The 144,179-nt window shown below is 34.7% G+C and overlaps 1 long non-coding RNA gene across 1 annotated transcript; it reads left to right on the top strand.

Annotated features, from left to right (window-relative positions):
- The first annotated feature begins 26,829 nt into the window (after positions 1-26,829).
- LOC142870881 (uncharacterized) lies at positions 26,830-120,885 on the top strand. The gene is made up of 5 exons (XR_012919206.1): positions 26,830-26,914; positions 39,150-39,245; positions 44,344-44,384; positions 114,951-115,147; positions 120,717-120,885. It is a non-coding gene; the product is annotated as an uncharacterized LOC142870881 (long non-coding RNA).
- Positions 120,886-144,179: the final 23,294 nt, after the last annotated feature.

The raw sequence follows: 144,179 nt of genomic DNA, 5'->3' as shown, positions 1-144,179 counted from the left end.
ACCTAAGATTGGGTAATTTATAAAGAACAAAGGTTTATTTCTTACAGTTTGGAAGCTAGAAAGTTATAGTTGAGGGCTATCTGATGTGAACTTTCTTGCTATGTCATCCCATAAGCAGAAGGCAGAAGGGCAAAAGAGTAGGATGGAACTCTCATCCTCAAGCCCTTTTATAATTGGTATTAATCATTCATAAAGGTGGAGCCCTCATGACCTAAACACCTCCCTTTAGGCCCCACCTTCCCATACAAGTTTCCAACACAAGCATTTTGTGGGACACATTCAAACCATAGCAGAATATTTACTATAAAATTTGCTTAAATATTTGTCAATGAAATTTTTTAAAAATCAAGGTCATAGTAATCACAGAGATATTATATAATTTAAAGGGTTTGGATCAGAAAGGCTTCCTGATGTAATTCTTTATTTTTAGGTACCAAGTTCGGATTTGTTGGAAAAGGATAATGGAGGGTTAAAAATTGACAAAAACACGTAGGAAATGGTACGAGACCAAGAAGGAGGAATAAATCACAAGAGTAACTCAAGATTAGAGTGAAGGTATACATGATGAGATCAAAGATAATCAGGAAGACGTCAAATAGTGGTAGACTTGAAACACTAGGGATTTGGAATTCGTGCAATAGCTAGAAGATAGTGAGGTTCTTTGCAGTTGTAAGTAAAGGAAACAGTTTCTTGAAGATTATTCTAATAACTATGAGTGGTTTAAGAGATAATAGGAACAGTGAAACTAATTTGGAAGCTGTTGTAATGGGTCAGGTATGAAGTAATTACACGAAAGTTCTGAAATAAAGAGGAGGTAGTAGATCTGGGAGAACTTGTGAAGGAAAAATTACATAAAGTGATTTGTTTAGTGTCTGAGTCATGACTTTTGATTTTAATCAGTTACAAATAACATTAATAAATTATGACTTTCATTTAAACTGTGATCTAGAGGACTTATATTAATTTGTAATGTTGAGGTATAAGTTATGAAAATATAAAATATAGCAGCTTAGACAAAGTGGGGAAGTGCACATTTTAGGACTACTGCAATGGCTTAACTATTTTGTCAGAGTTCTGGACTCTTTGTGTCTTTCTTCTCAGTCTTTGGGGTGAAGGCCTTCCTTCATCTTTGTGCATATTCCCATAGTTTCAAGATAGCTGCTGCATGTCCAGATGTCATCTTTCTGTTCTATACAGCGAGTGCAGGGGGAAACAGAAAAGGGAAGTGCCTGTATGAGGAGACAAAAAGCTTTTCATCTTGTTGACTTGAACTTATGATTATGACTACCACTAGCTACACTGGAGTCTGGAGAAAGAGAGTTGTTTTGACTAAGCAGTTTGTAACTCTGAGCACAATCGAGATTGTATTGTTAAGGGACGGAGAAGCAGATATTGGGTAGACATCTCTGACAAAAAGCTGTTTTGTAGAACCCATTGACTCTACAAACTATACATTATACCATAAAATTATAAGCCTTATGTCTTGGGTTAGAGAACTTTCAGTTGTGTGGATACTGAATCAGTACTTTTTTTTACTATTATTTTGATCCTATTGCTTTCTCAGACTGTGTAGCCAGAGTAAACCTAGATTACATCAGCAAGAAAGTATAGAAAATACATGTACTCTGAGGACCTATTCATACATGTGAAAAATATTACATAAATATGTGATTTTGAACATGGCTAAATTAAAAAATATATATACTATGTTTATAGTTTTAACTTCTAACATTTTAAATTATATTTTCAAAATTGTGTATCATTTTATTCTCTTGCTTTCTAATACCACTTGTGATGATATCAGATGAAGATAAACCTTCAAATTAAATGAATGACCAGAATACTTATAACAATTCTATAATAGGAAATAAATGTAGCCAGACAGATTATCAGGTATATCTCATACACTTTGTTCCCTAAATGATAATTGATGTAGGTGCAAAATTATACAGCTAAAGATATTTAGCCAATGAGACCATTAAATTGGTGAAATATTCCTTAAGGTTGTAAGAACAAGGCCCTGAAGGTATGTGGTTATTTGAAATATTTTTGGAACAAGGCTCTAGTCATGCAGAAGAAGTTAATATGTCTAGCCAAAAGATTGAATCACTGAAGAAGTACAGAAAGAACTAGCAATAAACTTGCTAAGTATCCTTTCTGGAAATGTAATCATTTCATTGCTACTCACATAATTCTTCTAAAGTGTTTTGGGATATTACCAGTAATATAGATTCTATGCTCTTGAGTAATAGAATGTTACTCATAGTCATTTGGAATTTTAAATGTTACTTTGTTTCTAGATGGAGATGAGTCATTTTTCTACTTGGCTTTTTAAGGGAGGCCTCAAAGCAATTCTATTTTCTTCTCATATCATTATAGTTTAATACGTATGTAGCAATGCTTTATACATGAAAAATAATACAGGTACAAGACATAAATTATATCAATATAATGTTTCAGATTCTAAAATCTTGTTAATGATTAGTCCTCAAAGCTTTTTTATATATAAGGAAATGATTTATAATGATAAAACTTGCTTTATTCTAAAGCTTCTAAGAGCAAACAAAAAAAAATTAGATAGGACTCTATAAAGTATTCTGTCAGTAAGATAGTAAATATTATTTCACAACCTACTATTTTTAGGTCACTATGCTTGAGAATAAGGGGGCATATAAAACAGTAAAATACATTCTTTACCATAAAGAAATTTATAGTTTGAACACATAACACAGAAAATAACTTGAGGGCACAGGAGTTTACTAATATTTAAAGCCATGCTAGCTATAAAAATCTATGTTTTAACATGACTGCCTATTTTGGTTATTTATTGCTATATAACAAACCATGCTAAAATTCAGTGTGGCTTAAGACAACAGCAATTTTATTATTTTTCATGATCCTGTGCATTGGCTGAGGCTCAGCTGGGCAGTTCTTCTGCTGGTTTACTTGAAGTCTCTCTTGTCATTGCAATCAGGTAATAGCTAGGCTGGGATGGCCAATATAACTTCTTCATTCACATGAGACCTCAGGACTCCTCCATGTCATTTCACTCTCCCAGTGACATCTCATCCTCCAGAACCTCTTTATGTGGCCTCTTTTGTCACTGGGGTGGCCTGGACTTCTTACATCCTGGCTTAAATCCTCCAAGAGTCAGGAAGTTGAGGTTTTTGGCATCGTTAAGTCCTGGGATTAGAAATCCCAGAATATTCATTTTTACCACATTCTGTTGGTTAAGGCACTCACAAGACCAGCCCAGAATCAAGAGGGGATGGTGGTGTGTGGAAATAGGCTCTGCCTCTTAATGTGAAGAAGACAGAAGGGGAGGCATTTTGGGTGCCTTCTTTGGAGCTATCACACAATTAAGGTCTAGGCCTTAATTGCTGTGAGAGTTCTAAGAAATAGAGGATTCTCTGAATTTGGGTGATTGAAGTAGTCTCCAAAGATTACCTTATTTTCTGAGTCATACAAGTTGGGTATAGAGGAGAACTATGAGATCCTCTTTAGGAAGAATGGTATAGGCAAAACTGTACATGTGGGAAAACAATGTCATTGGATTAGTAAAAATTATATAAAAATAAATTTAACCAAAGTAATCATCATAAAAGCTAGCATTGCTAGTTTCAATTAATGTAGAAAGGACTAATGAAATTGCATAGGAAGTAAATGTTTTTAAAGGCTGATGTAATTCTAAATAGGGAACATATTCTTTAACAATAGCAAAGCCAGTGGCTCTTTAAAATTGAACCATTATGGGTTTAGAAATTATGTGGTGAAATTTGACTTAGAAGAATTTTCTAATTGTCATTGGTTCTCATCAGATTCCATATTTTTCTCTGATAGCTTGTTAATAATGCAGCATGTTATTTGAATGCAGGACAAATAAGAAAAAATGGGTACAAGCATGGCTTGGGCGTTTTGATTTCTGGATGTAAACTTGGTAGAGTACAGGTTCATGGGTCCTGAGATCATATTCATTGGCATTGAGGTGAAAACTGACAGCTCAGAGAGTTATAATACATGTCTCCTGTGAAAAAATAAGTCTTGGTCTTATGATAGTTACATCTGGTATGAAATAAAAGTCTAGAGTGAATTCTTAATAAAGCAAGTCATTTCAACTGTCTCCACTTTGGAATTAATAACAAAATCAACTCCAGGTATATAATAAATAATTCCATTTATTCATTTATTTAACACTGTTGTTGATTACTATATGAGTAGCACCATACTGAAGAAATCCAATGAAGTAAAAACTATTCTAATGTTGAGAGTTCTTTATTATATTAGGCAGGAACCTATGCTCCTGTTACTGCCATACATTGGCATTATCTCTGTGTTCTAAAAGAACACCAATTAGTCTTTTTGTTTTGTTTTGTTTTGAGACAGAGTCTCGCTTTGTTGCCCAGGCTAGAGTGAGTGCTGTGGCATCAGCCTAGCTCACAGCAACCTCAAACTCCTGGGCTCAAGCAATCCTGCTGCCTCAGCCTCCCGAGTAGCTGGGACTACAGGCATGCACCACCATGCCCGGCTAATTTTTTCTCTATATATTAGTTGGCCAATTAATTTCTTTCTATTTATAGTAGAGACGGGTCTCACTCTTGCTCTGGCTGGTTTCGAACTCCTGACCTTGAGCAATCCACCCGCCTTGGCCTCCCAGAGTGTTAGGATTACAGGTGTGAGCCACAGCGCCCAGCCAGTCTTTTTTTTTTTTTTTATAAGATACTCCTAAATCATCTATAGGAACAAGCATTCCCATTCCTAAGTTGTCTTTGCTCCTCAGATGAATTTTATGCTAAAGTTTTCATAATCCTCATTCATTCATTCTGCAAACATTTATTGGGTTTCATCTATGACCTAGACACTGTCAAAGTGACTTTTGAACTAAGACCTTCAATATGAGAAGTCAGCCTTGAGAAGATCTTGTAGGAAAGAGTTACAACTGTGAGCACAAATGCCCTGAAGAGAAAATAAACCTAATATGTTCAAGGTACAGAAAGAGAGGCTTGCTGTAGCATGCCGACGAAGAGGCAAATTAGGCCAGATAACTGTAATAAGGACTTTGGATTTTATTCTGAGTTGGAAGGAAGAACATATTGAAATGTTCTGAGCAGGTAATTGACAGGACTACCTTTTGTAATAATCACTGTAGATTCTGAGTAGAGAAAAAAACTATAGTTTTGTTCTTTTATTTCATAGGAGCAGGGAGGGTCAGAAATATTACAAGAAGCTATTACAATAGTCCACAATGATGATAGCAAATTGGATTATGTGGAAGCAGTGGAGTTGGTGAGATGTTTGATGTTCTCTGCCTCTTACCGCTTTGTCTGTTACATTTTTGTTTGCCACAAATTGCCTTTTTTTCTCTCAATTTGGTACGATAGCTGGTGAGTGCCTATCTTGGACCTCACATCTCTTTACCTCTTCTGCCTCTAGCCCCCTTTCTTTCCTATTTTACTTTCTCCTCTATGGTGTCTTGCATTTCTGTCCTGCTTCTTTTTCTTTTCTACCTCATTCCTTTCTGATTTTTTTCTCTTTTTTTCCCCCTCACTTCTCATTACTTTAGCTATATTCAGGATTTATAAAGGCTATCTTATTTCCATTTACTGTCAGAGCTGAATTTCAAACATTTTATTCCTTTGAGGAGGTATATGAAGAAGTTATTCTTCTAATTTAGCCAGCCTAGGAAATTTAAAGTATTCTGATGTGGTGTCTTTCCTATGCAAGGGTGTGTAGAACTTGTTCTCATTATAGCCTTGGCTGGCAATGAGAAGGTCTCAAAATGTAGTGGCCGATCAAGATATGCATGTCTAAAGATGGAACTGGCTGACCTAATTTTATTTGGCTGTGCTTAAGAATCTTACTTGGGGCTAAGAATGAGTGAAAGAATAAATTAATGAATGAATGGATATAAAAACTTGGTACAGGAGAGAAAGGATTTTCTAGGCCATACAAGGTGACAGCGATCTATCCTTATATGCATAGCTAAAAAAATTTATGCCTTCCTAGTAGTCTTCACATTCCTGGTTAATGGTTGATACCAATGTAAAAAAATGTGTCAGGCATCCCAGCTTCCTCCTGAGATATAATAGAGTGTGCATCTTTCAAGGGTAACATGTTCCTAATTTGGAATTGCAGCTGTCTTTAGTTTTGTACTGCTTTAAGGAGATACCCCTGATGAAGAGTCATATTGCTACACTAGTAATAGTAGGCTTCTCTTGTCATTCCAGCCATTAATGTTTAGAGGTAGCAACTGAGGAACCAGTTAGATCCCCTAGTAGCAGTGGTAGGGCTGACAGGGCAGGGGCTGAAGACAGCCAGGAGAGTAGAACCAGGATAGGTGCTGCAGCTGAGGTCCCAGAACTGGGCATTTCTCAGGAATGCAATTTGTCAGAATTTCTGTGGCTAAGTCTGTCACACAAATCATATTTTTAGCTGTATTATTAAATACTTAAATATTTCCTAAGGGAAAACTGAAGGACACAAAATAATTTCCCTTAGTCATAGGGTTTGGCAGCAGAAAAATATTCCACATGGTGAATGACATGCCATTGATTGATAGAAGAAGAGAAGAGCACAGAGGTGCCTTGGCTGATGGGGGCAGCCTGGTGCTCCTTCATGTCAGGAATGGGGCTGGAGTTGGTGCATTGCTTCTCATTTTGGCAAAATTACCACAAAATGGATTCATCCTGTGTACAATTCAGCCTATGTGCAAACATCTTTAAGTAAGAATGATGTTCTATTTTTGTAGATGAAGGAACTCAGTATATCAATTAAATCATTTCTTTAATTAAATTTTATGTTTAGATTTGGGGTTTAGGGAGAGAGCTAGGATAAAAGAATGCAGCATCTTTCCCTAGTAGTGTGGAGTGTGCAGAAAGCAGAGAGTGGGGGAATCAGGGAGAGCTGGAGAGTGCTTTCACCCAAGCCTTAATTCACAAAGTGTATCAAATTTATACTGCTGCTTTTCAACCAGAATTATATAGATGATACAATTTAAGAGAGACAATTTAAGGAAAACTATGTATCCTTTCATAAAAATATACATCCTCTAATTAACTTTACTATTTTACATATTCAGCAGTTTATTTCCTTGCTAGCATCCTTTTTTTTTTTTTCAGAATTGAGTTAGATTTGTGTTGCTACTATTCAAAAATTTTATTTTATTTTATTTTAGTTTTTTTTTTTTTTTTTTTGAGACAGAGTCTCACTCTGTTGCCCGGCTAGAGAGACGTGGCATTAGCCTAGCTCACAGCAACCTCAAATACCTGGGCTCGAGCAATCCTTTTGCCTCAGCCTCCCGAGTAGCTAGGACTACAGGCATGCACCACTATGCCCAGCTAATATTTTCTATATGTTTTTAGTTGACCAATTAATTTCTTTCTATTTTTTAGTAGAGATGGGGGTCTCACTCTTGCTCAGGCTGGTTTCGAACTCCTGACCTTGAGCAATCCATCCACCTCAGCCTCCCAGAGTGCTAGGATTACAGGCGTGAGCCACCGCGCCTGGCCTAAAAACTTTATTTTAGACGTTGGTAAAGTGTAGTAGCATGTAAGTAGTATCACTGTTCACTTAATTTTCAGAATGTTGTTCTTAAATAAACTGTTCTTTTGTAATTTGTGCTTGGAGAAGGGAGAAACAGTTTCTGTAGCATTGCTAAACTCAGATTGTAAAAGGTCATAGGTAAGCACCTTCCTAGACGTTTTAGCCATTGTGAGTCTGTTGCACTACAAAATTGGAAGTGTTAGGAACTTTTCTCAAAAACACTCAGACTTTTAAGAAATGTACTTTAAATATATCTTTTGACTTGTTTTGCATAAGTAAACCACATGCGCATACACCACTCACTTTGAGAGCATTATCCAAATATCACAAAGTTTGTTTCAAAGTCCAGACAATTTCCAGTTCCTCTGTCAGAGAGCAAATAACAACAAAAGACTTATTCCAAACACAAGTCAACCAGAACCTTGGAGAACCTTCACAGTAACTTGCTTTGCACAACAACTAGAGGAAATTTTGTGAAAAACCCACAGCAGGGAGCACATAACTCCATAATACTCAGAACATATTGCCCAAGTTAAATGTGATGACAAGGTAAACATTTGCTTAAGAACTCCTTCAAAGGGGCAAGTGGTATGAAATAACCAGGGGAAGCTCTCCCTTCTCTTAAACCCCAAATTATCTACAGCTTGGCTCTACGCAGCACCCTCAGGGTCTAAGTGCTACAAATTATCTCTTCCTTTGGCTTAAAGAAAACAGAAATGTCACTTTTCCACCAAAATACTTCTAATTGTTGACGTGTTAAAATGAAAGTAGGAGTGGGTATGCGTGGATGGTAGGTGTTGCTATTGCTGGTTCTTTTGTACTTTTTGAAACTCAAGCATGTGTCTGCTGGCTCCTAATAACTCCCTATATAGATACGATTATATATATATAATTATATACATATATATATTCATTTAGTACTTTTCTTCTAAAGAGCACAAGATGATTGATCATTTATGGAATTTCCCAGCATGGATGCAATTTCCAGATAATTGTCATAGTGCCATAAAATCATGCTACACCAGCTTCATTTTAAATAGTTTTTATACTTGGCTATAACCCCACATGTAATGGCCATTAAAATTAAAATGTCCCTCAAGGTTTTTTTAGTATTAACTTTATTTCAACCACTGTGGACAGAAACAAAACAAAAAACAATGTACTGGCCTAAAGCACTCTATCCCTGAATAAGGTAAAGCTATGATGGTGAGATAGTTTACCATACTGCTTTAGAACTTATTCTTGCTGAGATATATTATCCAGTGCACCTTGGGTACATAAAATAGAAAATTGGAATTAATATTATGTGGAAGATATGAGCCTAAAGTCCAGAAGAGAAGGATGAGAGGTGTGTGCACACACTTAGATCCATAGAATGCAGAATGTCAGACATGTTTATGTGACAATTGGAAAAAATTATTCCTGATTCCCATGGCTGCATTTTTCAGAGAAAAAGGAAATATAACTCGGTATTCTTTATGGAAAATGATTGTGTACAAATAAGTCTGAATAAAAGAGAAGCAGGAAAGATTAGCAACTAGCATTGTAAATGGAAATATATAGTATATGGAAAAATATATTGTAAAATATACATTGTATTGTTATGTCTCAGTCAACATATTGTTTTGGTAGATAAGTAATTGGGACTTAAGTATCTGGCCTTCTTATGCTGGCTATGAAATGTGTTAATTTTTATTTATTGAGATTGAAAAGTTTTTAAAAATTTAATGCTGAAAATGAATAAGTTATATTAACTAATAAATTCACTCAATAAATGTAGGTGGAACACCAGCCTTGTACCAAGTTCTCTCTGTGTGAATATGGACTATACAGATTAGAAATGTTGTTTCTGTGTCTAGGGAACCCCAAGTATATGAAACTCCTAGTGGAAGTCTCTATAATACCAGGAATTACACTTTTGTCAAAAAATTTTAAGATTAAAATTCTAAATTATAAGGTGGAGACTACCTTTTTCTTTTTGAAAGATGTTCCTTCATGGAAAATGTTAATTTTATTGAAAGAACACTAGAGAAAATCTTACTAATACTTGAACGTGAAGCCTACATTATGCATGCTTTGGGAATAAAGGAAAGATATTAGCTCTCAGTGCTGTCAAGCTGGCCCTTTAGGTGAATTTAATGCTCTTGATTTTTATTATGCTACTAACTTTCTGCATCCCCTGAAACGTACACTGCTCTATTCCAACCAATGTGGTCTGAATCCCATCCAACATTTTACTAATATTTATTGGTTCTAAACTTAGTATTGCTTGATAAGTCGAATTTGTTGCAAATCACTTCCAGTTGTACCAATACGTTATTTACGCATAACTGGTAAAAAAAAAAAAAAAAACCTCTATGCTCATTAAATGAGTTGACATCCTCATGTAATTGCCTGGGCTGAGAGTCTGGGTAAGTGTGATTATTCTGGAGAAAGAAAAATCAGAAGAATTAAAGTATAATTTCATGAAAACTGTAATCTTTGACAGTTATAAAAGTAGGCATTTTCCAAAAATGTGTTTCACTTTATTGCAATAATTTTTTCTCTGTTTCTTTTGATAAAGTCCCTATTAATTGTCTGAAGTTTGGATGAATTTAAATATTTTAATCAAGGTTTGGCAGCTGATGAACCTAACCTAGTTTCATTACCAATTCCAAACGACCCACCCTCCAGATTGGGTTCATGGGTTGTACCACCAACTCTTAGAGTTTATCGGTGAAGTGACTTGTTGCCAGGGGAAATTCTTATGGCACAACTCCAATTTGGAACAGATGCTGTAAGTTGATTTAAGCTTGAGAGCAGAGGTAGAGAGGGAGCCAAAGTCCAAGCAGAAGCTAAAATAGGCTGTCATAATACTGAAACATATCCTCTCAGATTAACTGGTCTGCCTTCAAATTGTGCATTGAATTGAAAGAAATAAGGCCTCAGATCTGGTATTGACTTATCCATGAAATCCACCTATGACCTTAGTGATGAGCAATGGCTTTGCTCTTGTGTCTAATGTTGTTCATGACAGAAGGGGCTCCAGCGGCTTTAGGTTGAGTTGTTCCAGAAATTGTGAAAAGGTTGCAAAATTCTACTCTGGCATGTGAATCTAGTCTCTGGTGTTCCTCTGAGGCCATGGGTGAGGAGCACCCACTGTCTAGCTCATCATATAATGCAAAGTAGGTAAAATAAAAATATTTCATTAATTAATTTATTTCATAAATACTTAAGATCCTATTGTGTACCCAGTATTCAGGGTATATAGTGGTGGCCTCCACAGACAGGATATCTGAATTGTGAAACTTGCAGTTTAGGGTTTATTGAATTTATTAATTTTTAAAATTTTATTTAATTTTGTTTATTTTGTCCCTGAAGGGGCCAAGGCCCTTGGCGCCCTGAAGTTTCACTAAAAATCACTGACACAAGACATATTGATTAATAGAAGAAAAGGCATATACATTTATTTAACATGCATACATGGGAGTCTTTAGAATAAAGATCCAACCGCCAAATATAGTAGAGAAGTTATTTACTATCTTGATGTTACAGAAAGAATGCAGGCTCAGAGCATGCTTCAAACCAGGGTATAGTGGTAAATCAGGTTTTAAAGACAAGAAAGGTTATGGGAAGAAGAAAGGAGGCTTGGCTAGCAAAGGTGGTCTTGTTATGTAGATGAAACTTTACAGGTAGCAACTCTCAGAGAGAATATAGATGGTAAATGTTTCTTTCAGACCTTTAAGGTGTCAGACCCAGTTAATTTTTCCTAGATCTGGACAAGAGAAGTCCTGGCTGCATTAATGCAGACTCTATAGATATAAATTCCCCCCACAAAATACAACTTTGCAGGGCCACTTCTGTTTATTAGCCCTCTGGTAGCCACCTCAAAATATGTTAAATATATTTTGGGGTAAAATATTTTGATTTCCTTCATTCTGAAATAATAACAATGACGTAGGAACATTTGAAGGTTACTGTTAATAGTGACAAATATTCTCTGCTTGGCCAAACTTTAACCAGGCTCCTGAACCTTCTCCTAGGCCTGTCTTTGTACTTCCTTGTAAAACCCAGCTTTAGCAAAGAACACTAATAAGCCAGTTTTTGCAAGAACCCCCCATCCTCATCTTGATTTCTGATCACCTTCAATATCTGATTAGGTTCCTTATCCTCCCATTCCCAGATGATGTCTAATCACCTTAGCCTGTCTTTGTTACTGAACCAAACTGAAGTCTACTCACCCAGTACAGCAAATTCATACACAGAAGCTGTGAACAGGAGAAAGAGTCAATTTTATTGCATGACACCATGCAAGGAGAACAGGAAGCTAATGCTTAAGACATGAACTGCCTGATGGATTACAAGCAAGGACTTTTTAAAGGCCAAGGTACTTTTCAGGGAAGTAAAATTTCAGGTAAACTTATAAATTAATGCATAGAAGTTACACATTGGCCTGGCATAAAAAAGCAAGATATCCTGAAATGGTGCCTACAGTCATAGGTGGATTCAGGGATTCCTGGATTTGCAGCAAGGAAATGTTAAAATGGCTGTGACTCTTTCCAGGCCCTTCAGGGATAAATTTAGAACAAAGAACAGTGAACAGAGTATGGGAGTTTCTGAAAAATAACTCAAGAACATATGTTAGGGCACCATCTTTTAGTTTCCACAGGGAACCAAAATACCTCATGACTCTGGCTTGCCTGGAGGGCCATTGTTATTACTATCTTCCTGATCATCTTCCCATTCAATTTTCAAGGCTAGCTAGGTGCATGGAACTTTCCCTGAATGAACTCAAGATTTCCTTTTATCTTCATGCTTGGGGGACCTGGTAGCCCCCTATGAGGGGGTCACTGCTCCATCTCATCTTCAGCAAGAATCCCCTTAGGTCAGTCTAATCAGAATGCTCCTTACCCCAATCTCCCCCAACTGCAAAATCCCATTGCTGTGGTCCCTATATCTATTGTGATGATCCTGAATAAATTCTTCCTTACCATGCTTTAGCAGGTATCAGCATTTTTTTCTTTCACAGTAGTGATATTTACTTTTAGGACCTTTACTGACATCTGAGTCACATCTGTTGCTGACAGTACCACACTTATTACTAGGCAAGCAGGGCCTTAACCTTGGGTCCCACACTTCTTTAGAGATCTAGTTGATGATTAGATATCCCCCACACATACACTTTATTGAAGCACATATGGGTACCTCTGTTATTCGTGATCCAATGTCCACCTCTGATAGTGCAACCAGTAACCTTAAACATCCTAAGTATCCACTCTCAAGATTAATGTGGGGACCAAGGCTCTTGGTCTCTTGAAGATTCACTGAAAATCACTGACATCAGGCAGATTGATTAATAGGAGAAAAAGGCATACACATTTTATTTAACATGTATACACAGGAGACTTCAGAATGAAGCCCCAACCTTCCAATGAGGTATAGAAACTTATATACCATCTTGAGGTTGCAGAAAGAATGCAGGCTCAGAGCATGGCCCCAAACAGGTTAAGGTGGTAAGTCAGATTTTAATGGCAAGACAGATTATGGGAGGGAAAAAGGAAGTGGTTTGGCTAGCAAAAATGGTCTTGTTATGTAGATGACACCTCACAGTAGCTTTTCAAGAGCATAGTTGGTAAATCTCTCTTTAGAAGTATCAGACTCTCAGTTAAGTTTTCCTAGATCTGGACAAGGGAATCCCTGGCTGCATTAATATAGATTCTCCACAGATTCTTCTACACAAAAGACACAGCTTTGAAGGACCACTTCAAAAGATATCAAAAAAATATATTTTGGGGTAAAATATTCTGATTTCCTTCACTACCATTGTTCAGGCCCTGGGGAAAGGGAAATGCTTTTCCATTGTTTTTTGTTGGTTTTTTTTTTTTTTGCCCTGTGTTCTTGAAATAAAAGGTAACACTATCTGAATGTGGTGAGTTGTGTTTCTGAGTTGTGCTATTGGTTTTTGGAGATAAATACTGCTTCAGCATGTGGGAAAGATTTTAGTGAAAGCAGCATTTAGGTAATTAAATCGTGAAATTTGTCTTTGATAGCATGAATCCAATAAATTTTCGTTAATAAAGTTTCATTTACCAGCATTGACTAACATCCTTTTAAAACATTTTTTTCTTTTTTTGTGTTCCAATTTCTGATTTTTGAATGTACTCATAAATTAGCATAGTATTTGAAATATTTGCATGAGACAGCTGAAGAAATTTTACAATATAACAAGTCATCTTTACCTTAAATTTTTATATATGTGGGTATACATGTAATATGCCTAAAGCATAGTATCAGTTGTTAGAGCTGCTAAATTTCATTTTATTAAAATATCTAATAAATTTAATTAAATTTTCAAAAATAAAATAAATTTTTAGTATCATTAAATAACATATTCAAAATGGCACAGACTATGTGAAAATCTTGATTATAGCAATGTAATAAGGGATTTTACTGAAACGATGGTAAGAAAAATAATTTTGTAAAAACAATTTATGAATTATATAGATCTTCATTGCTTAGTCCATCAACAGACCATTTACTTAGGTGTAATACTTATTAAATTCAGTTGTCTCAGATATTTTGCTGACTTTCAGTCATAAAAGCATAGCTGTACACTTTATCTTTCTGTTATAAAATTATTTGTCAAAGGAGGAGAGAATATGCTTAATTTAAAAGTTGCTTTGATTATAACTTATAAATATATGAAATCTGGTGTCATGGCCTTCATTTGTGTTCTTCTTCTAGAATACAAATGTCTATTACCTATTAACCAGCCATGACTGGGTAATAGTAGATTTCACAATGTTTCTGACATTTAATTTTTCACAAATTATAGCAAAATTGAAATAATTTAAGCAAAAATATTTCAAGGACTAACTTTAGTTTTTCTTATGATTTTCTAGTGCCCCATGCTAAGAGCCACCATTTAGGGCACCATCTCGGTAGGCTGCTTGTGTGGTGTGAGCTCTGTAAGAATTGCCAGAGAATTATTGTTGTAGAAACTGCATTCATTTCTGCCCTCCCCACACCCCTTCTAATCTTTTCACTAGACTGGACTTCTAGGCTCTATTCTGTTGATTTTGCTCCAGAATCTTTTCCTCTGATTTGCTTTTGGTATTGTTTATGTCTTTGGGCAGTTGGTGAAGTTTTAAATTTGACATCTCCTCAAAATGCTACATTTGATACCACCTAGTACATGCCCCTCCACTCATACACCTTCATATCTCATCCTTTCTCCACCTCGCAACCATTTTATCCACTATCTGGTTTCTTCCTTCTCTCTTGACCCACCCTCAAGATACTCATGCAAGAGCCCTTCAAAACAGATTAATGTTTCTGGAACTCTATCCTGCCTCAGAATCTTGCTTGTCTAAAAGGAGAATCAAATTATCTGAGATTATTTGCTACAGGATTGATTTAGGTAAGATTTTTTAAAGTTATTATTAGTAGTATTAGTATTACTATCATCATCATCATTATTATCCTATTTATTCTAGATTTGCCACAACTCACATAATTTCTTTTCACTGAATAAATTTCTCACAGGTTTTAAAGTTGTTGTTTTTGACTATAAATATAGTGCATATTTATTACAGAACATCTAGAAAATCACAATAGCATTTAATATGTCTAAACACCTTCTAGATGCTTTATGTAAATTCATTGTTTAAACTGATTTTCAAAACAGTCTTATGAGATAAATGTTATTTTTACCTCCATTTCACAGATAAGGAAACTGAGATATAGAGATGTTAAGTAACAGGTAGAGCTGGGATTTGAACTCAGAAGGTAGACTCCAAAGAATATGATTTAAAATGCACTGCTTTTCACAAATTAAAAAAAAACACCCAAAATATAAATTATAGGTAATTTATAATCACATTATAATTTTAGCGTGTTGATTTTCAAGCATTTTTATTTTTTATACAAATTTTCAAACAAAATGTATCATTCTATATACATATTTCATTTAGGCCAATATTTATGGACATTTATTTTTTCAATTATATTTTATAAATAACATTGTAATTGGAAATGTAAGAGGGAAAGTTAAATAATATAATGAGTGGAGAATTTGGAAATATATAGGGTATAGTAGAGACAAATAGTATAAGAAAAAATAAAGGCATTAGAAGTGCCAGGAAAAGCAGCAATGATGCACAAGAGAGGAAATATAAAACACACTACTTACTCTGGGCTTTGTAGTGAATAATATTCACATAGTCATGACGATGTAAAACTATTGAATTTCGACTTTTAGAATCATTTTGTAGACAAAGCATGGGAGAATTAACTGTTTAAAGATGAAAAAGTAAATGTTTTTAACATAATATAAAAGTGTAGATGAAAAATGTTTTGAGGTGTTAGAGGAGAGTTGAAGAGTTATTTAGGGAAGGTAATATCTTATAGTGTTGGGATTTGAGAGATATCATTTCTTTGGTTGATGCAACAAGAAATAAATGAGGAAATATGTTACTTAAAATTTACTCAAGAAGAACTAAAATATTGATTATTCATACTGGGAAGAAGGAGGAGAAGAGATTAGAGTTCTCTAAGGAAGTTCAACTTTTATGTAACCAGAATTCAATAGATAATGTCTGAGATTTATAAATCAAGAGATAGGCAGTATAAATACATTCTTTTTAAAGATGGAATTTTATTAAAGGTAAATGTGCCTGTCCTTGGGAGTGAGATTCAGGATTAGAAGGAGTTATCTATCATTTTAAACCATTCTGTACCATTTGATTTTTAAAATATACACATAATGTACATTAAGTCCAATTAATTTTTGTTTGGCCTTCTACTATTGAAGAATATGAGTTCAAAACCAACCCACATGGTCAGGTGGGAAACAAAGGCCATCTTCTTTCCTACTTGCAACATTTGTCTCAGTTGGACTGTTTTACTTCTTCCAGTTAAACAAATTTCCCGTGTATATCAATGAAGGTAGAAAATCTCTGTGAGGTGAATGTTGTCAATCTTTAACTTAGAGCTATAAGTTAGACAGTAAAGTGGCCTAGTAAACATGTCCAGTAGTAGTTGCCTTTATTAGGCTCCTTACTCAGAACATAATGGTCATCGGTTTCATTAGTCAGCTTCCACTGCTCTTTGGATTCATTACTATCATATTCCTGTACACTGTGTCTTCTGCCATTTTAATGGGTTTATGTATCACAGATTGGCACAGGTTAGGGGTTTATATCTGTAAAGCGAAGAAATTGTTGTACAGTGTACACTAGAGAAAAACTTTCCAAATTGACCAGCATTCCTTTGGTTTTTAAATACTAATAATATATTCTTTTATTCATATCTCCCCTCCCCCAGTTAACTTCTTGCAGGGAGGGGCACAAAGAAGAATAAGACATGGCTTTGATACTGGAAGAACTCAAAGTCTAGTTATAGTAATTACGGTTCATCTTGGTAAGTACTATGATTGGTCAAAAAGTAGCATGAAAGTGACATGGTGGGAAGCAACATAATTAAAAATGACATTCATTTCTTGAATGAAATAGAGTTTTTGGAATTTTGTCTGTGGAGTAATACCATTAAGCATGATCACTAATTTAAAAATAATTACTGATAATTTGCTACAGATAAATTACTTTTTAAATGACTAAGTGATTTATTTAAAGATAAATTAACTAGAGTTAACTAAGTGTCTAGTAAAAGAATAAATCTAGAATATAAATCCTTAATTTTGATTACAAATTAACTAAAGTAATGAAATTATTTTCTGGTTTTTCTCCTTATATACACATTCCAAGTCTTTCTACTTTCCACTGAAAACTTGTCTTAACTAATCCTAGCCTTTTGTTGTTGTTGTTGTTGTTAGCTCTTAATTAACTCTACCATAGTCTCTTTTGGATATGAAATCTACGTGTCTGAAGACCCAACCATATACTAGCTACTCTCTAAAACAAATCATAGTGAAAAATGTAAACTCTGAAGTATGAAAAAGTCATTGGAAGAATTAAATAAATGTAAAATTTGATGTTTTATATACAGTGTACCTTGATTTCAGAAGTTGTATGTAAATTCTATAGAGGAGAGTTGCTGTTTTTTAATCTGGGTTTTCTAATTAAAATAAAAGGACTACCATAATATTTTTATAATCTTCACTATATAAACTATGAGTAATATGTCTTTCAAATGCAAGTGGTATTCTTATCATTTACCTCTGAAAAGAGAAAGCAAACATGATCTGTACCTTAGAATTTTAAGCCTAACAGCATGATTGTATGGACGGATGTAAAGAAGGCGTGAATTAGTTAATATAATTAGTTACAGGTTAAGTGTCTTCCCAAATCAATAAATAAGAAGCTTCTAACTATTTCTGGGTTTATATAAACTGCTTTGGGGTTGCCAATTATTAACAGGTACACTTGTCAAAATGTCTGGCTTTGTTTCCAAATCAGAGGGTGGCCTTGATCTAGAATGATAGTTCATATAAAATTCAGAAGGGCCAGCAAAACTGCCCATGTCCACTTTCCCAAGTGCCAACTGTGTGTGTTTCTCCCTTACTACTCCAGTTAAGCCTGAATTCTAGACATTATGAAACATATTAGCCAGATCCCAACTGACTTTTAGTAAACAGAATTGAGTGTAAATAATATTTATGACCTTGTGGACAACTTGGGTGAATTTACCTTAAAAGATAGTTTCATTATGCTTATACAGCAATGTTTCACCAACTACAGTAGCACACTGACATATACAAAAGGACACTCAGACCAAACCAAAAGGAAAGACAAAAGTGTAATTCACAAAGGAAAGAAATGTATAAAGGAAGGTGACTAAACTGAGACTTCATACAACTGTTTATTTGTCATAAAACCATCCATGAACTAAGACATAAGCACAAGCATTAAGTGAATGACAGTTGTTTTATTGTGTTTTCAACATTTTTAGTTGTATCTTAAAAAATACCAGATGCTGTCCACATGATGCCAAACATATGGCTTTTGGCTGTGCTCTTGTGATGTGTAGTAGATTGCTATAATGTACAGGGCAAGGGAAAAAAGCGATTTACAGATAGCCCTGGCCTGAGTGCCTCACAGCTGGGTCTAATTTTACTGAACTGATGGTCTCTTCCCTCCAGCACCTTCTATTTTATCAAATGCCATATATATTTTTTTGAAGTGGTTCTTGTTGTCATAGTGAGTACCACAGATGGATAACATACAGGACATTTGGTTGACTGTTTTCTGACTAAGGTCAGGCCCTGCTGTTGTTCATATTTGGGTAGAGGACATATTTCATAGGACTTCCCAAGAAAACTAATGAGTTTTAGCTGTCTGAGAGATAATGTATAAGAATGTATTGTTTACTTGGTTGACTTACTTCATGGCCATTATAATCATTTGGGCTTTTAGGCACTAATATGGTACTTCCCATATTGGTATGTCTTTTCAGTTACTAAACTTACATATCACCTGGAAAGAAGATGAAAAGGGTAAGAAGGAGAATGAATAAATGCTATTAATTACATAATTGTATTGTGATTGCCTATTACTTTCCTGCCTCTCTTACTAGATTTTAAGCTTCTTGAGGGTAGAAAATATATCTCATTCAACTGTGAATAAGCTGCACTTAGCCCATGGCTGGTACATAATGGGGACTTAAATGTTTGTTGAATGACTAGATGAAAAATCAAGCATTCAGAGTTTCCATGGATTTGTTGCTTATGTAGGAAGTAGATGAGTAGTCTGTGAAAAATTTGTAGATACCATTGTTTCCTAATTTTTCCCTAACCACTAAATTTTCAAGATCCATCATTGCACTTTGAAACAATGTTTCTTCTGTGACATATTACTTTGTGTATTCACTACCTTTTTTACTTATCACTTCCTAATTTATGGATGCCAAGACTGCCTGTAACTCCCTTCCAAAACAGGGTAATTTCTAGCCATCTCCATTGTTGTCATGACATTGAGATGTAGGACCATACAGGAGACAGTTGCTATCCACAGTTGCAGATGGGGTTGGTCAAGTTTTTAAATTTTACTGATGTTATACTTTTTTTTAGTAAGAGACTTCGTGAGGTTTTTTCCTCCTTAGGCTTCATACAGGAAACCAGGCACTCGTTTCCCCAAACGTTTCTAGGGTTTCTAGGGATTCTGTTGTCCACAACTGTCCTCTCTAGTTATACCCTTAGAGAGAAGGGTACCTTGCTTTTCCCTGTCTGCAACTCAGTCCCATCCAGCTAGGAAACTAGTTTATATAAGGCAATCAAGATATATATATATATATATATATATAGATAGATAGATAGATAGATAGATAGATAGATAGATAGATATGTAAATTTATGTGAGTTGTCTGCATGGCTTGACTTTTTGGAGTTCCATAAGACCCAGCCCTAGCAAATCAAAACCCTTGGCATCCAAGGCCTTTATCTATAATAGGTTTTAAGAACCAACTTTGGAACTCAAAGCTATACATTATATTTTCTGTTTCCTTTGCTTTATTTATTTATTTATTTATTTTTGGTACCTTCCTTTAAATAGGAGAGAAAACTCATGGGGTAGGGAGCCAAGAATTATGTAAAATCCAGTTAAGATCTCTAAATTAATTCCCACCATATATGCATTATCTAATTTAATCTACATAAGTGCATACCTTATAGATTTGGAAGGTGAAACTCAGAGAGCTTAAATAATATACCCATGGTCTCATAGTTAATGGAAGAGGAGTTTCAAACAAAGGTTTGTTTGACACCAAATGACCCAATTCATTTCACTCTGCCACAATACTGGCTTGAAAATAAAATGCTGCTGCCACAAATACAATTTATGATATATATGTATGCATTATCACTAGACACATACTGTCTTTTATAGCCACATTTTCTTACATAAATGATTCCTTTTTTAGAATTCATGGGGAAGAACAACATGTAATTTTATCATAAGCCAAGAAGCTGGGTTCTGATCTTATTTATTACTCTTATTATTCTTCTTCACAATCTATATTCAATCATCAAACTCTAATTATATCTCAAATCTGTCATCTTTTCTCCATCTCTATTGTAACTTGCCTAAAATCATACTAATATCATCTCTTTCCTGGATTCCTGCAATAGCTTCTTAAGTGGTCTCCCCATATCTATTCTCGCCTTCTTATGATCCATTATCCACAATGCAGCTAGAAAGTTCTTATACAAATGAATACATGCTCATGCTATTCTAATGTTTAAGGCCTTCAAGGTTTCCATTATTTGTGATCTGTTCCCTCCACATTATTAAACTTACCTCCCTATTTTCATTCTCACTCTACACTTCAGCTACATTGACTTTGTGTAAGTTCCTCAAACTTGCCATACTCCTTCTTGCCTCAGAAACTTTTCACATCCTGTTCCTTTTACCTAACTACTATTACTCTCAGTAATTCTTAAGCATTCTGTGGAGCTGATCTCAGATGTTACTTCCTCAAGATCTTTTTTTGGGGACTTATTGATATTAAAATAGGTCTGGTCCATTATATGCTGCTTGGCCTCCTACACCTTGTGTGCCTGTACATTCCAGTTTTTCCTGAGACTCTTGGTTTACACCCATTGTGCAGGCATAACTGTTAACAGCACCTCTAATTGCTCTCAAAAAATTTTAAATTTGGATGGCAAATTATATGGTCCCCCTACTTGTATTAACCTTTGTTGTACATATATAATTGGAATTAAATAATTAATTATGTAATTAAATTTTAATTGTCTATCTTCACTCAAATTTAAGATTCATAAGATAAGAACTGGGTGTATATTGTTTACTTGATCCCTACGATAGTGCCTAGTACTTAGTAGGTACCAAATAAATATTTGTTGAATGATTATTGTTGAATGAACAAAGTATGCCCTGAATTAAATATAGTCCTCCCTCAGTATCCATGGGGGATTAGTTCCAGGACCGTACACCCCCCAAACAAATACCACCATGGATGCTCAAGTTCCTTATTAAAATGGTGTATTATTTACATACAATCTATGGACATCTTCCAGTATACTTTATTTTTTAATTTTATTTATATTTATTTATTTATTTTATTTCAGCATATTATGGGGGTACAAATGTTAAGGTTACATATATTGCCCATTCCCCCCTACCCCTCTCGAGTCAGAGCTTCAAGCATGACCATTCCCCAAATTTTGCACATCTCACTCATTGTGTTTATATATAACCATCCCCTCCTCCCTCCACCCACCTACCAGATACCGGATAAATGTTATTCCTATATGTCCACTTAGGAGTTGATCCGTTAATACAAATTTGCTTGTGAGTACATGTGGTGCTTGTTTTTCCATTCTTGAGATACTTCACTTAGTAGAATGGGTTCCAGCTCTATCCAGGAAAATATAAGAGGTGCTATATCACCATTGTTTCTTAAAGCTGAATAGTACTCCATGGTATACATATACCACATTTTATTAATCCACTCATTAATTGATGGACACTTGGGTTGTTTCCACAACTTTGAAATTGTGAATTGTGCTGCTATAAACATTTGAGTGCAGGTGTCTTTTTCATTGACTTTTGATCTTTTGGGTAGATGCCCAGTAGTGGAATTGCTGCATCAAATGGTAGATCTACTTGTATCGTTTTAAGGTATCTCAACATTGCTTTCCACAGAGGTTGAACTAATTTGCAGTCCCATCAGCAGTGTAGGAGTGTTCCTATCTCTCCACATCCACGCCTACATTTATTTTTTTGAGACTTGTTAATAAAGGCCATTCTCACTGGAGTTAAGTGATATCTCATTGTGGTTTTCATTTGCATTTCCCTGATGAGTAGAGATGTTGAGCATTTTTTTGTATGTTTGTTGACCATTATTCTGTCTTCTTTTGAAAACTATCTGTGTTCATGTCCTTTGCCCATTTTTTGATAGGTTTGTTTCATTTTTCCTTGCTGATTTTCCTGAGTTCTAAATAGATTCTAGTTATCAGCCCTTTATCGGATGTGTAGCTGTGAAAAATTTCTCCCATTCTGTGTGTTGTCTGTGTGCTCTCTTGACAGTTTCTTTGGCTGTACAGAAGCTTTTTAATTTGATCAGGTCCCCTTTATTTATTTTTGCTGCTGTTGTGATTGCCTTTTGGGTCTTCTTCATAAATTCTTTGCCTAGGCCAATGTCTAGAAGAGTATTTCCAACATTTTCCTCTAGAATTCTAATAGTTTCACACCTAAGGCTCAAGTCTGTTACTCAGCATGAGTTGATTTTTGTGAGAGGTGAAAGGTGTGGGTCTTGTTTCAGTCTTCTACATGAGGCTATCCAGTTTTTCCAGCACCATTTATTGAATGAAGATTCTTTTCCCCAGTGTATGTTTTTGTATGCTTTGTCGAAGATTAGTTGGCTATATGAGGATAGTTTTATATCTAGGTTCTTGGTTCTGTTCCACTGGTCAATGTCCCTGTTCTTGTGCCAGTCTAAAGGTATTTTAACAACTATAGCCTTGTAGTAGTAAGTAGATTGGTACCTCCTATTTTGTTTTTATAGCCTAGGATTGATTTTGCTATACGGGGTCTTCTCTGGTTCCATATGAAGCGTAAAATTATTTTTTCTATATCTGTGAAAAATGATGATGGTATTTTGATAGGGATTTCATTGACTCTGTAGGTCACTTTGGGTAGTATAGACATTTTAACAATGTTGATTCTGCCAATCCATGAGCATGGTATATTCTTCCACCTGTTTACATCCTCTGCTATTTCATTTTTCAGTGTTTCATAGTTCTCTCTGTGGAGGTCTTTTACCTCCTTAGTTAAATATATTCCTAGGTACTTTATTTTCTTTGTGGCTATTTTGAAAGGAATTGAATCTTTGATTTGGCTCTCTCTTGTACTGTTGTTGGCGTATATGAATGCCGCTGATTTCTGTGTATTGATTTTGTATCCTGAGACTTTACCAAATTCATTTATCAATTCAAGGAGTCTCTTGGTTGAATCCTTGGGGTTTTCTAGGTATAATATGATGTCATCAACAAAGAGTGAGAGTAGGATCTCTTGTGCTCCCATTTGGATGCCCTTACTTCCACTCTTTTGTCTGTTTGCTGTAGCAAGGACTTCCAGCACTATGTTGAATATAGGTGGAGATAGTGGGCAACCATGTCTTATTCCAGTTGTAAGTGGGAATGTTTTCAATTTTTCTCCATTGGGTATGATATTGGCTGTGGGTTTGTCATATATGGCTTGTATCATTTTTAGGTAAGCCTTGTCTATGCCTATTTTGTTGAGTGTTCCTATCGTAAAAGGGTGTTGAATTTTGTCAAATGCTTTTTCAGCGTCTATTGAGAAGATCATATGGTCTTTATTTTTGCTTCTGTTTATATGGTGAGTTACATTTATGGTTTTGGGTATGTTGAACCATCCCTGCATCTCTAGGAAGAAGCCCACTTGGTTGTGATGGATTATTTTCTTGATAAGCACCTGGATTCGATTGGCTAGGATTTTGTTGAGAATTTTCACATCTATATTCATAAGGGATATTGGTCTGTAGTTTTCTTTTTTGGTTGCATCCGTTCCTGGTTTTGGTATCAGGGTTCTGTTCGCTTCATAAAATGTTTTGGGGTGTTCCATCCTTCTCAATGTTGTGGAATAATTTCTGCAGGATAGGCACCAATTCTTCTTTATAGGTGTGGTAGAATTCAGGTGTGAAACCATCTGGTCCAGGACTTTCCTTTTTAGGAAGGATTTTTATTGCTGTTTCAGTTTCAGTACTTGATATTTGTCTGTTCAGGAATTCGATTTCTTCCTGGTTGAGCCTAGGGAAGCTGTGTTTCTAAGAAATTGTCCATTTCCTCTACATTTTCCAGTTTATGTGCATAGAGGTTTTTGTAGTATTCATTAATTATATCTTGTATTTCTGTGGCATCCTTTGTAATTTCTCCTTTATTGTTCCTGATGGAGCTAATTAGAGATTTTTCTTTTCTGCTTTTCGTTAGTCTAGCCAAAGGTGTGTCAATTTTGTTTAGTTTTTCAAAGAACCAACTTTTTGTTTTATTAATCTTCCATATGGTTTCCCTGTTGTCAATTTCGTTTAGTTCTGATTTGATCTTAATGATTTCACCTCTTCTTCTGGGTTTGGGGTCATTCTATTCTTCTTTTTCTAGCTCTTTGAGACGATTCATTAGGTTGTTTATTTGTGATCTTTTCGACTATTGTATATAGGCATTTACTCAAATAAACTTTCCTCTCAGGACTGTTTTAGCTGTGTCCCACAGGTTTTGATAACTTGTGTCTCCTTTGTCATTTAGTTCAAAGAATCTTTTGATTTCCATCTTGATTTCCTTGTTTATGAAGTGAGCATTCAATAGAAGATTGTTTAGTTTCTATGACTTTGTGTAGAAATGAGAGTTCCTATTAGGGTTGATTTGATTTCTACTTTTATTCCATGATGGTCTGAAAATATACATGATATAATTTCTATTTTTTAAAATTGTTTGAGACATGCTTTTGTCCTAGGATATGATCAATCTTAGAGAATGTCCCTTAAGCTGATGAGAAGAACGTATATTCAGTGGTTTGGGGGTAAAATGTCCTGTAAGTTTCATTCAGGCCCATTTGTTCTAGTGTCCATTATTTCTTTGTTGATTTTCTGTTTGGAGGATCTGTCCTGTGCTGTCAGTGGGGTGTTAAAGTCACTGACTATTATGGTATTGTTGTTTATCCATTTGTTTAGATCAAGTACTTACTTTATGAATCTGAGTACACCAAAGTTGGGTGCATATAATATTTGGAATTGTCATGTCTTCTTGTTGAACTGTACCCTTCACCATTATATAGTGACCTTTTTTGTCGTTTATTACTTTTGTTGATTTAAAAACTAAGTTATCTATAATCAGCATCACCATGTCAGCTTTCTTTTGGCTCCCGTTTGCTAGAAATATTTTTCTCGACCCGTTTACCTTTAATCTAACTGCATCCTTGCATGTTAGATGTGTTTTCTGAAGGCAGCAGATACTTGGCTTGTATTTTTTTATCCATTGGGCCTGCCGATGTCTCTTAAGTGGGGAGTTCAAGCCATTCACATTTATTGAGAATACTGATATGTAGAGCAGATTTCTGTTCATGATGTTGGGTTGAACTTTGTTGCTTTTTTTTCTCTCTTGAGCCATTTTGGTATCTGGGCTTTGATCTTTAGCTTTTGAGTAGATTTACATTCATGAGTGTTTATTGTACTGATCTGTGGGTAACATTGTTTTGAGTACTTCTTGAAGGGCTGGTCTTGTTTTGGTGAATTCCCTCAGTCTTTGCTTATATGAGAATGTCTTAGTTTCTCCTTCATATACAAAACTTAGTTTTGCAGGGAATAAGATTCTAGGCTGGGCATTATTATGTTTGAGAAGAGTGAGAATGGACCCCCAGGCTCTCCTTGCTTGTAAAGTTACAGTAGAGAAGTCTGGCATTATTCAGATTGGCCTTCCTTTGTATGTTTCTTGCTTCTTTCATCTTACAGCTCGTGGAAGGGGCTCTTTGATTGATATATTGGTCAGTCTGATGACTGAATGTCATGACATCTTCCTGTTTGCATTGAATCTCCAAGGGGTCCTTTGATCTCCTTGAACTTGTATATTGAGTTTTTTTCCAAGGCCTGGGAAATTTTCCTCTATTATATCTTCAAATAACTTATCCAACCCTTGATTGTTTTCTTCTTCCCCTTCAGGTAACCCTGTAACTCTCACATTAGGTTTATTCACATAATTCCACATCATTTGTAGGCTTTGTTCTTTTCTCTTGTTTTTCTGCTCTCTGTGACTGATTTATTTAATTGGAAGGTGTTATCTTCAATCTCTGAGATTCTTTCTTCTGTTTGATCTACCCTGTTCTAGGGGCTTTCCACTGTGTTTTGTAGTTCCCTGAATTGATTCTTCATTTCCAGGAGTTTGGTTTGATTTTTCTGCATTATTTCAATTTCTTTGGTGAATTTTTGTTCCACGTCCTGGAGTCTTTTTGCATTTTCTTTGTGTTGGTTATCCAGTTTTTCTTGCAAGTCGTTGAATTTTCTTAGGATCCATGCTTGAAATTCTTCTTCTGATGTTTTAGTGGTCTGATTTTTGTTGATTTTCATTTTTAAGGGGCTGGTGTTCCTCTTTGGGGGTGTGCTTCCTTTTTGAGTTTTCTTATTTTCAGATTTCCTTAGCTCTTTTCTTCCCATCTGGATCAGTTGTTGCTTCTTACCTGTAGGTTTTCATTTGGATAATGACACGCCCTGTTCAGTCTCTGAGCCAATAGGTGGTGTTTGTGGATGAGATTCGACCACACCCTGTATGATGAGTCAGTAGATGCCATAAAAGGGTGTGCAGAATGTCCTCCCTGTTGGTAGGTGGCCCTTGCTGGGAGGAGCAGGCAACACTGTTGTTTTTGTTTCCTGTAACCACCTCTTGTTCCTCTGGAGAGGCACTCTAGTACTTCAGGTGGTGAGTGGGGTCCTGGGACTTCCAGGTGTTTCCTTATTCTCCACCTCAGTCAGGGCTGGTGTGGGAGTGAGTCTGGGTGGAGCTTGGTTGGTTAAGCCTGTCCTCAAGCACCATAAATGGTATTAGCAGGAGTCAAAGTTCTGTTCTCTACTTCTGGGAAAAGCTGTCAGGGAGGGGCTGGAATGGCCCCACTCAGTCAGAAAGTCTGCCTGTGGGGGTGGGTCTGTCTGGGACCTTCAGTCTGGAGCAGGCCTCACTCCTTTCCACCCTCCCTAACTCCAGGGTATCTCCTAGGCCTCTGCCAGCAGGCCTGATCTCATGCAACTGGGTCTCCCCTGGGTGTGATGTGGGCCAGGAGGTTGCCTGCTCAGGGTCACCGCCTTAGCTGGGCACACACTCCTCCTTTGGGAAGAGGGTTTCCCTCAAGCACGCTGATCTGCCCCTGAAAGCACATACACCTTAATAGGCTCGTTCATGAATATCCCTTTTGTCACCTGGGCAATGTGAGACCTGGGTGTACAGAATCTGGTATGTAGAGCTGACCTCTGGGCCCCGGAATTCAATCCCTGATCCCACCAGGGATAGGAGTACCAGCCACGGGGAGCCTAAGCTGGGTCAATGTCTTTCAGCCTCAGGGGCTGCCCCATTGTCCTGGAATTACCAGGCCAGCAGCACCTGTGAGTGCTGGTGGGTAGGGAGCTCACAGTCTGAGTGCCCCTCAATCAGCTGAAGGGCCCCCGTTTCCTGGAGATGCCTTCGGCTATATTGTTGAGAGACTATATTGTATTGTTGAGAGACTATATTGTCTCTCTTGGCAGCCGCTGATAGGGAAGGGGGAGGGGAGAATGTAGCAATATGGTGCCTGCCGGTGGGCTCGGGACTGTGCACATGGAAGTGCCCCGAGGGAGTTAGGAGTCTGGTGCTACGTCCGCTGTAGGCTTACCGCTCACTGGTGGTTGCCGTCTCTGGGCTGGTGTCCACAGGTCTCTCCAGTCACTGGGGGGCCCACCAGCAGTCTAAGATACAAATGGAGGGGAAAGTTAACTGCTCCACCTACCCTTGCTGCTGGTCTCCAAGCTTCTTAGGAGGTCTCTTCTTCTAGTTCTTCTCCGCAGCCTCCTCCCATAGTCTCTGGTACTCCTCCCTCTGACCCTCGTCCAATGTATGCTCATCTGCTTGCTTCTTTCTTCTAATTTCTTCTAAAAACTGTCTTTTTTGCAGAGACACTTTCTCTGGTCATGTTTCTCATCTGCCATATTGCTCCACCCCACCTCTTCCAGTATACTGTAAATCATCTCTGGGTGATGCCATGACAAGAATGGTCAACCTGGTCAAAGACAGAGGCATATTCAGCAGGACTGTCCACAAAAGGCCACCCTGGTTTTTTTTTTTTTTTACAGGCTTTTAGTACAGTCATGTACTACATAATGATGCTTTGGTCAATGATGGACCACATAAGATTACTGTATTTTTACTGTCTTTTCTATGTTTAGATACATGAATACTTACCATTGTGTTACAGTTGCCTGCAATATTCCATATGGTAATATCCTGTACAGGTTTATAGTAAAAAGCAATAGGCTATAGCATACAGCCTAGCTGTGTAGTAGGCTGTACTACACAAGGTTGTATAAGTACAGTCTATGATATCAAACAATGACAAAATCACCTAATGATATTTTCAGAATGTATCCCCATCATAAACTGATACATGACTGTACTTTATTTGTTAAACTAAATGGATTTGATAAATTGTATTATACTGTAATCCAGTAAATTTTTTTAAAATACTTTCTACATGACAAGATATTCTTGTGTCTCCACTTTAAACCATGTTCAGCCAGTAAATTTAAATGGCTCAGTCACTGAAGGAACTTAGCTGAGGCCAAGTCTCCAGTTTCCTCCATGTAAGTACTTTGTTGCCATGAGCACATTTGAGTTCTGTTAACTTACTAGCATGTCTCTGCATTATAGTGACATTTAATTCTTTCAGAATAGATAATGCTACTTTTAAGCACAACTTCATTTAGCCAATGATGCTGTTATTCTTTGCATTTCTTTCAAGGGTAGCACATGAAGGCAACAGGGTCACAAATTGGCCAGTTTGTATATAGTATTTTTGGTATTTATGTTCTTGTCAAAAGGAGAAACTAGTATACTGCCAGCACTAGGTAATGTGTGTGTGGGGGTGGGGGGTGGGGGGAAGATCTGCATTAAAACTTTTCAAAAATTAATAAATTTTCATCTCTAGGATAACTAATAGACTTTAATTTCTTTCATAGTTGGAGTAGGCTTAAATTCACTAATTAAAGGCAAAAGACTATAATCACTGTAATTTAGTAAAATAATTTAGGGTGATTCTTTATACTATGTCTATAAACAAAATAGCTGATTGGTGCTGGGTAAGGGTGGAGCCTTGGGCTTTTCAGGTTGTCCTGGGGCCTGGCGTCATGAGGACTAGCCTGGCACTAGACTTTTCTTGGGTAGGGCCTCATATCTTATTCTTTAGTGATGTCAGTCGCCTATTTTACTCTCCTAATCTTACATGGAAGATACATCTTTTCTGTACCGTATTGTGTTAGTTTGGGGAAAAGGGTGACATGGGTAATGTTAAACTCTCCTTCCTATGCTCTTAACTGCATCTTATTTTTGTTATACACTCAGGTTCTGTTATCTCTCACCTGGATTTCTTAGCTGTGTTGAAGATATTGTCATATATAGATGATTGTTCAAATTAATGTTTCTGTGAGAGGATGAACACTGAAAACTTTGATTTTACCATCTTACTGATGTCCCTCTCTCTTCTTCTCTATTGTTTTTCTATTTTCTTTCATAACTTTTTGCTCTAATCCTTAGTATTTCTTTCCTTTTGCTTGTATTGAGTTTAATTTGCTCTTCTATTTTTTAGTGTCTTAAGGCTGAAAGTTAGGTTATTGTTTTGGATATATTTTTCTTCATGTAAGCATTTAGAGCTATAAATTTTCCTCTAAGTCTTGTTTTAGGCAAATTTGATGTTGTGTATTAATTTTCACTGATCTCAAAGTATTTTCTAATTTCTTTTGTGGTACATTATTGACCTATTAGTTAGGCTTGTGTTGTTTAATTTCCTGATATTTATGATTTTCAATTTTTTTCCTTCTATTGATTTATAATTTCATTCCACTGTTGTCAGAGCACATACTTTGTATGATTTCAATACTTTGGAATCTTTTGAGGCTTGTTTTATTGATTAGCATGTTCTGAAAAATGTTTCATGTACACTTGAGAAGTACATGTAGTCTGCTGTTGTTGGGGAAAATTGTCTGTTAGTTCTAGTTGGAGAAAGTTGCTATTTAGGTCTATTGGCTTTTAGTACAGTTCAAACACTATTTCCTTGTTGATCTTCTTCTGCCTTGTTGTTCTATCCATTATAGGAAGTGAACTATTGAAATCTCTAATTATTATTGTTGAATTTTTCATTTCTCTCTTAAATTCTATTTTTTTCCATGTATATTGGGGCTCTGTTGTCAGGTGTATATATTTTTATAACTGATCTATCTTCCTGATAAATTGACTCTTTATCATTATGAAATTTTCTGCTTTATCTCTATAAATTCTTTAAAATCTATTTTTTGTATTATTTTAGTTATTTCAGATATTTTATAGGTAATGTTTGCACGATGCACATTTTCTAATCTTTTACTTTCAATCTATTTTAGTTAAATGTGTGTCTCTTGTAGGCAACATATAGTTGGATCTTATTTTTTATTCAAGATGACAATCTCTGCCTTTTAATTGAATTATTTAATATATCTAATTCAATGTTATTATTAATATGTTTGAATCTATATCTGCTGGTGTATTTTTCATTTCTATTTTTTCATGTGATTTTTTGTTCCTTTATTCCAACTTTACTACTTTTTTCAATAAGTGAATAATTTCTAGTGTAATATTTTAATAATTTGAGTTTTAACTACACTTTTTGAGTTATATTCTAGTAGTTGCTACATGGCTTACTATATACAATTTAATTTATCAGAAGCAGAATTAGATTTATATTAACTTAATTACAGTGATATACAGAAATTCTACTTCTATATGGCTTTATTTTCTCTTCTTCTCTTTTGTGCTATTTTTATTATATATTACCTCTATGTGTGTTACATTCCAATATTGCAATGTTATAAGTTTTTACTTCATATACTTTATGTCTTCTAAAGAAGCTGAGGAAAGAAAGGAAAGTTTTTTTATATTAACCTTCTTAGCTATCATTTCTGGATCTCTGCATTGCCTCTGTACTTTTAAATGACCACCTGGTATCATTGCCTTACCTCAGTACAGCTTTGTTCACCCTTGTCTTCTTTGTGATACTATTGTCAAATATATCACATTTCCATATATCATAGGCCCAGGGATACAACTGTAAGCATATTGTTTCATACAATTTCTTTTTAAATATGTCAAGAGAAGAAGGAAGAGATATACTTTTATGTACTCTTATAATCAGGTAATTACCTTTACTAGTGTTTTGTTTTTTACTTGGATTTGAATCATTTTCTTTTGTCAATTGCTTTCAGCTTGAAGAATTTCCTTTAGTATTTCTTGTAAGGCAGGGCTGCTAATGACTAATTTTCTTAAGTTTTTGTTTATCTTGGAATATTGTTATTTTGCCTTCATTTTTGAAAGATAATTTTGGTGACTATAAGATTCTTATTTGGATGTATGCTGCTTCAGGGAGGTAGACATTGCAGGCCCTGCCTTAACTGCAATGAAATATATAGATGTAGCAAAATTGCACTTGTCACCCCATAAATATATAAAAATAAAAAATAAATAGTGAAAAACTCTTTTTTTGACAGTTTACTTTTTTCTCCTCGCAGCTTAAATATGTCACCCCACTGCTTCTGGCCTCCTTGTATCTAATTAAAAGTTAGCTGTTAATCCTATTGGGATTTCTTTGTATGTGATAAGTTGTTTTTATATTGTTGCTTTCAAGAGTTTCTCTTTGTCTTTCATTTCACTATGATGTGCTTGAGTATGTATATCTTGTATTTATCCTATTTGGGGTTGTTGAGCTTATTCATGGTTTTTTTTATTATCAAATTTAATCCATTAATTCTTTGAATATTTTTTCCTACTCCTTTCTTCTTCTTCTAGTAATCTAATGCATAAATTTATGCAATAAATGATGTTCCATAAATTTTCTGAGGCTGTATTCATTTTTATTTATTCTTTTCTTCTGTATTCTTTGGATTGTATAATCTCTATTGATGTCTCTTCAAGTTCTCTGTTTCTTTCTTCTGCCTCTTCAGATCTACTGTTGAGCCCCTCTAGTGATTTTTTGTTTTTGTTACTGTACTTTTCAACACTAAGATGGGGTTTGGGAGGAACCAGTTAGTCATGACTCAAGTACCACAAATTCTCACTGTTCTTACTAAGATTTAGTAGATTTTCTTGAATAAATTATTTTCCATTTGTTGTTTGCCCTTAGGACAATTTCTAGAGACTTTCAATAATTTTCTAATAATCATTTTTACCAGTTATGGTTGTTCTCTGGAGAGAGATCTGCAGAGATCCTTATGCCTTCATTTGAGAAGTAATATCACTTCATTTTTCTCTTGATAGAAATAATAATAATATTTTGCTAATATTTATTGAGTATTCATTATGTTACAGGAACTGGAGTGATTGTTTTACATAATTATCTTCTTGGATCTTCATTTTCCTTGCATATATATTTTTATGTTTTTGCTTATTGCCTGTATCCACTCATTATATTACAACCTAATGAAGGCAGGGATTTTAACTACTTTATTTGTCCTCAGTTTCCTAAAAGTGTTACAATGCCTGAAACATATTTGTTGAATAAAAATTATTAAATAACGAAAGGTTAAATATATCATTAAATGAAGTAACATCTTATTATTAGTTCAGTTTTCTAGAGGAGAAGATTGAAGCTTATGGAAGTTAAATCATATGCCCACATTTGCATAGCTAGTAAGTAAAGTGCCTGGACTTAAAACATAAATTCACCTAACTCCAAACCATCAGCTTTTAATCAACATTATATATGTTCAATGCTACTATGAGAGAATTTATATGCTTATTATTTTGTGTTTTTGCTATCCACAATGAGAAACATTTTTTTTTGTTATTTTGTAGAAAACACATTTTTGAACTACATTTGACACTAACAGGAGAGTATGTTGAGATCCTACTTATAGAATAACAAGATAGACGGAGGAGAGGGCATAAGAAGTAGATTAAAGAAACAAAGGTCCTCATATATAAATACTTTCATACCATTTTTTTTTACCTTGTAAAGTACTGGGCCACATCTTTTCAAGTTCGTTTATAGCAACCTCCTTCAGCATGGTGAACTAGAAGCAATTATTATAATTGTAGAGGACAGGAGAGCATATTGTATAATAGACTGCAATATTTTGTTTGAGAGACAGGGATAATTAGTGAAAGCCTTATTATATACTTTTCAGGGTGTCCTTGACTATTTATTGGAACTGTTTTGGAAGACAGTGCAGTATATTTTTTCTCTTTCATTATTTATAATCCACAATGTCCTGAGTATTACTGGAAAAAAAATAACCACAAATGAAAGACGTCATCATTTGTTTTTATAAGGAATGATGAAAGCCAAGCAGAAATGACATTAATATTATTGAGATGAGAGAGAGAGCTATATAAGAATTTTTGGATAATTCATCTAAAGAGAAAAAAGAATACTGATTTGTGTCAGTCACCTAAATGTTTCAGATATAATATTTTGTGTTTAAAATTTTAATTTAATTAAATTGAATTCTTCTGAACATTATGCAAATTCAGAAAAAGATTATGGCTTTGCCCAATAACAATCATCTTAATGTTTGTGGACACTGAAATTGTTAATAGCCTGACAAAAATTCAGTGGCTGTGTATTTTGCCTGTTTTTACTTTGGATAATTATGCAGCCAAAATAATCATCTATTTAATTAGTATTTTGATAACACAGATTATTTATCTCTTGTGTTTCATGTTATAAAATCATGCTCTAAAGGAGAATTTTCTGATGTTTAATTGTAAACTTTGCACTCAGGTCCATGTTCTATCATTAAAAATTAGATTCTTGGGCCGGGCGCGGTGGCTCACGCCTGTAATCCTAGCTCTTGGGAGGCCGAGGTGGGCGGATTGCTCAAGGTCAGGAGTTCAAAACCAGCCTGAGCAAGAGCGAGACCCCGTCTCTACTATAAATAGAAATAAATTAATTGGCCAACTGATATATATATATAAAAAATTAGCCGGGCATGGTGGCACATGCCTGTAGTCCCAGCTACTCGGGAGGCTGAGGCAGAAGGATCGCTCAAGCCCAGGAGTTTGAGGTTGCTGTGAGCTAGGCTGACGCCACGGCACTCACTCTAGCCTGGGCAACAAAGCGAGACTCTGTCTCAAAAAAAAAAAAAAAAAAAAAAAAAAAAAAAAATTAGATTCTTGGCCTTTGTTGTAATTCTAAAATTAAAATGTACTGAATCTGCAAAATCTAACACCTTTTGAGTTTTTTTGATGGCTACTATAACTAAATACATTAGATACAGGGAGAATTACTGTAGTAAATATATTTTTGAAATCTGAACACTCATATTATGAAAAATTTATTTTTGCACACTTCCCAATGAAAGATAATTTTTATAAGTAAATATATTACAGAATGTGGAGAAATAAATTGCCATGTATATACACTTTTGTATGTGTGTAGAATTTCCTTATTTTTTACCTAGTAATAACAACTCTGGTAACAGAATTTGAGAAGAGTTAAAAGATACAACCACTATTTGAAGCTTACTGAATATAATGTGCATGAATTTGGGATTCTTTGCAATATAAAAAGGTACCAGAGCCATTTTGCTTAAACCTAATCACCCCTACCTGAAATTATTTTCAAATAATATATATCTGCTTAAGGACTTTTTTCAGAATATATAAAGAACTCCTACAAATCAATAATATAAAGATAAACAATTCAAATAAAAAAATGGGCAAATGATCGGAATGGACATTTTGCCAAAGAAAATATACAAATGGCCAAGAAGCACGTGAAAAGATGCTCAACATCATTAGCCAATATAAATCAAAACCACAATGAGATGCTACTTTATACCCACTAGGATGGCTATAATAAAAAAAGAGACAGGTAATAAAAAGTGTTGGAAAGGATGTAGAGAAAGTGGAACTCTCATACTGCTGGGGGGAGTGTAAAATGGTGCATCTATTTTGCAAAATAGTCTGGCAGTTTCTGAAAATGTTCCTGGAAATGTTAAACAGAGAATTGCCATGTGACCAGCTAGTCTACTCTTAGGATAGTCCCAAGAGAAATGAAAGCATATGCTCATACTAATACATTCACATGAATAATTATAGCAGTTTTATCGATAATAGCTAAAAAAAATGGTAACTCAATTGTCTATCAATGAAATGATGAATGAATAAATAAAATATAGTATATATTCTATAATGAGTTGAATATTCTTAGCAAAATATTTTTATATTTTGCTGGAAAAGCAGAACTTAAGACAATAACATATCTGTGATTGTTGGGGTTTGGGGAGAGGAGGGATAAATAAATGTAACAAAGGTGATTTTTAGGGTCAAACTGTTCTGTTTGACACTACAGTGGTGGATACATGTCATTATACATTTGTCAAAACCCACAGAATGTACAAAATAAAGAATAAGCCCTATTGAAAACTATGGACTTTAGTTAATAACAGTGTATCAATTTGGCTCATCAATTGTAACAAGTGTCCCACACTAATGCAAGATGTTAATAATACAAAAAACTTTGGAGAGGGGGGAGGCAGTGTATGGGAACTCTTTATACTTTCCGTTAATTTTTTGTAAAATTAAAACTAAAGAATAAAATATATTAATTTTTAAACAGGAATGACATGTTGATACATACTATAACATGGATGAGCCTTGAAAACTTTATTCTTGGTGAAAGGAGCCAATCATAAAGAGTCACACATTGTAGGATTTCATTTGTATGAAATGTCCAGAATAGGCAAATCCAGAAGGACAGAAACTAGATTGATGGGTGCCAAGGCTGGGAGGTTGCCAAAGCTGGGGGGCTAGGTGGGTGGTTGGGAGAAAAAGAGAAGTGACTGCTAATGGCATGAAGTTTCTTCTTTGGGGTGATAAAAATGTTCTAAAATTGACTATGGTGGTTGTTGCACAATATACTGAAAAACATAGTACACTTTAAATGGGTTAACTTTATGACATGAGAATAATATTCCAATAAATCCATTAAAAAGTAATAGTAACTAAACAGATAAGTGGCTGTACTAATTCTCTTGTCTATACTGTACATAGAAAAGCTAAAGACTTTTGCCTGGTACTTCTGGTCCTTTACACTGTTTGTCAAAATCCAGAATAAATTACAGCAAAGCCTGTGCATGTTCCACCTTTATTCCCTCTTCACTTTCATTTTTAAACTAATCACAATTAATTACATCTACCTGCAAACTAAAGAAATCCCTCTGGGTGACTTGAATGCTTTTGGAGTGTAAGGATTATCAAATCATATGCCAGGAAGTTTATGAAACATAAGAAAGTTAATATATTATAGCTTAAGTCATTAATTATCTGTTAGTTTTGAAAGAAATGGGCCAACTTCACAGTGGGAGATTTGAATAGAAACATCTTTTCAGATCATCCAGATAAATCAGATGAAACATTATCCTGCTGTATTATTGAAATTGGGATCTTGAGAAAAAAAACAATCAACTATACACTAGTATTTTTGTTGTTTTTGTTTTTCAGTTTTATTGGTGACAGCTTGAGATATAAGTAGTATTGTTTTGATAAAGGAGTGGAGAGAAATACAGAGAGCAAGCAAGTGCCAGCCAATACAGTTCTCTGTATTCACAAAGTGGTAAAACAGAAGGGAAAAAGTCTTATTATGAAGCCAAGGAGATGAAGATTGGAGAGACCATGAAAGCAAAAGCTTAGAAAAGGGTGGCAGGTGGAGTTTGAAGTACATACTTGAGTCAACAAGAATTAAGAGAATTGCTACATAGCATATTTTATAGGGTGCTTTGTCCCTGGGCTAAAGGCACTACCCCAAGATATATTGGAATTCATGAATTAGAACTGATTTTGAGAAAATCTGGTACAAAATATCTTCTCTTTGTGTTTTACCTAAGATTTTTCATTCAGATGAACTATGACAGGAGAAATAAGTAGAATACAGCCATAGAAAAGTTTACTAAATTTGAAGTATAGACTGAGTTGATAAATCAGAGAATTAGTACTCATAGTCATTGACTGAAATATATGTTACACAATCCTCTATTTTAGGTAAAGCTATAACATGGGTGGCTATGTTACCCAAATATGACTTTGTTACCAATTCTCATGATTAAGCCCAAAGTCTACCAATTGTATTGACTAAATTTAGGCTTTTTGGAGATAGAATAAAATTTTTAATAATATTTAAGTTTGATAAGTTTTCAAATAGCTCTTTTAATGTTCTGTTTTAAATATCTCCTTAAGAATCTAATTAAGGTTATTTTTTGTTTTGTTTTGTAATAGTCTTCACTAGACCATGATTGGGAAGGGTATAAATATTGGACATAGACAATAAGATTTTAATGAGCAATAAGTAGAATGTATCAGAACAGAACCAGTGAAAATCTTGTAGTTGATAAAAGATACCCTTTAAACTTAGAGTCTTTCACAACATATCTTCTCCATTCTGTGACTCAGCAGACCAACTCTGCATACATATGGGCCTGGGGATGATAAATAACAAATAAATAAAACAAGAAAAATTTCAGATAGGATATTAGTATTCTGTTGCTGCTATAAATTACCACAAACCAATGACTTAAAACAACACAAATTTATCTTACAGTTTTAGTGGTCAGAAGTCTGAAATTGGTTTCACTGGGTTGAAATCAAGGTGTTAGCTGGGTTGTGCTTCCTCTGGGAGATCTGGAAGAGAATCTATCTCGTTGCCGTTTCTAGCTTCCAGAAACCTCCTGCATTCTTTGGCTTGTGTTCCCTTTCTCCATATTCAAAGTACAAGACTCCAATTTCTGCTCCTATTATCATATCTATTTTCCATACCCCTGATTCTCCTGCATTTCTCATAAGAGTACTTGTGATTATATTGGGTCTATGTGGATAATCCATGATAACCTCCTCACTTCTAGATTTTTAATTTAGTCATATACAAAGTCTATGTTGGCATGTAAGGTACCAATTCATTATTATCTCTGGGATAAAGAGATGGACATCTTTGGAGGACCATTATTCAGCCCACCACAGGTAGTGATACATGACATGAAGGAAACTAATACTGATGATGACTTGATACTTTAGGTGAGCATGAACAGTCTCTTTAATAAACAGTGTTATTTAAGTTGGGATCCACATTATAAAAAGGAGCCAAACCTGGTCAGATAGTATAGCACTCTAGGCAGAAGAAAGTGTTAGAAACAAATTTTCTGTGCAAGTAAAATAAAAGTCAGTGTGGCTGGACCTTAGTGGCCTGGAGGAAAGCGATATGAGTAGAAATGGGAGAGGTAGGTTGAAGCTAGATTATGTAGGATTTAATAAACTGTGGTAAGCAAGAATGTAAGTATCTTTGCATAAAATACCTTTTTTAGCCACATTCAAAAAAAGAAATAGTAGATACTGAAAGATAAACTTCGAAAAATTATTATAAGGTTAAACAGATGTGTTAGGTAACCTGGTGCAGCATGGCAATTGGAAATTGAAGCTGTTGGTGCGGTAGATTGAGATGGGTAAGCTTAATTTTTCTTGGCAAAGAGATGGTGTATCTACCCAGTTTTATGTAGCAGGTGAGTCTGTAGAATCTAGACCAAATCAACAGCAAAGATGCATGGGAGGGCCAGTTAAGGAAGAGGAAATTAACTTTAGAAATGAACATCCTGGTCATCTACATCCTAATCAAGAGGCAGTTTTGAAGAAAAATTCCGTCGTGAAGCTAAACTGGGAGTATGGTTATTTCTACTGAAGGAATGGACTCCCTATCAAATAGGTTCTATAAAGGGAAAAATATTTAGGTGAAAATTGCATTAAAGTAGGGACATATTACCATGGCTGAAGCCCATATTCATTTTTTAAAATTTCAAACCTTTCTAAAGTGGCAGCCTAATATCTATCTCTCTATCTATGTATATAGTATGTGTGTGTATTTATACATAAAAGTATATATATATATATTTATTTTTAGGAAGATGGGAAAATAATTTAGAAACCTATCATCAACTTCTTCCTGTGATTCAGAGGACTTCTGTGTGGGGACTGAATATCATCAGGAATTGAGAAGGTAGTCATTCTTTATTATTTAATAAACATTTAATAAGTATCTGCTTAAAGATAATTAGTAAGGTAACTGGAAATTACTTCCAAGTAACAAAGGATTGGGAAGAAATAGGTACTGTTAGCTTCCTGTTACTCTGTATTGTATAAAATGTATCCTCTTGAAATTCATGTGGTCTTGTTATACTATCCTCTACTCTTCCACACTGCTGTCTTTTCATTAACATTTAAAGATTTTATTAAAACTTTGATTATGTAGCTTTAAACTCATATCCTGCTACTTTTCTGCCTGTCATCATGGTCTATGTGGATGACAACATGACAACATCCTTTATCACAACTCTAGAGACTTTTACTTTCCTCTTCTCTAGCCACTATTACCTCTGGCTGGATCATAAAATGTGTTGCTACCAGGAACTATTTCGTTATGAAACCTGAAACTCTCATGTATCACTCTATCACTTTTATTTTTCCTGTCATTTCATTCATTTATTCCCTCCACAGCCATTCTCCAACTTTATTAAGATTTATTTTCTCCCTTTAATTTTCCCAATTAAATAGCAGCTTCTTTATATACCTTCTCTTTTATTTTTCCCATACCCATGTAATCTAGATTGGATTTCTGTCAGTCTCTTGTCAATTGTTTCAATTTATTTTTTTTTTTTTAGTCTTTCTGCTATAATTGCCTGACAAAACTTTAGTCTTGGGTAAATATGTCTACTAAGTTGACATCTCTATCAGTCAAAGGTTGTAGTTAAATGAATGCAGTAGATATTCAAGTACAATGGCTTGATAAAATGAGATGTTTATTGTTTCAATAACAATAGCCCCACTATGTCATTAATGTTTTAAGCTCCTTCTATCTGTCTACTCCACTATCCTTTTCATGTGGCTTTAATCATCATGGTTATCTCATGATTGCTTTAAGGCCATAAGCAATTTGCCATCTTTAGTCCCATATCTAAAGAGCAAGCACCACAAAAGAAAGGAAGTAACCAGGAGAAAAGTGGCATACCTATATTAGAAAAGCAAATCTATTTCAGATACATTTCAGCAGAATTCTTTGTGATTGGTCAGAACCAGTGCTAGCTATAAGAGAGACTATACATGTGTATATGTGTATGTGTGTGCATAAATATATGTGTGTGTATGTAAACATATATACATATATGACCAATATGAACTTCTTCAAGTTTCTCCCTTTCCCTCTTTACATGAAAACTTGCCTTCAGCTGCTTTCACAAATCCATTGTTTTCTGATATTTAAAGTTAGGTAGGTAGCAACAGGAACAGTTGATAGTTTCAGAATTACAACACGTGTAGGATGAACAGGGTCTTTTGAGGTAGTAAGGCTAGAATGATGTCAAATAACCAAAATTAATTGTTTTCCCAAGGTTCTTGGAGAATTTTTTCAGCATGGAGGATGAACTTTAGCCTTTCCTTGATGAAAGGAGTATTTTATCACCATTTTGGAGATAATGACAACATATTACATGTTTTCTTCTTGCATAAATCCTTCTTTTGAGTTTTATCAGATATATGGTTACCCATTGGTATTTGAATGACATCACAATGACATCTAGTGGCTGTAGAATTTTTTTTCATCTCTAAAAGTACATCTTTAAGTATAGAAAGATCTTTGTAAGCTAGAAATGAGAAAGGAGAATGAACCATTATAAGTTAGTCATTTTCTTTCCATTTCTTTCCAACCTGTGTTGTTTTTGAACCTGACCCTTTTCCTCTCTTTTCTACATTTGTTCTATTCTAAAGAGAGAGAGAAAGGATGCAGAAAAATTTGATACCTGACAAAAACTGACATATTTATGTCCAGTGTACCACTTCAGGGACTCCTTCTTGAGTGTGAAGAAATGAGAAGTGTCATATAATGGTGTTGATAAATATCCAATAGAGTGGCTTTCAGGGAGGAAACAGACGTAGATCCACTTCCAATTTTAATAAGAGAACCAGATCAAAGTTACTTTTTATGTCTTTGCTTACAAAGAAAACAAACAGGAAAACGTTGGCAATGGTGGAAGATGGTATAGGGAATGAGTGGTGGTGGTGTGTAACGTGAGATATTTTGGAGGGGAATATAGTGTTTTCCAAATAAGAAAACATGGTAGCATTCATAGATAAGCATTGTTATTGGTAAAAGGCAAAATTTATTTGGAGTAATTTTTATCACCCTGAAAAAATATGTATTTTAAATTGTTAACCTGAAATAAGTAATACATTTAGATTCCATAACAGAAAATTACGTTTAAACTTTTGTTTAACTTTTGGAAGAAATTATGCATTTAAAAATTACTTTGGATTTTTTATGTCGTTTTACTTTTTATAGTATAGTAAGCAAATATAGAACTTAGATGTATATTATAACTTGCTAATATCTGTTGTCTCAACAACTTTGACCAAAATTTATGAAAAATATTCTCCAAACTTTGACATCCTTTTTGAACAAATAACACTACATTTTGTGAGGTAATCCTAAAGACCACGCACTGATAAACTAAATTCCATTTAATTTCTAATTTTAGAGAGGCAAGGGACTGAGTCAGTCATGACATATGTGAACATATAGTTCTAGACCACGAAAACATTTTATTCAGCTAGTATAATATACTAGATTGCTGCTCATTGTTTTTCACTGGAACTTAGGGATACAAAATGTCATAGAAAAAGTAATTGGGTTCTTTCTCACAATTACAAAATGTATTTGAAGGATTGACTAGGACATATGAGGATATGCACCAATGTGAACCTAAAATAATTTGTGGAGAAGGGAATTACGACCACACAGGTAGCCTCAATTCTTAGCTCTCCCTTTTGTGGTAATTCTTCAACTTGAGCTGGAGGATAGACCATTGCCATCTGGGGATATGATGAATCCAGACCTGCACCACTCTTTGAGGTATTATGATCACATATTTAATTTTGGGGGGTTGTTTTTTTCTTGTTCTTTTGTTAGATGATCATTTGTTGGATCATTTGACTGGATGGTGGCTATGCAACAGCATTTAAGATGAAGGTCATGCATCTGAGCTCTGTATCACAAGCAACAACTAAGAGAGGGATCATAATTGGAGTTTGTAGCCCAAATCTAAGCCAGGATCTAAGAACTCTAATTACCACACAAAAAATACAGATCCCATACCCAGTACCTAGTCCCTGCAGCACCTGATACAGAGAAATGGGCAAAATCTAATTTTGTATTTTCTTTATTTCCTGAGTCTGTTTAGTAATATCTAAGATCCTGGAGAAGTTTGTAGGGATATAAGACTATACATGTTCACTTTTGAGAGGCAAGTATTATATCTAATATGGCTGGATTTTAAACTACTGACTGTTCAATTTCATGAACATCTTGAGGAAAGAGTTTTATGGCTTGCAGAATCTTATCTAGTTCTCCTGCTATTCTCATAGCTTGTAGGAGTCTCTTCACTCTTGGTGTCTTTTATAGAGGATAAAAAGGAGAGGCTTGAAGTGAACTATCCAAAATTGTCTTTCAGGGGTTAAAATTTTTGGACTCCAACTAAGGCCAAATTTTTTTCTTCTATAGTTGAGTTAGATATAAGTTCTTCTTTCTCTTTTGTATTCTCTGTCTCTGTCTCTGTCTCTGTCTCTGTATCTCTCTCTCCCTCTCTTGAGCATAGCCAAGAGCCAAAGTGACCTTTATTTTGAGGACAGATATCAGTGTGCTGATATAACAAACCCCTGTCTGATTTAAGGACAGTAGCCAACAGGCTTTTGAGCTGAGTCTTATATCACTAGTCATTAAGGACCATAAACTCTTTATAGCCAAAATATTCTTGTGAAGTTGTGAAATAGTCTTGTAATGTTTTGTTACCACTTAATAAGAGTGGTACTCCACCAGGCAATCTCATTTTTATTATAGAGATTATCAAATAGATCTAATGCAAAAGAGCTTGGTGTTGAGGATAAGTAGTGCTGCTTATTTGTAAGGTCTATAAAAGTGGTACAGCTACCCAAGATGTATCATCTGTTCCCTAGTTCTTTCCCAGTCTTAATTCTGTGAAAGTTTGGTTATCAAAGCTAACTTTCAAAAAGAAAAAATTCTCAAATTTTGTTTTTGTAGAGACAAAGTCCCTTTCTGTCAAGGTATAGCATGAAAGAGGGTTTTAGCTTACTTTTCTTTCTTTTTTTGGCCAGTTGTGATATTTTTCTCAAAAAATTCATTTACCACAAATACACCAGGAAATTAATCCCATGTATTACAAGAAATTGGGACTAAAGAAGTGCTACCCAGGTTTTTTATAATACCAGTTTCTTATAATACATGACTAAATTTGGATTTTTAGTCACTTTTTGGAATAAATTCAATGCCTAGCTACAGTTTTTAAAGGATTTGGATACAAAATGTAATTGAACCAAGGAGTGGCTAAGGATATAAAAATCAATATTAATGACAGGGATCATGGTTACTTGTTAAGTTATTACAGATATCATAGTTAAATGTTAGCCTGTTAACAACTTAGAACCTTAAATTAGCAAACAGGAAAGGAAAAACAACAAGCCAAAAAAATAGAGAGTGGGAAAGAGCAAGCAAATTAAAGTGTGATAATCTGTAATTGTGGTTGCTTAGATCTTAATCTGTGGGTTTTGAGTGGAAGCTGTTCTTTCCTGTGGTGTCCCCTTGGTCCTAGGCCTTTGGTGGGTGCTAGTACTTCTTGAAAATTATTTGTTTAAGGAGAATTCCTAAGAATCCTTACTTTTAAATCTCCTGATTAGAGACCACTCAAGGTATCAGAGAGTAAAATATGGTGTCTTTGGAAATTGGAAGACATGAATCAATAATCAAGATATAGGTTGCACAGGACAGATATGTAGGTCAATGGGACATAATAAATAGCCAGAAATAGCTGATGTATGTCTAGTCAAGTGATTTTTTTTTACAGTGGTTCCAAGATAATTTGATGAGAAATTCAAATAATTTAACTGAATAACTGAATATCCACATGTACAAAAATGAACCTCTACTCTTATCTCAAATGATATACAAAAATTTACTGGAAATGTGTAATAGACTTAGAAACCATTCAGAGAGACCTGAGACTTACAACCTCATCCTTGTATCATCTTTACAGTTCTGCTAGGACAGATGAAGCATGCACCAGTAACATCCTCAGTAAGTTTGTAAGGCTTTTCTCAGCAGTATTGATTACAATTTTCCTTGTTATGGTGGGTAATTTCATGTGAAAAATTTGAAAGGTTTTATTTAAGTCCGCAGGCATCACCATGTAGCTGTCCTGAAACACAATATATAATTCTCATAAAATTTGCAACCTGATTTGTTTCAGTGTATCTTTTCTGACTCTGGAGCTAATCATCAGCATTCTGTGCTATCCTCTTGGCACATTTCCAATGATTTGGCCTGTTGGGAATCATGGGAGATGATGACTTTAGTGAGGGCTCCTGTTTAGCATAATCATTAGCTGAGGCACAGGGCTCACCTTCTAAGTGTTTATGTCTCATTGATTCGAACTGTTTCAATGCTTGTATGTCATTTGTTTTTCCAAAATGATTATTTCTATATTATTTGACACAAGGTCATGATTATCAGAGTTAATTCACTTTTCCACATATCCACATATGTCACATATATGTCTTGGCATTTATTTTTTTAGTTGCATGCTAAACACATTGGAAGAGACCTGGAAGATTCCTCTGTAATCAGTAAACTACAGGGCTTGTTAAATGCTGATGAAAATGTAGAGGACTTTGAATATCATTTAAAAATAATGTCATAGAACTGAATATATTTTCATAATTTGGTTGAACTCTATATTTGACAATGGTGTAGGTATAGAAATACCCTAGCAACTTCAAAGAATGAATGTTCCCTTATGTCTCTAAAAAAGTGGTCTAGTGGAGGGCAATTTTGGGAAAGCTCCTGAAGTTGTCTATTTAATTCTGGATGTGGGGCCACACATTCACATGGAAACACTAACCTTGCTGGGTGGAGTGACTGGGAAAATGAGGGAAGATAATAACATCATACAATAATAAGTGATTATTATCTAGAAAAGAGGGCTTAAAGGCTTCTTTGTCTTCCAAAAGTTTTCTTTCACTGGCAGAAGGAAAACTGTGCTCACTACTCTAACGTACCTTGTTCTTATTCCAAAGTAGGAACCAAGAACTGTTCCTCAGCTTTTTGTAAAATTGGATAAATAATCTTTCTTGGTATAAAATCATTGCATGCTCATTTTAGAAACTTTAGAAAATGCAGATGAGCATAAAAAGAAAACAAAAAACACAATTATATCTACCGCCTGGAGATAACTTTTGCTACTATTTTTGTACTTGTTCTCATAGTTCTCTGTCCCTGTATATACTGTACACAGACATAATATTTTCAGTTAACATAAAGGGTGAACATTAACAATTATTTTTCAATATGTTTAATGAGTACATATTTCATTTTATGTTTGTATAATAATTTATGTAACCTGTTTCCTATTGTGGGACATTTAATTTCTTCCCAAGTTATTTTACTAGTAAATAATGTCCCCTATTAATCATTTCATCATTATATATTCTTGCAAGCTTAGAATATATCTTCAGAAATATACGAAATGTCCATTTTTTCCACACTGTTGCCAAATCAGAGCATTATTATTTTTATTTTTTAATCTGATAAGTAAAAAAATAAATACTTTAATTTGCATTTCTTTGCTATCCAGTTAGGTTGAATTTTTAAAATATATTTGTTAGTCATTTATATTTCTTCCTTTATAGGTTTATTGTGTTTCACACAATTTCTACAGGGATCTAAGGATTCCCTAGAATACATAAAGAACAAAAAATCCTGAAATGTTCTTCTACTATTCCCTCACAGTTGTTTCTTCTGTTACAAGGAAAACAAGATACATTTTCTTCACATTTCCATGCCTTTGTCTATGTTTGTCCTTCTTCCTCCAATATCCTTCCTCACTCGGGGGAAAATCTGTCCTCAAACACCAAGGTCAGCTCAAATGTCTATTTTCCCATGCTATTCTGTGGCCTCTATTAGCGCACTTATGGAATGCCTAGCTTTGGCTTAGTGGCCCTGTGTCTGTATCTGGAATAGATTCTGATCTGTTTCATGCAGCGACTATATCTTATAATTCCTCTGTGGGTCCCCTCCCACCCTTGATTTATTAGCCTCTTGTTTTGAACATCTCAGGTGTGCAGTACATGTTAAGTTTATATTTACAAACAGACAATGAAGGGGGATATAAGTAACACTCAATTTGGCATTTTATAACTCTCTTAAGTGAGATGAGCTGGTGCTCATAATAGAAAATTTTAATTTGCCTAGAATATATTTAAATTTTAATTTCACATTGTAAGACTGCTTATATATGACCCATTCGAATAAAATATAAAAGACATATATATGTGTGTGTGTGTGAGCATAATTCACATAATGACACAGTTCAATGCCTTTATCTTTCCTAGACATTGAACACATGAAGCAGACAGAGTGTATATATAAGTCTGACATATTTCCTCACTATGGGTCCTGTCTTGATGAGGCTGTGATGCTCACTGCTTTGAGAAAGGGCGGGGAAGACTAGATGTTGGTGTCTATGAAGCTTATTCTTCACTTTAGTGAATTTTTTTTAAAGGCAGGGTCTCTCTGTGTTGCCCAGACTGGCCTCGAATTCCTGGGCTCAAGTGATTTTCCTGACTCAGCTTTCTGAGTAGCTGGAATTATGGGTGCATGCCATCATGCTTGGTATGAATGTTTTTTTTTTTTTTTTTTTTTTTATTTCAGCATATTATGGGGGGATAAATGTTTAGGTTACATATGTCGTTCTTGTCTCCCCCCACCTCAGGTATGAATGTTTTGTAAAGAAATAAACACTACTATATTTTCACTTTATCTTCCTTATCACTATCCTACACACATGTGCACACAAATACAATCAAGCCAGCTAAAATCATTACCTCAGAGACAGAAGAGTTTTCCTCCTATTTTATCCTAAGTATCCTTAGGGCAGCCAAGGAGGTTGTTAAATAGTATATTTGGATTTTATTAGATAAATACTTGTTGATTTAAAAGTACATAATATTGAATGATTACCCATATATAACCCACTGGATGATTAGAAGGATGACTTTCCTCTGGGGCCTGAGTTTGGCATGTTGAACACTTTCTCTTTTACTTCCCAAATGCTGTGACCCCAGGGGTTTTGTTTGTCTGTTTTAATCTGTGAATGTTGGATTGCAATGTAAAAGGATGTACAATTAGACTTATGAAATAAAACGGAGCAATAGCTGAGATTCTTTTGTCCTTCAAGTATTTTTCCTGGCTAAGCAAAATTTGTGAGATTTGGGGATTGTTTCTCCAAATGCACAGTAGGCATGATTGTATTGGTGAAAACACTTCAAATGTCACTCCTTGGTTAAGAATATTAACACTTTCAAGTAAAGTGTCTGTTGAGTAGCCCAGCTATTTAAGAGGTATTCTTGACTCTATGCTATAAATACTTTTTTTCCCTACCTGAAATTTCCTCTACTTCTACTAAGAGAGCCCATGATTTCTTAATCATGTCAACTAGGAAAATTGTCAGCTGGTAAATTTTAGATTAAACTTTATTTGAGACGAGATATGAGGGAAAATGTACAAAGAAAGATCTGAGGATGAAAGATGCAGTTTTGGAATACATGACCACTTAAAATGTGTATAGAAGAAGGAGAAATTGAGACTTGAGATTGAGACTTGAGAAATTGAGATTTAGTGGTCAGAAAGGACAAAAAATAGGTTTATAGAACTCGGGAATAATTTTAACAAGGAAGCAGTAGTCAATAACACTAAGAGTATTTGATATTTCAGTTAATTTTCCAAATATACCCCCTGCTTCAAAATGAAGCTGGTGAGTTTATCAAATAATGTATTTTTATGAGATTTTACCAAACTGCCTGCTCTGGATGGAAATGCCAAAGAATCTTATTATCCCTGAGTTCTTATAATCGGAACTACTCCTAATCCCATCTGATATATATATATAGTAAATATTCAACCTATGCTGCTCCGGGCCACAGCAACCTGGAAGAGGGTATTATAGAGATGGACTATTAGAAACTAGCAATATTTCTTTGATTTTCATTTGTATCTTCTATTTTGAGACTTGCCTCTATTCAAAGTTTTCCTATATTTGGGAATTATTCTGGGTAACATTCATGTACATGCTAACAAGTTCTCAATATCCACAGACAGCCATGGCCCCTACCACTCATGCTGTCTGTTTCCTGTGTTCCCAATACCATTACTCTTGGGAAATACTGCCACTGCAGGCAGTTAGCCGTGTGCTGTATCCCACTGCCCATGGAGCTGAGGTAAAGCTGATATCCTATACCCTGCAATGCTGCAAGGCCATTGGCCATTATGTCTTTTTGTTGTCTTAGTACTATTTTTCTTTTCTATGGATATATCTTAAAGGATGGGCTTGGACTTCAACATCTTACAAAGTTTCTTTCTTTTTTTTAAATATAAAGCAGCTTTTTAAGTTTTGTTTTCCTTTCTAATTTGCAGTATTTATGTCCCTAAACCTCATACATTATTGAGTCAGAAGACCAATCTGATTAATAGTAGACTCCTTATCATACTGCCTATCACACTTAGAACTGACTCTACTGACCAACCCAGTTGTTTTTATTGTGCCAAGTGTAAGTCTACTAACCTTACTCTCTCATCCATTAGAATGAACTGTGTCCAAGGAGGTCCTTTGTCTCTCATTCAGATAAACTTCTGCCTGGCATGGGTGCAGTCTATAAGACCTGGGCACACCTGTTTGAATCTGAGCTGTGCACAACACTTAGACTTGACCTGGGGCTTTCTACACTATGGCAATCTTTCTCCCCATCACATAGCCATTGCTCTAAACATGGTTCAAACGTCATATCTAAAATATCAGTTTGCCCTACTACTTCAGATCAGGATGCATTTTATCAGGTGGTCTTCTTGTGAGTAAAACATATTTTTAAGAAAACTTTGGGAGGAGTGGTAAGAGGAAACAGTGATTTTGTGCAAACTGTCCTAGTTTCATGTAAATTTGCCTACCTTACTCAGTGGAGACCTGTCATTTCTGATTTTTTGCTTTGTGAATTGTCTTTATGCCAATCCCATATACCAGTACATTGTCTTCAAAAATTTATATTTTTAGATTATAACTGATACATCTAATTTAGAAAAATATATGATTCTTGTTTTTAATAATTAATTAATTAACTTATTTTGAGATAGGGTCTCACTCTGTTACCTGGGCTAGAGTGTAATAGTGTCATTATAGCTCACTCCAACCTCAAACTCCTGGGATCAAGTGATCCTCCTGCCTCAGTCTCCCAAGTAGCTGGGACTAAAGGGTCACACCACCATGCCTGGCTAATTTTTCTAGTTTTCTAGAGATGAGGTCTTGCTCTTTCTCAGGCTGGTCTTGAACTCCTGGCCACAAGCAATCCTCTTGCCTTGGCCTCCCAAAGTGCTAGGTTTATAGGTGTGAGCCACCACATCTAGCCATTGTTTTTAATAATTTTTATTCTGAGAGGAGGTATATTTACTATATTTAGTAGTTCTTAAGATTCTAGAAAAGGATTTCCATGTTTAACTTCTGTCCTCCCCTCTTTTTATTAGGCCCTGTACTAGGACGCATTTGTCACGATAATTCAAAAAGACCAGGGATACCTGAGAGGTTAAATAAATCCAGATTGCAAAATTCTCTTTCCATCAGAATCTCAGTGGTTGTTTAAGAAGAAGAGACTAAGCATTAACTGATTATATGATAAACTAGGTCATTTTCTTAATTTAACATGATTTTATCAGGCTATTGGTATAAAACATCAGAAAGTGGCTGAGTTGTCTCATCAACTTTGTCATTGCTTTTCACATAGAAGAAAACTGAAAAGTGGAGAATATATTCAGGGAGGGAATGAGAATTCCTTTAGAAATAAGGGATGGAAAGTGAGTGGGAAACTCAATAAGTTAAAAAAAAATTAAAATACATGCAAACTAATGTTTTAGTCAGGTAGTTTAAGAAAGTGCAAAGTAAAACATCTCTTAGCAAACCTTCTTTTTTTTTTTTTTAATTATTTTTTTTATTTTGGCATATTATGGGGGTACAGATTTTAAGGTTTCAATAAATGCCCATTTCCCCCCCTCCCCCCAAAAGTCTGAGTCTCCATCATGACCATCCCCCAGATGGTGCACATCTCACTCACTATGTATGTATATACCCGCCCCCCTCCCCCCTCCCATCTGCCCAATACCCTATTACTGTAGCACCTATGTGTCCACTTAGGTGCTACTCAGTTAATACCAGTTTGCTGGAGAATATATCTGGTGCTTGTTTTTCCAATCTTGGGATACTTCACTTAGTAGTATGGGTTCCAGCTCTAACCAGGAAAATATAAGGTGTGCTATATCACCATTGTTTCTTGGCTCACGCCTGTAATCCTAGCACTCTGGGAGGCCGAGGCGGGCGGATTGCTCGAGGTCAGGAGTTCGAAAGCAAACCTTCTTATTGGGCAAAAGTACAAAATAGCAAATTTGAGTCTTAAGCCTCAACTTTGTCTTAATTATGAGGCTGATGGGGAGAAGAAAAGGCTGGATTTAGGGAAATTTGCATAGAGGATGATGATGATTGTAACTCTGTTATATCACTCTAATATTTTGCTGTTTTGGAAGTATACCATATATACATAATAAACATATAATATTTATCAGTTTTATATGGAAATCAGGGTATAAAACTTTTAATCTGACTAGTAAAGTGGACATTTTAGTTTTAGTTATTTTCTTTTCCCATTGGAAAAGATTATAATAGATTTTCTTCCAAGATAGGCAAGCTTTTCTAGAAGCAAAGCAAAGTGCTGGTATGCAATTTCAGAAATCTGTTGACTACATGTTCCCATATGTGTTCCAAGAAATTCACATTTGGATTGCAGTACAACTCAGAGTTACGGTGGTGCTATCCAACACTTTTTTGGACAGTAATTTGCCTGATACCAACATAAGACTTGCCAAAACTCAGCAGGCCAAATCCTAGTTCTGGAATATGTGGGAACCATATGAGATTAGTAGGTAAATGATGAAGGCTGTATCACTTTCACTTCTCTAAGGAAATAAATTCTACCTAATGGTCTGGAAGGTCATTTTGAATATAATCTTTTAAAAATGAAATGTCTCTTTTGTGGCACATTATAATGCATGTAATATTTAATAATGAAAATGTACTATTAATATATTTCTTCTTCTGAATACTGGCTAAAATGTTTCAGCTTTTCAGACTTAATTATAGCTGGCTAGACATGTGCAATTATGCTTACTTTTAGAAATAAAAACACACTAGTATTCATTGCGTGTATTAAACCAAGTCAGAAATTGACTTTATAGCTACTCTGTTTCAAAACTGCCCTGGTTAAAGTGATTAGATTGGCATTAAACTCATTGAATACAGAGCTTCTCATCTTCTTCTAAAACATTGCTAAAAAAATGATGTGTTAAAATTACAACAAGTATAATAAAATAAGAAATAACTTACAGTTGACTTAGCAATGCCCATTTCTGTTCATGGAAATAAATTATAAAATCCAAATGCTGGAAGGGACATCAAAGATCAACGATCAAGTACTTCAGACTTTTGCAAAGGTAGAGCCAAACCATTCAACATGAATTGCTATTGATTCTGTTCTTAAAGATACTGATTATGTGCCTTCTCTTCCCAAGTTCTTTCAATGCTAACCGCATAATGTAAAATTGTACAATAACAATTTTGTCCTCTTCTGCTAAGTTTTAAAACTATTCTGCTAATGATTTAAAAATATTTTGTCATGGTATAGAACCATTGCTTAACATTCTGCTAAACATAACAGCTTTCTACTCTAAGAGTGATAAAGCATCCTCTTTGTCTTAAACCATCTAACTTCTTTATAAGTAGTAAGAACTGGTTTCCCCCTTTTAAATAGTTTTTTCTTGGCCTTTGGACATTTTGTTTTTAGCTCTTTCAAAGTGGAAAAATTGAGATTTGATAAAGCTCTTGAATGAAAATGTAAAAACCGACAAGTACATTATTTTTTATCTTCTTTATATAAATCTGTATATTTATGCTCATAACATGCTTGCTTTTGGTATTAGTAGTGTATTTAACCTCTCAGCCATTATTGAGATAGCTTTTGTTTGTCTGCTTTCCTGGTGCTCAACTAGACTTCATCCATCTTATGTCTGATTATTTGGAGGGAGAAATTCTAAATGTTTTAGTAAAATTTTGTGACTTATTAAAGTCACATATCTGTTGTGGAAATTAGGTAATTTAAGGCCCATATCATGTTGTTAAGTAAAAAAGTGAATTTGGCATCTTTATGAATCCTGCAATCCATGTTACTTATGTAATTAATTTTCTTAAGTAACCATTATTATTCCAATTTTACTGCTTAAAAATGTTAAGAGGTTGGATCATTTGCCCAGTGTTATGTCTTACTAGATAGAGTCATCTGAAAACCTTTGGACCACAGCTCTTCCCATAAGACCACACTGTTAATATTTTGGTTTTTGTGTAGATAAAGCTTTAGACTCTAAATGTTTCATTTTCTATTCTTGAAAAAATGTACCAACAAATAGAGCAGAAATTTATAAACAAATATTTAAAAATGAATTTTTTTTCTGAAGTAAAAATAGTGTTTCAAGCCTGTTATGCTATCATTAAAAGCTTGTCCTCTGAATATATACTATCAATTGAATTGATTCATTTTGGGACAAACTTTGTTGTTTAGAGTTTTGTGTTCTGGGGTCAGTGTAGGTCAGAAAGTTTATAATAACATATAAAAAGTATTTCCTGATGATGAAATCGCCGGACTACATACATAACTACATAACTAATATAATGTATTTTCTATATATTACTCCCCTACCAACTACATTCACTATATAATCTAGGTTTGATCCTGCCTAGAATCAGGTGGGTATAGTAATCACCTTTGAAATCCTTTTTAATCTATGGTTTTGTAAAACTGAATAATCAAGGAAGTGGTACTTTTAACAAGATGCTTTTCAAACCACCAGAATTATTGATTTCCAGGATGTTAATGCTATATGAAGATAACAATCAAGATTCTTGATTAGTTGAAGCATAGTTAGTTGAAGCATAACTTCTATGGAATCTATATTATAGTGTCTTTTAGGGGTCAATCTTTACTGAGGACTGTGGACACAAATCTACTTGCTAATGTCACCCAGATATGATATTTCCTCCTAAATATTAGACATTGATTGGCATTGCAGAGAAATTTAATATTTCAAGTACTTCCATGGTGTTGAGAGGCAGATTGCAGTTCAAGCTCCTGAAATATCAAGGATGGAAACTTTGAAAAATATTTTTAAAAAACTACAATCTCACAAAAATTTCACTTTCCTTTAAAACATTTAAACTTTATTCATGTTTAATAATATGTAATCATAACTTCTCTTTTCTCCATGTGCCATTAGGCTAAATAAAAAAATAGACATTCCTCTTGAATTTTCAGTTTGCTAACAGAAAAAAAAAGAAAAATAGAACTTGTAGATATACCATCAGATTTCTTTTAGGCATATGGCCTACTTCTTTCTGGCCCCAGATTAATGTGTTAATATACATGGTTGTTATGTAAGATGTGATAGTTTACAGTTGGAGATTAAGTATTCTAATACTGTATGAGGCAAAAGTCTATAATGGGTATTAAACTATTTTTTATTCATAGAGTGTGACTTCTTTCTTAATTGGTAAACTGTAGTCAGATGACCTTTATAGGAGACATTGAAAAGTTTTCATTCATTAGGCACAACAGAGACAAGGCTATAGATAGTGACTTTTTATTTTAATGGCAAAGTTTTCTCTGGGTGACTGAATGGCTTATTTTTTTTAAAAGCAAAGGTTCATGAAAAATGTGCTGAAAATTACCTGGGAAGGCAAAAATCAAGCTAAATTTGTTAGACATTTTGAAAATAATGTAAATCCAGCTTACATTTAGATATCTCTCAAAATAAATTTTTCCATACCATACATTCTTAAAAAAATCAGATATATCAGTATCATGCTCAAATTTTGACTTTGACCCAATTGAAATCGGTTTTCCACCAACTCTGCTGAAGGCCAAGACTATGGTCCTCATGACTTGAGCCAAATCAGACAACGGGCAGCCTCTTTGGCTCCATGATTGATGGAAAGACTTTGTAATATTTATAACCTCAGTGTGAGTAAAACTACAGCTTGAAATTATAGTGTCTCCTGGATTACTTCACCCAGTTGCGTCTATACATGGAAATAAATTTATATATTTACTGAGTAACTGAGACATACTTTAACAACGTGTTTTTCAATGTTTCCAAGAATCAAAAAAATAATAATTATAGGGAAATTACTATAACAATTTTAAGCTCATTGGCCCTTTATTTTTTCAAATTATCAATCTTGGTTTTGTAATAATCTCCTTTTATTCCCATATGAGAGCTATAGACTGAAATGCACATTTTCTAGTGCTGTGTTCTGTTTGTAATGATAATATTTCCAGAAGATTCAGAACAATGTGGAGTCAGTTTATAATTCCTACTCTCAGTTAGCCTCAGAAGACATTACAGTAATTGTCTCTATTTAAACAGCTATATTACTTTGGAATGTAGACTCAGTAAATAAATTAGAATTAAAATATAAAATACTTTTATATAATGAACATTTATTGATCCATTGGCAAACTATGTGGTATTGCCTTTTTTTCTTCAACAGGAAGACCGTTAAAATCTTCATAATTGGCTGCGGGTTTTGTATTGCTCTCCTATTATTAATAATCACTCTGGAAGAAAACATGGGATGTTAGTGCCCAGAAAAATGTAGTCTGCCTGTCCATCTGTCTCTCTGTTTTAAACCTCTACAGAAATTCTCAATGTGCTTATTTTCAACATTTTATTTTATAAGCTATAAATAAAATACCTTTCTTAAGGGCTTCTCTTCTTATGGAAACCTAAATTAGATATGCTTAGCAAATTAAGAAACATATATCAAGTTATTTCATTTGGATATAAACTTAAATAAGAGTATAGCTGAATGATATGTAACCTATCAAAAACTAAGTAAAGGCTCCAAATGAGTAGGGTAAAGTATAGGAAGGGTCTTGTCTGATCATAACATGACACAGAAAAAAATCTATTTGCTGATAGAAAAAAATGATCACATATTAACATCTGGACTTCATGTGGATACAGTATTTGTTCAGTAATTAGCAGTGCCTGTTAAACTACATTCCTACATATGGGAACAAAACATCATAGGGACTAAAAATAAAGACAAGGAGAAAAGTAAAAAAGTGCCTGCTGTAAAATAGTATGGTTACTCTACATTATAAATTAAAAAGATTTTTTCACCATCTTTGGGAGTGAAAACATGCTTTCTACTATAGACATATCTCAGATACTGCCCAGAAATACCTTGTAAACTGTCATTGTATTACATATTTACAGGAAAAGATTATAATTTTTAATCATGCTTAAGTAATATAGACTTAAAGAATGATTAAAAATATTTTTAAAAACGTTTTCACACTGATGTACTTTCAATTATAGAATATATCTATATCAATTGATAGAATCATTATCTCATATATTTCTTTGGGGCATAATACCTAAGAACTGTTTAAATTACATTGCATGCTATAAAGAAGGTGGCTTACATAGATACAAAAGAGTGCACATTGGTTAGTATCTTATGGCTAGCAAAGGTATATTTTTTTTGTACTCTTAAAAGGAGAAAAATTACAAAATATCAACTACATTGGATGAACTACAATTTTTCTCCTATTAAGAAGGGCACGATGGGTCAGGCACAGTGGTGCAGGCCTATAATCCAAGTACTATGGGAGGTGGAGGCAGGAGTATCTCTTGAGGCCAGGAGTTCAAGATCAGACTGAGCAACACAGCAAGACCTTGTCTTTACAAAAACTAGAAAAATTAGCCAGGTGTGGTGATGTGCATCTGTAGTTCCAACTATGTGGGAGGATAAGGCAGGAGGATGGTTTGAGCCTGCAATTCAAGATTAGGTGAGTTACAATTGGTCTACTTCACAGCCTGGATGACATAGTGAGACCCTCTCTCTAAAAGAAATTAAAATAAAGTAAAAAATAAAAGAAGGGGACAATTAGTATTTACTTATGCCTAAAAACAATCTGATATTGGCAGGTTGCTAGATTATGTTAATAATGCAGATTTGTATTCTATGTTAAACTGTAGATTCTATAGAGGACAAATTATATTATATAATTTCTCCAAAGCATTGTGGAATATGTACCATATGTTTCTGAGGCTGCTTATCTTTTAATTGGCTGGAGAATAAGCTCATATGGTAAACATAAGCAGGGCCTGTAGTTCATTGTAGGGATGAAAATATTCTCCAGAGATTTGAAATTTGCTTACCAGGTTGCTCTGGACCTGCTGGAAAAAGGTTGGTCATTGCCTCTGTCATTGGCCCAGTAACATTGGAGCAAAGAAGCCTGAAAATTGCCAATTTGACCTATCAGACTTGGTTATGCATGTATGGAGTGATTCTGGGAGTTCTAAGGGAGCGAGGACTATGCTTTATAGTTTTATAGTTTTTCCTTTTCCTTTGTTTTAAATATTATCTCTTGATTATGTTGGTTGAAAAATTTCAGTCTATAATCAATTGACACTGTCCTGAACAACTGAGCACTAATATTTGTACCAAATATATTGATTATTTTAGCTACCTGAAGATAGTTTTAGTTGATCAAAACTGAGAAAGTTTGAAATATATCTGCTTTAGGCCAATGGAGCCAAAGATGTCTAACCATTCATTCTCTTTCTACCTTCTTATACTCCAGTCTAGGGTTGGGGAACCTTTTCATGTTGGAAGGGCACATTAATTTAGCTATAATCAAATAAGGCTGCATTTAAGAAACTTTAATTAGATATACTTAAAAATGTATATTGTTTTATAAAAAATCTAACTATGTACTTAATCATTTCAAAAAATAAAACTATTTGTTAATTTTAAAGTTAATTAACATTTTAATGACTTTGTTGTGTCTGCTTTTTGTTGGAAAACATTTGAATATTTGGTTGCAGCACTGAGGTCTGCAATTCTGTTGACCTTCTTGATGGGTATCAGTCATTTGTGACGTTAATGGTGTCTTGATTTGAGTTAGGTAGGAGAATGTAGATTCACAGCAATAAGTGGTTGAAAAGCAAGAAAGAATTTTTTGGGCATATTGCCAAAGGCATGAGTATTCTACTGCATTTTTCCATATTTCAATTGGATTTTTCTTAGCATCAAACAATGACTTTAAAATGTCATCTACTTTGTGTACTAGGATATGGTCAATCTTAGAGAATGACCCATGAGCTGATGAGAAGAACGTATATTCAGTGGTTTGGGGGTAGAATGTCCTCTAAATGTTAGTCAGGCCCATTTGTTCTAGAGTTCTGTTTAAGTCCATTATTTCTTTGTTGATTTCTGTTTGGAGGATCTGTCCTGTGCTGTCAGTGGGGTGTTAAAGTCTCCAACTATGATTATGTTGTTGTTTATCCATTTGTTTAGATCAAGTAGAGTTTGCTTTATGAATCTGAGTGCACCAAGGTTGAGTGCATATATATTTAGAATTGTTATGTCTTCTTGTTGAACTGTACCCTTCTCCATTATATAGTGACCTTCTTTGTCATTTATTACTTTTGTTGATTTAAAAACTAAATTATTAGTAATCAGCACCACCACACCAGCTTTCTTTTGGCTCCTGTTTGCTTGAAATATTGTTCTCCACCCTTTTACCTTTGGTCTAACTGCATCCTTGCAGGTTAGATATGTTTTCTGAAGACAGCAGACACTTGGCTTGCATTTTTTTTCCATTTGGCCAGCTTATGTCTCTTGAGTGGGGAGTTCTAGCCATTCACATTTAATGAGATAACTGATATGTGGAGCACATTTCTGTTCATGATGTTGGGTTGAACTTTGTTGCTTTTTTTTTCTCATGAGCCATTTTGGTATCTGGAATTTGATCTTTAGCTTTTGAGTAGATTTACATTCATGAGTGTTTATTGTGCTGATCCGTGGGTAATACTGTTTTGAGTACTTCTTAAAGAGCTGGTCGTGTCTTGGTGAATTCCCTCAGTCTTTGCTTATATGAGAATGTCTTGGTTTCTCCTTTCTATACAAAACTTAGTTTTGCAGGGAGTAAGATTCTAGGCTGGGCATTATTCTGTTTCAGAAGAGTGAGAATGGGGCCCCAGTCTCTCCTTGCTTGGAAAGTTTCAGTAGAGAAGTCTGGCATTATTCGGGTTGGCTTTCCTTTGTATGTTACTTGCAATTTTGTGTTACTGCTCGTAGAAGGGCCTCTTTAGTTGATATTTGGTCAGTCTGATGACTGCCTGTCACATTAGGTTTCTTCACATAATCCCACATCTGTTGTAGGCTTTGGTCTTTTTTCTTGTTTCTCTGCTCTATCTCTGTGACTGATTTATTTAATTGGAAGGTGTTATCTTCAATTTCTGAGATTGTTTCTTCTGTTTGATCTACCCTGTTCTAGAGGCTTTCCACTGTGTTTTGTAGTTTCCTGAATTGATTCTTCATTTCCAGGAGTTCAGTTTGATATTTTGTCATTATTTCAATTTCTTTGGTGAATTCTTGTTCCAGGTCCTGGAATCTTTTTGCATGTTCTTTGTGTTGGTTATCCAGTTTTTTAGCATGTCTCAAAACAATTTTAAAAAATAGAAATTATACCATGTATGTTTTCAGATCACAATGGAATAAAAGTAGAAATCAACCCGAAGAAGAAGTCTCATTTCTACACAACGTCATGGAAACTAAACAACCTTCTGCTGAATGATCACTTCATAAACAAGGAAATCAAGATGGAAATCAGAAGATTCCTTGAACTAAACGACAAAGGAGACATAAGTTATCAAACCTGTGGGACACAGCTAAAACAGTCCTGAGAGGAAAGTTCATTTTCATAAATGCCTATTTCCAAAAGTTGAAAAGATCACAAATAAACAACCTAATGAATTGTCTCAAAGAGCTAGAAAAAGAAGAACAGACTGACCCCAAACCCAGCAGAAGAAGTGAAATCATTAAGATCAAATCAGAACTAAACGAAATAGACAACAGGGAAGCCATACGCAAGATTAATAAAACAAAAAGTTGGCTCTTTGAAAAAATAAAAAAAATTGACACACCTTTGGCTAGACTAATGAAAAGCAGAAGAGAAACGTCTCTAATAAGCTCCATGAGGAAAATAAAGGAGAAATTACAACGGATGCCATGGAGATACAAGATATAATTTATGAATACTACAAAAATCTCTATGCACACAAACTGGAAAATGTAGAGGAAATGGACAATTTCTTAGAAACACATAGCTTCCCTAGGCTCAACCAGGAAGAAATAGAATTTCTGAACAGACCAATATCAAGTACTGAAATTGAAACAGCAATAAAAATCCTTCCTAAAAAGAAAAGTCCTAGACCAGATGTTTTCACACCTGAATTCTACCACACCTACAAAGAAGAATTGGTGCCTATCCTGCAGAAATTATTCCACAACATTGAGAAGGATGGAACCCCCCAAAACATTTTATGAAGCGAACAGAACCCTGATACCAAAACCAGGAACGGATGCAACCAAAAAAGAAAACTACAGACCAATATCCCTTATGAATATAGATGTGAAAATTCTCAACAAAATCCTAGCCAATCGAATCCAGGTGCTTATCAAGAAAATAATCCATCACAACCAAGTGGGCTTCATCCTAGAGATGCAGGGATGGTTCAACATACCCAAAACCATAAATGTAACTCACCATATAAACAGAAGCAAAAATAAAGACCATATGATCTTCTCAATAGACACTGAAAAAGCATTTGACAAAATTCAACACCCTTTTACGATAGGAACACTCAACAAAATAGGCATAGACAAGGCTTACCTAAAAATGATACAAGCCATATATGACAAACCCACAGCCAATATCATACCCAATGGAGAAAAATTGAAAACATTCCCACTTAGAATTGGAACAAGACGTGGTTGCCCACTATCTCCACCTATATTCAACATAGTGCTGGAAGTCCTTGCTACAGCAAACAGACAAAAGAGTGGAAGTAAGGGCATCCAAATGAGAGCACAAGAGATCCTACTCTCACTGTTTGTTGATGACATCATATTATACCTAGAAAACCCCAAGGATTCAACCAAGAGACTCCTTGAATTGATAAATGAATTTGGTAAAGTCTCAGGACACAAAATCAATACACAGAAATCAGAGGCATTCATATATGCCAACAACAGTACAAGTGAGAACCAAATCAAAGACTCAGTTCCCTTCAAAATAGCAACAAAGAAAATAAAGTACCTAGGAATATATTTAACTAAGGAGGTAAAAGACCTCCACAGGGAGAACTATGAAACACTGAAGAAGGAAATGGCAGCGGATGTAAACAGGTGGAAGAATATACCCATGCTCATGGGCCAGCAGAATTAACATTGTTAAAATGTCTATACTACCCAAAGTGACCTACAGAGTCAATGAAATCCCTATCAAAATACCATCATCATTTTTCACAGATATAGAAAAAATAATTTACACTTTGTATGGAACCAGAGAAACCCCATATAGCAAAATCAATCCTAGGCTATAAAAACAAAATAGGAGGTATCAATTTACCAGACTTCAAACTATACTACAAGGCTATAGTAATTAAAATAGCTTGTGATTGGCACAGAACAAGGACATTGACCAGTGGAACAGAACCGAGAACCCAGATACAAAACCATCCTCATATAGCCAACTAATCTTCGACAATGCAGATAGACATATACACTGAGGAAAAGAATTCTTATTCAATAAATGGTGCTGGGAAAACTGGATAGCCACATGTAGAGGACTGAAACAAGACCCACACCATTTGCTTCTCACAAAAATCAACTCACGCTGGATAACAGACTTGAACCTTAGGTGTGAAACTATTAGAATTCTAGAGGAAAATGTTGGAAATACTCTTCTAGACATTGGCCTAGGCAAAAAATTTATGAAGAAGACCCTGGAGGCAATCATAGCGGCAACAAAAATATATAAAGGGGACCTGATCAAATTAAAAAGCACTTCACAGCCAAAGAAACTGTCAAGGGAGCAAACAGACAACTCACAGAATGGGAGAAAATTTTCACAGCTACATATCCGATAAAGGGTTAATAACCAGAATCTATTTAGAACTCAGAAAAATTAGCAAGGAAAAATCAAACAACCCTATCAAAAAATGGGCAAAGGACATGAACACAGATAGTTTTCAAAAGAAGACAGAATAATGGCCAACAAACATATGAAAAAATGCTCAACATCTCTAATCATCAGATAAATTTAAATCAAAACTGCAATGAGGTATCACTTAACTCCAGTGAGAATGGCCTTTATCAAAAAGTCCCCAAACAATAAATGTTGGCATGGATGCAGAGAGATAGGAACACTCCTACACTGCTGGTGGGACTGCAAATTAGTTCAACCTTTGTGTAAAGCAATATGGAGATACCTAAATGCGATACAAGTAGATCTACTATTTGTTCCAGCAATTCCACTACTGGGCATCTACCTAAAAGATCAAAAGTCACTTTATGAAAAAGACACCTGCACTTTAATGTTTATAGCAGCACAATTCACAATTGCAAAGTTGTGGAAACAACCCAAGTGCCCTTCAATTAATGAGTGGATTAATAAAATGTGGTATATGTATACCATGGGGTACTATTCAGCTTTAAGAAACAATGGTGATAAAGCATCTCTTGTATATTGCTGGATAGAGATGGAACCCATTCTACTAAGTGAAGTATCTCAAGAATGGAAAAACAAGCATCACATGTACTCACCAGAAAATTGGTATTAACGGATCAACACTTCAGTGGACATATAGGAATAACATTTATCGGGTGTTGGGCAGGTGAGAAGGGGTAGGAGGGGATGGGTATATATAGACACAAAGAGTGAGATGTGCAACGTTTCGGGAATGGTCATGCTTGAAGCTCTGACTCGAGGAGGGAGGGAGGGCATGGGCAATATACGTAACCTTAACATTTGTATCCCCGTGATATGCTGAAATAAAAAAAATGTCATCTACTGACAGCTCAAGTCCATCTGCAGTTCTTTAGGTGCCTTGGTGATATCAACTAGGTGATGCCAAAATGCTAATTTGAGTGTGATATATCATCATTCTCAAAGTCAGTGAACCTTTCATTGTATTCTCCAATTAATAGGTCTGAGCTGAGTATTGTTAAAATGATTTGCATATATCATCCTGTTCACCAGTGACCTTTGCTAACTGGAGAAATGTTCATCCGAAATTTCCTTTTGAAGAAGTGTTTCAAAAGAAGATAGTTCTTTTTGAAATGCTTGGATTATGTGCCACATATCATATGTAGACTTAGTTTTACCTTTCAAAGAAATATTTCAGTCATTTTGATCTGACATTATATCACACAGAAATGCTTCATTACTATAGAAATATTCTTTCAATAGTTCACATTGCCGATTCTGTTCTTCATAAAATTTACCTATCTGTTCCTCGCATAGATAAAATTTTGCCCTACACCTGTCCCTGCAATAGCCAATGCACTTTATAATGATATGGGAAATCCACACACTTTAGCATGTTATGAAACTGATGATGCCCTGTTGCATTTGCACAGAGATAGTTAACAATATTTATAACTTGTTGCAAAGTGTCACTTAAAGTATTAGTAGTAGCTTTTTAGCACAGAGATTTTGCTGATGCAAGATACGATGAAAAAAAATGAGAGCATCTGGATCTGTTAATACTTCTTTTATCCGTGCAATAAACCCTTCATGTTTTCCTGTCATGAAAGGTGCACCATCTGTACATACACTCACTAAATTTGCCAAATTCAATTCAACTTCCTGACATTTATTTTGAAAGTTGTTGAAGATATCTATTCCCTGTGTTCGTGAGAGTACCCAGAGCAAGTAACTCTTTGTAGCAAAGAAAATCTTCTGTTATGACCCAAATGAAGTATAAAACCTGTGCCAAGTCAGTAATATCAGTTGATTCATCCAAAGTTATTGCATAATATGCATTTTCCTTTTGAAGTATTGCATGAAGTTGTCCTCTTATGTTGAAGCCTAATTCATGCTGCCAATCAGTTATGATTCTCCTTGAAAGAGGCAGTTGTTTGTACTTTGAAACATTATCAGGGTCTAAGCATCCTACAACTTCGACTATGCATTCTTTCACAATTTCTACATCACTGAACGGCTTCCCGAGTGTACAAGCTACTTTATAAGTTGCTTCAGTGGCATTAATTCCAGGTTTTTTTGCTGCTTTGAAAGAATTGTCTTTGCTTTTGCTTTTCATCTTTTAATTTCTGCAATACAATCTTTCGTGCCTCTCCCTCTAATTTAAAATATTTTGATGCTTATGAGTGTTACAATGCTGATGAGCATTCAGTTTCTTTAATGTTGATATTGCAGTATCACAAAGCAAGCAAATCGTCTTATTTTTAGCAGAAAGAAGGTAATATTGCAATTCTTAGTCCTCATTAAAAATCTGTTTTCTTCTTTCAGCATTGTCTTGGTCCTCTTTGATATGATGGCCTGTTAAGACAGAATTAAAAAATACTGTTAAGCCATGCAACTATTTACAAATTCCACTTCAAACAGAAACACAAAGCAACACTATCAAAAGCTGATAACAGACTGGCTTACTCGGCCCCTATAAACTCTTGCTAACCAGCCTTGTACAGTACTGGTGCCAGTCAGGCAGTGGAAGTTAGCACTAAATCATGAATGTAGCAGTTGTCAATTTAGCCTTTATGGCTTAGTAATGTTCTAATTGTGTGGGTCAATCTGGGAGGATTATTTTGTTGAAACTTATTTTATTCTTTGGTATTTTAAATATACTCATTTAAAAAATAAAATAAAATATACATACAAAAATGTATTAATAAAAATAGATTAACTGTAAAATTTGGATTCAGTCAAAAGGCTGCACTTAAAGACCTAGAAAGTCACATGTGGCTATAAGGCCACAGGTTCCCCATCCCTACTCTAAGCCATTTCAGAATTCTATAGCCAAGATCTTCATGTTCACCTGGCTTTTCATTACCTTCTGTATCATATTCAAACCATTCATCCTCGCCTATAAGTAATTCCTTCACCTTTACCTTCATCTCTTTTCATATTTTCCTATTTTGCAATTCAATCTTTTGCAAATTTTGTCCATTTGTTTTCTCTGCCATTTTTACTATAAACAGAATTGTGAAATGTTTAAGTCTGATCACATCTGGTAGGGAAACTTAAATGATTTGATACATTTCTTAACACTTTTACTCCTAGAAGATTAAAGTCCCTATCCTTCATTGGGTTTACCTATATTTAAATGATTTTATATGTATATATGTCTGCCTGGAAAAAAAGGAGAAAGGCTCTTAAAGAAAGGGATTCATTCATAGGTGAAAACATGAATAAATATTTTTTGTATGATTCCCTAAACTCTAAAAGTAGCCATAGGTAATGAATACTGAGCTGAGAAAAGAAGGGACAGTAAGTAGACCTTCCATTTTAAAGAATATGAATTTTGGAACTTGACTGTATTGTATTGTATCATTTGGAGGTTATTATTTTTGAAAAAGTAATTTGATAATATTTATGTTGTTTTACTTTTTTTAAAAGTAGCATCTAACATATTCTAAATACTTTTCAAAGGATAATTATCTTTCTTAATTTTAATGACTTTAAAAGATAATCTAAAATTAAAATATAGATCAAATTAAAGAAGCATATGCTAATATATATGCAATATGTTATAGATAACTACATAAGAATAAAGAATCATACCCAACAAGTTGAACATGTATCTACAAAATCAATTTACTTTCAGAAAGGTCGGAATACAGTGGGATATTTTAGCAGATGTATGACTTCTAAAAAACATCCTTCTGCTATACTTGGCATTAATTAGACAAATTAGAATATAGGGCCAAATTTACTAACGTTTTAATAGAGGATCTGGAAAGACTGGAGAAGCATAGTAAAGATAATGAGAGGTATTGAGGAAGAATAGTCCATTTGAGGAGGGTTAGAGGAGTTGGCTATGCTCATGTTAGAAAAAACATAGGTTCATTTTAAGTATGTTAAAACACAGTGGAAGATATTTAATAATTATTTGAGTTCACCTGGTAAGCATTTGACTATCTTCTAGCATATCTTTTTGTATAATACAGACTAGAAGGCTAAAGTTGTATTTCCCAGAGTACTTTATAGCAAGGATTATAGTTGTGACCTACATTCCACCAAGCACATACAGCCAATCGAGACCTGTAAGCAGAAGCAAGCAGCAATGGTTATGTTGATGAGAGCTGGTCAATTGGCAATCCTGGCAGTGGAGGCATTTGATTCTTTTATGGCAAGCAAGGTCTAAGTTTCTGGCAACTAGTTCCCGGTATCTTAGGTGTTAATCAACAAGGTGACAGCTATTTGCGCATTTTTCTTGGATGCTCTGTTCTTGTCTCTGTAGTAAACAAACTGGATTTTCTGTTCTCCTAGACATTCTGTAAAGGCCCAATTTCCCCCAACCCCATACCAAAATAGTCCCTTTTCTTCTAAGACTATAATAGATATAGTGGATTACTTTTTCTGTAAGGTACCTGCATGATATAGCTATTAATCAAAATTTTTTTTTTGGTAATAACTAATGAATGCTTTTCATATCCACCATTTTAAATATTATCTCACTTAATCTTTCCATCTACTTCATGAGGCTCTAACTTTTTCCCAAACCACCCAGTAGTTACTGACAATAAGATTGGCAAATCCAAGTTTGGTCTTGATATGACCATTTCTAAGAAGGCTAAATAAAGGAAATGGGTTCAAATGTAAGTCAGAGAGATCTCATGACATGACATGAAAATAAAAAAGTTTAATAGAATACTAATTATGTCCATGGGGTAGATTAATCAGTAAACTCAAAGTTTTACCACCGAAAATTCTTAAAATGACAGGTTTTGGACCAAGGAATCATTTATTAGACTAGCTTTCATTTGACATACTTTCTAGCATTTTGCTTCATTTTTATACACAAAACATTTCTAACTTTTTATTTGATCAATGTAATATGATGTTACTGTCTCATGATGTTATACTATAATTTTGTGCTAGTATATTACTAGGTAAAAAATGTGAGAATTTAATGAAGATGAGACTATTATAGTAAGCTGTTTATTTTTTCTAACAAACAGAACTATAAAATGTTTAAAATTCCTCACTATTTTCTTAATATTATCATATATCCAAAAAGTGTTAAAATTTTCTCAATTGCTTCATAATTATTTTTTAAGATTTAATTTTCTTCAAATAGGAATTCAAAGTTTATAGATTGCAATTGTTTGATGTGTGTTTTAAATCTCTTTGATCTATAAACTTTTTTCACCTTTTTTTCCCCCTTGTAATTTATTTGTAGAAATAAATGAATAATTTGTCTGGAACAATTTCTCACAGTCTGGGTTTTGCTAATTGTATCCCTGTAGGGTTATTTAGTATGGTCTTTTCCTGTGTTTTCTGTAAAATAGTGGGATTTAGAGACTTTTTCAAATTCAGGTTTGATTTATTTTTGTACTTCATAGATAAAAATATTTCATAGATCATCATGTTGTGTATTTCTATCAGGAGTCACATGTTGTTTGATTGTTTCTCTTTTTATGGTATTAACTGCCATTAAAAATTATTGTCTGTATCCATTATTTCATTAGGGGCTGGTGATATTCTAGCTCTATGGTATTTTTCATTAATCTAGCAACTTCTCTAAGGTAACTTGAAAGTTTATTCTATTTTCTATGTTCTTTTTTCCTTCTCCTGTACTTTTTAATAATTGTGCTGTGTGTACATTATTATAGCATATAGCCATTATTTACTATAATGTTTCCATATATTTATTATTTAACCTTAGTTCTACAGGTAAATATATTATATATATAATATATTTATATATTTATAATATTTTTATATATTTATATATTTATATAAATTTATATAAATTTATTTATATTAAATAAATATTAATTTATAATAATTTATAATAATAATATATAATATTATAATATATTAATATATAATAATATTATATAATAATTTATAATAATAATAATTTAATAAATATTAAATTTATATATATTTATTATATATATTTATATATTTATAATATATAATAGCAATAGTGTATATATATATATATATATATATATACACTATTGCTATTTATGCCTGGTCCTTATTGTCTACTCTCCAGTCATTTTGGTTTTCTGAAGTTTATTCTGTAATAGAATCCTCAGGAAGTATTCCATGGGTCAGTATTTCCTAAGTACTTGAATGTTTACAAAAAGTTCAACATTTTTTTTTTTTTTGAAAGTCACTTTGACTGCATATAAAATCCTTGGCTCACATTTTCTTTCCTTGGGGCTCTCTAATATATTAAGATATTTCATTGTCTTCTGCCATAAAGCATTGCTGTTAAAAAGCATGATGACAATCAGGCTTTCTTTCTCTCGTAAGTGACTTGATCTTTTTATTTAGATACTCAAAAGACTTTATTTTGCTTAAAAATTAGTTTTACTAGAATATATCTCAATGTGCTCTTTTTTGATTAAATTTTTCTAGGCGAGTGGTTTGCACTTTCAACATATGTGTAGCTTAAAGTTTTTATTTATTTCAGAAAATTTTTCCTGAATTATGCATTTTAGTATGGATTCTATTATATTGCTTTAGGTGTCTTCTTTGGAGACTTCTTTAGTATTGGATTTTGTTTGCCTTTTTCTATCTCTAGTACTTTCTTTTAAGTTGTTTTCCATTTTTTTTGACTTTCATATTTTCTTTAAATTTCCTCTTATCTGTATTCTATTTTTATAAGGAATTATCCTTGTATCCACAGGCTTAACCATTATCAAATCCATTCATTTGTTCTTGTGTTTCTTCTAGTTTAGTCATTTCTTGAATGACTTTTATTTCTAAGCCTTTCCTGAGTTTTGACTCCTTTCTTTTCAAATATTCCTTCTTCCTGCCATCATCTCATTTCTGACTGTTTCTAATTCTTCTGGTATTCTTTCATAGTTTATGTTATTTTCCTAATTCTTATAGCTTGTTTTGAAACAGTAGGGAATTTTTTAAATCTGTTTTGTGGGATGTTTTCTGGCACACCTTATTGTTTACATTAATATTATTCTGCTCATTATTCTTTTTCCTTATAAAAACTTTTACATGACATCTGTCTACAGTGTATTCCTCTTAACTCATTGTAGGTGAGAAGGATTTTTCTGTATTCAAAGAAAAGGAAGAGTCAAGTGAACTCGCCTACCTTCATGATTCTGGACTTTCCTTCATACTTTTATTCTGGAGCTTCTCTTTACTTTTCCCTCAGTGTTTCCACCTTGCTTCCATTTAACCCTCTCAGGCAGTTCTCCCTTGAAAGGGGCCTTAGGTTGGTCAGTTTGGAGAGTTCTTGGTGTTAGGTCTCTGCAGCATGATCTTTCTGTTCTGTGGTCCCTTAAACTCACTCATGAATCACAGCCTTTGAAGGCTCTTCTCAAGTGTGTTTGCCTGAGCTTTTGAATTGGCTCCCTGAGCTTTGAACACTAGTGGGAATAGCTTATTTGGGAGGTAAATATCTGTTTCTGGATCTCAGACTCATCAGAAGTGCTTTTGTCTTCCCTCTGCTTTCTTCTGTGCAGTTGCTGATACCATGTGGGCCTGATGTCAGGTTTAAGTTTTAGTGTTGCAAGAATATATTTTCTGTGAATTTTGCTATAGATGTTGGCCATAGAATTTTGTTTTATTATTCTAGCCTCTACATCTGTTTTTATTGGAGGTTTGGAAAGATTAGGAAACTAGGCCAGTGTTGCCTATACTGTCATGTTGGAAACCAGTTTATTCTTTTTTCTTTATTTCAGCATATTACAAGGGTACAAATTTTTAGGTTACCTATATGGCCCTTGCCCCACCAGAGTCAGAGCTTCTAGTGTGTCCATCCCCCCGACAGTGCACACTGCACCCATTAGGTATGTATATACCCATCCCCCCTCCCCCTCCCATCTGCCCGATACTGACGAATGTTATTACTATATATACACTTTTTTTTTTTTGAGACAGAGTCTCACTTTGTTGCCCAGGCTAGATTGAGTGTCATGGCATCAGCCTAGCTCACAGCAGCCTCAAACTCCTGGGCTCAAACGATCCTACTGCCTCAGCCTCCCGAGTAGCTGGGACTACAGGCATGCACTACCATGCCTGGCTAATTTTTTCTATATATATTAGTTGGCCAATTAATTTCTTTCTATTTATAGTAGAGGTGGGGTCTCGCTCTTGCTCAGGCTGGTTTCGAACTCCTGACCTCGAGCAATCCGCCCGCCTTGGCCTCCCAGAGTGCTAGGATTACAGGCGTGAGCCACCGCGCTGGCCTATATATACACTTAAGTGTTGATCAGTTAAAACCAATTTGATAGTGAGTACATGTGGTGCTTGTTTTTCCATTTTTTAGATACTTCACTTAGTAGAATGGACTCCAGCTCTACCCAGGGTAATACAAGAGGTGCTATATCATCATTGTTTTATTGTGGCTGAGTAGAACTCCATGGTATACATATACCACATTTTATTAATTCACTCATGTATTGATGGGCACTTGAGTTGTTTCCACATGTTTGCAATTGTGAATTGTGCCACTATAAACATTTGAGTGAAGATATCTTTTTTATAGAATGTCTTTTGTTCTTTTAGGTAGATGCCCAGTGATGGGATTTCTGGATCAAATGGTGCTTCTACTTATATCTCTTTGAGGTATCTCTGTATTGCTTTCCACAAAGGTTGTGCTAGTTTTCAGTCCCACCAGCAGTGTACGAGTGTTCGTATCTCTCTGCATTTATTGTTTGGGACTTTTTGATAAAGGCCATTCTCACTGGGGATAAGTGATATCTCATTGCAGTTTTGATTTGCATTTTCCTGATGATTAGAGATGATGAGCATTTTTTCATATGCTTGTTAGCCATTAGTCTATCTTCTTTTGGAAAGTTTCTGTTCATGTCCTTTTCCCACTTTTTGATAAGTTTGTTTGATTTTTTTCTTGCTGATTTTCCTGTGTTCTATGTAGATTTTAGTTATCAGCCCTTTATCAGATGTGTAACATGCGAATATTTTCTCCTATTCTGTATGTTGTCTGTTTGCTCTCATGATAGTTTCCTTGGCTGTGCTGAAGCTTTTTAATTTGATCAGGTCCCATTTATTTATTTCTGTTGTTGCTGTGATTGCCTTTGGGGTCTTCTTCATAAATTCTTTGCCCAGGTCAATGTCTATAAGAGTTTTTTGAACATACTCTTCTAGAATTCTTATAGTTTCACGCCTTAGGTTTAAATCTGTTATCCACCGTAATCTGATTTTCGTGAGAGGTGAAAGATACGGATCCTGTTTCAGTCTTCTACATATGGCTATCCAGTTTCTCCAGCAACATTTATTGAATAAAGATTATTTTCCCCAGTGAATATCTACGGCCATACTACCCTGAACACACCTGATCTCGTCTGAAGAGTTTTAAAAGTAGGTTATTAACAATCACTTTGCATATCTGGGGCACTGATCTGAGAGGAATCTATACCTTTTTTTTTTTTTTCATGTAATTTTTTTTTTTATTTTGACATATTATGGGGGTACAGATTTTAAGGTTTCAATAAATGCCCATTTCCCCCCCCTCCCCCCAAAAGTCTGAGTCTCCATCTCCATCATGACCATCCCCCAGATGGTGCACATCTCACTCATTATGTATGTATATACCCGCCCCCCGCCCCCCTCCCACCTCCCCAATACCCTATTACTGTAGCACCTGTGTGTCCACTTAGGTGCTACTCAGTTAATACCAGTTTGCTGGAGAATATATCTGGTGCTTGTTTTTCCATTCTTGGGATACTTCACTTAGTAGTATGGGTTCCAGCTCTAACCAGGAAAGTATAAGATGTGCTATATCACCATTGTTTCTTAGAGCTGAATAGTACTCCATGGTATACATATACCACATTTTATTAATCCATTCTTGGATTGATGGGCACTTGGGCTGTTTCCACAGCCTTGCAATTATGAATTGTGCTGCTATAAACATTCAAGTGCAGGTGTCTGTTTTGTAGAGTGTCACTGGATCATTTGGGTAGATGCCCAGCAATGGGATTGCTGGATCAAATGGTAGATTCACTTGTATCGCTTTAAGGTATCTCCATATTGCTTTCCACAGAGGTTGAACTAGTTTGCAGTCCCACCAGCAGTGTAGGAGTGTTCCTCTTTCTCCACATCCACGCCAGCATTTGTTATTTGGAGACTTTTTGATAAAGGCCATTCTCACTGGAGTTAAGTGATATCTCGTTGTAGTTTTGATTTGCATTTCCCTGATGATTAGGGATGGTGAGCATTTTTTCATATGTTTGTTGGCCATTCTTCTGTCTTCTTTTGAAAAGTTTCTGTTCATGTCCTTTGCCCACTTTTTAATAGGGTTATTTGATTTTTTCTTGCTGATTTTCGTGAGTTCTAAGTATATTCTAGTTATCAGTCCTTTATTGGATACATAGGATGCAAAAATTTTCTCCCATTCTGTAGGTTGTCTGTTTACTTTCATGACTGTTTCTTTGGCTGTGCAGAAGCTTTGTAGTTTCATCATGTCCCATTTATTTATTTTTGTTGTTGCTTTGATTGCCTTTGGGGATTTCTTCATAAACTCTTTGCCTAGGCCGATGTCTAGGAGAGTGTTTCCAACATTTTCCTCTAGAATTCTAATGGTTTCATACCTGAGATTTAAGTCTGTTATCCAGCGTGAGTTGATTTTTGTGAGAGGTGAAAGGTGTGGGTCCTGTTTTAACCTTCTACAAGTGGCTATCCAGTTTTCCCAGCACCATTTATTGAAAAGGTATTCTTTTCCCCAGCGTATGTTTTTGTCTACTTTGTCAAAGATTAGATGGCTATATGAGGATGGTTTTATATCAGGATTCTCACATCTGTTCCACTGGTCAATAATCCTATTTTTGTGCCAATACCAGATTGTTTTAATTACTACAGCTTTGTAGTATAGTTTGATATCTGGCATATTAATACCTCCCAATTTGTCTTTGTTGCCTAGAATTGCTCTTGATATTCGGGGTCTTCTTTGATTCCATACAAAGCGTAAAATTATTTTTTCTATATCTGTGAAGAATGCTGATGGGATTTTAATAGGTATTGCATTGAATCTGTAGATCAGTTTGGGTAGTATAGACATTTTAATGATGTTGAGTCTGCCGATCCACGAGCATGGAATGGATTTCCATCTGTTTACATCCTCTGCTATTTCCTTCCTCAGTGTTTCATAGTTCTCCCTATAGAGGTCTTTTACCTCCTTGGTTAAGTATATTCCTAGGTACTTTAATTTCTTTGTTGCTATTGTGAAGGGTATTGAGTCTTTAATTTGGTTCTCGATTTGATTGTTGTTGGCATATACGAATGCCTCTGATTTCTGTGTATTGATTTTGTATCCTGAGACTTTGCTAAATTCATTGATCAGTTCCAGAAGTTTCCTGGTTGAATCTTTGGGGTTTTCTAGATATAATATCATATCATCAGCAAACAGTGAAAGTTTGATCTCTTCTGCCCCTATTTGGATACCTTTAATTCCACTTTCCTGTCTGATTGCTGTAGCCAGGACTTCCAGTACTATGTTGAATAGAAGTGGAGATAGTGGGCAGCCTTGTCTGGTTCCGGTTCTAAGTGGGAATGCTTTCAGTTTTTCCCCATTCAGTATGATGTTAGCTATGGGTCTGTCATAAATGGCTTGTATCATTTTTAGATATGTCCCTTCTATGCCTATTTTCTTGAGTGTTCGTATCATGAAAGGGTGTTGAATTTTGTCAAAAGCTTTTTCTGCATCTATTGAGAGAATCATGTGGTCTTTGTTTTTGCTTCTGTTTATGTGGTGAATTGCATTTATAGATTTGCGTATGTTGAACCATCCCTGCATTCCTGGGATGAAGCCCTTTTGGTCATGATGGATTATTTTTTTGATAAGCGTCTGGATTCGGTTAGCTAAGATTTTGTTGAAAATTTTTGCATCTATATTCATTAGGGATATTGGTCTGTAGTTTTCTTTTTTTGTTGGATTCTTTCCTGGTTTTGGTATCAGAGTAATATTCGCTTCATAAAAGGTGTCAGGGAGGTTTCCATTCTTCTCGATGTTGTGGAATAGTTTCTGCAAGATAGGTATTAGTTCTTCTTTGTAAGTGTGGTAAAATTCGGGTGTGAAGCCATCTGGACCGGGACTTTTCTTTTTAGGGAGATTTTTAATTGCTGTTTCTATTTCAGCTGTTGAGATTGGTCTGTTCAGGGAATCTATTTCTTCCTGGTTGAGCCTAGGGAGGCTGTGTGTTTCTAGAAATTTTTCCATTTCCTCCACATTTTCCAGTTTGTGTGAATAAATATCTTTGTAGTACTCATAAATTATATCTTGTATCTCTTTGGGATCGGTTGTGATATCTCCTTTTTTATTCCTGATGGAGCTTATTAGAGATTTCTCTTTTCTGCTTTTCGTTAGCTTAGCCAGTGGCGTGTCAATTTTGTTTATTTTTTCAAAGAACCAACTTTTTGTTTTATTAATCTCCTGAATAGCTTTCCTGTTTTCAATTTCATTTAGTTCTGATTTGATCTTGTTGATTTCACTTCTTCTGCTGGGTTTGGGGCTGGTCTGTTCTTCTTTTTCCAGCTCTTTGAGTCGTTTCATTAGATTGTCTATTTGTGATCTTTTTGACTTTTGATTATAGGCATTTATGGAGATAAACTTTCCTCTCAGAACAGCTTTAGCTGTGTCCCAGAGGAGTTGATAACTTGTCTCTCCATTGTCGTTTTCTTCATAGAATTTTTTTATTTCCGTCTTGATTTCTTCATTTATGAAGTAATCATTTAGTAGAAGGTTGTTTAATTTCCATGTTTTTTTGTAGAAATGTGAGTTTCTGTTAGGGTTGATTTCTACCCTTATTCCATTGTGATCTGAGAAGATACATGGTATGATTTCTATTTTTTTAAATTTCTTGAGATTTACTTTGTGTCCTAGGATATGGTCAATCTTAGAGAATGTCCCGTGAGCTGATGAGAAGAACGTGTATTCAGTGGATTTGGGGTAGAATGTCCTGTAGATGTCAGTCAGACCCAATTGTTCTAGAGTTTTGTTTAAGTCCATTATTTCTTTATTAATTTTCTGTTTGGAGGATCTGTCTTGAGCCGTCAGTGGGGTATTGAAATCACCAGTGATTATGGAGTTGGTATTAATCCATTTGCTTAGATCCAGTAAGGTTTGCTTTATGAAACTGGGTGCACCTAAGTTGGGTGCATAAATATTTAAAATTGTTATCTCTTCTTGTTGAACTGTGCCCTTCACCATTATGTAAGGACCCTCTTTGTCTTTCACTACTTTTGTTGGTTTAAAAACTAAATCGTCTGAAATTAGAACAGCCACACCAGCCTTCTTTTGGCTTCCACTTGCCTGGAATACTGATCTCCACCCTTTTACTTTTAGTCTATATGCATCCTTGCAGGTTAGATGTGTTTCCTGAAGACAGCATATACTTGGCCTGTATTTTCTTATCCATTCAGCCAGCCTATGTCTCTTGAGTGGAGAGTTTAAGCCATTCACATTTATTGAGAGAACTGATAGGTAAGGTAGATTACTGTTCATTCTCTTGGGTTGGATGTTGTTGCTTTGATTTCTCTGTTGAGCCATAGAGATATCTGGCCTTTAATCATTGGGTGTTGGTTTTTTTTTTTATATTCGTGAGTTTCTATTATGGTGTTCGATGTGTAACACTGTTTTGAGAACTTCTTGTAGGGCTGGTCTTGTCTTGGTGAATTCTCTGAGGCTTTGCTTGTCTGGGAATGTCTTTATTTCTCCTTCATATATGAAGCTTAGTTTTGCAGGGAATAGGATTCTAGGCTGGGCATTGTTTTGTTTCAGAAGAGTGAGAATGGGGCCCCAGTCTCTCCTTGCTTGTAAAGTCTCATTAGAGAAGTCTGATGTTATTCGAATTGGCTTTCCTTTATATGTTACTTGCTTCATTTGTCTTACAGCTTTTAGAAGGGCCTCTTTAGTTGATACTTTGGTCAGTCTGATGACTGCATGACGAGACGTCTTCCTGTTTGCATTGAGTCTCCCAGGGGTCCTCTGGGCTTCTTGAACTTGTATATCGAGATTTTGAGCAAGGCCTGGGAAATTTTCCTCTATTATATCTTCAAAAAGCTTGTCCAGCCCCTGAGCGTTGTCTTCATCCCCTTCGGCTAACCCTATGACCCTCACGTTAGGTTTTTTCACATAATCCCACAGCTCTTGTAGGCTTTGGTCTTTTCTCTTGTTTCTCTGCTGTATTTCTGTGACTGATTTATTTAATTGGAAGGTGTTATCTTCAAGCTCTGAGATTCTTTCTTCTGCTTGATCCACCCTGTTCTTGAGACTTTCCACAGTATTTTGTAGTTCCCTGAGTTGATTCTTCATCTCCAGGACTTCGGTTAAAGTTTTCTTCACTGTGTCAATCTCTTTGTTGAACCTTTGTTCCATTTCCTGGAGGCTTTTTCTGTTTTCTTGGTGTTGGTTATTGAGTTGTTGTTGCAGGTCAGTGAGTGTTCTTATGATCCACATTCGAAATTCCTCTTCTGTCATTTTAGTTGCCAGGTTTTGGTTGTTGTCTGTTTCTAAGGGGCTGGTGCTCCTCTTTGGGGGTGTGTTTTCCGTTTGTTTCTTCATATTTCCGGAGTTCCTTTGCTGATTTCTTCCCATTTTGCTCAGTTGTTGTTTCTTTCCTTTAGGTTTTCGTTTGGGTATTCACACGTCTTATTTATTTTCTGAGCCAGTAGGTGGAGTTGCTCTCTGTCAGCAGCCTTCGCTGGGGTGGTGTCTGCAGGTCTCTCAACCCGCTGGGGATCCAGCAGTCCGAGATGTAGAGGAGGGGAAACAGCTAATTACCCTACCCCTCCTGCTGGTCTCCTTAATTACACAGGTGGGAATAGATGGCAGGAACTGGAGCAGTTCCTCTCTCAGCTCCACCCCCAAGGCGGGGCTAGAGACTTTGGAACTTAAGGCCCAGGTCCAAGTCACCAGAGTGTGTGGGTAGTAATGTCTCTCTGTCTTGTATTCGCTGAAGCCTGCTTCCTACAAGGCTCGGCTCTGCCCAGGCAAACTCCAGGGCCTGGACACCGAGCACAGAAGACCTGTGCAGACAGAGATTGGCCAGAAGCCGGCAGGCCCGTAGCCAAACCCAGGGAACCCCGTCTTCTGTCTCTTTAATTGCACAGGTGGAGATAAGCGGTAGGAATGGGAACAGTTCCTATCTCAGCTTTGCCCCCAAGGCAGGGACAGAAACTTTGGAGCCAAGGCTCAGCCACCAGAAACAGGACGGTGGTAGATGTAAAGACACTCTGCCTTATAGCAGCTAAGGGTAACTTCCTTCGTGGGTGTCTCCTGCCAGGCAGGTTCTGCACTCTGGACACAGAGCGCAGGAGACCTGTGCAGTGAGAGATTGTCCTGAAGCCAGACCCACCAGGCCCCTTGTTCTGTCTCTTTAATTCCACAGGTGGAGATAAGCGGCAGGAATGAGAGCAGTTTCTATCTCGGCTACACCCCCAAGGCGGGGATACAAACTTTGGAGCCAAAGGCCTAGCCCCAAATCCCCGGATGTGGGGGTCCGTAAAATATCTCTGCCTTATAACCACTGACGGCTGCCTCCTGCAAGGCCCAGCGCTCCACACTCTGGGCACAGCGCGCAGGAGACCTGTGCAGGGTGAGACTGACCAAAAGCTGGCAGGCAGTCAATGGGACCCACCTATCCCTGCCTTTTGTCTCTTGAATTACCCAGGTGGAGATAAGCGGCAGGAATAAGAACAGTTTCTATCTCAGCTCCGCCCCCAAGGCTGGGGTAGAGACTTTGGAGCCCAGGGCGGGGCTCCGCGTTGCAGGAGAGTGTGGAAGGCACCCTTTCTCTGCCTTAAATTCGCCAAGGGCAATCAATCTCCCCTGTAGCTCTGCCCCATCCAGGCAGGGTCCACTCTCTGAGCACAGAGTCAGTGCCGCTTGTGCAGCAAGTGACGGTCCAATATCAAATTGGTGGAGCAGCGGCGCGTACCAGCGCTTTCTCTGCGCAGCCTCTCCAAACCCCGAGCGCAAGTCCGTGCTGGAATGCCGAGTCAGCGCTGGAATGCAGGGGCGGAGCGGTGGTGCCAGAGGGGCAGAGGGAGGGGGGTCCTAATGGATCAAGGAGTCTAACTTTGTGCACTCTGACCTCTCAGTGCTATCCCAAACCTCCTCCAAATCCAAAGTCAAAGCCTCCTGCTGTGTAAACTCCCCTTACCCTCGACCTGGGAGTGTTTTGCAGGGAGATGCCCCAGCGGGCTCTGGTTCCTGCTGCGAGGAGAGCAGCTGCGGACCCTCCCCCACCGTTAACTGCGGCCGCTGTGTGCTCTGGCGAACTCAGCGCGTTCCCTGTTCTAGTCTTCTCTCCACACAGCTTAATCCCGCGCTGCCACTTCTCACCAACTTCAGGCACCTCCCGGCCTACGTGGGAGTGGAGCTCGGTGTAGGAAGGGGTGTTTCTCAGCGCCGGTTAGAGGCTGGCGCCACTGCCCGCCGGCAGCGGCTTAAGCCGCGCCTCGCTCCCTCCCTGATGTGTGCTTCCGAATCCCCGAGTTTTGCGGAAGAATGATCGGTTCACCTTTGCTTTAGGCTGTAGACGGTCTTATCCCTCTATTTCCTGTTGAGTGTCTGCAGGCTGGCAAAGCTGGTCTCGTGGAAGTGTAGATCGCTGGAGTGTGGCTATCCGCTTTCTTCACTATTTGCTCTGGGAGCAGAGAGCCAGGAGGGCACCCCTACTCCGCCATTTTCTCCCCTCCTCGGAATCTATACATTTTATCATTTGTTTTTTTGGGGTCTTCTGCCTTTGTTATATTCAGTCATAATACAATTTTGACACTATAGGAAAGCAGTAAATAAGTTCTTAACTAATAGAAAATGTGCCTTTTGTAAGTGTGCATATATACACAAACTTACTATACATAATACATATCTATGCAGTGTATATGATAAAAAAATCACAAATTAATTTGGTTTATAATTTTTTGAAAAGAGATGTGAGTTTTTTTTAAATTAAAAGACAGAAGATGTAGATTTATTTTTGCTTATAAAAGACTAAAGAATGCTTTCCCATTTTAATCATTTTTGCTTTTATCTTAAACGTTTTCTTTTCACCTAATAAAAAAGGGAAGGAACCTTTTGCCAAGCTCAAGACCCATTTGGATCCATGGTTTCTAAATGTCAAGCCCAAATCGAACACTCTTGAGTTTAACCTTGGTTGCTTTTGGCTAAAGTGGCTTCCTGTTTCTAAGAAAGGGAAAAAAAAATAGGCTCCAAAAGTCTATTAAAAGGATCACAAGTTTTCTCTAAAACCCAATGGCTTACATAACAAAATACTTTGATGAATTAAGTACAAATGAATTTAAAAATGTAAATTAAATTTACCTATAATATACTGTTGGCTTTATAAATTGAGAAAGGAAGTACTAAACTGAAACAAAACGTCCTTGGGAAAAAACCTACACATTTGAAAGACACTGTTGCTGGAGATGCATAATGAACCCCAAATTTGTGAAGTTTTATGTTTTTTCTTATAATTTTGTTGTACTTATTCCTACAGCCAACTTCAAATGACTCCTTCCCTGGCCCCCAAGAAAAAAACAAGGCAGCTGAAAAGTTTGCTTAAACTTCCTAATACTTTTAATCCTTACTCGTTATAATTTGATTACTGAGACAGATTTTTCTCTGTAGGCCTCCTATTAAATCACTTTCAAGTTGAAACAAACCAGAAATCTTTTTAAATAACAGAGCTAGTATTCACTTTAAGCTGCTTAGAATTTATACAGAAATTGTAGAATGTCTCTTATAAAATGCTGTAAATGTGCCCAGAGACTACTGTGTTTGGCCTATCCTTCCAACCTAACCAAAAATAAATAAATAATAAATGAAGGAACTTGATGTTCTGGGTTATAAAGTAGAGGATGATATTACTTAGCTTTATATTTGATTTTATTGTTTTTCATGTTCTTAGCTATTGATGTTGATAGGGTTACTTCAAATTAACATTGGAGGTAGATTTGAAATTCTGTTTGCTTTGATATTATGAGGATATGGTCTAAAACAATCTTTATATCTTATATTTTAACATAGGAAAAAACCTGTTTAATCATGTTTAAATGGTGTATTACCCCTTTATATTTGAGTAGTCTCAGAATATGCAGACATGATATAGATCTTGTGCCTTTAAGAAGCTATATTCAATTATTCACCTCAAAAGTGTAATGCAAACTAGAAAATGTATAACAGCTGAGGTCTATGGGGTGGAGGAGGTTGAAGGGAGGTAGAAGAGGATGAATGGAAAGAGCAATAAGTACAGTAATTCTCAACTTTTTGTGTACATAGAAATTTCTAGAGAATTTCTTAAAAATGGATGTTTCAATGGGCTTAGCTCCAGAGATTCGGATTGAGTAGGGTTAGCCTTAGAATAATGCCCAGGAATCTGTATGTTTAACATGAGATGCTACATGTTGTCTTTAGACCTTAGTTTGATAAATAACGTTATTAGAATTTAAATGCCAGGTAAAGAATACAAAAACAATTTGGGAACTTCAGTGTCAAGGATAGAATTGCCTTTTGAAAAAGAAAAGTAGCTATTGTGCTCTAAACAATGATAGAGAAAAGGTTGGGACAAATAGAAGCAAAAATTATGAAAATGACAGGTAACTTGATAGTTGAAAAAAGAAGACTGATTAAATACAAAATGGAAGTATGTTTAGTAAACTGTAAGGAACTTACACTATTTTCAAATAAAAACAGGAGGGATTTGCAGGTATTAGTGTCTAAACAGATGCAATGTTTTAAATGTCCACACCTACTTCTTTCAGCTCTTTCAGATAAAATGTCAGGCTAGGCACTGCAACATAAATTGGGCCTCTGTCCTGTGCAGTTTACTCTGAACTACTTTATGCTTTATGTCCTGACCTATTCTTGATTTCCCAGATTATCACTTCATGACTCATTTCATTACTAATAAGTCCTCAGAACTGGCTTTCACCTTTGTAATCCCTTCTTTAACCACAATTTAGACTATTCTGGCTATATTACTATCCATCACCTTGGTCAGATCCTGCTTCCTGTATCCACTACTACAGAACCACACAATGCCTTGAAGGGCTAGGCCTCCTGGAATTGGAGTCAAGGTTGGCCCCATTCCTGTGTGTTCACAACCATTTGTTACCTTCACTCTTTGTTCTACTTCTTGTGTTGTTCCTACTGCCATTGACTGAAATAACATTTAGCTTTGGGGATATATGCCATTTGTTGTCTGTTCCAGAGTCAGCCCCCTATAGCCAGGTCAGACCCTACAGACTTTATGGTTCTCAACTTTATTTTTTAGCGTATTATGGGAGTACAAGTGTTAAGGTTACGTATATTGCCCATGCCCCCTGTCCCTCCTCGAGTCAGAGCCTCAAGCATGACCATCCCCCAAACCTTGCACATCTCACTCTTTGTATTTGTATATACCCATCCCCTCCTCCCCCCTCTCACCTGCCTGACACCTGATAAATGTTATTCCTATATGTCCACTGAAGTGTTGATCCGTTAATACCAATTTTCTGGTGAGTACATGTGGTGCTTGTTTTTCCATTCTTGAGATACTTCACTTAGTAGAATGGGTTCCAGCTCTATCCAGGAAAATACAAAAGGTGCTATATCACCAGTGTTTATTAAAGCTGAATAGTACTCCATGGTATACATATACCATATTTTACTAATCCACTCATGAATTGATGGGCACTTGGGTTGTTTCCACAACTTTGCAATTGTGAATTGTGCTGCTATAAACATTTGAGTGCAGGTGTCTTTTTCATAAAGTGACTTTTTGTGTTCACTATAATTATTAGGGGAGTATGTTAAAAATAACTTTGCTCCGATCTCAGTGTTTCTGGAGAATGATATGATTGGCGTTATCCAAAGTGTGATCTTCAGATAGGCAGCATCAGAATCAGCTGGCAACTTGTTAGAAATGTAAATTCTTGGGCTCCATCTCAGACCTACTGAATCAGGATGTCTTGGGGTGGAGCCTAGTAATCTGTGTTTTATCAAGTTTAACTTACTGATTCCCAGTGATACCAGTGCTGGCATTTAGTCTGATCTCAGACATGCTAAAGCAGAACCTGCATTTTAACAAAATATCCAGATTTTTAGAAGTACTTGTCTGAAAACTATTTTTTTAACAAGTTACTTCAATGGTTTTAGGCATAACAAAGTTGGAGATCATCTGCACTAACACATGTCCTACACTCAAGTGTAGAGCAATACTGTTCAGTCTCAGCTTGATGTTTCTCAAAAGATTTTCTGTTTAAATATACATCTCCTAGTGCCCCTATGGTTCATACTACTAATCCTGTGTAATATCCATGTTTCAGAGCTGATTTGAGGCTTGACTACTTAATACCTATAAAACCTGTTGAGATCCTCTAGTAAATCCCAGGGTCAAGGAAGCATCCATATATTTGAGGCTTTGCTGTCACTGGTACTGTAATAGATTATACTATGACATTCATATAACTCCCTGCAAAGTATGAAACCAGTCTTAAATCAGGTTCCGAGACAAAAGAAATAAACCAAAAAATAGAAGTAAAGCAACGCTAAGCCTATACCTGCCTGTCTTCCCAAAAAGTAGGATAAGAACAAACGATCCATATATATTATTTTATTATTCATTCAAAGTGAATATTCATTCAAATCATCTTGCTGAGTTTGTGATATCTTATGTGTCTTTACCATAAATTCCCAAGCATGAACTGTAATTTCTGATTAATGACTCTAATGTTGAAATTGTATCATTAGAGATATAAATTGCAAATATTCACCTTACAATACTTATGTAAAAGAAAACTTCTTTGATCTATTTTAAAGAAATCACAGCATTTTATTGCATTTATTTTTTTATTTTATTTTTTTGAGACAAAGTCACACTCTGTCATCCTGGGTAAAGTGTGGTGGCGACGTCATCATAGCTCACAGCAACTTCTAACTCTTGGGCCCAAGATTCTTCTGTCTCAGCCTCCCAAGTAGCTGGGACTAGAGGTGTGTGCCTCTATTTTTAGTAGAGACCAGGTCTTGCTCTTGCTCAGGCTGGTCTCAAACTCTTGACCTCAAATGATCCTCCTGCCTCAGCTTCTCAGAGTGCTATGGATTACAGGCCTTAGCCACCGCTCCTGGCCTTATTGAATTTTCTTAAAAAGAAAAATGAGAACAAAGATACTCCAACTCCACTGGTTGCTTTTTGAAGGAGTAGACATATTTATTTCATTAGAGATTATACTAAAATTATAATCCTTATCATACAATCTACCTTGTAATGTAATTACTTGTGCTTGTGTCTATTTTCTCACTAAATTGTTAGCCTTTAGAGAACAAAGACTGGGTCTTATTTATATTTGAAATCCCCACAGTTCCTAGTGGTGCCTTTCAAAGCCTTGATAAATATTTATAGAATGAAAAAATGAATGATCTACTTACTCCTTCCTAATACTGGAAATTTGTTCAGCTTTTGTCTCTTTAGTGTATTGCTAAACAAACTTCTGGCTAACCAGTAAGATAACTGAACTCAAATCTTAAGAAGCTACTTGACTGATATGCAGAGGACCAATTAATCCCTGCAGATTTGTTCATTTTCTCTACTTTGTCAGAAGGGAGTGTGGATTAGGTGAAACTAGTAAATAGCTTCACAAAGAAAATAACTAAAGTTGATATTACTACCAGTACAAACACAACCTTCTCAACTCTTAAAAATAATGACCTAAAAACCTCATAATAATTTCCCATACATCAAGCCTTCCTATATTATAAATAGCTTTGCTCACAATGTAGAGAAAAGGACAGAAATACTGAAAGAAATTATGCCTACTAAATTATGGCAAAACTTTGAATGAAATAACATTGAATAATAGGAAATTGCTATTCTATTTTTGTAGGTGAAAAATTATTGAATATTAACAATTTTTCTATGGTTTAATATAATAGCTTTTGCAATTCCTAAGTATATTCTATTTGAAATTTTAACAGTACCTATAGATCCCTTTCAAGTAAACATAGTTCTTTTAAGTAAAAGACTTTAATTTCTGTCAATTCCAACAGTTTAGTTCAGGAGATTCATGAGTTTTATAAATCAAGATTCTAAGAACACTGATGGTTAGAAGCTCTGTGGATTTTTTTAAAAATTTGAGTTCTGCTTTTACTTATTTTCTAATAAAAAGGCTCAAGATACAACCATAAGGAAAATGGAATATTTTACTATATTTTCTAAATTGTATTTGTTATACAACATGCATTAGATTACTTTTGGTGTTTGGTAAAATGAAAATTTGTGGTGCTCCCTTACTTAATCAGAATTTTGGGGTGAAGTCCCTGAAGTCAGAATTTTTACGAAGTATTCAAGATGAATCTTATCATACCAATCTAGTGAAAAACACTGAATTACAGTCAAATCCCTGTTTCCCAGAATGAGCTAACTGAAGTCTGAAACACTAATTGATGTGTCCTGATGTCATATAACTAGTCACTAGGATAGTTGGTTTTCTCATCCAGGCCTTTTGATTAATAGTTCTATTTTTAACTACCATGTGAACTAAACAGAAAAAAATTTTTTTCTTTCTCTTTTTTCTTGATGTCCTATTACTTTCTTTCCTTCTCATTGAATTTGTTATAATCTTGATGAAAATGAGAAGCAACCCATGGAAGGTCACGCTTAGGTAGTGATTTTTCCTGTAAAGGCATGAATTTTCCATACTTCTTCAAGTTAATTTACTAGTAGATTTACAGAATGTTGTATTTAATTAACATAATCCATTTCACAGCTTTGGTAGCTGCATCTAACAATTATCAAATTTATTTCTGCCCCCAATACAGACACCTTCTTACAGGTTACTTTTAGAGAAATAAACAATACAATGTTTAACCCAGAAAGTTCTAATGATGAATTCTCATTTTTAGAGAATGAATAATTAATATTAATTGAACTATTTCAGAAGAAAATGGATGGAGATTTTTTTAAATTTGCAAAGTTGCCATAATTCTATACCCGAATACGATAACACAGAATAATAAATAAAACTATAGAACTAATTATACTTATGAGCATAGATGTAAAATTTCTAATTGAAATATTAGTAATCCTATTTCTACAAATACTAACACATTATAAAAATGCACTAAATACAAATGAGATTTATATTATGAGTATAATCAGAGTTAAATATTGGAAATATTTATACATACTACTTTATGTTAAAACTTAAAAGAGATTCCGGTTTAGGGTAAATAGAGTAATCATACCCCACACTCTCTCTCCCATAGAACGCAACTATAAAACTTTGACAGAATGTGTGGAAAAACTATTTGAATACTCAAAAACATATTAGCAGGCAGATTAGGGGAGAATATTAGAACTAAATATACCAACTTATAGCCAGCAAGCATACCATTTAAACCTCCATTGGCATTCTCTGTCCTGAACACCCAACCCGGAATCTGGATATGGGCACCAGGGTGCAGAGAGATCTCTAGGAAAAGCCCTTTAGTTCTGGCTCAAGGAGAAAGAAATGAAACTTCTAAATCTCAGAAAACAGTATGAAATTCCTGGGATTTTTTGTTTTTTCTCTATTTTCCTGTACTCTAGCCTCTAAGCAAGCCAGTAGTGGTGGAGAAAGAGGTGCTACCCCACCAAGAAGGTGCTATCAACACCTCCCCTCAATTTCTCCCCTCTCCCTTTTCCTCTTGCCACTTGACTCTAGATGTGGATGTAGTTACAGAAGTGTTAGACAGAAGGGAGTAAATAAAATCCCACTTTTCTGGTAGGAGGTGTGAAAAGGAGGAATCCATGAAAATTGGTAAGTACTGGGGAGACTATGGAGAGGGAAGTGCTCAGGAAAATTCCTGATGAACTCACCGTTGAGCTGTGTATGCATGAGTCTGATCCTAATCACTGTACTACAGACTTTGGGAACTGAACTAACCAACAGACCACCACCCAGGTCATATACTGAAGCTGACTGGTGCATATGTGAGACAGATACAAATAGAACTGAAAATGCTTTGAAAGCTGAATGGACATTGGCATAATAGACCACAGATGGTCTGTGGTTTTAGAACTTACAACCTAAACTTAACCAGGTTGATTGCCTACTAAAACAAGAATATCAACATTCTCAATAAAATTTAAACAGGACCTACTATCTCAAAATGTAATATTCAAAGCACCCAGGATTCAATCCAAAATAACTTGGCATATGAAAAACTAAGAATATTTCAACTTGCATGGAAAACACAACCCACAGATGCCAGAATAGAGATGACAAAGGTGTTGGAATTATCTGACAAAGAGTTAAACATCTTATTATACAAATAATGGCACAAGCAATTGCAAACACTTTTGCAATTAATGGAAAAATAAAAAGTTTTAGTAAACAAATAGAAGATATTGTAGAAGAACCAATTGGAAATCTTGGACTTGAAAAAGAATAACAACTATCATCAAACCAAATCCTCACTGAATGGGCTCAAGAGCAGAATCGAGACCCCAATGAAAGAGTTAGTGAACTTGAAGTTAAATTAATAGAAATTTGTGTAATCAGAACACAGCGAAAAAAGATGTTTAAAAAATGAGAACACCATAGGGACCTGTGAAACAATGATAAAATGTCTAAAATTTATGCTATCAGAATCTCAAAGAGAAAGAATGCAGGGATGAAAATAATTTTGAAGAAAAATGGCTAAAATTTCTAGTTTTATTCCTTCATGGACCAGTGAAACCACCTTCTCTACATTGTTTTCTCAGATTTCTCTAGTACACAGTGATTTACATTGTGTTTAAATTTCTATAACATTATTTGTACCATTATTTTTATTACTTATTCTTATCATCTTTTATTGCCTGTTTAATTATTTTATATCCCATCACAAATTCTGATATTTGTTCTGATTTCCACTTGCCCCCAATGCTAATGGATTTATTAGCTTCTCTATGACCTATTCTCCATTCAGATTTTCAGTCATTATATGAAGAAACTTTGCTATGGAGCCTATATTTTAGATGACTAATAGCAATGTAAAGTGAAATAATAAAGAATTAATAAACTCCAGGGTGGTAAGAATTGAAAGATTGATGATAATTTGTGAATGCAGATATGATTTGCTTTAAATGTTATAAAATAAGAATTAGAGAATATCCATTATAGTTAATGTATTTAAGGCAAGATGGCAACTGTTTACCTTACAAAAAGATTTATATACATAGAATTCACATAGTAATTTGTCAACTGAATGATCAAGAAAAAATTATCAAAAATGAAAATTATTTTTGAGGTACATACCAGTTGGGTAAAATATGGCAGGTTGTATTAAAAATATCTTATATATTTTGTTACCTTGCAGTATTCCATGTTAGAGTAACCAAATGTATCTAGGTGATTTTAAGACCAATCACTGAATTAGCTGCTTTGTAAGGAAAATTCAACTCATATAAAAATCATAGTATTAGAAGGATTTACTCAACAGGCTATTTAACAGTTCTGTTTCTCCCTAACTTTGTGTTCCTCACTAATTCCGTTGAAATTCCGGGACTTTGGGATGGTTATATCTTCAGACTGAAACACTAATTATAAACATTAACAACTGTTAGATGCCTCAAAATAATGTCTTGTCAACGTCATGTCTTTTCTTCCAACTTCTTTTTTTAAGGAATTTTTTCTTTGGTGATTGAATTTTAATTACTTGTTTTTGAACAAATAAATCCTATTCTTGTGGGTAATTGTTGTGTTTTCAATAAACAATGATGCAGTATTGCTGTTCACATTCAAACTGGAGGAAAAATATATTCAAGTGATGACAATTCTGAGTTTAAACCTTAAACCAAATTTTCGGTAACTCAGTTCGTTATTTATATTTATCATGAAAGTCTCTAAACTTTCAACCACATGTGTTAATGTGGAAGCAATTTGGATCAAGGGGGTGGGAATTTGTTTTAAATTTACTTAAAGAGGGAATCCTGAATTACACTTGAGACTCTCAATGTAAGATTTTAAAGCCTTTTCTGTTGAATACCAACATAACCAATATTGTTCTCTAAGGCTTTTTAATACTCAGATTGATGTTTCATATAATTTAGACTGAAAATCATGGGATTTTGACTTTTTACCCATGTTTGCACAATTGCTTTCCTATGTCATGCAAGTGTTTTAAAGAGGGGAGCATTCTCTCTGTCTTTCCAGCCTCAACTGTCAACAATCCACTAACATCTTATCCCCTCATTTTCAGTGCCCTTAAAAGCACCATGATTCCCCCTCAGCACTTAAGTTATTATAGTGTGATGGTCTGTCTCTGTGTTTGTCTCCTTACTAAGGTTAAAGAAAACCAGAGCTGGACAGTAGTTAAAGTAGTAAAAACAGATTTTTTTCACACTCCTTGCTAAGGATTCAGAATAATATAATTTACCACATGTAAACCTTGCAGGTTTAAAAGCTCACAAATTCTGGAGAGGGTTTGAATCAATTACTGATATCTTGTACTGTGACCCAGATTTTTTTCATATTACCAAGGGCATAGAGGTTTGTTCGTATGTGGTCAAGAACAAAGAGGTTTAGAGTGTTTTAATAAGAGGTAGTTTGAGAAAGTTATTAGGGCCAATGGAAAGAGTTTTCATCTTTTATCTTCTATGACAATCACTTGTTCAAGATTCTACTTCTCTTTTAAGCAACTATCATTCTTAAATTGGCTGAATATTTTATCACTCTCTGAGCAAATACTTTATAATTTAAACAATATTATTACCCTGCAGCAAAACAGATATCTATTTCCTCTGCTTCACTTTTCTTGCTCTCAATTCACCTATTATCTTTAAACTAGGGTGGCAAGTAAAGATTTCTAAACGTAAATGTGGAATCCATTGAAGATTTTATTAGTTCGTACTAGTAAAATAAAGTGGTTTGAAATAAAACTGCTATTACCCAGTTCCATAAATTTTATTTTTCTACATACAAAAGCAAATTTTAGGTGCTTGCTTTTAAGAAAAAGGTTGTAGTATACCAGCCTGTACATCTTACAAGGCTCATAATCACATTATATGTGGCATGTGAAAGGTGAATATTTTGCAGCAGCCACCAGTTAGTTCTTTTGAATATCTATTGCTAAAAAAAGAAACAACAAATAAAAGTTCTGAAATTAAAGACTTTTAAATTTTCTTATTTTTATTTTAACTTAAATTAATTTTGATAATATTATTTGTCTTGAAAATTTGAAACTTAATAGTGTTCCCCTCCCCAGTAATGCCAATTATATAGACACCCACCTCTATCTTAGTCATAATTAACAAGGGATTTTTCCTTGGTTTTATGAATCTATGAGTTGCAGTCACTTTCATTTTCTTAATGTATAAAGGCTGAAATATAGTCATTTTTAGTCAGGCCTTGTCAAACTATTTAGTTTGTTGGAGAGAACAATGGCTTTGTATCCAGGAGTTTGAAGTGTGAAGCCTGTTTTTGCTACTTAGCAGTCATCTCTGGTAATTCACTTAAACTTTCTCTTTCCCTTATTTGTAAATGTGGATGATGATAACTACCCTGCAAGGTAGTTTAAGAAATTTATAAAAATAAATGTAAAACTTTTGAAATTGGGCCTTTGAAAACATTAAAAAATGCTGGCTATAATATCTGAGATACCTTATGCATTCTTTGGTTTATATAGCTCTTGATTTGATATCTTTATACATTGAATGTCAGAGCTAAAAGATGGACACACTTAAAACTTTGACTCAAACCGTACAAAAGTAATGCAAGTAACCAAAACATTTGTGTATCTGTAATATTCTGAAATTAAAAAAAAAAGACCTTAGAAATTATCTAGTCGTCACTAATTATCTGATTTTTTTAGTTGGGGAAGCTGTCTCTGTTATGTGAAGAGCTATTCAAGGTCACATAGTAAATTAATGTCACAGTTAGTATTGGAGCTCATATCCCTGGCTCTAATAACTGCATTCTTTCTACTTGACGACTGGTACATTTTTCTAGTTTTCCTATAGAAGAAAAAAAATTAGGTGATTAAATTTTCCCCCTCAGGGCTTTCACTCTTCCTACTTAGTAGCATTGTTTACTTTTTCTTAAAATATTAATTATGAAGAATTTAAACATGGTGAGGATCAATATGTCCTTTAGCTTTCTAATGAAAGATTCTGAAGTTTTTTTTAAAGCATTAGTGATGATTGATTTTTTAAAATTTCATTTTGACTCAAAATCATAAGAAAATCAGTGCCTTTGTTCAAAAACCTTTATGTGGTTTATCTGGAGGCAACATTTTATCACTGTATGTTTGATTTCATCAAGTTAGAGCTGTGCTGAAAAATATAGTTTGAATGTCCTTTTACTAGAGGAGTCACATTATGTGTTACTTTGAGTATTGTAAAATGGCTTTTCTTAGACTCCTATTTCTGATTCCCAAAGACCTTGCAATTCCAATTTGGGATTGTGTGTAAGACTTCCATCTGTTTGTTAACTCACTGCAGTATTTACAGTATCCCAGTTTGAGAAAAGATGAGTGAATATGAACCTCTTCTGAAGGAGACATTTCATAAATTAGATTAGACAATCTTTTTCTGCTGATAAAGGCAGATGCTCTGAGAGATTGATTGTTGCTGTCCTTATGTATTTTTCTATGTGTTCATTAAGAGCAGAATCTGGACGTATCTAAAACCATATAGGTTAAAAAGTATAAACTGAGTATTACCAGTTTAAATGGACTATTCTAGTCCAATTCTCTCTATATAGTAAATGAGAAAAGGAACTATACTTTATTAAAAAACAAACAAATCTAAGTTTATTAGAGAAATAAAAACTAAAGAAAATATTACCAGATTCAAAACATGAGGATAGCATCATACTGGGAGTCAGAGAAAATTCTACCTACCATTAATAGCTTGGATCACATTTTCCCCACTAACCTGGTTTTTGCTAACATCATCTGTCTCCAACATATTTTTGAATTAACACCAGTTTCCCATTAAGAAGGTACAATGTCAAAATAAAATTTGCTTACTTCCCTAATAGTATCACTGATGGAATTAAAAACTGGCTTGATGGTGACTATCAACATTATTAATATGGCAGAATTGTAAATCATTACAACCAAAATGGGTTGGCATGAGAACAAATCTAAAAGAGCTTGATGTAATGAAGAAGTTCTAACAGTTTTGTAATGTTCTACTTTTAGTCTCTTAGCTGATAACATATTACATTTACCTGAGAAAATTTATGATAGATTATTGAAGCAACTATTTTTAAGAACTCTCTTCCAGCAAATAATATATTAATCTCATTTAATTCTAATACACTTTGTGATAAGCACTATTTTTCCATGTTATCATTTTACAAATAAAGAAACTCAAAAAAGTTAAATGACTTGCTCAATTTTGTATCTCTAGGACTTGAGCAAAAGCCAATGCCTGAAGTGTAAAAGTTTGAATTTCAGTGAAGGAAATAATTGTGTGATAGTAGGATGGCAAATATTTTAAAAAACTTTGAAATGATAAAATTTTTAGAAATCTTCAAAATTAATTCCCCCAAATCATCTTTTGATTCTGCATGTCCTTTTTGCTTTCTTTTCTTTCATAACTAAACTTCTAGATTCTAAAAAGTATCCTGTCTAGTGTTGTTTATACTTCCGTGTTTTCAGTTTACTCTTTATCCTACTGCCACCTGTCTTTTGCTTTCACTATTACTTGAAACTGCTGTGTCTACATATGTACAACAATCGTTAATTGCTGAATTCTACAGGCCCTTTTCATTTCTTGTTCTTCCTTAGATGGCCTGGACAGCACTTAAATGGCTTCACCAGGCTGTGGGTGCCAATTGGTCAAATTTATAGGAATAACCTGTATTTCATTTTTATACATACAGGGTCCCTTCCCCTTTATTCTGATTATAGAAAAGTTATTACTTTGGAGCAACTTCTCCCTGACTTCATTGACTTGGGAAGTGGAGTTTACCCAGTCAGACAAAGTGATTGGTACAAGTGAGTTGGTGATTTTCCTGGGATTTTTAAATAATGAAACAGGAAGAAAAGTACCTCGTTTCTCTCTCTCATTGTTTATGAAGGAAGCCATTTGAAGATAAAGAGAATGAAGCCAACATATAAGAGAAAGCTAAAACTTGAGTTGGAGAGAGAGAAAGAAATATGCTCTGAAGATAATATTTGACCTTGAATTCTTTCCTGTTCATCCTAGATTTGTCATTCACAAAGCCCAGGTTTGCTAAAGCTTGCTGTAGTTGGGTGTCTTCATTCGCATTTTTAATGAGATTTGAGTTACTTACCTGCTGCTTACTCCTATGGGTGTTCCTATCAGACCCTTGATGTCTATGTGAAGGTGATATTCCCAAATATCCCAGAGCATTAGAACTGCTGAAAATGATGTCCCACAGCCACGCTGTGATGCGTGAAAGAGTAGAAGAATCTTCTTGGCTCTGTCTCGCTTTGTTATATGGACATGGACAAAAACACAATCTCTGCCCCCGCCCCTGCCCCTTCAGAGTTCCAAATGAAAAACTTCTTTGGCTTCTGTAACTGCCTCTCTCTTGATAGGGTGCATATGAGAAGAAAGGTCTCTCTTCTTCAGCCAAAAGCCCTTAGATAAGCCTTCTCCAATACCTCTGTATCAGCCTCCTCAGATGGTCCTGCACCCATGTGAGTCCAGCCCTGCTACACATAATTTATTCTTTTGTAACCCTTGGAACAATCCTCTCTTGGTTTGTGTGTCACATTTGCTAGATTTTATCTCGTTGTTCTCTGGGTTCTCCTTCGTAGAGAACTTTAGTTTGTTTTTCCTCTGCTTTCCCTTAAAAAGTTCTTGTCCCAGGGCTCTATGTCTTTAATCCATTTTTTCCCACTCAGCCTCCTAGCTAGGCAACCTCATTCTGTCCTATGTCATTAGTTACTACATAAAACAAATATCACAAATTTTTATCTCCAATTCAGATTTCTGTCCTCAGCCAAATTCTCACATTTACCTACTTGTTATACATCACCTCCTGAGTATTCTAGGAGTATTTTGATTCTACTCCATTAAAAGTGATATCTTCATCTTCTTTCCCTCAAATTTTCCCTCCCATCAATAAGCCTTACAATTCATCTGGTTCCCCCCTGCCCCCACAAAAAAGGGACAAATTTTAATTTTCTTTCACCCCTCAGATTTACAGTCTATCTGTCTCTAAAATGCATCTATCTCCTGAATATCTTCAGCATATTAAGAAAAGTAGGTGGTGTTAGAGGAAGGGGTTGTAGATCTCTTTCTCTTACATTTTCAAATCCCACTTCTGGATTGATTTTCTTTTTAGCAAGCAAGAGTTTATATTTGGATCTTTAATTCCTCTCAGGTTTTTGCTATAATACATAATCTTCCACTTGTTACATGAGAACACTATAATTTTAAGAAGTATCTCCCAGATTCTATCAGTTTATTTTATTTTTACCCTTTTTTTCTTAACATTCTGGGAAAATTTTCCCAGTGCTTTTCCTAACTGCTTACACAACCACTTAATATATGGCTTTCAATGTCTTAAAAATAAGTACTCTTCTGACCAAACTGACCTCCCACCATGTGAGCAGGACATGGGTGTGAACCAGAGGATCTACCCAAGCATATGAGGGTTAGTGCTGGTTATAGTTCTTATCCAATTCCCCCTCATTCCCCTATCATTTTTATAGGATAAAAAGATAGGGCAAAGAGGAAACAGTTTACTTAACTTTGTTTTGTTTTTTTAAAAGTATTTTATCTACATAGACACACAGAGGAAAAAATAGGAAATTCCACAGTGTCAAGGAAAGGGTTAGAAGAAATGAAAAAGGTTCTTTTACTTAATAATACTTAAATTCATCATTTTAGGTTGAGGTAGGGTGTTGTGGTCTATGGAAATGGGACATAGAATTAGGAATGTTTTTAAACTAATACTGGCTCTGAAAATGAACTCTGTGGGTGGCCATAGACACATTGTCTATTACCTTCATTTCACTTACTTCATGACTTCTAGTTTACATGAAGATTGTTAATTTGAGTCACAATTCAGCTAAATAAATAATACACTAAGGTGTAGTTAGGAATCTAAGAAATGCTGATTTTTTTAGAATCATAATATATTTAATTTGTTATTGATAGGTCGCCTCAAATACCACAAAATGAATGGGAAGATGAACACTATGCAAGTACTCATTTAAAACCTCCCAAAATGCGGGAGGAAACTCCCCAGAATTAAAGAATACTTTCTTTTGTGGTAGAAAACATTTGTTTCAGAGAATAGACACTGACTTGTATTGGTTTCTTAATTTTACTGGGTGTCATAATTTTCTTGGGCTATTTGATCAACTTTGAATTTCTCAGTTCAACATTTCTGAGGGCAATATATAAACTCTTCAATAAAATAAGTATATCTTCTAAAGCCAGATGAGTGCTTTCCAGCAAGTACATTAACATTCCATGTGTTATATTTTACCAGAGGTGAAACATTTATACTCTAAAGTCTTTTACCTCAGAGAACAAGAGAAGGCCAAAAATCTCAGCCACCACACATAACTTGGTAATAATAGCTCACTGCAACCTTGAACTCCTGGGCTCAAGCAAGCCTCCAGCCTAGCCTCCTGAGTAGCTGGGTCTACAGGCGTGTGCCACCATGCCTAAGTTTTTTTTTTTTTTTTAATTTTTTGTAGAGATAGGCTCTTGCCATGTTGGCTGGCCTCAAACTCTTGGCCTCAAGCAGCCCTCATGACTTGGCTTCCCATATTTTATTTATTTATACTGTGATCTTTATTATTTCCTTCCATCTACTAAATTTGGGCTTAGTTTCATCTTTTTCTAGTTCCTTCAGGAGTAACATTAAGTTGTTGATTTGAAATTTTTCTTCCTTTTTTTGATTTTAGCTTTCTTTTTCTCCTCATTTGAAAAATTTTAACTGACATGTAATAATTATACATTTTGTGGAGTACATACTAATGTTTTCATACATATGATGTATAATCAGATCAAGGTAATTAGCATATTTATCATTTTAAGCATTTATCATTTCTTTGTGTGGGAAACATTCAATATCCTCCTTATAACTATCTGAAACTATATATTGTTGTTAACTGTAGTCATCCCATAATGGTATACAACATTAGAACTTATTCTTCCTATTTAGCTATCATTTTGTTTCTTTAACAAATATCTATCACTACTTCCCTCTTCACTTCTTGGCTTTATCCACTGCTCTGCTTTTTATTTCTATGAGATTAACATATTTTTAGCTTCCACATATGAATGAGAACATACAATGTTTAATTTTGTTTCTTACTCATTTCATTTAACATAATGTCCTCCAATTTCATGTACTTTTCCATGAATGACAGGATTTTATTATTATGGATGAATACTATTTCAGTGCATATATATATATACCCTACATTTTCTTTATCCATTCATCTGCTGTCAGATACCTAGGTGGATTCCATATCTTGACTATTGCGACTAGTGCTACAGTAAGCATGGGGGTGTATATGTCTCTTCAATATACTGATCTCCTTTCCTTTGGATAAGTAAATACCCAGTAGTGGGAATGCTAGATCATTTGGTAGTTCTAATTTTAGATTTTTGAGAAACCTCCATACTGTTCTCCATAGTGGCTGTTTTGACTGATATAAGCGTATCTACACTTGCTCACTTTTGGTTTCCACATCATAAAATATCTTTCTCCATTCCTTCATTATCAGTCTATGTGTGTCTGTATAGGTGAGGTGAGTTACTTGTAGGCAGCATATAGTTGAATATTATTCTTTTTTATCCAATCAGTCTATATCTTAAATGCTGTATTTAATCCATTTACATTGAAAGTCATTATTGATAGGTGAAGACTTACCACTGTCATTTTATTGTAAAGTTCCATCAGCTATAGCCTATGCTAGTGACATTTGTGAGTATTTCAGTGGTATAGACTAAGAGAGTTGGTAGGATGGTGGCGTGGCTTTCCCAAGGTGGTCTTCCCAGGCTTTTTCTCAGGTCAGGTTGCATGCACATACAAGGTGGGGTCTTGTTTGATGGGTTGAGGCCATGGGGCTGCCACTCTGGGTCAAGGACTTGGGCATACAATTGCCCAGCTGGCCTGGGGAATTTCTCTGACAGGGCTGGCCTGTGGGGCTATTTTTTCCAGCCTGATATGTGGGTACACATCTGTTTGGCCACCCTGGGACCTTGTCTGCTTGAGGCAGGTCACAGGGTTATGTGTCAGGCCTGGTATGCAGGCCCACAGCTGCATATCTTACCTGGCCTAGGTGTGCATCTTCTAGAAGTGATCCTAGTGCTGTTTCTCGGGTCTAGAATGTGTGTGCAAGTGTTTTTGGCTGGCCTGCTAGTATTTCTGTAATGGATGGCCTGGGGAGATATTTCCCAAGCCCCAAACCCAGGCCCACAGTTGCTTGGTTGGCCTGGGAGAATCTTCCTAAGGTGCCTACATGGCTGATTCTCAGGCGTTGGTTATGCTAGGTGTTCAATAGCTCAAGAGTCTTACCCACTCAGGGATGGGAGACAGTGGTTTGGCTGATTCAAGGGTGAGAGTGCTGTGGGTGGGGTTGCCAGACTGTTCTTCTTGCTGGAAGTACAGGCAGAAGGGTTTAGTTTCCTTCCTGTATAGGACTAGAGTCACAGGCAATCCTGGGCCCAGGCTCCATGCAGCTGAAGTTGTGGCATTCAGTCACCCATGTGGGCTTAATGGAATGAAAATGGAGCTTCTGTGCTAGAAAAGTAGAATGACTACCGCTCTTAGAAGACGATATATTCCAGAGGTGGCCCTTGTCTCAAAATGGTGCCATGCTGAAGCAGCTTGGCTCATCGGATGTTGGTCGAGGGTGGGGAGTGCACACCTTGTGCTTCTAATCCACACCAATGTAGCTGTGTGAATTTCTGGCAGCTCTCCAAACTGGGCACAGGGCTGGCAAGGTCTGTGGGATTCTCTTTTAGTAAGGAATGGAGACATTTGCAGTCGTAATGGGAGCTAATGGGTTCTTCTGTTTACCTTTTCTATGCAAGGGAATGTCCTTTTTACATCAAGGCTGATGAAATCTGAGTGGGGAGATGAGACCTTGGAGCTTAGGTACCTTCATGCTGCCCTCATCCAATCACCACAGGTTACTCTCCACTCTCCCACTGCACTCTAGTGCTCTCCCTTTGACACTGTAGTCAAATTTTGGATTTGTTGCTTTGGTTTTTTCTTACATTATGGATGAGTACCTGGCATCTCTAAATCAGCCCTTTCTTTCTTCTGTTTTGATGTGGACTTTTATTGCTATAAACTTTCCTCTTAAAACTACTTTTGCTGTATCTCATAAGTTTTGGAATGTTGTGGTTTCATTTTCATTTGTTTCAAAGTATTTTTTAATTTCCCTTTTAATTCCTTCATTGACACATTCATTGTTTGGGAGCATGTTGTTTAATTTCAATGTTTTTGTAAATTTTCCAAAATTCTGTTGTTAATTTCTAGTTTCATACCATTGTGGTCAGAAAAGATACTTGATGTGATTTCAATCTTCTTAAATTTGCTAATGCTTTGTGCCCTTACATATGATCTATCCTGGAAAATGTTCTGTGTGCACTTGAGATGAATGTGTATTATATTGCTTTTTGATGGAATATTTTGTTCTTGTCTGTGAAGCCCATTTAATTTAAAATGTTGTTCAAGTTCAATGTTTCCACATAAATTTTCTGTCAGGATGATCTGTCTATTGATAAAAGTGGGATATTAAACTCCGTTACTATTACTATATTGCAATCTATCTCTCCTTTCAGATCCTTTGATATTTGTTTTATGAATCAAGATGCTCTGACGTTTAAAACATATATATTTAGAATTATTATACCCTCTTAATAAATTGATCACTTTATCATTATATAATATCCTTCTTTGTCTCTTTTTATAGTTTTGGACTTAATATCTACTTTGTCTGATATAACTACTCCTTCTCTCTTTTGGCATTCATTTGCATGGAATATCCTTTTCCACCTTTTCACGTTTAATCTCTGTGTGTCCTTAAAAGTGAGCTGAATTGCTTGTAGGCAGTATATAGTTGGACATTATTGTTTTTGCCTTGCTTTATAGATACTTTGTTTCTTTCTTCTTTTCTTGCTGTCTTCATTTGTGGTTTGATGGTTTTATGTAGCGGTATATTTTGAATAGTTTTTATTTGTGTGTGTGCATCTACAAAAGATTTTTGATTTGGAGTTACCATGAGGCTATACCCTATAATAACCTATTTCATGCTGATAATAACATAACTTTTATTGCATACAACTCTATACTTCTATGCCTCCTCCATTTTATGTTTGTGATGTTATAATTTACAACATTTTATAATGTGTCTCCCTTGACAATTTATTTTAGTCATAGTTTTCATTAATAATTTTGCCTTTTAACTCTTGTACTAGGGATAAAATTTATTTACACACCATCATTGAAGTCTTACATTATTCTAAAAATGGCTCTGTATTACCTATTTCATTCAGTTTTGTGCTTTTATATGTTTTATATTATTTTTAGTGGCCTTTGTTTCAGATTAAAGAACTCCTTCAGCAATTACTATAAGACAGGTCTAGTGGCCATGAACTTCTATAGATTTTTTTTTTTGACTGGAAATATTTTTATTTATCTCTCATTTCTGAAAGACAGCTTTTCTAGTTACAGTGATCTTGGTAGGCAATTTTTTTTCCTTCAGTTTATCATCCCACCAACTGACACCAACTTACATGATATGATTAAACTGTTGGAGGAAGAATTCTGAATATGGCTTTCTTGTGGGCTCTCTATTCTATTACATTGGTCTATGTGCCTATTTTTATGCCAGTACTATGCTGTATTGATTACTATAGTTTTGTAGTATATTTTGAAATTAGGTTATATGGTGTCTCTAGCTTTGTTATTTTTGGTTTAAAATTGTTTTTGCTATTTCAGGTCTTTTGTAGTCCCATACAAATTTTGAGGTTTTTTTTTCTATTTATGTGAAAAAAGTCATGGGTATTTTGATAAGGATTGCATTGAATCTGTAGACAGCCTTGGGTAGTATGGACATTTTAAGAATATTAATTCTTCCAATCTATGAACATGGAATATCTTTTCATGCCAGAGCTTGTTTTTAAAAGTGTTGTAACTAGTCACATGTTCCTAGTAAAAACTCTCTGGAATGGTTGCTGTGCCATCTCCCAAAAGTTGTTTTTCTCATATGAAAGAGAGTTGTTTTTCTCATATTACTTCATTGCACATTATCTTTTCTACAGAAAAAATGTAAGAACTTAATATACTAAATGCTCAATAGCACATTATAATAAGCTTCTGTAACTTACAGTTTGTTTTGTAAGTGATCATATTGGCCCTGTTTAAAGTATAGTATGGATTGATCAAAGATGGTGAAATATAATGTTTAAGATTCTGCCTCAACCAACATTACACCTTTGGTAAAGGATATACAACTAACTTATTTTACTATTATCTCATTAGGAAAATTAGATTCAACCTAAGCAGTTTGAATTTAGAAACTCTTTATAAGGGACATGACTGATTATATTAATATATGAACTTTTGTTTTTACTTAAGTTAATTTTAAAAGATCAGTTATTCAGATGGAGATTTTAGAACATTGCTGATAAAAACTGATTTAAGAATTTTGACTTTAATGGTGTAAAATTATGTGGAAAACTCATCTAGATGTTAAACATGTATTTTTTCAGGAATGCTTAGAAGAATGAAGCAATATTTATTGCTGCAAGAAAGAAAAAGCAAAACCAAAACTATTTCTTAAAACGAATTCCTATTTGCAAGGATGCATAGAAAACACAGCCTGCATTTGGGTCAGTCTCTTAGTAATTGTGCTGCTTTTGAGTCTGTCTAGTGAGAAAATATATCAAACAAACATTTAATTTTCATGTGAACAACCAGAATATCAAATAATTAAAGCTCTGTGGTGAGCCTAGCACATTGGTCAAGTTTTCACAACATCTTTTCAAGTAAGAGCCTCCCCCAGACAATTTTTATTGAATGGAATAGTTAAGGTGAGGAAAATTTCCTCACCAGCCTGCCGTAAGCATACTGAAGCAGCAGCAACAGACATGATTGTACCAGCCTTTTCAGTGTGTAAATCCAAGCTGTAGTACAGAGAACATCAAAGGGGTCAAAGGGATAGTAGAGGCTTTTTTGTCTCAACTTGTCTCTATTCTCTTTGTGGTAGCTGATCCCATCTGTCTCCAGGAACTGAGTGTAGCTTATTCTATTGTAAGTATTGTTCACAAGTCACCTAAGTAAAGATTAAATTTGTGGCTCCTTTCCCATGTGTTCAGTCTGGTGTTAAATTGTAAAAAAATAGTCATGTACTGGTACGAGGACACAGTCATAAATAATTTTAGTCTGTAATGCAGAATGATTAATAAATTACTTAAGATATTAATATATGAAACATTTTGTTACATTTTTACCACTTTTAAAGATTTTTAGATATTTACATAGCCAAATTGGATTAATAATAGCTACTCTAGAGGGTGGTTGTGAAGCTAGAGATTTACCTATAGAAATACTGAATATAGTAACTGAGAAGCAATAAATAATAGTTATGAATCATTATAACTGCACTTCTGACCATAATGAGATTCATTAGCTGAAGAAAGAAACTCTCAACGGAAAAGGATGTATTTTTATATTTTCTAAAATCTTTACCTATTTTCTAATTTCTTTTTAATCATAAGGATGATGGCTTTTGTATAATGAGCAAAAACCCTATGTAACACTTTGTTGCTATTGCTTTACATTCATGATGTTGTAGCAAGTGTGTTGTCTTATAATTTCCCACACTTCAAAACCCAGATATTTAACAAGAAGATAGAAATATTTAGAATTGAGAAATAAGCATTCATTAATTCATATGCTTGGTTTAGAGGAAACAGAGATAATGGACTTTAACAAGTCTTTCTGAGGTACATAAATAGTCTAAGAGAGCTCTATAGACTTAAAGCATATAGGCTATGTCTAGTGAATTAAACTATGTTTGTATATATCATTGTTCTTTTTGACTTATTTATAATTATTGAGTATACTTTACCTTTTTGGCCACAACCCAAGAATTGATTGACATAGGCATTTAAAATATTTTTCACAATTAAACAAAACAGATAAGTTAAATTGCTTTTGTGTTCTGTGAACACTCCTGCTTTGTTCATTATAGTAAATGGGGGAAGTACAAGTCATTTGATTGCTCTTTAACCTTTCATTATATCGACAATCTGTTATTGCCTAGCATCAATTCCATCCTTCTCAGAAGGTGGCTTGGCATTTTTGTGGTATTTTCAATCTTGGGAGATAAATCTGCATCTCCATCTGGATTGACCAGATGAGGCTCCCTTCAGAGCCAATTAACACTTTACCAATGGGGTCACCTCAGCATGGTAGGACGTGCTTGCACCTCCAGGGCGACCATAAACTGTCTCCACAATGCCTCCAGATGCTCAAAGTCTGGAAACCAATCAATCTTTTGCATAAGTGGTTAGTATACCTACCCCAGGGTCCTAAGAAGATAAGCCAAAAGATGTATATGGCTTTCCAAGCCAGTACATTTGAATATTCTTTTGTTAGCCTCTACATGTATTTACAAAGACTGAGAAGAATGTTTATGACACACAAGAAAGCAAATCAAGCTTGGTGGGCAATGCACAAGCCCCACTCCTGTTAAATTTTATAGTCACTTAAACATATTATTATCACTTCTGAACTAGCCTGACTAGAGAGTTCTCAACAACCTCAATCATGACAATTGAAAGCCATAAATCAATGTGAAAAGCCTTCCAGTGCCTAGTCCAGGGAAAGAGTTGCAGGTCACACACCTGTCTTGTAAAGATGTTTAAAGCATAGCCATGGCAGGTCTGATACCACTGGAGGCTGCCTAAGGCATCTGTTTGTGGGTAACCTGAAAGTACCTAGGATATCTTTGATTATTTCTATAGGAGTCTAGACTTGGTTCACAGATTTCTTAGGCTTTTCTGCATAGGAGTCTCATATAATGAAGCAATTCCCTTAATTCTGCTTTAGCTGGGAAAGAATGCAAATTAACTATTCTTTAGTAGAGAGGCAGGGGTGACAAACCAAGGAGAAAAAGAAAAAAAGGCATGGGGGAGCACAGTGGAGCCACACAGTTCCCTCAGGTGGCTGGCTAACTAGCTCAGCCCTTTGTGTAGACACTGTCTGCCTGTGGGATGGAGCTCAGAGACAGAAGAATGACAGTCTGGAGGAAGAAAGAAAGACAGTAATTATGGGATGCGTGCGATTAGTGCGGTAGCCAGAGAAATTAAGCCACAAGTCCTAGGAATCTTCCCTTCTATATGGTACCTGCAGAGGGATAGAAAAGACCTCACTACAGAGTTTAGTTGGAATCTACTCCCTGCCAGCTCAGCTTGATTGCTTTCTGGGTTACCTACTGTGGAGGTTCAGCAGCTCGACCTTCCTTTCAGCAGAGCTATATTGTCCTGTCCTGAAAAAAGGCAGATTAAGAATTTACAGGGATCCCTCCATCACTGGTCTCTGACAGGAACACTCAGGGAGCTGATTTTTCATGGTTCAATTTGCCTGGGGCCAAGATTCTTATCAAAATATATTGTGTTAATATAAAGCACCACTGCAGTTTTAAGAAATAGCTAACTTTCTATTAAACTTTCCCTCTCATTTCTTCCCCCACCATCCTCTTATAGGTGGTCTTCTTTCTTAACTACTTTACTATTATTGTTATTCTTTGAGGAATGCCTACATTTGAGTTCAAGTTTATAAGTGCAGAGTAAATCATGACAGTTAAGAAGTTTATAATTATTTTGTAGGTAGGTAAACTATATTCTAACTGCCTTGGATCTGAGGTATTCCTGGCTATAATTCATATCATACATTAGTTGTTTAATTTGATTTAAATGTTTTAATTAAAAGTTATATGTTTGCAGAATAATTGAAAAATGCTTTTTGTTAACATGAAAGCTACTTAATTTCATCAAGCCAGGAAGAAACAAAAGCTACTCAATCTATTCTTAGTTTAATAGGTGTTTTTGAGAGCTGTTTCAAATAGTGGAGGGGAAGGTTTAGTCAGAATTTGAGCTAGGGATCATGTTAGGCCTCTGCATGTATATTATTTTGGATATATCTGATAAGTCTGAGTATTTCTATCATTCTGATTACCTCTTTTATTATAAATGACTTGATATCAATCCTTCTAATATTTCTAATTCTATCAGTATCTATGCTGAAAATTTGAGTTATGCTAGTAAATGACATAATTGTGCTATACTTGTTTTTAGTACTTCAAAAACAGAAGAGGTTCTTTAATGCTGCATGTTTTGTTAACAAGGCAAGTAAAAAACTAGAAGTAGCATTTATTCTTCTAACGATGAGAAGGCTTAGCAGATGGACTGTAATGATTCTTCAGTAGGAGGAAGGGAAATGTCTTTATCTCCTATTCAGTTTGCTGCCACCTAGTATAGTCACATTTGGAGAAGAGGCCCTTATTACCTCACTCAGCAACAATGCCACTGCCTATTTCTTATTTTTTGATATACCAACTTTTGATACATTGCATTTTGTTATATATTTTATATCTTTTTTTTTTTTTTTTTGAGACAGAGTCTCGCTTTTGTTGTCCAGGCTAGAGTGAGTGCCGTGGCGTCAGCCTAGCTCACAGCAACCTCAAACTCCTGGGCTCGAGTGATCCTTCTGCCTCAGCCTCCCAAGTAGCTGGGACTACAGGCATGCGCCACCATGCCCGGCTCATTTTTTATATATATCAGTTGGCCAATTGATTTCTTTCTATTTATAGTAGAGACGGGGTCTCGCTCTTGCTCAGGCTGGTTTCGAACTCCTGACCTCTAGCAATCCACCCGCCTCGGCCTCCCAAGAGCTAGGATTACAGGCGTGAGCCACAGCGCCCGGCTATTTTATATCTTTAAAGCAAGTAGTTTAAGATTTATTCACTGAAGTTCATTTGTTAAAACCATTCAATATACACCACATATATGTTCTTGTTCTGTTCAGGCTTACCTCATTCCAGAGGAATTTACATCATGGTAAATCCTATTGCAAGGTCCTTAAACAAAGATCTTGGTCCCTATTATAATGAGACTCTGGTGATGTTGGGTCTAGGAAAAGTGCTTCAGAAATTCAGAATTATGATTCCATTGAACATCTCTCATGGCATCTTATCTCTTTCATCCTTACTTTCCTCCTCATAATCTACAAAAGTACAAAGCAGGAGGACTGAAGTACTGTTTGGTATCTCTAAACGACTTTATTCATTAATGGTTTATGATAATTTCAAATGAAAGATTTGTATTCTTCATTCTAGCTATTTTCCAATATTCATGGATAATATATTTGAAAAATTCAGTAGGCAATCTCAATAAGTAACTAATGAATTCTTGCAATAAATATATGTCAATAGATAAGGCTGTTCTTCTCATTACATCTAGCAGGTAAAGCTTCTAAGCCATTACTCTTGTGAATTGAAAATTTTCAATTATCTTTTTTTGATATTGTTAAGAAACATTTTCATTTTAAAGCACCAAAACAACCAGCTGTGGCATTCTTCTAGTAATGATTTCTTAAATGGGGTGGGTGGGTTGCAGAGTCTAAAAAATAAGAGGACAGGAGATTTGAAACTGAAAATGAGTTGGTAGGTATCATATATAATTAAGAAGATAAAATAAATAAGGTAGTTAGAAAGACTAAAGTGACTTGAAGACATTTATGTATCTGATGTTAAAGAATCATGTTGGGGAAACCATCTAAAAAAATCATCTTGAAAAAAGTTATAAAACATGATCATTTGGCCAGGAACAAAAAAAGGTACTGAATTGTCTGCAAGGCTGAATGAAGGATGAATATCAGCCCTATATTGACTCACTGGGATAGCCAGCTTTGTTGAAATGTACAATATCAAAGAGAGCGGTGAGCACGTTGTGATGTTACCAGTGTACAGCAGAGTGTGCTAGCATGATTAGAACCAAACTACACAGAAAGCTTAAGTCTGTGTTAACGTAATAGACAAGAAAAGGAAAACAGCCAAGGGAGAAAAGGACAAGTAAGGAAGCTGGCTGTTGATAGCTTGCACACACTTGTATGCCATAAAGGACTTTTTGAAGTTCCAACGGAAACAGTCCCTGTGGAATAATGATAATGGAGAGACAGACATTGATGTGTAAATGACATCATCACCCAAAGCACTTGCACTCAAGCAGAGTCCCAGATCATATTGGGGTTCAAAGGGACTCTAATCTTACCCTGTTCACTTTCTTTTCTCCTAAGCTCTTGCCAGAAATAAGAGAAACACAGAGAGGCTTGTTCGTGTTAGCTTTTCTGACTTGACCTGGAAACTGAGAGTCATGTCACTAGACAAGGGCTGCCCAGAGTTCACTGATTTAAGCATCAAGTTTGTGAAGACATTGGCTTAGATTTAGATAAGGACAGTGGTTAAAATTAACATTACATAAGCTTGAACAACTATCTCAAGAGATGTCCAGTACTCTGAGAGAAACATGAAATTGTATCAACAGTTTATATCTAAATGTGAATTTATAATAATGTTGCTAGAATTGTCTGTGAAAGGAAAAAGCCTGCTTTTCCTGCCCTGGAAAATCTAACTTTTTTGTTTCTGAATAATCTGGGGCCATGTAATTTGATCTTTTATAAGTCATACTAATCAACATTTTGCCACTTTTCACTGGAAGATAAATCTGTTTAGCATCATGAGGAGAGTATTTCCACTTTCTGAGAGTCATTATAGAATTCCTAGGGATCACTATCTTTCAAAGAACTGGATATTAATGATAGTTTCATCTAACTTTTATATATAGTATAAATAATCTGGTTACTCACTGAGAGTGGTGCATAAATCAAGACTCATGGAGCACAGTACAGGAAAATTCAAATCAAACAATGGTATTTTGCCAAATGTTATCCCCTTTAATAAGTATCATAGATTTGAAATGTCCCTAAATTCAAATGACAAAGCCCTTTCTCAGTATTAAGTGTTTATATAGCACAAGCTAATTAGTATTAGAAATATCTGCTTTATTTCCTTTTCTCTGCAGCTTAGACATCTATCTGGGAGGGGGCTGAATACATCAAGTGTTCCTTTCAATGTAAGCAATAAGTAGTTCACTTCCTGTACTTTCCATGAACTTTGTAATGGTTAAATGGAGCTATATTCAACATGAACTTGTGAATACCTCTCTTTTAAATTTTTTGGCTAGGATTGAAATCTCAATATAAAATAGAAACTATTTGACTTTCTGTTCTAGCACCATAACAGGTTCTTTAGTGGGATGGTAATATTAATCAGATGTGGCAATTCGTTATCATTGTAAGTTAAATGAGAACTTTTTTACTGTAAAATGTTGCATCAGCTGTTAAAATATTGTATGATAGTTGTGAAAGTCTTTAGAAAACTTTTTATAGTAATTATTTGAGTATCAGGCTGGCTTTAATTTATCCAGTGAGAGTCTCTGGGGTGCTGTCTTTGGTTATAATCTGAAGAAGAGGTTCCCCTACAAGAGAACATGTTTGTATATATGAATTTGAAATGGGTAAACATGTGGCCAGAATTCTAGCTGGCAACTTGACAATAAGTCAAATGCAAGACTCAAGGTTCATGTGTAACAGCTGGTGAACAAAGAGATGGAAAGGGGAAATTAGAAGTTAGCACGTAGTAATTGGAGGAAGCTACCTTTGATATGTCACAAAGGAGTTGTATTAGTCAGTATTCTCCAGAGAAGCAGAAACTATAGGAGACATATAGCTACATAAGAGGAGACTTATTATAGAAATTGGGTTACAGGATTATGGAGGCCAAGAAGTCGATGATAAGTTGCCTGCAAGCTGAAGATCCAGGAAAGCTATTATAGTTTAGTTCAAGTCAGAAGATCTGAGAACCAAGAGCTCTGAGGTCTGAGAGCAGGAGAAGATATTAAGTGCTGCAGCTTAAGGGGGGGTTGGGAGAGAGAGAGAGAATTTACCCTTCCTGCACCTTTTTGTTCCATTCAATGCCTCAATGGATAAGATGATACCCGCCCTTATTGCCCTTATTGGTGAGGGTGATGTTTATTCAGTCAGCTGATTCAAATGCTAATCTCTTCTGGAAATACCCTCATAGACACTCCCATAAACAATGTTTTACCAGCTATGTGGGCATCCCTTAGCTGAGTCAAAGTGTAACAAAAAATTAACCATCACAGGAGTGATATCTACAAACATGTTCCCTCTCCTCTCCCAGATTCCTTCACTCTTTGTCCTGTGCTCTCTTAGTTGCTGTATAATGTTTTGCATTTTTCCTCTTAATGAACTGGTCTGTGGTAACTCTACTTGCTGCATATTTTCCCATTGTCTCTCCTTTTCTCTCCCTTCTTAAACTAAGTTCTGCCAAATTTAACTCCGCAAACACTGCTTTAATCTCTATACTCAACTCCATGTCTTCTTTCAGTGACTTAATTCAGGCCCCAACCCTATCTTCTCTGATCTAGGAAAAGTTAGTTGAGTCTTAGTCTCCCTGTCTTTAGTCCATCTGCTAAATAACTAACAAAATGTCTATCTAATCTGTCCATATCACTTTCCTTCCTAAACACAGCTCTTCATTGCCTAGAAGATAAAATCCAGCCCCGTAAGGATATTTTCAAGACCCTCTATAATCTGGCTCTAGCCACTCATTCCAGCCTCATCTCTGTTCACTCTCTGGCTTCAAATTTTGCTGCTTGCAAAACACTTGCATAGATAGATAACGTAAATAAGTGAAGTGGGCTGGGTAGAAGAAATAGGGAGTTCTGGGAACTATGACAATCTGTTATATAGAAGCCCCACATTAAGAATCCAACTTTATTTGTGGTAGAGCAAAGACAAGACTTGAGGACAAAGTGGGCCCTGGATTACCAGTTGATGACCTGTGCTAGTAACACCAAGCTGCTTATACTGGTCTGCTGTAATTTTTTCCTTTCAAAATGCATTTGCTGATACTATCTCCTTTGTGGATAATGCTCACAAAAGTATTTTTCCCCTCACTTAACTTCATCGTTATTTAAGATTTAAATGAAGTACTCATCTTCTTCAAGTCTATGCATGATCCCTATTTTTTTCTTAAAGGTTTCTGCAAATTGTCTATAGCACTTGCTATATTTATTTTAATTATGTGCCTACCTTTCCCATTATTATGGGAAAGGTAGGGAAAATTATTTTAATTATGTGCCTACCTTGCTATATGAAAAGAAGTATATTATATTAATTTCTATATCCTTGGGGTACAGTGGAAAGCCAGGTACATAGTACTCAAACAAGGCATGAAGATGATGATAACTCAAATATAATTATTGTTCAACACCTTGACTTAGCCTTAGAGTCTATGGCTGTGTAAGTCTATGGAAGTCTTGGGGAGTCATTTAACACTAATTACGAAAAGAAAACCGCATTTTATCTTATTAATTTTTCTATCTATGGAATCTAGAATTATGTCCATTATCTTGTGGAAGGAAAACAGGAAGCATGAAAAGTGAAAAGAAAAGAAAGAAGGAAGAAAAATATTTATTTTCTTAGTACAGAAGAGGGAGGCAGGAAGATTACTTGAGCTGAAGTGAGGAGTAGAAACAAGGCCTGTTTTGGAAGAATGAGGACTTTTGAGATAGCCATAAAAGAACACGTCCAGACTGAGAACAGGTTGAACTTAGAAAGCGCTCAACTGCTCTCTGTTACACTTAATACCCCACCAGGACCTAGATGGATTTTATTTAATTTCTTTAAAATAATTTCTCCTAGAGTAAAATAAATGTGTACTCAGATATAGTTTCTTCACACAGTAACTCATTTTGATTTTTCCCTATCCTTACTTTGATAAGTGATACGTGAGAAAGAAGGGATATTCTCGAAGCACATAGCCTCTAGGAAGGGGTTCATAGCATTTGGCAACAAGAATTACAGGGAGGATAGGCCACCTAAACATGGTAATATACCACAGTCGCACTTCTTGTTTGCCTGGTCATCCTCTGCCATCAAATAGGATCACACTTAAAATGTCCCTGACAGATATATCCTGCAGCCACTCTTGATAAATTTAAAATTCCTAGCAACATGCCACCATTTAAGAATGTAACTTTTAAGTTTGGAAGAGTATATGTCTATTTAACTCAGTGTACATAGTAGTAAGGGCAGGAGGAGTCTTACTAATGTCATAAAATATTTTTGGTTTGAGTAGAGTGATTTAACAGGTCTGCCTGTAAAGTGTTTGTTCCCTATTATGGCAAACACTATGGGAATGAACAAAACAGAAAGCAGCTAAAAGTCTCTGGAAGAAAGATAAATACAAAGGATAAGCTTCTTCCAGTTTTCTTGTGACCCTTTTTCACAGGGCTGCCAAATGACTCTACTGTTTGCCTCACACCAGGGGTGTGTCAATGATGTATTTTCACAAGTGCTTAAATACTGAGATAAAAAGTGTAGTTTGAGTGTCAAAGGTGGCATAAAATACAAAGCTCCACTACTTGCCAGTTTTCACTGAAGATAAATAGTCTTGCTTTATAATAACAAAGGATATTCATATTTCCAAGTCAGCTACCTTACAAATCAGGAAATTATTTGCAATGGGGCCCACCTGAGAGCTGACATGGCCCAGTGGTAGAGGAGTGGTGTCATTCTGGTGCAAAAGACAACATATTGTATAACTCTGACATTTAAAATCAGCTCTTGCAGCATGGATACCTTGTCAGTCTGATTCCAGAATATAGTCGTTTCTGAACTCTTCTCAGTATATAACCACCATTTTCCTTTCCATCCGCAACTCCACCCTAGCTAGCCCTTAGATTTCAACAGTAAATAGAACTATGTGCTAGCCAAATTTACTTAGACAACTAGATTAGAGAAGTCTGATAGTCCTACTTTTATTACAGTAAATAGAAGTCAGTTAAAATATATATAAAATATATAAATATATAAATTTATATGTAAATATAAATATATAAAAATATAAATATATATACACACACATTCTGTATATAAAGAGTAAAATAAATGGAAAACATTACTGTTATGAGTTAAAACTCTTAGTAAAATATTTCCATTATTTAAATCCTCAGAATTTCTGTAGAGAGTTATATGATATAGACACATAAAAATTTGTAACTTGAGGTCAATACGGGGATAAAAAATAAAAAGAAAACTCTTGGAATTCAGAAGAATATAAGAACAACTAATCCATTGACAGTGAATGTTATCTAAAGGGGTTAAAAGAAATCGACTTCCCTGTGGGCTGTGCATGGGGTATGCATTCTGTGCTGTCATTAAAGTATTCTTTTCTCTGTTAAGCAGGCATAAGCAAGCATTCCCTGCTGGGACATTTCTTTGGTTTGGTGGGAGTCTGAAGTGATACATGAAATGTGTGCTATCAGCTATAAATTACTCCACATAAAAATTTAATGTTATTGTCCTGGTTATTTTTCAATTAGTGATGTGTTTTATTCACAGGACTTAGATTATTGAAGACATGAATTATAACTGTGGTAAAATATGGCTTTTCTTGTTTTTGTTTTTGCTATACTCTTATGACTGATGAAAAACTATGAACAATAAAAATGAAGATAATTCAAAACTTTCTGTTGATAATAACTCTGAGATGCTAAATTATCTCACATTTGTCAGTTTAAGGCTTTCATTTTAATTACCTTGAAAATTCTGTGCATAGTGTTCAATCCCTACACCTTTCCTTTTGCTCTCAGGCCTCGGTGTTTAAATCCATCAGTGTCATGGGGCAGTGGGGTTTAAAAAAGTATTTGGAAGGGCACCAAGCCTGAATGTTTTGAGAGTGCTAACCAAGATACACACACAGGACTGAATGCATTTTCACAGAGATTGAAACAGATTTTTTTTTTTTCTGAAAACACTGTTAAAGGAAAAACCTACAGAGGACAGTGGAACCAGTCAATATGTAGAGCTGCTTTGCTTAATTAAATCCATATCTCCTTTCAAGTCTTCTGAAATATAGTAATCATTGAAAGACCCTCACAATCTCTTTTGCTGTATATATATTTATTTTTTCTTTGTGAAACAATTGTGATACTTTCTTTTGTAGAGTACATATCCTTAAAGAGAAGTATGGCTATGAATTTTAAAAATGAAACTGAGTAATCTGTTGGAGGTTATGCTGAAATCAGACCCAAAACTTAGTTCCATTTGTGCCAGTCTTCCTGTTCTAGTCCAACTCACACTTTTGTTTAACATTCTTATACTAGGTATCTCTTGGAGTAATATAATTTTTATGACAGATCATTTGTTTTACATTTCTCTGAGTACTTTAAGACTAATGAATTTTCTCTAACAATTACAATTTAATCTAAAACTAATTTTAGGAAAATTTATTTTTCTTAGTTTTCTACAAGTCAAATGTATAGTAGTTGGATACATGGTTTATTTTTTCATTCAGAATTCCCCTTGTGAAAAGACTGATTAATAAAAGGGAATCCTCCAGAGGTATATTATTCTAATATCTCTTTCAGTACCCCATATACATTGATCTATTTAACATCTTCCTCATGTATAACCCAAAACAATCTTGAGTCTCTTTGATAATAAAACGTCAATCAATGCCACAATTAGAACCTTAGCAAATGAATTCCTAGACAGATGCAGACTTGGTTATGGTTTATGGTAAGGTATTTCAAAACTGATCAAGTCAAATCTCCTGTCCCCTCAAAATCTATGAATAAACATACATTCTTTTTGGATAATTTTCAGCGACTAAACAGTGTATGCATGTGTATGTTTTGTGTTAGATGTGTACAGGTATTAGGAGGATAATATATTATTTTCCTTTCTTTTATAAAATTTTCTTTTGTTTCCTTTGAGAAATCAAATAATTACAGAAAAGTACAAAAAATATATAAGAAATATGCTACTACTACTGTCTCAAATTATTAATTATGTGTTGCTTTTTTTGTTCAGATGAAAAATTTCAATTTCCTAAAATATGGATTTTATAAACACTAATTAATAATAAATGAATCTAACTTTTTTATCCCTCATTTAAAAAATCTTAGACACTGAAATTTACTGAGACATTTAGAAGAGTCTACAAGGTGAATCCTACTTGGTTTCTGCAAAGAAAATTTAATAAAGTTGGCAATATTGGTAGATTTAGAAGCACTTAGCGGGAAGATAACACAGAGGGCTCTTAATTTGGAAAGTTTAGCACATTGGCATAGCATAAAATGTAAATCAGTTTGCATGCTGCTACATTTCTTCATGATTTTATTTCTCTTTCACATATTTTGCTATCTTTTTTTGGAATAATTTTTCTATATTGCTTTATTTAACTTTTTCTAGTGAGTCTGTCTTACCTCTTAAAATACTATAAAAAGTGCTTGAATAAAGATGCTACCTTTTAATTCTTAATAAGATGAATAATTCTGGTAGTGAGGTGGTGGGAAACTAGTTTCACTTAGAAAAAAATAAGTCTGTGAGACTGCTGCTCCAAGTCAAATTTCATTGTTCTCTCTTTGGAAGAGTAGAGAAATAATTTTGCCAACTTTAAAATACAGTTCACTCAAAAATTGTCAGCTCTAAGCTTGGAGCACGTTTCAGAACTAGTTTGGCTCAGTTCAGCATGTGATTTTTGGTTTGCTTTTACTTTCAATTCTCATGGTAGTTCTGAAGGAAAGAATGAATTTCACAAAGGAATTTTGTTTGCACATTGTAAGCTACTTTTTCTATTAAAAAAAAGTAATTGTGATTTATGTTTTTATGGAAAAGAAAGTGGCCTAAATTAAAGATAGCTAAAATTAGAAAAAAGTTATGAAAATACATTTTCTCTTTACTGTAAATGTTTTTATGAAGAATTCTCTATTTCATTTTATCACTATAATAGTGGTTTTATCTTATATGGAATGATAAGATGGTTCAAATATGCTATTTAATCACCATTAATTTAAGTATCATCTGCATATTATTATCACTTATATTTACAATGACTGTGCTGCTAGTTGCTGTAATTATTGCTGCAGCTGATATTAATTTTCATTTTTGTGAATGAAAGAGATAGGAGAATCCTCTTTCCAGTTTGGATACAAGTAAATGAACGTCCCTTGGTTTTTTCTTTGTAATTTTTGTTGTCAGTCACAGGGCTTTTTTACATGATTAGATCTACCTTATCTTTTTTTTTTTTTCTTCCCCAAGGCAGGTGGTTTCCTATTTTTCAACAAAACTGAAGGAAAACCTAATCTTGTTGTCAGCTGGTAGATCATTAAAAAATAATTTTTGATGATTGATTGCCATGTGAATTTTGGCATAAAGCGCTGACAGAGTTCAAAGAATTTTGTGCCATTTCTATGATAATAACATTTCTATTCTCATTTCCTTATTTTATGAACAACTTTCCTAGTGTCACATTTATAAAGGTGAAATATAGGATAGAACTGACGATCTACCCAGTTTTATCCTAGCAAAAATTATATTCATTTATGTATTAATGAACAAATTGAAAAATCCTGCCTTATCCATCACATTGAGAGTAATTTCCTCAAAGATTTATTTTTATGTTCAATACTTGTTTATTAAAAAATTATAATATAAATATTCTGTTTTGACAAATTCTGTGATCTATTGGTATTAATAACTCAATATAAACATTTATTTTTAATACTAGAGACTTTAAAAACGAGAAATAGCTACCATTACTTTCTGTTTATGTACTTATTTTGGTCAAAGAAGTGCTATAGCAATTAAAGATTTTCAAGCATACAAATAGATGAGGTAAAATTATGTTGTGGAAGTGGGATTAAAATAATTTCTAGGCAAAATAATAACAATATAAAACTTAAATGAGAGCCTATCCATGTTTATTTAAACAAATGGTAATTGATATATGTCAAAGTACCCCTCAGGTTCTAGTGGATATATTTAAGAGTGGTGTAACAATTTTATTTTAAAAGTTAACATATTTTATTTTCTATAAATTTTATCCTTTGTAAATATTTAAATTTATCATGACTAATTTAGATCTTAAAAATATGTGAAGGGGTATCTAGTTTTCAGAAGTATTTAGAATTTACGAACAAAAGAAAAGTTTGAACACCACTATCCTGTACTAAATCCTGGTCTACTTGCCTGGATTTTTGCCATGTGCTTCACTCTTTTTCATCCTTTTTATTCCATCACCATAGATCATGACTCAGGCCTGAGTCGTTGTGGATTAACCCCCCTTCTTTGTGCACTTAAATTGGCAATTTCTCATCTTGTCTCACTGGTTCACACTCATCTCTCAGCTATAATTAAAAAATTGTCCTCTATTGAAAAGATAGACCTCCTTTAAGCCTGAGCTAAAAGTCTGCTTCTTCTTTGATATTGTCCATAGTCATCCCAGCTGGAAGAAATTTCTTTTTCCATTGTACCTTCTTATTTTTTTTCCTTTGTACCTTTTTAAAAATTAGTTTGTACTACTTGTATAATACTTTAGCTTACACTACCTTTCAGATAGATTCTGAGCTTTTTTTTCTGCTACATGTTTATAAACTCCGACATGGCAAGACCATGTCTTCCACGAGTTTTTATGCCTCACATTGCCAAGTATATAACCTCATGCATGGAAGGTTCATTTTCAAATGGATGTATAAATGAATTAGATATGTTAAAAGGAAAGCATTTTCTATTATTTTAAAGCTCCTTTGATGTGGCTTTCTTGTAACTTCTGTTTAGGAATCACAAGGGATATAGAAATCAGCCCAGTGAGGGAAATGGGATTAACACTGAGGCAGCCCTACTGGGAAAATTATTCTAGATAGCTAAATATATTGAGAAGAAATGAAATCAGAAGGAGTATGGGAATGGAGAAAAATAGAAGTATTTTCAATTTGATATCCAAAAAGTCAAGTAGGAGTGATTTTGAATAAGCTAAAAGGAAAAATGCAGCACTGAGCCAGTAGGTGAACACATGGGGACAAATAAAATCACAGGTGATGGAAGGAAACATGAGACTTCATGAACAGAATTTTTGTTTTCTGTTTTGTTTTGTTTTTAATCTAGTTTGTGGTAATACAATTTAAGAGCTATATGGCCAGAACTGCTGTACCTTTGATTGTTTTATTACTTATTTTTTTCACAACATGAGTTCCAAAGTAATCAAATTACTTAGACAAATATAAAGGGTTTTTTTCCATCCTATTTTCTCATAAGATTTTTGTTTTATTTAGTTTTTATTGAAGGATAAAATATTTCCTAACTTTCTTAAATTTTAAAATAAAGTTCCAGGGAACAGCTATCTATAATCTAGAACCTATGAGTTATTTCATTCCTCAAGTAGTGCTCTTAATGGTCTCATAACACTTGAGCAGATATGGCTCCCAGAACTAGAAGTCCAGTGTTGCTTAGTAATGTCTTCTGGGAATCTATTGATGTCAGGTTTTATGAACATAGAGCCCAAGGTTCTGATGTAGAGAGTATATTTTGGGAGCTAATCTACCATGCATTCTTACATTTTTTTCTATTTTAGAAAAGGGCAGTGATTATCAGAGTCAGTTTTGCTTGCTTGCTGATAATGTATTCTTGAAATGCAGTATATATGGCAGCTAATAGCAAAAACTCAAGAATTTCAACAGAAAATTTAATTACAGAAATGGCTGAATGAGGCAAAATATAATGGAATGAGGAAACAGCAATTATATGACACTTATGAGAAAGTGATAACAAGTAAGTACCAATTTCTGAGAAGAAAATATATATGGAAAAATGTATGTAAGTGAAACTCTGCCTTTCCGGGAACACATAGAATTTATACTGAGATTTCAAGGTTTTAAGATCTAAATTTTAATAGATAAGCACATGTTCTCCTCTTCACTATACCACTGCAGAAATAGAAGCCCAAGAAGAGAGAAAATATGCTTAATAATCATTATTTACAATATATTCATTATATATAATATTTATAATTTAATCATTTATTTACAATGAAACTATATAAATCTATATTATCTATAGATGTAAACATGTACAATTCTGTCTGTATTCATGATTTTTAATTTAGACAATGGAGTTAATAATATAAATCAAAGTATCCCATGCATTTGGACAGGACTAGAAAGTCAAATGTGCATTTTGATATATTAATAACTAAAGTATTATGGGCAAACATCAAGATAGTCTTATTCTAACAACATGCAGCATCCTGAGGGTTTAAATCAGAAGAAATAAATATTTATAGTCCAAATTTTTATTAATTTAAGATAAAAATAGCATAACTGAACCCGTGGGAGGGAGGATCATACTCTTCTAATAAAGAATACTTGATTTATTAAATAGAAGAATATAAATAAAAATTGATATTCTCTGGCCTCTTCAGTTTTCCAACAGTTTTAATTATTAGAAGGTTCTGTCCCTTCTTTTCTTCTTCTCTTTTCCCCTCTTCCTTCTCTTTCTGTTATAAGTGACAATCTGACTTATTTATATTTTCACCCATTGGTCCTCTAAAGCCACATAGAATGATCTAGATCTTTCTTCTACAAAGTAGCCATTTTTTCTATTTTTTAAAATATATTTCAACAGATGTAGGGAGGACAATTTTTTTTTGTTATATGGATGAACCCATCACCCTAACAGTGTACATTGTAATTTTTCATTCCCCACCTCCTTCTACTCTCCCTCTTCTGAATCTCCAGTGTTCATTATGACACTCTGTATGACCATGCATAAGCATAGCTTAGCTCCCACCTATAAGTGAGAACATTCAGTGTTTGTTTTTCCATTCCTGAATTACTTCACTTATGATAATGGGCTCCAGTTCCATCCAAGTTGCTGCAAAAGACATTATTTTTATTCTTTTTCATGGCTGACTAGTATTTCATTTAAATTACATTTTCTTTCTACATTCATGAAATGAGCACTTAAGTTGATTCATATCTTTGCAATTGTGAATTGTGCTTCGATAAACATACAAATGCAAGTGTCTTTTTGATATGACTTCTTTTCCTTTGGGAAGATACCCAGTAGTGGGATTGCCAGATCAAGTGGTAGATCTATTTTTAGTTCTTTAAGGAGTCCCAGTACTGATCTTCATAAAGGTTGTATTACTTTACATTTCCACCAACGGTGTATAAATGTTCCCTTTTCACTGCATCCATGCTTACATCTTTTGTTTTTTGACTTTTTAATAATGGCCATTCTGACAGGTTTAATCTCACTATGGTTTCAATTTGCATTCCCCTGATGATTAGTGATGTTGAGCATTTTTTCATATTTGTTGGCTATTTGTATATCTTATTCTATATCTTCTTTTGAAAAATGTTCATGTTCATGCCTTTTTCCCATTTTTAAATTATTTTTTCTTGTTTGTTTGTTTGAGTTATTTGTAGAATCTGGATGTTAGTCCTTTGTCAGATGTATAGTTTGAGGAAATTTTCTCCCATTCTGTAAGTTCTCTATTTACTCTGTTGATTATTTCTTTTTTTTTTTTTTTTTTTTTTTTTTTTTGAAACAGAGTCTCACTTTGTTGCCCAGGCTAGAGTGAGTGCCGTGGCGTCAGCCTAGCTCACAGCAACCTCAAACTCCTGGGCTCGAGCGATCCTTCTGCCTCAGCCTCCCGGGTAGCTGGGACTACAGGCATGCGCCACCATGCCCGGCTAATTTTTTATATATATATCAGTTGGCCAATTAATTTCTTTGTATTTATAGTAGAGACGGGGTCTCACTCTTGCTCAGGCTGGTTTTGAACTCCTGACCTTGAGCAATCCGCCCGCCTCGGCCTCCCAAGAGCTAGGATTACAGGCGTGAGCCACAGCGCCCGGCCTGATTATTTCTTTTATTGTGTAGAAGCCTTTTAGTTTAAGTCCCATTTATTTATTTATTTATTTATTTATTTTGTTGTTGTATTTGCCTTTGGGGGTCTTAAACCTTGCCTAGGATCATGTTGAGAAGATAGTTTTTTTCTAGGTTTTCTTCTAGAATTTTTATGCTGTCAGGTTTTACATTTAAGTCTTTAATCCATCTTGAGTTAGTTTTTGTATATGGTAAGAGATAGCAATCCAGTTTCAGTCTCAAAGACAATTGATGAATTTTAAAATTATTTATTGAGCACCTACTATATGCTGAATACTATTCTAGTCATTGAATAAAACTTAAACTATCTCTGAATTGTGAAAAGATCATTGACATGACCAAATTACTTTGTAAAAAATAGACTATAGATCAAAATGAAAGCAAGATGCTCGTATAGGGATCATTATAATAATTTATGGGAGAGATCAGAGGAATGTGGGACAGGACTACAACAGTTGATTTGGTAAAAAATAGTGGTAGGATTCTGGATAGATTTTAAAGGTACAACTGATGGAATTATGAGGATGTGAAAAGATGCAGAGAACATATTATTAATACTTATCCACCACTTCTGAGAAAAATATACCCCTTCTGAGGAATACTCATGATAAACTCTAACAAGCAATAAATGAAAAATCACTGTGGCTGCTCTGGGTAGAGTGACAAAAAGAGAGCGAGCTGAAACAGGGAGACTTGTTAGGAAGTTATTGAAATTATCCTGGTCAGAAATAAAGGGTACTTATATCAGGATTTTAGTGATAAACATATTAAGAAGTATTCAGCTGCTAATATATTTGGGTGGGTGCTGACAGGAATTCTGATGGAGTGGCTGTGAGAGACGAGAAGAGGTGAAACCAAGATAATGCTAAAAATTTTGGTTAGAGAAGGAAGACTAAAAACTGGAGAGACTGATAATGTTTTGACCTTAAATTAGGTATCTCTCCATTTCTGAAAGCTGGATGGCCTACCCATTATTCATCGCTGCTTCCTAACATAACTCTATATTCAGTAATTTTCCATATATATCACTTTTGCCCCTTGAAGTAACTGTATAGTAGGAAGAAGAGAAATCATTTCAATTTTAGAGATGAAGATGATAGGTTCGAGGGATGCTATGTGTCTTGCCCAACAGTTCTAATAATTGGCAGAGTGTGGATAAGAATTCAAACTGACTCCAGTCATAAAAGATATTCTCTAAAAACTAACTCTGTATTTTTGAATCCTTGCTGTTTGTAGGATATTAAATATACTGCTGGGTTTAAGCTTCACAAGGGCAGGAATCTTTGTTTGTTTTGTTCACTGATGAACCCCAAGAGCCTAGAGTAGTGTCTAGTACATAGTAGTTGGGCACTCAATTAGTATTTATTTATTTTTTTTCTCCTTTTATTTCATCATATTATGGGGGTACAAATATTGTTAGGATTACATATATTGCCCCTGCCACCCCTCCCTGCCTTCCCCCCCCCCCCCAGAGCTTCAAGTGTGTCCAACCCCCAGGTGGTGTGCACCACACCATTATGGAAGTATACACGCTTCCCCACTTCCCCCCTCCCACCTGCCTACCACTAGATAAAAGTTTTTGTTTTTTTTTACATTTTGGTTACACTGTATATTTTTGCCTCTCCCTAAGAAGGGTTAGAGGTATTAGTATTTCTTGAAATAAGAGAAAAGACTGCCATCTTGCCATATACATTGTTATAACTTAACTATTTCTCAGCCAGAAATAGTTTAACCACCCTTTAAAAGAGAAATTAAAGTTAAGTTAATTAAAGAAAACAATTAATTGTTTTCATAGGGAAATTAAAAATTATGTTTGGTTTCAGATTAGAAAGGCCCAATATATTAACTTGTGCTCTAATGTTCTAGTTTCTGCTCTTTTATCCTGATCAGATATTCTATAATTAGTGCTATTAAATTATATGTGAAAGAAAATTCATGCTCTCCCTTCTATAAGATAGGCTACATTGGAAGATAGTTGCCCAGCCAGTAATTCACATTTACTGTTGTAATCAGGTATGGCCATAGACTCATTCTTACCACTGAAATATTGGAGGAAATAGTGTGTACTATACCTGGGCTTGGGTTTTAATGAGGTGGTAGGGCATCTCTATATTGACTGCTAGCTTAACCGCTTGATTGATAAGAACAGTACACAGATTTAATATCTAACAGGAACTAGAATATTATAAGAGTGAGACATAAATATTTACTATAAATAAAATTATTTGTTGTTATAGTTACTAGTGTTACCGAACCAAATTGGTATTGGAAGTGGGGTCGCTGCTTTCAGAAAGCATAAATACGTAGCATTGACCTCAAGATTGGATGATGATAAAACAAATATTAGAGGTTGGAAAAATGGAGATCCATGTTTTACAGTGGCAAACTTTTGATAAAACTCTTGCTGTCAGTAATTTTGAAGTTAGGCCATATGCCTTCCAGGTCTGTGACTCTGGGACCAAAGGTAGAAAACAGAGTATTATCATTTGTGTTTGTTGTTACTTGCTGTATTTTATAAGATATTACAAGAAAGAGATGAACTCAGGCAAGAATTGACTGCTTGGAGAGCATACATAAAAGGAAGTAGATAAAATCCAGAAATCTAAGGCCTCTCAGGGTTAAAAAAGCTTACGGCTCTGGCCCCCAGGTGAATAAGACTGAAAAAAATCTCATTAAGATTCATGTTAAACAGTTGGGCTTAGCTCTGCAGTGAAAAAAAACTTTAGGTGTCATTATTGACACTAGCAACAAAAAAATCAGAAGCCTGGTAACTTTGAAAGAATTGTACTAGCAAGGAAATTTTGAGCCCAAGACAAATCAGAGTGCTTCTATCATTGCCAGGGTAAATAAAGGTCTTCACAATCCCTGCCTGGCAGGATTTCCTTATTGGTATGGCCCAGGGAGAGCCATGTGTTTTCCATTCTTCTATTTTCCCAGTGGGAGTTATTATGGTGATTGTTCTGTTCCTGCTACAACATTGTACGTTGGGTGTCAGAGGTGTGGAGGGAAAACAACTTCTAGTTCATGGGTCACCAGACTATAAACTCCTACATATGGATCTGATGGAGAAAACTGTGTATTATTCAGAACTCCTAGATTTTGAACTGGATGGAATGTTGAATTATATAGTCTAGGGCAGGGGTGAGTGTATTCTAGTGAGAAGAGGAGTGCACAAAGATATTTAATGGCTGAAGGAGTTCACTGTGGTAGAGATGGGTAGGTATCTACATAGTTTATATTACTCCTTCTATACTGTTGAGTACCACTAGAACTAAAGGTATTCCACCAGGAACTATGTTGCCAGGCTCCTTTACATCCACGTGGATCATATGATTATTAGCTGAGGGAATATCTATGCAAGTGATAAAGTGATAATTGTTACTATGAGACTGGGGTTTTAAAATAGTGGCTGATGCTTTTAACTCTATTTTCTTTTTTGATGCATTAGGACAGAGGACTCATCAATCCTAGGGGATAACTGAGCCACAAAATGGAAACAACCTGGGTTCTTAAACTACCATAATGAGAAAACTCACCTCCAACAAGGAACACCTGCATTGGATAAAGCAAAATAAACTTCCATTATGTTAAGCCACTGAATTTCTGGGCAGCTGATCTGTTACTACCATTAATATTACTATAATTCATTCAATATAATCCTGATAATATGACTACTTTTTATTTGGTGTCTATTATGTGTCACACATACTAATAAGAGTGTCATATGTGTGAATTAATTCTCAAATAATTCTTCAACTTAAGAAGTATAATTTTCATTTTTCAATTGAACCTAAAACTCAAGAAAGATTTACTTTCCCAAGATCACCTAGTTAGTAGGTGGCAGAGAGGGGATTCAAACCCATGTGCATTGAATTTCACTTCTGCTCTTAACCACAGCAATAGTGGATTGCCATTTTTAGAAGAAATGATTGACACAAAGCACTATGATTGAGGAATAATTTAAGGAGAGGTTGCTATTGTATTTTTGGGGTAAATTTTAATTGAAATTACTTGATAAATCTTACATATGCATGCATTATTTGTTAATACAAAATGAGGACTGAATGAGAGTCTACATGCTAATATTGTACTATTTTATTTGTCTAGACAGGCATCCTCAAACTACGGCCCTCGGGCCACATGTGAGTGTTTTTGCCCATTTGTTTTTTTACTTCAAAATAAGATATGTGCAGTGTGCATATGAATTTGTTCATAGTTTTTTTAAACTATAGTCTGGCCCTCCAACGGTCTGAGGGACAGTGAACTGGCCCCCTGTTAAAAAGTTTAAGGACCCCTGGTCTAGCATATTAAGTAAAGTTAAAGTATCCCTTTTTACTCACGAATTCCTGTTTTATTTTTGTATGATTTTATCCTGGGAGCACTAACTGGCCCCTCCTGAGATTTAATCTTCTTAGAAATAAATTGGTAGCCTAATTTTTGGGAATAAATCCTTACTAAAGAATAAATCCATGCTGAACATTTTTTTTCCTGAGGAACTTCTATAATACGTAAATCTTTCCATTGTTACTTTTCAAGGCTAGCCAAATTTCCAAATACTTTTTTTTGTAGTTTTCAAAAAAGTTGACATCTTACTACATGTCCTAAAAATACATGAAAGTTTAAAACTTACTTGGTAGAGCAAACACACAAATTAGGAAGAGATAGCACTCCAGTATTACCACTACAGAACACCACCAAACCATAATGATTAACAAGAGAGAAAAAAAGTAATAACAGATATACAAAACAACCAAAAAACAATTAATAAAAAGACAAGAATAAGTCCCCTCATATTAATAATAACCTTAAATGTAAAAGGATTAAATTTTCCACTTAAAATGTACAGATTGGCTTAAGGGATTAAAAAGCATGAATCAACCATATGCTGTCTAAAAGAAACTCACTTTACCTATAAAGACACATAAAGACTGAAAGAAAAGTCCTAAGCTTTTCTTTATTGGGAGACTTTTTATTACTGATTCAGTTGTGTTACTAATTATTGGTCATACATACATACATAATGAGTGAGATGTGCACCATCTGGGGGATGGTCATGATGGAGACTCAGACTTTTGGGGGGAGGGAGGGAAATGCGCATTTATTGAAACCTTAAAATCTGTACCCCCATAATATGCCAAAATAAAAAAAAATAAAAAAAAAAAAGTAGGCAACGGATCTGAATAAACATTTCTCAAAAGAAGACATAAAGTGGTAAACAGGTATATGAAAAAATGCTTCATAGCACCAATCATTAGGGAAATGCAAATTAAAATCACAATGAGATATCATCTTACCCCAGTGAGAATGGCTATCAAAAACTCAAAAAATAACAGATGCTGGTGAGGATGCAGAGAAAAGAAAACTCTGATACACTGTTAGTGAGAATGTAAATTAGTACAGCCATTTTGAAAAACAGTATGGAGATTTCTTTAAAAACTAAAAAGAGAACAACCATGTGATCCAACAATCCCATTATTGGGTATTTATCCAATGGAAAGAAAATCAGTGTATCATAGGGATACCTGCACCCCATGTTTATTTCAGCACTAATCACAATAGCAAAGATATTGAATCAAATTAAGTGTCCATCAAAGAAGGGATAAAAAATATGTATATCATTATATACATACACATACTTCATGCACACACATACATATATTCTCACATATATGTATATATACACATGCACATAGTGTATGTGTATATTCTTCCATAAAAAAGGAATTAAATCATGTCATTTTCACCAACATGTCATTTCACCAACATGAATGGAACTAGTGGTCATTATGTTAAGTGAAATAAACCAGACACAGAAAGACAAATATTGCATTTTCTCACTTATATGTGGGAACTAGAAAAAGCTAATCTCCTGGAGGTATAAAGTAGAACAATAGTTAACAGAGGCTGGCAAGGGTGTGGATGTATACATATTGGTGGTGGGGGGGCATTAGAGAGGTTTGTTAATGGCTAGAAACATACAATTAGATAAAAGAAATAATTTCTAATGTTTAATAATAGAGTATGGTGACTATATTTAACAACAATCTATTGTATATTCCATAATAGCTAAAAGAGAGAACTTGAAATGTTCTCAACCCATAGAATTGATAAATTCTTGAGGCTATGAATATTCTAAATACCCTGATTTGATCATTACACATTCTATGAATGTAACGAAACATCATCACATGTAACCCTAAATATGCACAAATATTATGCTTCAACAAAAAAACGTGACTATATTTTAGGATGTTAAAAATTTATAAACTGGGTAGGACATAGGCTAGGGCATAGAGTATGTATGTTTGTTGGAGAGTGATAGGAAATAAAATTAGTAAAGTAGATTAAAGCTATATCATAAATTATACCAAAAGAACTTAGGAGAATAATGGAAGGAAGCATGATGCAAAGGAGAACACAGAGTTCTGTATCCAAGAGCTTTTCTTTTTAACCTGTTCTTCCACTAACCTGTTGGGCTACATTTGATGACTCATATAATAATAACAGTAATAACTATACCAATATTTATTATGCTTATTTACTGATTTTTCCCCCAAAATACTCATTAAAAGACTTTGATGGATTTAACTCCTCACTTGTTAATACTTGGCTCTACAGAAATGAATATAGCCTATCCTGCAACAAACCAATTAAAGCACTTCAGGGAAGAGGTGAAATATTTAGCCCACTGTCTCTTGTGTTTCTTCAGATGAGCTTCTCTCCTGCTTATTTCTTCTGTTTGGTCCTTGACTTTCCTATTACTGACTCTCTTATCTCTTTCATCAACATACTGAGCTCTAGAAACCCACCATAGTCTCTGCTTGCTTAAGTTTCTCTGACTCTGATTCTTTGGCATATACTCCATCAGAATTTTGAGTCACTTTTGGGTTTTTTGAAAAAATTGTTTTAATTAGACACAGGAGTTTATAAACTCAGATCAATAATGTTAAAAATAAATTACACATTGATACATAGCTACCATAGGCACATTACATGAGTATGATTCACTTTATCAGGAGAAACAGCTATGCCTTACAGAACATGGTAATTTTTAAAATTCTTTGCTTTTTTCTGCCAGGCAGAATGATCCTTCCAACTTTTCCAGGACTTGACAACTATGAGCAAAGTTCTCCATTCTTGTATGGTGTTTGTGAGAAGAGAAATATTTTCACGTAAGTTTTAGCAACTGAATATGGTTCATACTTTTCCTGAAAGTCTATGTTTATTTTTTACTATTCAAAATTGTTTTGTTTTGAAGTAGTCATCACAATGGAGCCTTTGGCTCAATGCGCTAACACAAGGGCTGCTACTGCTTTTTTCAGATTTTATTGGAACTGCCATGTCCCACAGAATCAACACCACATGCATATACTGAGAATGTTATATCACTGATCACAAAAATTGCCAGGAAACATTGTCCTTGAAAATTTTCCCGATGCCCTGTTCCCTGTTAAATATGTTTTCTTTTCTTCTTCTTCTTCTTCTTTTTTTTGTTTTGTTAATAAATGAGGCTGGCCTAGGCTGAGTTTGGTTTAAAACTGTGAAAACCAATGATATAATGTGGGAAGGAGTTCTTTTTCCTTTCTTTGTTTTTATTATATATGACACCACTAGAGTTATTCTGTTTATAGCAAACTTGCATTTTGTTTGGTGCATGTTGAGAGAACAGCAGGAGAAAAACGTTTCCAAAATGAATGAGTTTTGGCAGGCACATGACCTGTATATCATTACTAGAGAAGGAAAAACTTACTCTGATATTATACTACTTTTTATGAGAGTCCTGTTCTTCTAGTCATCTTTTGTACATGTTGAACGTCTGAGACATTGAATGGAAACTTTGGATCATAAAAAACAGAAATTTCTTCCCCCACTTGTTAGATATGTTTGTGAAATAAAATTATTTGGTGGGCTGCTAGTTTTCATTACATATAACATAACTTTGTTAAATTGAGACATGAACTTAAATAGCACTTGGATGATTGCCCAGGTGTGAGAAATCCTTTGGGATTAAGGGTGGATGATACTGAATTCACAGTAAACTTTGTTAGCTAAAGGGAGATGTTAATTCCTCTGGATGCATTCCTAAGTCTGGTTAGTAACTAGTTTGCCCTGTTAATAAACTTCAACAAATTCAGAGGTTAGGCTTGCAAAACAACTCTCCAAATTTAGCACTCATTATCTTAACACTGATCTAATCTTTAGATTTGTCTGAAGCAATAATTTCTGCTTCTTTTTAAATCCACAAAGTATTGAAGTGCCTTAAGAAGAGAACCTCTTGATGCATAATTGTAGTTTTCTTGTCAATTCTGTCCTTGCTCAAGAATCAATGAGATTAGAAAGACAGCGAGGACAGAATTCATCTGCAAAACATGGTTCTACTGAGTTTCTCAACATACGGGATTCTTTCTAATTTATGTCGTATGTTCCATCTATATATTGCTTCTTTGGGCAGAAATAATCTGTGCTCTTTTGTAAGTGGCTAGATTATTTTAAATTCCTTGTTTTTTTCTGCCAGGTAGAATGATCCTTCCAATGTTTCTATGACTTGACAACTATGGGCAGAATTTTCCATTCTTGTATGGTGTTCATGAGAAGAGAAATATTTCCATGGAAGTTTTAGCGACTGATTAGATAAGTGTCAAAAATGTTCATTTCTCTTGGGCATTTTTTGAGCAAAATTAAAATAAAAACATAATAAAGAATTGTGTTTTGTTAAATCTAACATTGCTTGGTTTCTGCAACATCTATAAGAGGACCAGTTTGTTTGGACCATAGCTTCTTTTTGATAAAAATGTCTGTACAAATTTTTTTTTTTAAAGATGTGGTGGCCAGGCAGTCTATATGTGAATTTAAATGTGGAAGGAGCTCAGAGGTCAATGTGAAGAGAGTAAATGTCTCTGTCTAATGGCCGAGTCAGCACAGAGGCTGGCACAGGGAAAGCAGTAGAGATTCAGATAGCTGAGAAGGTAGCAGTAAAATAGTAGAGGGAATTGAGACCAGTGTCACAAAAGGATATAACATAGCGGGGATTGGGCAGACAATGGTAGAAGTATTGCAGATACTATAGCAATGGCAGCAGTTAAAAAGTTTTGGAAAATGACAAAGAAGAAAGTAATGCTTCTGCTATAAGCCTTTATGCTTCTGATATTTATTTTGAAGAAATCTATCAGTGTTTTGTGTCAGTGTCAAAGTCTGCTGCAGGAGGCAGCCACAAAAATAGTCTTAGAGAACTGAATGATAGTTCCCATTTCCTCTTAAGGAAATTTCTAGTTTATTGTGCAAAGAGAGATTATCCTCTCAAGGGAGATCTGAGTAATGCCTAGCTCATGGAAAACATTTTTCTTTAATGGGCCAATTCTCTTTAAGACTAGATGAGACCACATGGACTGAGGCAACCAAGGGAAGTCTTGAGATGCTGTGAGAGAATTAGGCAGGAAAGTGTGATATACAGTTTTCCTACTGGAAAATGTTCCTGGTGGTAAAGACCAATATCCCGGTGCTTTTGAGTTGCTGTCTGAAACTGCCCTTTCTTGCTTTCTTCTACTTCTATTTGTTCCTCTGGTTGTTTATTTTTCCCCCTAATATTTGTTCATCTGATCATTCTTTAGCTTAGCTCACCACTTCTGGTTACTCGCTGCTGATATTTGCTAACCAAATCATTCAATATATATAGACTGCAACAAACCTCATTTTATAGAAATGAGGGGAAAAGTTTATTGATTTGCTTATTGTATGAATTATTGTCCATTAATCAATACTCACAGGGCACAGCTTGCAATCAGACCTCTATTTAGTGGTACTATTATCATACTGACCATATTTCTTCTTCTTATCAAATGTATCTTAAAAGGCTTTGCCAAATGCCTTCCTAAAATCAAGATATGTGGATGTACTATCTTAAAGAGTAGCAATAATAAAACGTAGTTGGTGTACACAATTCTCTTATACTAAGCATATAGGTTCCTAGTGACCATAATATTCTTCAGAAGTCCCCTAAAGGTGTTCATTCCAGAATCTCCTATAAACTGATGTAGAAGTTGCTGCTCTGGAAGCTTCTTTTATACCTCATGAAAATATTTGATCGTTTTCCATATTTTGGCAAGTTTTCATTTCCTAAGAATTTTCATTGATTACTTACAGTCATATGTGCCTGGCTCTGTGCATGGTTTTAGTCACAAATGATCAATACAGGGTCTCCATTCCATACAACCTGCAAAACAGTTAACAACATGTTAACAACTAACAAACGGGAATAATGAGAAGTGCTGTAATTTACATATTAATTAACAACAGAAGTCTATAGACACAAACTAAAGTTTCTTAGGCTATCAAGCAAAGTTCCCTAGAGAAGAAGATAGTTGAATAGGTCATTAAAAGAGGAGTAGACGTCTTAAGATGTAGAAGTCTTTTGACATTTCAGGTGTAACAAATACACAAATAAAATTAGATTGGCATGAAGTTATAAGATGTCATTTGGAAGTATTAGATAATCAAATATGGCTAGAGCATCTGGGTTGTAGAAATGGTGGAAATGGAATTGTAGTTGTGACATATCCATAAATAGCCTTGATGGCAAGCCAAAAAGCTTGGGCTTTATCCTGCAGCATGTCTTTTCATGTTATGATCAATAAAGGAGCAAGGCAATTAAAATTTAATTAACAAATCACTCTAATCCTCAAACCAACATTTTTAAGCTATTAGTCTCTATTTTATGGATAAGGAAACCAAGATTCTCTGAGATTAATGGATTTCCTAAATTCATGTAAGTTTTGAAGATTGATTTAAAAACTAGGTTTATCAAACTGTACACCAATTGGATTTGATTTTCTTTATAGGAAGATAATTTTGGTGAGGATGGTTGGGTAAACAGGAAAACTTTTTGGAGTTGAGTGGGAAAAGCCACATTCTTATTACAAATAAAAAATATATAATACTGAAAGAATGTTTCAGTGTTGATGCTCATTTCTTATATATTTAGATAGCTTTATTTGGAAAAAATTGATCCAAAATCTACTCATTAAAAAAAGTTGGATTCTATTTTGGAAAAAATATCAGGTAAAGTTTACAGTAGTAGCAGCAAAATTTATTGCTTCCCCTTTTTTCTTACTCCAGTACAACACTTATTCAAGATTCAAACAACACTTTTCAAATAAAATGCATAAAGTGTCTATCACCCAGAGCATTTACTTACATATAGAAATTTGGAGAAAGAACATTTCTTTATTTTTGATGTCAACTCCTATATTCAAATGTTTACATTTCTGATAAAGTAACATTCTATCCTAAATGGTATAATAACAGAAGCTTATGAAAACTTTTGAATAAACAATGAAATTCAGACTCAGGGTGCCTGGAGAAAGATGGTTATGCATATATATATTTGAAAATTTGCCTAGATACCTGCATAGGGGATACATTGGAAGACATGATCAGAGAAATATAGTTTTTACAACTGCTTGACATGTATCCACTTATAAATGCATTTGAATGGTAATTTGATATGTAATAGACCAGCATAAACTTGGATTTATTTTCATCATTGCTACTTAAGGCATCTTTCCCACACATGTGTCTCCTTATTTGCTGGCCTGCCTTCAGCTGGCTTCCAAAGATTCTGAATTCTTCCTGATATTCACAACATGCTTTGTGATTTTCACAACCTGGTATTGTCACTTTCAACACTAAATATGGCTGACCAGTATAACAAAAGGGTGTTGAAGACATGAGGGTTGGAATTTTTGAGGCTGGTCATAAAAGACATTGTAGCTTCTGCTTTGCTCCTTTGGATCAGTTGCTTTGGGGGACAAACAGTTGCAGTGTCATGAGAATACTCAAAAAGCCCTATGAAAATGGTTATTGGATGAGGAACTGATGCCTCCTACTAACAAGCAAGATTAATTTGCCAGGCATGTGAGTGAGCCACCTTGGAAATGGATCCCTCAGCCACAGACAAACCTGCAGATGTCTGTAACCTGGGCAGACATCTTGACTTCAAGCTCATGGGAATAAGAGACCCTGAGCCAAAAACACCTATGTAAGCTGTTCCCAGATGCCTGACACATAGAAACTGTTAGCTAATAAATGTTTCTTATTTGTAAGCTGCTATGCTTTGGGGTAATTTGTTATGCAGCAATAAATAACTACTACAACTGGCCTAACTGTGCAGGTTAGAATCTTGCACAGAGGCATTCACTTTCTATTAAAATGGTTTAGTCATATTAAATTAAAGTTGGGCACTGCCTCCAAGTTTACATTTTATGTAGAAAATGTCTCAGGTCAGCCAGCAGTCTCCTAACTGCTTCAATCTGTTTCTCAATAACAATAATAATGCCATTTACTAAGGTGTTATTATTGCTTAAAATTTCATTATGTTTTATGTGATGATGGATTTAAAGCAAAATATTACTCTTATGTTTAGAAAATGTGGTTCCCGTTTTCATGTTATTCTAATCATTATATCATGGATATTTCTATACAAGTCTTATAAACAGACACTAAATGCCTTCTTCACTCTTATGGGTCCTTCTTGACTTATAAATTATTTCACCTTTCTTTTTCTTGGGTGAAGCCCAGACCACAGTATGTATTATATATTAGAAAAATGGGGATGACTTTCTTTGTACTATATCCAGTGGAAGATATATAATGCTTCTGAAATGGCTCATTACTTTAGGATTGTTTCAAAAACAAAACAAAAGAGAAAGACAGACAAACACACACACACACACACACATAGAACTGTATATCCCACAGTCTACATCTTTTAGTTTTAGAAATAATCAGCCCTTGAGTCCAAGAAGATCCAAGAAGATAAATGTTAACTTTGGAAAATGCCATGATACTAAGACTATCAATAATAAATAATGTGGGTAGCATTCTGACAATGGTTGAAAGAGCTAGTTTTAATAATCTATAATTAAGACATTATTTTGAGTGAAAGTAAAGATTTAATGTGGTCTGAAATGACAATCTGTTTCTCTGTACTCTTTGATTGCCATTTTGGCTGAGGAGAGTGTGGAAGAGATGGGTTGGGCTAAGCCAGGTATTTCATTTTAATTCAGCACTCATAATTACTGGTACAAGGCACTCCCAGCAAGAGATATAGGAAAGAGCTAAAAAGCTGCAAATGTCTCCATGCCCCAAGGGCTGACTCCTGGAGCCTTCTACTCACCATGTTGCAGTGGCTTTGTCCCAATATGCCTGCTGATTGCTGATTGGAAGCAGATCCATCGTGCAACATCAGTACTCATTCTTTGGTTATTATTAATAATGCAACACCAATAAAATAGAAAGAAAGATAAATGACAGGACATCTGTCTAATGAGGCAAAGGTTAAGGAGTGTTAAACTGTGCTAGACATGTCTATTTGCTGGTGTTAAATTATGCTGCCTGCTTCAAGTGCTCTCCCTATGAAAGGTTGATGCACTGTGTTGTTCTTAGGCAATTTATGAAATCTAAGAATAGCCTGCACGTCTAACCTTCTGGGAGGTGGGCTGCTTGTAGCCCTGTCAATAGGAGCCCCATAATAAACCACAATTAACAACAGTCCATCTTCTGCATTTTTTTCCCCTCGCACAAACCCCACAGTCTTTTTCTTTCCAGTCAGCCATGGCTTGTCATATTATTAGTTGACTTATACCTAAAACAACATAAAGTCTTGTACAGATGTGTAGAAACAGATTTCTACCACATCTGTCTTGTTTTTTCACCATGGACTTGACTGGAAAGGAGGGAAACATTGCATGTCTTTAATTTCTCCCGTATCAGAGATGAGAGGAACACTCATCATTCCCCTGAGCAACTTGCCAAATGAGGTGGAGCTTACTCTATTATTCAACTCATATTTGTTTAGCCTTTATAATAATATGACAGGTGCTCTGTATATATGAGTAAAAAAGATACATATGGTCTTTGCTTTTTGAGTTTCAAGTTTTAAGTTTCAAGTCTAATAAGTGTATAAGTAGAAAAATTCAGGATGCTATGTGAATAGATGTCAATGAGCAAAAGCTATTTGATATAGGAGATTCCAATTAGGTATTAAATCAAATGCTACCTTTTAAAAAATTTGGTTTTTGTTTTTATATGTGCATGGGAATCACAATGTAGTGGTGAAATGATGGTTGGAATATAGCAATTAATATGGTTTATATAAGACTTTGTGATGACAAAGAATACCATCATCTGTTTGGAAATGTTTATTCAAAGCAAGAGGCAAAGCGGCATGATTCCAGTAACAGTTTTAGTAATGATTCTCAATCTTGGCTGCACATTAGAATTATCTAGGGAGCTTTTAAATATCTGATGCCTAGGCCACCCCCAAAACCAATTAAAACAGAATCTCTGGGGGTGAGACCCAGACACCACTGCTCTTTAAAACTCTCCAGGTGATTCCAATGTGCAGCCAATTTAAGAACCACTGAGTTATAGGCTTCCTAGGTTTTCCAAAATTCCCTACAAGGATCTACAGCTGCCAAATTTACCACTTTCAGAGGGGGAAAAAAATCACCAGGTGCAAGAAGCTTCTTTTTGCCATCCTAAGGAGTTTTTAACTATATTTTAAATAATTAAGGTATAATGATATAGTAAAATACACAAATCTTAAGTGTAGAGTTCTATGAATTTTGACAAAATATATACTCATGTAATGAGCATACCAAATGAAACATAGAACATTGACATCACCTTAGAATGTCCCCTAGTATCCCTTTTCATTCTATGTCTTTTCTTAGCAGACACAAAATATACTATAATTTCTGTTCCATAAATTAGTGTGAGCCATTCTTGGACTTTATAAAAATTGAACCATACAGTATGTACTCTTTTGTTCTGGCTTCTTTCCCTAAGCATAATGTTTTTGAGATTCATCCATGAGGTTGGATGTAGCAGCAGTTTGTTCCCTTTATTGCTGAGTGCTGTTCCATTGTACGGATATATCACAATTTGTTTATTCTCCTGTTGGATCTTTAGTTTATTTCCAATTTTGTTAATATAAATAAACCACAGTGAATATTCTAGTACAAGTTTGTGTGGACATATGTTTTTATTTCCTTTTACAGTTAATTTAATTTACAGTTAAGTATATAAGCCATCTATAATTTATTTTGTTTATGATATTAGGCATGAATCAAGTTTCTATTTTTTCTTTAATTTGTTTTCAACATCTAATGTAAATAGCTAAGTGTGAAATTGCTAGGTCAGAGGGTAGTTGCATATTTAACCTTAAGAAACTAACAATGTTCCACAATGGTTGTACCATTTTATACTTCTTAGCAATGATTGAGAGATTCTAGCTGTTCTGTATCTTCTCTAACATTTGGTGTTGTTAATTTATTTTAATTATTGTTTTAGTTCAGTCATTCTCTCAAGTATATAGTGGTAACTCATTGTGGTTTTATTTTTTCCCCGGTAACTAGTGAGGTGGGCATCTTCACATGTTTATTGGGCATTTATACATCCTTTTTTGTAAAGTGTATGTCTCAAACTTTTTCCCATTTTTATATTTGGTTGTTTGACTTTTGATTATGATTTTTATGAGTTCTTTATATAATCTAAATATCAGTCAGTTTTCAGAATATATATCACGAATACTTTAGTCTGAGACTTTTTAGCTTTTGTGTTTTCTTCATGGTTCCTTTTGATTAACAACTGTTTTTAATTTTGATAGTCTAGTTTTTCTTTTTTCTTTTATAATTATTGATATTTGTGTCTATCTAGGAAATATTTGCCTGTCTCCAGGATACAAAGATGTTTTACTATGTTTTCTTCTAGAAGCATCTATTTTTTAGCATTTACAGTTAAATATATAAGCCATCTATAATTTATTTTGTTTATAATATTAGGCATGAATCAAGTTTCTATTTTTTCTTTAATTTGTTTTCAACATCTAATGGTCCGGCATCACTCATTTAATAGATTCATCTTTTTCTATTGAATTACATTAGAAGTTTTGTCAAAAAATAGATTTTATATGTATGCTTCTATTTCATTTCTATTCTGCTCCATTGATCTATTTATTTATTTACCACATATCCATATACCACATTGTATTGATCACAATAACTTTATAGTAAAATATTGAAACTGGGTAGTACAAGTCTTCCAAATTTGTTCTTCTTTTTCAAATTTGTTTAGACAAATTGAGATCAATAGATATTCACATAAATGTTGATATTAGAGCTTGTCAGCATCTACAAATAAGCCTTTTGGGATTTTTATCTTAATTGCATTATGAAAAGTTCAGGAAGAAATTACAACTTTATAATATTAAAACTGACAACAATGTTAAATCTTTGCAACAATGCTTTGTATTTTCATATCCCACTAAATTTATTTCTAGATATTTTGTTTGTTTTTGATGCTATTCTACATGTAATTAATTTTTAAATTATATATTGTTTGTGATTTGTATATAGAAATACAACTTATTTTCTGTACAGTCATGTGTGGTATAACAGTGCTTTAGTGAATCACAGGCCACATATGCCATGGTGGTAGCATATGATTATAATAGTGTCTTTTTATTTTACTTTTTTATGTTTAGATATATAAATTCTTACCATGCGTTACAATTGGATACAGTATTTGGTGTGATAACATGCTGTACAGGTTTGCAGCCTAGGAACAATTGGCCACACCACATAGCCTAGGTTTGTGTAAATACACTCTATGATGTTCACAAAATGATGAAATCATCTGACAATGAAGCTATTATAAAGAATGTAGGAGGGGGAAATACTTGTAAACCCATTCTACAAGACCTGTATTACCCTGATACCAAAACCAGACAAAGACACAACAAAAAATAAAACTATAGGCCAATGTCTCTGATGAACATAGATGCAAAAATCCTCAACAAAATACTGGCAAACAGAATTCAATAATACATTAAAAAGAATGGTCCAATATATGCAAATCAATCAATGCAATACATCATATCAATAGAACAAAGGACAAAAACAATATGATCCTTTCAATAGACGCTGAAAAAGCATTCAATACAATTCAATATCCTTTCATGATAAAACCTCTGAAAAATGGGTATATAAGGAACTTAACTCCACATGATAAAAGCCATATATGACAGACCCACAGCTAGTATCATATTGAATGAGGAAAAACTGAAAGTCTTTTCTCAAAGATCTGGAATAAGACAAGAATACCCACTTTCACCACTGTTATTCACCATAGTACTGGGAATTCTAGCTAGAGCAATCAGACAAGAAGAAATAAAGAGTATCCAAACTAGAAAGGGAGAAGTCAAATTATCTTTGTTTGCAGAGCTATTAGAATCAATAAACAAATTCAATAAAGTTGCAGGATTCAAAAACAGCATAAAAATCGCTAGCATTTCTATATGCCAACAATAAACAATCTGAAAAAGAAACCAAGAAAGTAATCCCATTTACAATAGCCAAAAATAAAATAAAATATCTAGAAACAAACTTAAACAAAGAAATAAAACATCTCTATAATGAAAATTATAAAACATTGATGAAAGAAATTGAAGAGGACACAAAGAAATAGGAAGATATTCCATGTTCATGGATTGGAAGAATCAATATTATTAAAATGTACATACTACCCAAAGCAATCTACCATCAACTTCAATGCAATCCCCATCAAAATATCAATGGAATTCTGCACAGACATAGAAAAAAATAATCCAAAAATTTATATGGAACAGCAAAAGAACCAGAATAGCCAAAGCCATTCTGAACAAAAAGAACAAAACTGGAGAAATCACAGTACCTGACTTCAAATTATACTAGAGATATAATAAGCAAAAGAGCATGGTGCTGAAATAAAAACAGACACATAGATCAGTGGAACAAAATAGAGAACCCAGAAATAAATCCACATATCTATAGTGAACTTATCTTTGACAAAGATGCCAAGAACATACAGAAGAGAGAGGACAGTCTCTTCAATAAATGGGGCTAAGAAAACTGGATATGCATATGCAGAAGAGTAAAACCAAACCTTTATCTCTCACAATATAAAGAATCAAATTAAAATGGATTAAAGACCTAACTCTAAGGCTTGAAACTATGAAACCACTAAAAGAAAACTTTGGGGAAACTCTTCAGGACATTGGTCTGGGAAATGATTTCTTGAGTAATATCCCCAAAGCACAGGCAACCAAAGCAAAATTGGACAAATGGGATCACATCAAGCTGAAAAACTGTACCATAAAAGAAACAATAAACAAATGAAAGAGACAACCCACAGAATGGGAGAAAATATTTGCAAACTACTCATATGAGAAGAGATTAATAACTAGAATATATAAGGAGCTCCAACAACTCAATGGGAAAAAAAATCAAATAATCCAATTTAAAAATGTGCCAAGGATCTGAATAGACATTTCTTAAAAGAAAACATACAAATGGCCAATAGGTATATAAAAAATACTCAGCATCATTAGTCATCAGAGAAATGAAAAGCAAAACTACAATGAGATATCACCTCACCCCAGTTAACATGGCTTTTATCAAAAAGATAGGTAATAATGAATGCTGGCAAGGATGTGCAGAAAGGGGACTCCTTGTACACTTGTGGTGGGAACGTAAATTAATGCAACCACTAGGAAGAACAGTATGGAGGTTCTTCAAAAAACTAAAAATAGAACTACAATATGATCCAGCAATCCCACTGCTGGGTATATATTCAAAGGAGGGGAATTCAGTATATCAAAAATATATCTGCACCCCCATGTTTACAATAGTCAAGATTTGAAATCAACCTAAGTGTCCATCAGTGGATGAATGGATAAAGAAACTGTGGTACATATACACAATGGAATATTATATAGTCACAAAAAGAATGAAATCCTGCCATTTGCAACACTGTAGATGTAATTGGAAAACATTATGTTAAGTGAAATAAGCCAAGGATACAAAGATAAATCTCACATATTCTCACTCATATGTGGGAGATAAATATTAAAAACATTTGATCTCTGGAGGCAGAGAGTAGAATGATGGTTTTCTACTCTAAGGATAGCAGGGAGGAGAGGGGATAAAGTGGGGATGGTGAATGGGTGCAAAATTATAATTAGGTAGTTACATAGAAGGAACAATATTTGATATCACAACGAAGTGACTATAATCAATAATAAGTTAGGGTATACTTTAAAATAACTAAAAGAGTGAAATTGAATTGTTCCTAACACAAATAACTGCCTGAGGTGATAGATATACCAATTATCTTGATTTGATTAATTCACATTGTATGCCTGTAACAAAATATCACATGGACACTATAAATATATACAAGTATTATGCACCCATAATAATTAAAAAGAAAAAAAGAACAAGAACTGCTATTCATAATTTACAAAGAACTGTTAAGGCCAACAATAATTAAATGAACAACTGATTTAAAAATAGGCAATAGACCTGAATATATACTTCACTAAAGAAATACAGAGATGATCAGTTAGCATATGAAAAGATGCTCAACATCATATGTCATTACAGAATTGCAGATTAAAACAATTATATGATACCACTATCTACCTACTAGAATAGCCCAAATCTAAAACACTGACACCACCAAATGCTGGAAAGAATATGGAGCAGCAGGAATTCTCATTGCTCATGGGAATGCAAAATGGTACAGTGACTGTAAGAGATAGTTTGGCAGTCTCTTATGAAACTAAACATATTCTTCCTATACAATCCAGTAATTGTACTCCTTGGTATTTACCCAAATAAGTTGAAAATTTATGTCTACACCATCACCTGCACATGGATGTTTAGAACAACTTTATTCACAATTGTCAAAACTTGGAAGCAACCAACTTAACCTTCAGTGTTTGAATGGATAAATAAATCATGGTACATCCAAACAATGGAATATTATGCAGACATAAAAAGAAATGAGTTATCTAACCATGAAAATACATGGAGGAAACTTAAGTGCCTACTGCTAAGTGTAAGAAGCCAATCTGAAAAAAGTATGTATATACTATGTGATTCCAACTATATGGCAGTTTGGAAAAGGCAAAATGATGGAGACAGTGAAAAGATCGGTGGTTTCCAGGAGTTAGGGAGAGGGAGGGATGGACAGAGCTCAGAGGATTTTTAGGGGAGTGAATCTATTCTATGTGAAGCTATAATGGTGGATACATATCATTAAACATTTGTCAAAAACCAAACGATGTACAACTTCAAGGGTGAGCCTTAATGTAAACTAAGGAATTTGGGTGGTAAATGTGTGCCAATGTAGGTTCAACAATTTTAACAAATGTACTACTCTGATGGAGATTGATAGTTGGGGAACTTGTAGTATGTAGAGCAGGGGATATATGTTGAAAATTTCTATATTTAGCTCAATTTTGCTGTGAATCTAAAACTGCTCTAAAAAATAAAGTTTATTAAAAAAGAAAAGCCATAAGACAGCTTTTATGTATGCAGCTATGTATGTAGACAAGCAGACAAGAAAACAGAACTTGAGCTACTTTGTTTCTGTCATTGTATGTCACCACTTGGAATTTTTATTTGTTTAGTTTAATTAAAAATTAAGTTAATTAATTTAAATAAATATTAAAGTTTTATTTTAAAATAAATTGGTCTAAAAGTTAAATAATAGAAATGGTGTGCATATTTACCTTGCCTGATGCCCAATTTTTAGTTTTAAAGTTAAAAATTTTGACCACTGACAGTAAATATTTCAATAGTTCCCCATTAAATATTTCAATAGTTCCCCATTAAATATAATGTTAGCTGTAGGTTTTTCAGATTAAGTTTCATTTATTCCTTGTTTGCTGAGAGGTTTTTTAAATTATAAATAAATGTGGGATGTAATAAAATACTTGGTTGTAGCTACTAAAATGGTTAATGATTTTTCTTCTTTAATCTTATAGATGAAGGTTTGCTTTATTTATTTTTTTAAGAACTTCAAGCTCTCTACCTTAAAACTCTTGGCTGTGTTTGTTTTCTTAGCAGAAGGAATAAAATGGTCAAGATAAAACAAAAAACAATAAAAACAAACAAACAAATAAACCTGCAGAACCTAATTTTCATTTCCCAGATAGTAAGTATCCCAGCAGAATCAGTCTAAGGCCTGTTTCTGCAATAGGAATAAGTAAGACTTATATAAGGACCATGTGTTTTATGGGGAAATTTTATCTGGACAAACTATGACTCCAACAAAAAATATACCAAATCAGAGAAAAAAGTTGAATTTAAGACCAAGATATTCATAAGTTACATATCAGAGATATTTAAGTGAACTACTTGTCTTCTTTCCCTTTTCTTACATTCTTAACCCACAGTCTGTGGGTTTGGTAATCTGGCAAGTCTCATTGAAATGTGTTCAATTTTCAGTTTTGTGGTCATTTGCATTTATGCCTATACATTTCATCAGATTAGCAAAGGGTAATATGACCCCAAACAATGCAGAGGACTTTATAAAAGATTCAAATCCAGTACTGAAGCTGATCTTGTTTCATGTGGATCAGGAATTGTTTTATCTGAAATATCTGTAAATGCCCTGCATTATCACTCTTTCAAATTATTTTAGTAATAGCAACATAATGCAGGGGGGGTGAAGGAAGTGAGGGGCACTAGGAGGAGAATAAGCTTGAATTAGACCTATAATTGTCTCAATTCTCTGCTGTGCATTCCATCTATAGACAGAGAGAAACATCTATTATTAGATATAAAATTCTCAAGAGCCTTAACTTGACTGAAGAGTAACAGAAGTAGAAGCCTTCACAATTATTATCATGGAGAAGATATGAGATGAAGGCAGCTCATTAGCTGTCTTCTTGATCTTATACTCTGCCCTTTATCGTTCAGCCTCATCAAAACCTCATTTATCATTGTTGGTTCCTATCTGCTATTAAACAGTGTTTGATACATAGTTTTGAAAGCTGTTTTCTGGGAGCACTTAAAAAATCTCTAAATGAATCATTATATAGTAGTTATTTTCTTACTTCAATTACTATGATAATTGTATCTATTGTTTTAGATAACATTTTATTACAATATTAGAAATATTGTAATAAAATCATCCAAAGAACTTTTCTGGGTGTTTAGGAAGATTTATTAATTAATGTGAGGCTAAGGTGTTATTAAATGTGCCTTTTTATTTTGCTTTCACTTAGTTTCAGAATCTAAATTACACTTCATCTTCAAAGGTCTCTTTTTTTTATTTCAGAATATAATGGGGGTACAAACATTTTGATTACATATAATACCTTTCCCTTGCCCAACCCAGGGCTTCAAGCATATCACTAGTCAAAAGGTCTCTGTTAATATATTTTATTCTATATCAAAAGAGATAAAGACATCGGATGAGTCTTCTCTGTTTTTTTTTTTTTTTTTTTTTGAGACAGAGTCTCACTTTGTTGTCCAGGCTAGAGTGAGTGCCGTGGCGTCAGCCTAGCTCACAGCAACCTCAAACTCCTGGGCTCGAGTGATCCTTCTGCCTCAGCCTCCCGAGTAGCTGGGACTACAGGCATGTGCCACTATGCCCGGCTAATTTTATATATATATATATATATATATATCAGTTGGCCAATTAATTTCTTTCTATTTATAGTAGAGACTGGGTCTCGCTCTTGCTCAGGCTGGTTTTGAACTCCTGACCTTGAGCAATCCGCCCGCCTCGGCCTCCCAAGAGCTAGGATTACAGGCGTGAGCCACAGCGCCTGGCCTGATGTTTTTAATCTGATCTGGAAACTAAAGGACAGAGACTAGAATATAAAACAGAGAATAAAAATAAGGACTATTGAGGAAAATTTTTTCTCAGTGAAAAATGTTAGAAAAGAGCTAGTGAATTTTCTTTTAGGAAAATGAAGCAGATGAAATGTTAATAAATAATATTTTCAAATAGGAAAACTTAGTTGAGATGACAAGTCAAAAAACAGGACATAATAACTATTTTGAATTGCAAATTCTGCTATGGAATAATATTAACAAATAGCAATTGGCATTAAAGTACCTTTTTCTTCATCAGAAACTAAAGGTTCCCATTAAAACAACAATAACACATACTAAAAATCCATAACATTTATTTATTTATACTAACAACAAAGTATCTGAAAAAAATAATAAACTACCCCATTTACTATAGCTATCCACCAAAAAATACTTAAGAATAAATTAACCAAGGGAATAAAATTGAAAAATATAAAATATTGATGAAAGGAATAGAAGACACAAATGAATGGAAAGCTATTCCATGTTCATGTGTTGGAGGAATTAATATTGTTAAAATGTCCATACTACCCAAAGTTGTTTATGGATTCAATACAATTCCTATGATATTTTTATAGAAATAGAGAAAAAACAATTCTAAAATTTTTATGGAACCATAAAAGACTCTAAATAGCCAAAGCAATCTTGACCAAAAAGAATAAAACCAGAGGCATCACAGAACCTGAGTTCAAAATATACTACAGAGCTATAGTAATTAACACAGCATGGTACTGGCATAAAAATAGACACATAAACCAATGTAATAGAATAGAGAGCCCAGAAATAAATCCACTTATTTACCATCAATTGATTTTCAGCAAAGGTGCTAAGAACACACAATGGGGAATGGACAGTCTTTTCAATAAATGGTATTGAGACAACTGGATATGTACATGCAGAATAATGAAATTAAACTCCTACCTCATACCATACACACAAATCAACTCAAAGTGAATTAGAGACTTAAAAAAAGATCTGAAACTATGAAACTATTAAAAGAAAACATAGAGGAAAATCTCCATTACATTGGTCTGGGCAATAGTTTTTTGGATATGACCTAAGAAGCACAGGCAACAGGAACAAAAATAGAGAAATGAAAGTGTATCAGGCTAAAACTTGCACATCTCAGGAAACAATCAACAGAGTGACAAGATAACCTATGGTATGAGAGAAATTGTTTGCAAACCATACATCTGATAAGAGGCTAATATCCAAAATATATAAGGAACTCAAACAACTCAAACCTATTAGAATGGCTAATTATCAAAAAGATGAAAGATAAATATTGGAGAGGATATGCAGAAAAGGGAACACTTGCACTTTGCTGGTAGAAATGTAAACTAGTATGGTTATTATGGGAAGCAGTATAGATGGTCCTCAAAAATTTAAAAATAGAGCTATCATATGAGCCAACAATCCTGTTACTGGATATATATCCAAATGAAATAAGGATGTGGAAGAGATTCCTGTATTCCCCTGTGCATTGCAGCATCATCCACAATAGTCAAGATATGGAATCAACATAAATATTCATTGATGAATGAAGGATAAAGAAAATGTGGAATATATATACAATGGAATACCATTTAGTCTTTAAAAAGGAGGAAATCATCATTTGCTTTGACATGAATGAACCTGGAAGTATGAAATAAGCCAGGCACAGAGTGATAAATACTGCATAATCTCACTTACATGTGCAATCTACAAGAGTTGAACTCATAAAAGTAGAGAGTGGAATGGTGGTTACCAGGCTTTGGGGGGGTGATGGTTGGGGAGATGTTGGTCAAAGGATATAAAATATGCTTAATTGGAGAAATAATTCAAGAGGTCTATTGTACTACATGAAGATTATGGTTAATATTAATATATTGTATTCTTAAAAATTGCTAAGAGAATAGATTTTAGGTGTTCTCACCACAAAAAATAAGTATGTGAAGTAATGAATAGCTGATTAGCTCAATTTAGCCATTCCACAGTGTATACATATTTCAAAACATGTTGTACATGATACGTATGTAGTTTGTTTTTCAATAAATAAAAAAAAAATAAAACAAAAACCAAAAACAACAACAACCAGGGACAGTTAGGTTAAAATGATGGGACTGCTAATTGAGGTGTTAGGTAGTTCTTCTTTTTCTACTATTAACTAATTATCATTTTATTCACTATTAGTCAAAGACAATGATTCCTCTTTGAAGAAAGAAAAGCAGATAGACACCGATGTTCATAATGTGAGAGCACATCAGTAATAATGACCTTCTTTTAACCTTTGGTTCATTCTTTAAGGATGTAAATAAAACTGAAGAGAGAAACAGAATCTTTGCTATTTTGGCAACAAAGCATAAGTTTAGACAATAGGAGAAATCTCTTTTAAACTCCTTTACCTTATGTTTTATTAATGAACAGGAGAAATGCCTTTAACCTTTTCTAGCTTTTGTAAATTGATAGTAAATGACTAGGTAAAATAAGGTAACAGCTAAAAAATTAATTTGGGGAAATGTAAACACTACCATAAATGTAAGGTATTATCATAATTTCAACACTTAAATTATGGATTATAATTGTAGAGATAACCTGAAGTCAAAGATGTATACTTTTAAAGTAAGTAACTTAGTATCTATGTGGCCTATTTTGTCACATCCAAATGAAGACATCGCTAATCTGACCACAACATGAGAAAAATACATCTCCCACAGGAAATCTAACAGAACCAAGAGTAAGAAAATCATATGCTAATATCAATACAGGTATTCATAGCCAGTTGGCATTAATTTTACTCAAGAATTATAAGTCATCCTAAAAGACTGAGAACATAAATGTTGTAAAAGAGATTCAGGATAGTCTTTCTTTACTCACTTGCTCAAACTCTAAAAGAAATACAATTCTATGAACTGTAATCAAGTCACATTTATAGAGCCCATACAACATTCATCTCTGTCAACTATTTTTGCTGTTTGTTTCTGCCAAATAATAAATGCCACATCATTTACTGATGTGCGAGAGGATTTATGTTCTGATGACCACCAAGAAAGAGTCTTGCTAGTGGCAGAGGTCACATGCTTTGGTTAGAAAGACTTTATTCAGTATCAATAAAAAATTGATGAGGATCAATAAAGCCATATAGAATCATATAAGAACTATGGGCTTGCAAGAGTTCCTGATGTTTCTGTAAGCATTTCCTTTTCACATAATCTTTACAGTTATTTACAATGCAATGTTAATTGTTATATACAATATTGCAGTCAGTGGTTTACCTCTCCATCATCTTTCTCTTGCCATCTTCTCCAAGAAAAAAAAATAGGGACTTATGTTTGATAACATAAATTAAATGTAATCTAGAAAGTATCAACGCACAGGGACTTAAAGAAGAAAAAAATTCTGAACAAGTAGGCTAGAAATGTAGCCTATGTGCATCATCAAGTTGTATTGGGTTATGGAATACCACTGCGTGGTTATCCAGGGGCACTGTTCTCATTAAGAGACACCAGAGATATCTCCCTCTCTGAAAGTGCACAGAAGAAAGGCCGTGTGAAGATACAGTGAGAAGTTAACCTTCTACAAGCCAAAAGGAGAGTGCTTATCAGAATCCAAATTTTCTTGCACTTTGATCTTGGACTTCTAGTCGCTAAAACTGAGAAAATTAATTTCTGTTTTTTAAGTCACCCCTCTCCCCCAAGATACTGAAGTAACTCAGCTAGAGTAGGTATGGTAGGTGTGGATATTTTTATTTAAGTAAAATCAATAAACCTTAATACCTATTATATTGATAGTTTATGTCAGAAAACAATCCTTACATGAAATAAACTATGGTTATCCAGAAAACACCATCACCAGCATCATCTGGGAACTTATTGAAAATGTCAAAGGAAAAAATAAAGATACTATTCCAGATATATTGAATCTGAATCTGCATTTAAACAAGATCCCTAGGTGATTTTTATGCACTAAGGTTTGAGAAGCAAAGCTTATGGTTTTTTAATTTGCATTACAGGAGATGTTCAAGCTTTCTACCCAACTCTCAAACCTTCCTCATCAACTCAGTTTGTGGCAAAATTTGGAGAGTTTGTGCAATTTATTTACTTTTAATTTTTTTTTAAGCTTGCCTTATTTCAAAAGGGAAATGAGACCTCTGGGAGTAATGAGCTTTTATTTTTTAGAAAAACAAGGGTTCAGCATCAGAGCAGAAGAAGGCAAGGACCCAAGGG

This window comes from Microcebus murinus, chromosome 5 (genome assembly GCF_040939455.1).
Source record: "Microcebus murinus isolate Inina chromosome 5, M.murinus_Inina_mat1.0, whole genome shotgun sequence".
NCBI classification, from domain to species: Eukaryota; Metazoa; Chordata; class Mammalia; order Primates; family Cheirogaleidae; genus Microcebus; species Microcebus murinus.
This window is presented reverse-complemented; position numbering and strand designations above follow the sequence as displayed.